Below are 142,062 nucleotides of genomic sequence, written 5' to 3' on the forward strand. Positions count from 1 at the left end.
TGAAACCCATCCCTCCATCCAGATCACGATGCACGGGCGTAAGAAGGCGACCTTTGCCAAGTCTCCAGCCCAGATGTGAGTAATTGCTCGCCCACCCAAAGTTCCTCTCCGCAGCGCTAGGCGCCGTGCAACGCGCTCCGGGTTTGCATTGGCGCCCCGGGCTCGCATTGGCACCCCGACATCTCTGCCGGGGGGGGGGGCGGGCGAGCTTTCTCCAAGGCTGGGGAGGGGGGGAGACCCGGACCCGTCCCCGTCCTAGCTCGAGTCCCGGCCCGCGTGCAAAGCGCCCTGTCCCCCTCCTTCCCACCCCTTTAGGCACAGCTCCCCGACTAAGGCCGGAGACCGGCTCTCCGCGCGGCTAAGGCGTGGCGCCTCCTTAAAAGCCCAGCCCCCCCCTTCCCGGCGCCTCCTTAAGGGGCGCCCCCGAGGCGGGAGGGGAAGGGGGCGTGCCGTATGCAAATGAGCCGAGCCCGTGACGTGCGGAAGCCCCTCCCCCTCGGCGAGCAAAAGTTAGCGAGCCGAGCGGCTCCGGACTAGCCGCCGCGAACCAGGCGAGTCGAACATGGCGCTGCGCCGGGTCGGGACCTTGCACGGCTCCGGGGAGGAGGCCGGGGACGGGGACGGAGCCCCGGGACCGCTCCGGGCAAGGTTGGGGCTGCCGCTGCTCCTGCTGCTCCTGCTCAGCCCCGGCCGGGCTGGCGCCGCCCACGACCGCGGCGGCCCCGTGGTGCTGGGCATGCGGCTGGAGCACAGCGACCGGCCGCTGTCCGAGCTGGAGTTGGAGGAGGCGGGCGTGCTGCAGGTGCAGGAGGGCGCCCGGATCCTGCTGCGCCTCTACGGGCTGGGCTTGACCGCCCGCGTCTACCAGGCGGTCTACTTCGCCGAGGTGGGCCTGCCCGGCGGCAACGGCACCTGGACCCGCGGCACCAACGCCACCTGCCCGGAGAAGACGCAGGACATGGTGGTGCATCCCCAGGCCGGCGAGATCCGCGCCACCTCGGCGGTGATCGGCGTGAAGGTGCGGCTGCTGCGGAAGGCCGAGCGCTCCAAGCTCTACGTCCTGTGCACCCGGAGCGATCCCGGCCAGCCCTGGCTGCGCCTGGAGGGCAAGGATGCCTTCCTGCGCGTAGTGGAGGAGAAGCCGCACCTGCTGCCCCTCTGGCTGCAGATCATCCTCATCCTGACCCTGCTGGCCTTCTCGGGCATGTTCAGTGGGCTCAACCTGGGTCTGATGGCCCTGGACCCCATGGAGCTGCGCATCGTCCAGAAATGTGGCAGCGAGAAGGAGAAGCGGTACGCCGGCAAAATCGAACCCATCCGCCGCAAGGGCAATTATCTGCTCTGCTCGCTCCTGCTGGGCAACGTCTTGGTCAACACCACACTCACTATCTTGCTGGATGACCTCATTGGCTCTGGGCTGGTGGCGGTCATCGCGTCCACCTCGGGCATTGTGATCTTTGGGGAGATTGTGCCCCAGGCGCTCTGCTCCCGCCACGGCCTGGCCGTGGGGGCCAACACCATCGTTCTCACCAAGATCTTCATGCTCTTGACCCTTCCCATCTCCTTCCCCATCAGCAAGATCCTAGACTTCCTCTTGGGCCAAGAAATTGGCACGGTCTACAACCGGGAGAAGCTGGTGGAGATGCTGAAGATCACCGAACCTTACAACGATCTGATGAGGGAGGAGCTGAACATGATCCAGGGAGCGCTGGAGCTTCGGACCAAGACGGTGGAGGATGTCATGACCCCTCTTCACGACTGCTTCATGATCAACAGCGATGGCATCTTAGATTTCAACACCATGTCCGAAATCATGGAAAGTGGCTACACCCGTATACCAGTCTTTGAGGAAGAACGGTCCAACATTGTGGATATCCTGTACATCAAGGACTTGGCCTTTGTGGACCCTGATGACTGCACCACCCTCAAGACCATCACAAAGTTCTACAACCATCCTGTCCATTTTGTCTTCCATGACACCAAGCTGGACGCCATGCTGGAGGAATTCAAAAAGGGTAAGTCAAGGTGGAGGGATGTATCAGTCTGGGCAAGGTGCCTGTCCTTGGTGATTTTTGCTATTGAGGGCATATTTTGGAAAAGATGCAGGTTTTTTTTGCATCTCTGCAGAATGAGAGGGAGCATGCTTTGAAATCCTAGTGGCTAGGATGCAAGTTACCTCCTTCTAGTCAAGGCTTCTAATGGAGAATGTTATGGTGAAATCCAGCAAAAGGGTCCATAGGTTCTGGAGGTCCCTAAGATACCTAGAATTCATTTGTCTCAGGGACTGTTCACACATTGCACTAAGCCAGTGATGGCGAACCTTTTAGAGACCGAGTGCCCAAACTGCAACCCAAAACCCACTTATGCATTGTCGGGTGCCGGGTGGGTGTGGCCTATTGGGTGGGTGTGGCCCATTGGGTGGGCATGGCTGCGGTGGTAACAGCAGACTGGGTGGGACTAAAAAGTTCAATCAATCAATTTCAACTTTGCAAGATCTTTTTTTTTCCGCGAGAAGTTGAAATTGACTGATGGAACCTTTTTTTTTTTTGCACACAGTGGCGGATGCCTAAAGCGAAAAGGGTTTATAAAACCCAGCTGAAGGCCTAGGACTGGGGCAACAGCACGCGTGCCCACCGAGAGGCCTCTGAGTGCCGCCTCTGGCACCCGTGCCATAGGTTCGCCACCACTGCACTAAGCTATCACAGCCTTTGAGGCACGTTTGACTATGATTTTACGGAAAAGCAGCCTCTGTGGCAGATAGTTACAAACCCAGATTGACAAGATTATAGAGCTTGGCCAGCTCTGGCTTATTCAGTGTGTCCTTCTTAAGCAAATTATAGCTCGAGGCAATGTGCAAACCCAATCCTCCACACATTACATATTAACAGCAGAAGTTCTTTTCTGGGGGGAAAAAACGGCCTATAAAAGATGGCTGGGCTTCTTTCCTTGAGCAAGTTTTGCAGCCTTCTCCTACAGATGTTTGTTCAGATGCAACTTCTGCTGACTTGGCAGAATAAGCAAGAGAAAAGCGGAATTGTTGGCTGGCAGTACTTGGATGTCAACATTTGTCAAGGGACTCTCCCACAGCTGCTGTACAGCAATCTAGAAGCAGGCAGATGTGTGCAATCCCTCAATGAAAAAGCGAATCAAAGCAACTTTTGAAACTAGTTAATCCAGAGGTTTTCTCTTGCACGGTGTGTATCTCCCACTTGCTGGAAAACAAGGGAGCTGGTCCAGTAGAATGAAAGCCAGAAAGAAAATCCTTCCGGAATGAGATCCTTCCGGTGTAGGGCCAGATTTAATGGGTGAAGGGCCGTGAAGCTGCATCCTACTTTCGTCCAGTTGTAGATTAAAACAGTGGCACTGCTGGAATACAGCTTGCCCTGGGTGGTTTTGCCCCAGAACAAGGTGTGAGTTTATAAACCATGTTGACTCTTTTGTTACACTTCTCTTGTTTCTAATAATGTTTCCAACTCTTCCCATAGAAGGATCAGAAAACCTGTGTTGCAATTCTGAAATAATGCTATTAAACCTCAGAGCCTTAAAGCTACAGTGCTACTTTTATCAGCCCAGCATTTCAAAGACTTCATAGATCTCCCACTTGGAGCAAAGAGGTGGTTCTGAATAGCCCTCCTTGCTGTTACTTGTTTTGAGGAAGTTGGGGCGGGAGAACTTCCCAACATCAATGTTAACATCTTGATTTTAACTGAACAATATTTATTTGATTCAAAGAAACGTTGAAATAGAAAATGCCAAGGAATTTGGAAAACAACAACAAAACAAAAGACACAAAAGTATACAAGAGTTTTAAAAAGTGCACAAAAAAAGGGGGAAAAAACCGTACCGTATATGCAGGTAGCCCTTGACATACGATCACAATTGACCCTGAAATTTAGGTTGCTAAACAAAACGTTTGTTAAGTGAGTTTTGCCCCATTCTACGACCTTTCTTGCCGCAATTGTTAAGGGAATCACTGCAGTTGTCGAGTTCGTAACACGGTTGTTAAGTGAATCTGGCTTTCCCATTTGACTTTGTTTGTCAGAAGGCCGCAAAAGGGGATCAGGTGACCCTCAGGATGCTGCGACCGTCGTAAATATGAGTTGGTTGCCAAGTGCTTGGATTTTGATCACGGGGATGCTGCAAATGGCCATAAGTGTGAAAAACGGTCAAAAGTCACTTTTTTTCAGTACTGTCGTAACTTTGAACAGTCACTAAATGAACCACTGTAAATCGAGGATTACCTGTACACATATTATCCCCCCTCCTGGTTCAATACTGATTAAAATTGCTACAATATTAGTTTCCCCCCCCCCTTGCGAAACAGCCCCACTCCATTTTTTTAAAAAGTAGTAAATCCATTTACAAACTCTTGACCTGTCATTTATATGCTGCTGCATCAGGGACAAAATAGTTAACAGGAAGCACAATCCTGTCTCTTGACTTTGTAGTCACTCAAGCCCGTTTGGTCTAGTGGTGAAGGCACCAAGCTGTAAAGCCGGAGATGGGGAATTCTTGCCTCACCTTAGGCACGAAAGCTGAAAGCCGGCTGGGTGACTTTGCGTCAACAGTCACTCCGGGCTCCCTATGTCAAGCCAGTCGGTCAATTTCTGTCGCAACCAATGGATTGATGCTTGTTTGATCTGGAAACAAAATGCAGCCTGCATTTATGGGAAAACTAATATTTTTTTTTTTTTTTGCAATCGTTCCCAACCACAGTGTGAAATAAGAATGCATCGTGCATATATGTAGTCTTCAACTTACGTCCACCGTTGAGCCCAAAATTTCCGTTGTTAAGCGAGACATTTGTTAAGTGAGTTTTTGCCCCGTTTTATGACCTTTCTTGACTCCGTTGTTAAGTGAGTCACTGTAGTTGATAAGTTGGCAACACGGCTGTGAAGTGAATCTGACTTCCCCATTGACATTGCTTATGAAAAAATTGCAGAGGGTGATCACAGTAAAGGTTATCTAACCTAATCATGAGATTACAAATCTTGGCACAACATGAGAAGCAAAAATGAAACTAGATCATGTACAGGTGGTTCCCCTGGGCAGAAATCCCTCCCTTGTGTTGGTGGCACATCTGACTCAAAGGTAAATGGGGTCTGATTTGCCACATTTGGGTGCAGCCAAATGCTCTGAGCATTACAACCTGCTTAGCGTGACCCATTGGAACCAGGGCTTCAGGCCTTTGGAGAACGCCCATATTGAATCAATCTCCCGTGGAGTAGGCTAAGCATGAGCAATTTTGATCATGACAATGACCCATTGGAATCAGATCCTGGGAGAACACCCATATTTCATAAACTTTCCCCAACGAGTTAAGGCCAACAGCCTGACAACGTGCACTATTTAGCATGACAATGACTTTTTCGAATCAGAACTTACAACATTCAGAGGAGCACTCCTATCTTGATTAAATTTCCCCAGTTGAGTAGATACCAATGGCCTGACCATGAGCAGTTCAAAGTCTTTCCTCTCCGGTCCTGAACTTACTCTTCCCTTTATTCTACTTTAAACTTAATTATATTAAACAAGCCAGATTTAATTCTGAATATTTATTTATTTGTGGGGTCCTTGGTGGTCTTTGAGCTTGGTAGGGTGTTATTATTTTTTCTGGTGTTTCTTTACCCAACTAGGCACCATCATCAGTGTGCCTGGTTGGGTAATGAAACATCTGCAAGAAAACCACCAAGTTCAGATAGCACCAAGGAGCCCACAGTTGAACTTTATGTATTTATTTGGGCATTTCTTTTCTTTCTTTTTTCCTTTGAACCAAGCTCCATGCATGAAATTTAAATAGAAAACTGACTACCGTCTCACCATCGTTCACCTAGATTTGGAGATATGCTTTTTCCCAATCTACATTTATGATTGAATGTTATTTCGGTAACAGATCTTGTAATAATGGGTTCTACTAGCTGTATAGAAGGGTTTTTTTTAATTTAGTCCAGGGGTAGGCAACCTCATGATTTGTGGACTTCAACTCCCAGAATTCCTGAGCCAGCATGGGGGAACTATGGCCCCCTCATGACTCGTGGACTTCAACTCCCAGAATTCCTGAGCCAGCATGGCTCAGCTTGGAAACCTCTCCCTTTCCCCTCAGCATGGCTGGCTCAGGAATTCTGGGAGTTGAAATCCAGGAGTCATAAAAGATCCAAGGTTGCCTACCCCTGATCTAGTCTAAATCTCATTCCTATCAGCCCCCAGTTCTTGGAGTTGCAGAAGCAAAAATCTCAGTCAACTTTCTCCATGCCATGCACAATTTTAAAGTCCTCAATTATATCCTCCCAAGTTGCTTTTTTAAAATATAAAATTCCCAAAGATTCTAGATTTTTATTAGAAATGTTTATGCTGTTCTGATGATTCTGGATGCCCTAGTCTGCACGTTTCCCAGCATTGTTCCATTCTTTTTTCCCCAAAGTGGCAACTGTAACTGTACATTGTATTTCTGGCTTCAGAATGCATTACAGCATGAGCACTTTTATTTTTAACTTATACTAATGATCCCTAGCATTGATTTTTTTCATGGCTGCTACCCTCTAATATCATCATTTGATTCTTTGCACATAACTCAGCCCCACTGAAGAAGATGCGAAGCTAAAGGGTTTTTCCCCAGCATGTAACTTATAAATTAAGCTGCAATCAGGGTGTAAGCCATCAGCACCAATAATGTGAAAGATAACATAACTTTGGGTGCTGTTTTGGGGATGTGCAATAGAAAAGTGAAGGATAGGTTTGGGGAATAAGATTATTCTTTTGAAAGAAAATTGGTAGGCAGAATTTTTGAGTGGTTTTTTTTTTTTAAAGAATCCTTCAAATTGATTGATTGTTTGTAGAGCCAACAGTGGTCAGATAAAGTTGCTCAAAGATGAGAAGACTATTAAGAGAAGACTAAACAAATGGTTGTAAGTTAAGGACTACCTGTGCAATAACATACAATAATAATGTCTTCTAATCTGGTGCCTCCGGATATTTTGGACAAGCAGTGCTGGAGTTATAAGAGCTGAAATTAATAATATCTCTTACATAAAGATATATATTGTGGTTCCCAAATCTCTGCCACGGTACTCCAAAGTATTGCTACAAACACAAAGGTGGTATGGGATTTTTTTTTTTTTTAATATTCAAGGGTTATTTGATGTCTGTTGAACACTGCAAATTATTAGCTCAGTATCTCTGCCTTTTCCTCCAAAATTTAATATCCTGCATTATTACTGTGAGTTTACTGCTTCTGTTAAGCCCTCAGTCTCAAACTGGAGTGTGTCACGCTCACTTTGGGAACTGCAGATGAAAAATTTACTGAGACATCAGGGCACTTTGAGCAGGAACCTTTGGCTATAATGCTCTGAAACATCTGGGCTCAACTGACTGAGCTTGCAAGACGATCCAGGGAAGTAAATAATTTGTAAGGTAACTTTCTGAGAGAGAGAAAAATTTGGTATTTATTTATTTATTTATTTTGGCTTGGGTTGAAAACCTTGCCTGTCGAAGGAAGCTGAAGCATGATCTGAAGGAAGTGATACCGGAGAAAGAAAACTCTTGAGGAGGAACCATTGAAAGATAAGGCTTAAGAAAAAGAGCAGAGCAGAGATGAGACGGTATTTAGCAAGATGCTAATTAGACAGGGCAGGAGATGCTTGCTTAAGATCAGGTGACCTGGGTTAAGGAAAAAGCAGGTTGGGAAGATAGTTCAGGATGGGGGAACTGGCTGAAGGTATTGCAAGAGAGCAGGTATGAGCTGAAAAGCAGGCACGATCCAAGGAAGTGAATGGGTGGTTAGTTGCCTCAGGTTGAAGTAAGATACAGGCAATCCTTGACTTACAGCCACAATGGAGCCTGTTGCTAAGTGAGACATTTGTTAAGTAATTTTGCCCCATTTTATGACTTTTCTTGCCACAATGGTTAAGTGCCTCACTGCCGTTGTTCAGTTAGCAACACGGTTGTTAAGTGAATCTGGCTTCCCCACTGACTTTGCTGGTCAAAAAGTTGCAAAAGCGGTCACATGACCCCGGGACACTGCAACCGTCATAAATACAAGTCGGTTACCAAGCACCTGAATTTTGATCACATGACCGTGGGGATGCTGCATTGATCCTAAGTGTGAAAAATAATAAGTCACTTTTTCAGTGCTGTTGTAACTTTGAATGGTCACTAAATGAACTGTTGTAAGTCGAGGACTTCCTGTACTACAAGAAAACTTGGGCAGGAGCTAAGCCTTGCTGCAAGAAAGAAGGAGCCGACAAATGGGAGGGGTAAACCGAGAAGATCTAAGCCAGTGGTAGGCAACTTTGGCTCTTTTATGACTTGTGGACTTCAACTCCCAGAATTCCTGAGTCAGCCATGCTGAGGGGACAGGGAGAGATTTCCAAGCTGAGCCATGCTGGCTCAGGAATTCTGGGAGTTGAAGTCCACGAGTCATGAGGGGGCCATAGTTCCCCCATGTTGGCTCAGGAATTCTGGGAATTGAAGTCCATGAGTCATGAAGGGGCCAAGGTGGCCTACCCCTGATCTAAGCACTGTTCCTGGACCCACTCTCCCTGTTTGGAAAACCCCAGGGCTCTCCAAACTTGGCAATTTTACGACTTCTGGACTTCAGCTCTCAGAATTCCTCTTAGAATATGAAGTTGATGATGGCCAGGATCCCTGAACCACAAATATGCCAACCGTAGTTTAACTTGCCCTGTTACGCAAACTCAGCCAGATGCTATCACCTTATTGCATATATTGAACATACATTTATGCTTGTTCAAGAGTCTTTGGAGGGCGAAAAAAAAAAAAGACTCTCCTAATTTAGCAGTCTTTCATTTCTAGCCAGTTAGGAATTGTGGAAACGAACCTCCAACGCAGTTGAAGGGCTGTGTGTTGGAAAGCTGCATTGGAGACATGAGCGGAGGAGGCAAACATTGTAATGAGTGGGTGTTGCTGGAATGCTGACAGCCCTCTTTCAAAAGGTCAGAGCTTTCATCCCATTGCAGACGGGTTTGAGTCTTTGAAAAGAGTGACTCCTCCGACCCCTTTGGCTGGATGAGATGATCCAGGTCACTTAACAAGCTGGTGCAAAACCCGGGATCCAAGAACACAGTTGTGTTCTCAAAATCTGCTTTTCCCAAATGGATACAGAGAACATGGAAGGGACTTTGGAGGTCTTCTAGTCCAGCCCCCTGATCAAGCAGGAGACCCTATACCAGGGGGTAGGCAACCTTGGCTCTTTTATGACTTGTGGACTTCAACTCCCAGAATTCCTAAGCCAGCCATGCTGAGGGGAAAGGGAGAGTTTCCAAGTTGAGCCATGCTGGCTCAGGAATTCTGGGAGTTGAAATCCACGAGTCATGAAGGGGCCAAAGTTTCCCTCATGCTGGCTCAGGAATTCTGGGAGTTGAAGTCCACAAGTCATAAAAGAGCCTAGGTTGCATACCCCTTCCCTATTCCATTCCAGACGAGCGGCTGTCCAGTCTCTTCTTAAAATTCTCCAATGATGGACTACCAGCAACTTTTGAAGGCAAGCCCTTCCACTGGTTGATTGTTGTCACTGTTAGGAGATTTCTCCTTAGTTCTAGGTTGCTTCTCTCCTCGATTAGTTTCCAACCATTGCTTCTTGTCTTGCCTTCTGGTGCTTTGGAAAATAGGTTGACCCCCTCTTCTTTGGGGCAGACCCTTAAATATTGGCGCACTGCAAGGACAGGTAATCGTTGACTTACAAGCATTCATTTAGTGATGATTCAAAGTTACAACAGCACTGAAAAAAATGGCGTATGACTGTTGTTCATACTTACCACCGTTTCTCAGGGTCACGTGATCGAAATTCAGATGCTTGGCAACTGACTCGTGTTTATGACGGTTGCGGTATCCCAGGTCGTGGGATCCCCTTTTGCAACGTTCTGACAAACAAAGTCAATGGGGGGGGGAAGCCAGATTCATTTAACAACCATCTTATTAACTTAACACCTGCTGTGATTCACTTAACAATGGTGGGAAGAAAAGTTGTAAAGTGGGGCAAAACTGACGTAACAGCTGTCTCCCTTAACAATGGAAATTTTGAGCTCAATTATGGCCCTACCTATAAGTCACGCCGGCTTAATACAGCAGTATTGTTTGAGCCGAACAATGCTTGCTTTCCCTCAGTACCCCTGAGCAACACACTGCCCAACTTTATTTAAGCTTAGTCCGGCATGTTGTGCAAACATACCATTGTGTGTTTAAAAAATAGATTGCCGACTGATTAGGATCCTGTGCTTCAGAGTTTACTTATATTCTGGAACTAATGTCCTGCAGAGAAACCTTGTACAAGCTCTGAAAAAATTGAGGACAAGTTCATAGGTGATGAGTTTGTGCAAGGGAAGGTCTTGCAATCGGCACTGGATAGTTGAGGCAGGAATGAGTCCAGACAGGGACACGCAAACAAATAGTAACTGCTCAAACTGTAGTTTGAGCCAAGTAATCCTAGCGTGGCAGATAACAATAATGCTAAAAGAGATAATGCAGAACATACACAGAGATGTTTCTCCCTCTTCACCTGTGTGCCGGTCACACAGGGGCACGGGTTCCTGCCAATTTGCAGTCTAATTTTGGAACAATCCCAGCACTTGTTTTTAAATTAAGTACTCGTATTTTCAGAATGTATCTCCAGTTGCTTTTCATGGAGGGAGGCAAAGGAAAGGAAAGGGAAGGGAAGGGAAGGGAAGGGAAGGGAAGGGAAGGGAAGGGAAGGAAGGAAGGAAGGAAGGAAGGAAGGAAGGAAGGAAGGAAGGAAGGAAGGAAGGAAGGAAGGAAGGAAGGAAGGAAGGAAGGAAGGAAGGAAAAATAATCTTGTAAAACTCTTCTAGATTTTGTGGGGGTCTATGACACATTGGATTGTACCGGAAGTGATGGACCTACTGCATAATGAATCCAACTGTTTTTTCAATTCTTTCTGGGAAGGTTGGGCATTCTAGCTGACCATAAATGGAAGGTGCTGAGCTGGATAAAGCTAGATTTTAAGAGTGTGCGATTTTAATTTAGGGAGGTTCCCTTTATGGATACCGTCATTCACACTATTCCACCACTAGGTGGCATTAGATTAAGTTCAGAGTTCCTGGGTACTGTTTGCTAGTGCCAGAAATTGGAAACTGGTTAGCCTCTTGCCTATTGAGGGGGTACCCAGAGGAGCATTTCACTTGAATTTCTCCAAATGACCTAGGCCAGGGATAGGCAACCTTGGCTCTTTTATGACTCGTGGACTTCAACTCTCAGAATTCCTGAGCCAGCTATGCTGGCTCAGGAATTCTGGGAGTTGAAGTCCACGAGTCATAAAAGAGCCAAGGTTGCCTACCCCTGACCTAGGCCAACTATCAGAAAGAAACTCAAAGGATCCTTTTCCCAAGATTCACCCTGTTTTGTGCCTTTGGAAAATTGCAAGGCTGGTGCCAAATTATTTGGCAGCTGCCTGAAACAAAACGGAATCCTTTTTGGAGCACCATTCTTACAGAAACCCTGTAGCAAAATATAAATGAGAAGATGGAGCTACAAGAATTCTAACGCCCTAAAAACTGAACCATTTCTCATCAAGAACTACCCTCCGTGCTTTCAGGTAGAGACTGCTTGTTTTTTTTTTTTTAATGCAGGTAGTCCTCAACTTACAACAGTTCATTTAGCTCTTCTCTGCACTCTTTCTAAAGTCCCAACATCTTTTTTACATCGTGGTGACCAAAACTGGATGCCGTATTCCAAGTGTGGCCTTACTAAGGCATTGTAAAGTGGTATTAATACTTCACGTGATCTTGATTCTATCCCTCTGTTAATGCAGCCCAGCACTGTGTTGGCTTTTTTGGCAGCTGCAGGACACGGCTGGCTCATATCTAAGTGATTTTGTGCTCACTTGTAGTCTCTCTGTGATCTGATGGATCTTTCTTTGCCATGATAATGGGGATGCTTGCAATGGGTTGTAATCGTCTCCTGGATCTCCTTCAACTTGTGAACCAACTTTTACATTACAACGTTGGCAGACACTGGAAGGCCCTTCTAGATGGGAGCCACCCTAGCTATTCTAACCTGGATTTAAATGATGTCTGGGAAAGAGACAAAGCTGCTACTTTGGCCCAACCCAGTCAGATCCAAGAGAAGCTAGCTAGCCCAGTCCCTCAACCCAATTGTTAAGCCTTCCATGATGCTTGGATCCAAGGATTTTCTCACCCTACTTAGGGCCATCGGTGTCTTGCTGTAATTTCCTTGAGAAGACATTTTTTAAAAATCAGAATAACAGACTTGGAAGGGACCTTGGAGGTCTTCTAGTCTAACTATTCTACTCAGGCAGGAAACCCTGTATCATTTCAGACAAATAGCAATAGCATTTAGACTTATATACAGCTTCACTGCTTTACAGGCCTCTCTAAGCGGTTTACAGAGTCAGCTTCTTGCCCCCAACAATCTGGGTCGTCATTTTACCGACTTCGGAAGGAAGGAAAGCTGAATCAACCTTGAACTGGTCAGAATCGAACTGCCGGCAGCAGAAGTAGCCTGCAGTACCGCATTCTAACCACTGCGCCACCAGGGCTCAAATGGTTGTTCAATCTCTTCTTAAAAACCTCCAGCAAAAATCAGAGGGATGCATACTGCCTTGAGCTCTTTGGAAGTTCTGTAGGCTAAGAATAAGTAAATGGGGGAGGGGGAGAGATCACGATATGGTTAGAGAGAATCTTTTCCTGTTTCCCAGTCTTCTGCGGTTGGAAGATTATGGCTGAAAATAGACTTGACCCTATTGGTTGAATTCATCACTTCTTAGTGGCAGTGGTTTTCAATTTAAATTTAAAGTCCTGGGCCTAAATCAATAATTTTTTGAGAAGGCTCTTTCCTTCACCCTAAGCTTTCTCCTCATATGTCCCCCATCCTTTTTCCCAACCTTAACATCAAAAGAAGTTTTTCCATCTATATTGCCTCTTCTTTTCATTGCAACTCTTCAGCATTCAAGCGTCAGGGTCCAAAAGGGTTGGCCAGCATAATACTGGGCTTGTTTCAGCCTTTCCCCCTGCCAGGAAGGGGAAATATCTATTCACTTGAGAAGATTTGTGGTCCAGGAAGTTAAGAGATGCTCAGCTTAAAGAGCTTATGTGGTTGGGGACACGTGGAGCCTTTGTAATATTACATCAATCTCTGAGTCTTTGGGAGGAGCAGTTGTGCACTCAAGTAGTTCTTTGTTCCAGAACCTGTTTGCTTAAGGTTGTGTCCCTTGTAACTGTAGCCCTGTGAGTATACACACACACACACACACACACACACACTCCTTAGAAGGACTACCTATCATTTGGCTGTCCGTGATAAACGTGGGTGCTTCCGAGCTGGGTTAACTTGGAACATAGCACCTAGAATCATAGGGTTGGAAGGGATCTTATAGATCTTCTAGTCCAATCCTCTGCACAAGGCAGGAGATCTTATTGCATTGGACAAATGTTTGTCCAATCTTTTCTTGAAGACCTCCAGTGATAGAGCATCCACAGTTTCTGGTGGCAAGCCATTCCACTGATTAATTGTTCCATCAGGAAATTTCTCCTTAGTTCTAGATTGGGTCTCAAGATAGAATAGCATAGAGTTCTTTATTGGCCAGGTGTGATTGGACACACAAGGGATTTGTCTATAACGCATAAGCTCTCAGCGTACATATAAGTAACAAGTGATACGTGATCATAATCGTATAATACAATCATAAATCATACAACATCCAGTGATAGTCATAAGATACTAAATAAGCAGTCAACATAAATCATAAGATACATACAACAAAGCGCTAGTCATAAGATGCTAAAGGACTAAGTTTAAAAAGATGAGAAGGATAATAGTAATACAGCCTTACTACATGGTTTTGATCTTAATTTAGGGACTTTTACCCCTTACTTCTTGTCCTGCTCTCAGATGGGGCACCAACCCGAAAACAACATTCCTGTTCCCAACCATAAATATTCCAGATGGTTTGGATTCCCAGGGCCAATATTCTCTAGCCAGCATGGCTTTTAGGCAGCTTTACTGTTTTTCCCTACGCAGAGTTCTTGGTTGTTCATGGATCACCCTACAACTCCTAGTTTGCCATTCTTAACCGGACGTCATCCACTTGTACAGCTCCTCCGATGGACTGCTTTGTTGCGTTGTTGTTCCCCAGTGGATTTCTTGCCACCACTGTTAAGTCAATCACTGCAATTGTTACGTTAGTAACACGGTTGTTAAGTGGATCTGGCTTCCCCGTTGATTTTGCTTGTGTGAGGGATCACATGATCCTGGGACACTGTAGCCATCATAAATACGAGTCAGTTGCCAATCATCTTGAATTTTGATGACAGGACCATGAGATGCTGCAGCAGTCCTAGCTGTGAGAAATGGTCATAAGTCACTTTTTTCAGTGCTGTTGTTAACTTCAAACGGTCACTAAATGAACTGTCGTAAGGCGAGGACTACTGGTATTTCCCATAAATTCCCAGCACGACCTTTCTTGTGCTTGCAGGTCAGGGAAAGCATCATAGAGTTGCCGTTTCCAGGCTGCCCAGACCTGATCATCATCAGATGGCAGCGAAGAGACAATGACCTAGATCAGAGGTAGGCAACCTTGGCTCTTTTATGACTTGTGGACTTCAACTCCCAGAATTCCTGAGCCAGCCATGCTGAGGGGAAAGGGAGAGGTTTCCATGCTAAGCCATGCGGGCTCAGGAATTCTGGGAGTTGAAATCCACGAGTCATAAAAGAGCCAAGGTTGCCTATCCCTGACCTAGTTTGTCCTGTTGTGGTAAGGATTGGCACACAAGCAAAGGCGTTCTGGAAACCAAGCTTATTGTGGCACAGAAACTAGAACAGAGCATCGATTCCACCTAAAATGGCGGTCAGCATTGCTCATAAGTAAATTGAGACATGATACAGATGGTATGACTCGTTGCTTAGCAACTGTTTGAAGTTATGATGGACCACAAGAAAGGGGCTTACAATCTGGATTCGAAGTTCTGATGTTCAGGCCCCCCCGTCATGTGACTTCATTTTGAGGGCTTGGCAACAGCCTTGGCAGCCTCCAGCTGATTTATGAGACTTTTGTCAAAAACCAGTCTTTTCGACGTCCAGTTTCCAGCCCAAAAGCACCCCATGGTGAACAATGGGTTTGCTTCAAAACCATGGTGTTTGCTGAAGAACTGTGACAAAAAAAAGGTAAAATGTGGCACGGTCATGTAGTGATCTGCTTAATGACCATCGTGACCGACAACTGTAGTTGCGGATTCAATTACGGTCATAAGTCTAGAACTACACGTAATAGAAATCAATCATGGCAATCTTTGATTTAGGATTTTTGTCTTTTTTTTTTTTTTAAAGAGGGAGAATCTGATAAGCCTATTTAGCTGATGTCTAGAACCCCAGAACTAAAATCTGAGCTTGTCAAGAGATTAAAATGGGCCAGCTGTTTTTCTTGCCATCCGATTTTTGTTGGAAAGAAGTTGAAACATCTCTTGCGGGGCAAGTCTATAATGCCTGATTAATGGCAGGATTAGTGCAAGTGGTGCTCCGTTCTTTTCCTGCTAATCCAGGGGAGAAGCAACCTAGAACTAAGGAGAGATTTCCTAAGGGTGAGAAACCAGTGGAACGGCTTGCCTTCAGAAGTTGTGGGTTCTCCAACACTGCAGGTTTTAAAGAAGAGATTGGACAGCCGTTTGTCCAGAATGGTGTAGCATCTCGTGCTTGGTCAGAGGTTGGACTAGATGACCTCCAAGGTTCCCTTCCAACTCTGTTATTCTGTGTTTTATGGCATGCTCTCTGCCTTGAACTGCTCCACATACTTTTGGTGAGGACAACATTAGGAAAGTTCTTTCGATTGGCTTATGAAACCTGTTCATGCGGTTTTTGTTTGCTTTCACTGTAAACTTGTCCAGTTTATTACCTTCCAGATCTCTTGGGGTGAGATTCCCATCATAGAACATAGGATAATAAGAGTTGTGAAGGACCTTGGAGGGCTTCTAGTCCAACCCTCTGCTTGAACAGGAGGCCCTATACCAGTGTTTCTCAACCTCGACAATTTTAAGGCATGTGGACCTCAACTCCCAGAATTCCACAGCCAGCATTGCTGGCTGTGGAATTCTGGGAATTGAAGTCCACATGCCTTAAAATTGTCGAGGTTGAGAAACACTGCCCTATACCATTTCAGATAAATGGTTGTCCAGTCTCTTCTTCACCAACACACAATCTTGAAAGCTGTCCGCAAACGTTAGCTCCAAGAGGTGGACTGGGGAGTGTGTGTATTTTAAAAATCTAGGATGTGATGGAAACACCTGTGGTGCCGATTGGCGGCCCATGCATTTCCTCCCAGTGTTTCGTGATGGGTTTGCTTGGGTTTCAGCCCAGTCATTGTGGTTCGTAAACTTCTGATTTATGGCAGTGAGCATTCTTTTTTGTTGAGTTGGACAACCACACTTAGCTTTCAGGTAGCCTGTGGTGAGTTCTCTTCCAGCGAGTGAATTTGATTTCATGATGAAAGTTATCTTTCTGGATTAACCTTCCCTCCGCCCATCACACTAGCAGTCATTACTCAGTGGCAAATTTGGGGAGAAGCTCCAGTTTCCTACCCACCCGAGATTTTGAGGGGGGCTACCTCTAGCTCAGTGTGGGTGGATCCAGACTGTAGTTTAGTCATCAAACCATGATTTGGTTTGGTGTCTCTGACCCAAATGGATTGCCAAGTTTCTTGATACAAGGACAATCCCTAAAATGGAAGGTGAGTTTCGGTTTACGTATCTGAACTGAGTTCACCGTCCTACTACAGGTACAAAGCATATCTTGCCACCCCAAATGTTCTTCACTTCAGCAGCCCACTTTTGGAGGAAAGTTGATTGTTGTTGTTTTAAGTGTTGCTACATACTTTGGAATCTCTAATCCTTGCTAATCTAGGAGCTTAGCAGGGAGATCGTAAGAGCTGCTTCTCTCTCACCTGTCCTCCACCTCAGCGGTTCCCAACCTGGGCAACTTTAAGATGTCTGCACTTCTACTCCCAGAATTCCCCAGCCAGCATTGTTAAAAAAAAAACAATGCTCATTGTCATAAATCACATGGTTGGCTGGAGAATTCTGGGAGTTGAAGTCCACATATCTTAAAGCTGCCAAAATTGGGAACCGCTCCTCTATTCATCCCGATCCTGCCTTTATCAAAGCAGGAAGCCCATTGATTTATCATCAATTATTTACCCACTACTCTTCTGAGTCTAGGTAGTTTACAATACATGAGAGGAAACATCAGTGAAGCATAAAATCAATGCCTAAATCCAATAATAAACAAAGCAGTGAGGCTAAAAATAAAACCCATTGCTATTTTCAGACAGAAGCCTCTGATCTTCTGAAACATCTAGGTAGGTGAATATTTAATTTCAGAAGACAAGCTCTTCCAGATGGAGGGGCCACCCTTAAAAAAGTCAACCTCTGGGGTTACCCCCTTCCCCAATTCCCCCCCTCCCACCATGGAAGAAGACCCTGACGTATTGTGAAGGCGGGGAAGGTTCTGTGTGAAAAAGGTGATTGTGAAGGAGACAGTTGCAAGCAAACAATTTCTTCTCCTTGGCAAAGAAGAGGACTAAAACCCTCAGATTACATTGCCACAACCCTTTAAGCCAGTGGTTCTCAACCTGTGGGTCAGGACCTCATTTGGGGTCGAACAACCATTTCACGGGGATCGCCAAACAACGCAGTCTGCCATTTTTTTCCCGTTTTCCTTAGCTGTGCTACTCCCTTTTATTCTATTGGCTTTTGAAAGCCAATAGAATAGACTCTCTTGAATAGAGTCTAATTCTATTGGCTTTCAGAAGCCAATAGGAATTGTCCAGGCTGTCTCTGCCCTGCTGAGCCCGCCAAAAGTCCCATTCTGCAAACGGTGCTGCATCAGTTGAGTAGTCCTCGACTTACGACCGGTTGGGGGTCGCGGCATTAAAAAGGTTGAGAACCACTGCTTTAAGCCAAACAAATAATATTAGAGCCTGGGAAACGTGTCAGAACCAATCAGAGAAGCAATCCACGGTTTAGTAAATGTTGTGAATCTCCCTTCAGAAAGACAGCTCCCCTCGGTTTTTAACTCTCAGACAGAGCTAGAAAAAGGAGAAAGCAAACTATAACAATAATTACTGCTGAGTGCAATTGTTTGTTTGTCTGCTGATGGGATTTCTGGCTGAGCTTTTTAAAAATAGATTGCTTTTTCTTACCCAGATGTAGCTGTAGAAGAAAATCAGAGAGTGTAATGCAAGGCTTCTCAAAAACTAGAGGTCGTGCCCAGAGCTAACCTACAATGGTAGCTGGTTTCCTTTGGCCAGGATTATTCAAAATTACACCGGCCCTGGAAAAAAAAAGTGATCTATAAGATTTTTTTCATACCGTTGCAGCATCCACAGCCTTGCATGACTCCTGTTTATAACAGTTGCAGCATCCCGGGCTCATGTGATCCTCTTGTTCTGACAAGCAAAGTCAATGGGGAAGCCAACTTCACTTAACACCTGTTGCTTAGCCATGGACATTTGGAGTCGTTGTGGCCATAAATTGAAGACTATCTGTATTGGGCAGCTTAATTTTTTTTTTCTGTTGCTATAGCAGACAGCAAATTTTGGGGGAAGGGAGTAAGAATGGGGGTCTCAAAGATGACTCCAGACTTTAGACCAGCAGTAGGCAACCTTGGCTCTTTTATGACTTGTGGACTTCAACTCCCAGAATTCCTCAGCCAGCCATGCTGAGGGGAAAGGGAGAGGTTTCCAAGCTGAGCCATGCTGGCTCAGGAATTCTGGGAGTTGAAGTCCACGAGTCATAAACGCGCCAAGGTTGCCTACCCCTGCTTTAGAGGGTACACGGAGCTTGAACAAGCTTATAGTTTTCACTGATGGGTTTGGTTTTTAAAGTGGCGGTTTTGCAATTTATTTGCAATGTGAAACATGGAGCGTTTTGCTGAACTTCATAGTCCCCGTCCGTGTCTTTCTTGCAGTGTGGATTGCAATATGATTGCTGAGGATGGGTGCTGTTAATCCTTGTCCAGCCCCAGTGAGACAGGAATCACATTTGTGATTTGTTGGGGGGTGGGGGTCCTAGGGTTAAGACTCCCTGACGCTACGTCTGAATGGGAGCAGGTTATTTATTTATTTAATGTACGGTCATGTTACATCAGCCAGGAGACTGCAGTGTTAATACAAAGTAGTTGTTTGGCTGCAGCCGATTGCTAATTTGTTCAGTTCACTCCACACTCACAACAGAGAACAGTGTTCTGCAGTGTCATTCAGGGCTTTCCCTACCATCAGTGTCGCCTCGCATTTGGCTGTCACATTCGGGCAGGTCCTGCACTGGTTGAATTCGTACAGCCACTGGAAGCGCCATTTCCCCCCACCACCACCACCAAAATGGTACCTATTTATCTACTTGCATTTGCATGCTTTCAAACTGCTGGCTGGGCAGAAATTGAGGCAAGTGATGGATGCTCACTCCCTCACAGGGTGCTAGGACTCGAACCGATGGAGCACACACCCCTTCTCCAGCATTATTAAGCAGCTGAGCCACCGTGCCTCCTGGGAACAGGTTCTCTTTTGCTACAACATACAGGTAGCCCTTAACTGGCAACCTGCCAGACTTGCCCCAGTTTGCTCACTCGGGAAAGTAGGACTGGCGACTCCCATTTAGTTGAAGTAAGGGAACTTTTACTGAAAGGAAGTGGTTGCTGTAAAGTCGGGCGGAATCTGGTCTTCCCGTGCAAAATACAAACGTTCTTCTTTTCCTTTCCCGCTCCCTCCCCCATGACTGGTCTTTCTCCCCCCCCCCCCACCAGCCAGCCAGTGTGATGCTGGTAAGATGTTTTGGGAAACTCTGAGGTGTGAAACTGGTAACCTTCCACTCTCAGGGCAAACGGCCTTGAAGATCCTGGTACAAGCCAGTTTGGTGATCTGGTCTTCTTCCGTTGTCTTCTTCTGTTGTCACTTGTGGCGTTGAAGTCCACAAGTCATAAAAGAGCCAAGGCTCCCCATCCCTCGTTTAGCCAGTGAATCTGCAACCTTCTGTATGGGCACATCTTCTTCTGTTAGCATGCAGGCACACAGCTCTGGGGTGGGGATGGGGGGAGGAAGAAGTGATGTGTACATGGGGTGAAGATCCAGCCTTATAAAATTAAAGACTCTTTTTGCATAGCTTGCTCATTGACCATTACTTGAACCATGGCTTATGTAAATTAACCCAACTCTTAGGTTTGCAAGCTACTTTGAACCAGAAGCTAACAACACTGGCTGAGTCCGCATAACATACAGAGCCACTAAATAGTTAACTCTGCTTTAATTCAGCGTGTTGGGTCAATGCAACCCAAAGGAAAGCCACAAAGTTCCTTTGCTCTGCAACTGTTCCGCTTGGTGTGACCTTCCTAGAAGATTAATGGCTGCTTTGCCATCAGCCAGCCATTAGTCACCTTATAAAGGATCAGCAGTACTGTGCTGAAAGTGGGGGCCCAGCCATCTTCCGTTGGCATCATTGCATCGCAGCTGAAGCTGCAATGTGGGAAATTGCCTGATTCCAGACCATCCCCTCAAATCTTACAGATACTTTCTGAGTGATCTGTGGCTTGCTTGTTCCTACTTGCCCCTTTCCAACTTCTGGAAAATTCCTTCTGGAGAGATTCTTGGCAGAGGGCAATACAGGTAGTCCTCGAATTATGATCGTAATGGAGTCCCAAATTTATGTTGCTAAGTGAAACATTGGTTAAGTGAGTTGTGCGCCATTTTATGACCTGTCTCGCCACAGTTGTTAAGCGAATCACCGCAGTTGTTAAGTTAGTAACACGGTTGTTCATCTGGCTTCCCCGTTGACTTTGCTCAGCAGAAGGTCACAGAAAGTGATCACGTGACCCTGGGACACAGCAGCGGTCGTAAAGATGAGCCAGTTGCTAACCATCTGAATTATTATCACATAGCCATGGGGATGTAAGTGTGAAAAACGGCCATAAGTCACTCTTTTCAGGGCCATTGTAATGGTCACTGAACGAACTGTTGTAAGTCGAGGGCTTACCTGTACAGATACAAGAGCTAAGGTAAATGTGGTCAGGATAGAAATAGATGTCAATAAAGCCTCTTTCCCAACTCAGATTGTTGGCTTATTTCACCTGCTATGCCCCACCCTAAGCTTAGTCCTCTTACCTGCAATTCATTGTTTTTTCCCCCCTCAAAACTATTCTGCTGTTACCTGCTTTTCAAGTTCAGGTCTTTGCATTCCTGGGTTAGAAGGCAATTCTGATGTGTTTGTGTGTGTCTGAGTGTCCAGGTGCTGCTGCTGGTGGTAATGGGGACATAAGCCTGATAGACAGTGCGTGGGAAGGAGGCTGAAGTATGTTGTTCCTTCCTTTTTAAAAATAGACACAGCACACTTCCAGCAAGCTCAGTGCATCAGATTGATCCATCGGATTGGATCGCATGCACTTTGTTGACCTTTCTTCTTCTTCTCCTGACTCTTGTATCCGATCCTGATAACTTTAATCTCCTTGTTGAAGGGTGGAGATTTTTTTCTTTCTGAGTCCTCTTGCTAAAGTCTTGCAACTGTCCAGCCCTGGACTCAAAACTCAAACTCAAGAGCAGTTGTTAGAACCAAAGAAGCCTCTTGAATGAGAAGCGAAATGTTTAAAAAAAACAAACCAAAAACAAGAAAGTCCAGTTGCCTTTTGGAAAAGCACCTTTGAGGGCAACCATGACCTGAGAATCTCCACAGACGAACTCAAAAACCGTGTTAACACTGTAGCTTCGCTCTCTCACCTGTACACCACCCCATGAACTGAACTGAATTGAACTGAACTAGGCAGACTTGTGGGAAGCGACACTCTACAAATAAAACCCCACATTTCTGATCTAAGAGTTCCTAGCAGACAAGCAATCCTTGCTTGGTGCCCTCTTTGGAGCTGTCTTATGCCAGGAGTTACTTCCACCCACAATGTGGCTTTTTCCAGATGTGTGCAGAGCAGCCTCAGACTGGAACCGAGCGTCAGTGAGCAAATAAATAAATAAAGTAAAAAACACTTCCCCAGATTGTGCTATAAACAACAGCGAAGGCTCTTCTGACTATCTGCACCGTGTTAAAACCACCTTTAAAGCATATGAGATGATGTCAGGGGAACAAGGTGGACTAGGTACTTTGTTTTTGGTATATGTCTTTGGTTTTATTTGCTCTTACTGTTGTTAGCTGCCCAGGGCGGTTTATTTGAGACGGAGAGCCGCATCAATTGACTAACTGACTAAACATGTGGTTGAGGTTGACAAGATGGTGTCTGTCCCCCTAGACTCTCTGAGCTCAGCGTGATTCATCCTCACCGTGGCGTGTTTTGTAGGAAGGGGAAGATGTTATACAGGCGGTCCTTGACTTACAGCCATTTATTTAAATGATCGTTTGAAGTTGCATCAGCCCTGGGAAAAGTGACTTACAACCATTTTTCATGCTTACAACTGTTGCAGCATCCCCACGGTCACGTGATCAAAATGAGGGCAACTGGCATGTGCTTATGACTGTTGCATTGTCCCGGAGTCACGTAATGGCCATTTGCAAACTTCCCAGGTGGCTTCTGACAAGCAAAGCCGGTTTGGGGGGGGGGGGGAAAGCCAGCTTCACATAATAAGTGCAGTTCTTTCCCTCCTTCCCTCTTCCTTCCGAGGTCTGAGGGGTGGTGACCTATCCAAGGTCACCCAACTGCGCCCAAGGACTAGAACTCACCATCTCCCGGTTTCTAGCCTGGCCGGCATCTAGAAAATGTCAGAGATGTCCATTGGCAGATTAGCCATTGTTCTGTCGCTCTAGGGTCAAAGGTGTTTTCCTTCAGAATTTGCTTAACCCCCAAACCCCAAACAACAACAAAAAAGTTTTTCATAGGTGAAGGGGGGGCACGGTCCTGACAACCTTTGACATCCCTGTTAGCAAATGAGAAGGCATTGCATTTGGTTTCAACAAGCCTGTGAGTGGTTGACGTTCTTCACAAAATAATTGTGGTCTTCAAGGTCCTTATTTACATTGCGGGTCTTGCTCGTTTGCTATTTATTTTCAGTGGCATGTGATCTTGCGTAGCCCGCGCCTCCATGGACTGAGCTTCATTCCCTTGATTGGGATCTGAATCAATCTGAGAGGCTTGTTTCGAGTCCCTTTGACTCATCTCAGAGTGAGGTTGTTTGTCCGTCTGTCTAAAAATAGTTTTTAATAGAATCTCCCTCTCTTGTTTATTTTTATAGAGGAAAGGTTGGCTCTTGCATTGACCCAGCTAAAGGATGTGGAATGAGATCCCCTTCAGGCAGTCAGCCAGTGTGTGAATTTCTAGTTGGAAACCTGCATTTTAAATATATTTGCAAATAGATGTGTCCGGAGCCACCAAATCCAGGATTTTATCATAGGTGGCTGGACTGTTTCCGCAAAGTTTTCCTTTTGACCCTGAGGGTGGGAAATGATCTTTCTAGAAGAGGCTGAACATGACGTTTGTCCTTGTGCCAAAAGGCTGGGGTGAGTCAGCTGGAGCTCCTTGCTGAGTCAAAACAAGGGGGTGACTTCCTATTTGCCTTTTGCCTTACTTCACCTTTGCCCTCAGCCCGGAGCAGTGGTGCAGTTATGGCACATTACATCCAGGAATTAATATGCACGTACTGTAGGGCTTTTTAGAACGGTGGGCTGCATTTAATGTTGGGCAAGGGTTGGAATTAAGGACAAACTTCCTAAGCGTGAGAACAATTAACCAGTGGAAGGTCTTGTGTGGGTGCTCCATCACTGGAGGTTTTTAAGAAGAGACTGGACAGCCATTTGTCTGAAATGGTATAGGGCAGGGGTAGGCAACCTTGGCTCTTTTATGACTCATGGACTTCAACTGTGGAATTCTGGGTGTTGAAGTCCATGAGTCATAAAAGAGCCAAGGTTGCCTACCCTTGGTATAGGGTCTCCTGTCTGAGCAGGGGGTTGGACTAGAAGACCTCCAAGATCCCTTCCAGCTCTATTCTGATTAATACCTTTATTGCTGTTTCACTATCAAGCTTGCAGCACTTAAGTGTGAGAGCTAAGTCCATGTTCACTGCCAGGATTTATTTGGAGACGTAAAGCCTAGCATCTTGCGGACGGGTTAACGATGGCTCTGTGGCCTGAAGAGCTTGCTCATCAAGTGAGGTCATCCTTGCCTATTTTTGGATCTAGAGTTTGTGTTACCTAATCCGCTAAGGATACAGTTGTCTGGGATCCCAAGGAGGATGCGAAACAGAACACCGCCCTGAGACACATCAGACAGCTGAAGTCCCCAGCAAGGCACTTGCATCAGTTGCAAAGCTGAGAAAATTAAAAAGGAGGTTAGACCACAGGAGACCTCTGTGGTTCTTCAGAACTTGGGTTTAGCATGTCCTCATAATTTGCTGCTGGGTTCATGGAATCATAAAATCTTTTGAGTGCTTAATCTTAACTCTTGAGTCCAGGCTCCTCTTTGGAGAAGAAATGCCTATTAAAAGTCTCCTGATACCAATAAAGGAGAGAATATTTGTAGCTCACGTTGAAATGAGGAGTCCTTGGTGCTGTCTGAGCTCGCTTGTTTTCTTGCAGACATTTCATTACCAAACTAGGTAACATCATCAGTGCTAGAAGTTTTGGGTTATGAGAGGGTAGACCAAACCCCATTCATAGACCAACCCCAGCTTGTAGACCCCAAACTCCACACTCTTCTAGCACTGATAATGTTACCTAGTTTAGGTTATGAAAAGTCTGCAAGAAAACAACCAAGTTCACAAAAGCACCAAGGACCTGTCCATATCTCCTGACCATTGCTGTCCAACCTAGACTTGATGACATCCAAGATATCGCCACTTCTTCTGTCAAAGGGCTCCTGCCGTTAGACCTGGACTTAAGACATTTGACTGGAATCTGCTTCCCAGCAAGCACCTTCCCCTATTTGGTAGTTGTCACCTAAATTTTGCTTTTATAGATTTGACTTCTAACAAATCTGTGTCCTTTACTTCTCAGGGCTAAAGAGTGTAACAGAGCAGAATAAAAGAGTTGGAAGGCACCTTGGAGGTCTGCTATTCCAACCCACTGCTCAAGCAGGAAACCCTGCACCATTTCAGGCAGATAATAATCATAACAACAATAACAACAACAATAATAATAATAAAGTTGGGACTTTGGAGTCCAATTCCCTGCTCAGGCAGGAAACCCTATACAATTTCGGACAAATGGCTGTCCAGTCTCTTCTTAAAAACTTCCAGTGTTGGAGCATTCACTGCTTCTGGAGGCAGGTTGTTCCACTGGTTAATTGTTCTCACTGTCAGGAAGTTTCTCCTTAGTTCTAGGTTGCTTCTCTCCTTGATTGGTTTTTATCCGTTGCTTCTTGTCCTGCCCTCAGGTGCTTTGGAGAATAGCTTGACTCCCTCTTCTTTGGGGCAGCCCCTGAGATACTGGAAGGCTGCTATCCTGTCCCCCCTCGTCCTTCTCTTCATTAAACTAGACATACCCAATTCCTGCAGCCGTTCTTATATGCTTTAGCCTCCAGTCCCCTAATCATCTTTGTTACTCTTCTCTGTACTCTTTCTAGAGTCTCAACATCTTTTTTACATCGCGGTGACCAAAACTGGATGCCGTATTCCAAGTGTGGCCTTACCAGGGCCTTGTAAAGTGGTATTAACACTTCATGTGATCTTGATTCTATCCCTCTGTTAATGCAGCCTAGCACTGTGTTGGCCTTTTTGGCAGTTGCAGCACACGGCTGGCTCATATTTAAGTGTTTAATCTGTTCTTAAGAACCTCCAGTGATGGAGCATTCACAATTTCTGGGGCAAAGCCGTTCAGTTAGTTAATTGCTCTCACTATCAAGAAATTTCTGGAGGCAAGTTGTTTCACTGATTAATTGTTCTGTCAAGGAAATTTCTCCTTATTTCTAGACTGATTCCCAGTCCCTTCACTCTCTTTTCATAGGCCTTTTTTTTTTAAGCTCCAGGCTCGTCCTTGATCCTCTGCACTTGTTTTAGTTTGTTTGACTCTTTCTTAAAAGTTTGGTGCCCATGACCGCAGACAGCATTCAAGGTGGGGTTCCACCAACGCAGAATAAAGTGGACCAATTACTTTCCATGGTCTGGAAATTATACTTCTGTGGATGTTATTGTCTTTTTGGAAGCCACATCATGCTGCTGACTCATATTTGGTTTGCAATCCACAATTATAACAATACTTTTTTGACAGGCACTAGGAACAAGCCACGTATTTCCGCAAACCACATGTTTCCTCCTTCTTTCCTAAGTAGTTGAAGCTTTTAACTAAGGCTTCCAGGATCCAAACTAGCAAATTTCTGCCGTTGTTTTCTTTGGGGTGACAGACCTTCCCTGGAAAAAGCAATTGTCCACACCTAACCATGAGATGCATTTTCCCAAATGTTTCTCGGCTTGCAGAAAGTTGCATGTCCTTTCAAACATGTGGGTTTCTAATTCGTAAGGGTGGTGAACATCTGACGTTTTGTGGAAGATACAACCCTGCCAGCTTGAAGAGTTTATCGTGTGGATTATCGTTCATTACTGTGATGGATTGCTAACCTAACTGTGCTGGCTGTAAGCCACTCAAGAAAACCAACAATTTAAAATTAAGTCAAAACAGACAGAATTTTTGTGAATGCAACTGAAGTGGTCTTGTTGAAGAAGAGGCTTTGATGGTCTCATCTAACACTCACTGCCTCCCAAACTAGGCCAGATAACTTGTATCATGTTCAAGAAAGTGGGGAAGTAATCGTATCTATACTCTCCTTGAATTGAAACGAGACTTACTTACGAGTCAGCAAGCTTAACGTAGGGCTGCGATGTTATGCCAGGTTATTTTTGTTCACGTGGAGTTCACGTGTGTTTTTTCCCCTGTGGTGCATCATTCAAATAGGTTTCAGGACTGCAAAATAGTTAGGCATTGAGATATACCTGATGGAGCTTGTGAAGGACAGGTCGTCCTCAACTTACGTCCACATTTGTACTGGAAAAATGTCTCCATTGCTTTGCTGGTCAGAAGCCAGCTGGGAAGGTCACCAGTGGCGAGCAGCTGACTGCTGGATGCTGCCAACATGATAAATGCAAATCGGTTGCCAAGCTCTCAGATTTGGAATCACATGACTGTGGAGACACTGCAACAGTTGTAAATGTGAAGACCGGTCCTAAGTCACTTTTTCCAGTACTATCATCACTTCAAATGATGCCCAAACAAATGGTCATAAGTCAAGGACTACCTGCAGGTTTGAAACTCTATCTGGTTTTAACCTGTGTCATGTCTGCCATTTATGAACCACATCCTACAAGGTACCCTTGATTCCAAAGCAGACGTCTCTGTGCTGTCAATTAGCCTTATTTGACTGTAAACCTAAAGATGGAGATCCAGGGATGGATAATAGTTTTCGGTGTGTGTGTGTGTGTGTGTGTGTGTGTGTGTGTGTGTGTGTGTGTCTGAATTTGGGGTTCTGGAACCTGGACTTGCTAATATTGCACCCTTGCTAACGTGTTCCCGGTTTGCTCAGCCATGGGTGCTGGGACCTCACGTCTACCTGTTGGAGCTATAGAGAGAAGAAGGGATTGATTTATTCTCCAAATCACCATAGGGCAGGATGAGAAGTAATGGGTGGAAGCTTGTCAGAGAGAGATCCAATCTAGAAGTTAGGAGAAATTTTCTGACAGTGAGAACAATTAATTAATGGAATAGTTTGCCTCCGGGAATCATGGGTGCTCCATCATTGGAGATTTTCAAAAATAGACTGGACAGACACTGACCAGGATGATAAAAGGTCTCTTGCTTTGAGGAGGACATTGGATAGAAGACCCCTGAGTCTCTTTCAGCCCTATGAGTCTATATTCTTCATGCTTCCTTAGGCTTAGATGTCAACAGAACATAGGTTCTGCATAAGGTGGACAATCTTCCTGCAGCTCAACCCCAGGCTTGTTCTAGGTTTGTTTTGGCCTCCATTATCCAGGTGGGCTCTGGCAATGTTCCCCACCTTCCAAAACCAAAGAAAAAACAAAAAAGGGGTAAACCAACATTTGCTGTCAAATGTAAATTGCTTATGAAAAACCGAAGAGAAGAATGTTGAACTGTAGTTGCCAAAGACCAATTTGCACCATCTTTTTTTCTCTGCCTGGTCATGCGTCATGCATATGCTCCTCCCAGGGAAGTTCCTTTGAAGAATTGTTTGAGGTGACCTTTGGTTTACCGTGAAAGAAATCTTGTTTTTCCTCTTTCTGATTTAATGGAGAAGGAAAAGATAGGTGGCAAACAAACCCAATAACAGAATCACAAGGATGGGAAGGGCACAACCGGGCATGGGAGAAGGAGAGTTGCTCTTACAGGATAAAATAGATGTTTCACTGGTTTTGGGTGGAAAAAGAGAAGATCTCCTATTCTCTTCATTTCTAGCCCTGCCCTTGTTAGGAATATGGAAGCAGTTGTGCTATCACCATGCATCGAAAAGGATGAACGGTTGAAGGAGCTTAACAGAACAGAACAACAGAATTGGAAGGGATCTTGGAGGTCTTCTAGTCCAACCTCCTGTTCAGGCAGGAAACCCTGTATAATTTCAGACACATGGTTGCCCAATCTCTTCTTAAAAACTTCCACTGTTGGAGCATCCACAACTTCTGATGGCAAATTGTTCCACTGGTTAATTGTTCTCACTGTCAGGAAGTTTCTCCTTAGTTCTAGGTTGCTTCTCTCCTTGATGAGTTTCCATCCATTGCTTCTTGTCCTGCCTTCAGGCGCTTTGGAGAATAGCTTGACTCCCTCTTCTTTGGGGCAGCCCCTGAGAGATTGGAAGGCTGCTATCATGTCACCCCTGGTCCTTCTTTTCACTAGACTAGACATCCCCAATTCCAGCAACCATTCTTTCTGTCTTAGCTTCCAGTCCCCTGATCATCTTTATTGTTCTTCTCTGCACTCTGTCTAGAGTCTCAACAACTTTTTTACATCGTGGCAACCAAAACTGGATGCAGTATTCCAAGCATTACCAAGGCATTGTAAAGTAGTATTAACACTTCATGTGATATTGATTCTATCCCTCTGCTAATGCAGCCTAGCACTTCTAGGTAATGTCTATAACCTATTGCTATGTCTAACCCATTGAAGGGAAGGATGAATAGCAGTCTTCCAGTACTTTAGGGGCTGTCACAGCAAAGAAGGGATTGACTTGTTCTCCAGATCACCTGCGGGCAGGACAAGAAATAATTAATAGAAGATCATTCAAGAGAGATCCAACCTGGAACTAAGGAGAAATTTCCCGACAGAACAATTAATTGATGGAAAAAGCTTACCTCCAGAAGTTGTGGGTGCTCCATCACTGGAGGTTTTTAAGAAGAGATGGGACAGCCATTTGCCTGAAATGGTTTAGGGTCTCCTGTTGCAGCAGGGGGTTGGACTAGATGACCTCCAAGGTCCCTTCCAACCTTTTTATTTCATGTTCTATCTCCAAACATAGAGTAATAGGGTTGGAAATCCTCGGCTTTCCAAAATGCTTCACCAAAATTGGAAATAGAGAAATTGTGTGGTTTTGCTCTTCTTCTTTTACCTCAAGGCCAAGACACCCCAAAAGTGTTTTTTTTTCAAAAGGCAGTTGGGCTTCGTTTTTCTTTGAAGATGTTTTTCTTCTCATCCAAGAAGCTTCTTCAGTTCTGGATGAGAAGCAAAACATCTTCCAGGAAAAACAAAATCCAGTTGCCTTTTGGAAAAAGCACTTCCAACAAGCAAAGTCAAGGGGAGAAGCCAGCTTCACTTAATGATGTCATGATTCACATAACAGCCATGGCAAAATTGGGCACAATTCACGTCACAACCACTTGCTTAGCCATGGAAATTGTGGTCTCAATTGTGGTTGTAGGTTAAGGCTGTAATGAAGTGCAGTGATTGTTGAGATCTTGGCCGTCTTGCCAAGATAGCCTTGGCATCTTACTTTGGTGCTCTCGTATTCCTGATGACCTTCCGGCAAATTAGACCAGGCTGAGGGAATGGGATGAGCCTCTGTTAATGATGGGCTGGCTGCTCACAAGCCAGATTTGCCAATCATACTTCAAACCCAACATGGGTTGCTGGTTTTAGCTTGGCGCACTCGGTGGACCCCGTGTGGTTTGTAAACCAAAGCCTGTGTCTTCGTTTGAAAGGTGAATCTCTCCAGTTGTGTTTTAGTCAATGGGCCACAGCCCTACCTGATCTGGGGACCCGCCACTGTTAGATGCTCTGGAGGAGAAGAGCTGGCGACATAGGCTGGGGTCCCTGGCTTCAGACCAGCCCCCTTCCCCCCCCTCCAACGGCTATTCTCATGGGAGCAGCCCAGCATCGATGGGAGCGCATAGCTGAGAAATTGCCGCTCCGCTTTTTGGCTTATAGGAACCCAGCCACCAATGGCAGCCACCAGGTGAGGATGGGAGGTCTGATCCCACCCACAGCGAGAAAAGCAGGAATGGGTTCTTTGGCTGCCTAATTGCCACATGCCGAGATCTCTAATTGCCCTTTTTTCTCTAATGCTATAATAGCGGAATTACTCAAAGTGATCCCCCATTGTGTTGCAGGAGTCTCCCAGAGAGGGAGCATCGTGCAACAGAGCCCGGTTGTGTGTCTTTTGAAAAGGGTATATTTATGTGGGAACTTTCTCTCTGCCCTTCCCTTCCCTAAATACTCTTGTGGCTTTTCTGCTGGGATTTTTTTTCCCCCATTCTGGTTCTCTCCTTTCCCCCATCAAAAGTCATTTGTCCCAGGCCCTTGGTGCTCTCTTGCGCTTGCTTGATTTCTTGCAGACATTTCATTACCCATTCCCAGCACTGATGGTGTTATCTAGTTTGGGTAATGAAACGTCTGCAAGAAAACAAGCACGCTCAGAGAGCACCAAGGGCTTCTCATGTCCAGCCTGAGCTACAAATTTATTCCTTTATTAGAGTCATTTATCTCTTTATTCAGAGCAGACAAGAGCCTTCGTTGGATTCCTAGAGGTGAGCGACGTATGCAGATTCAAAAAAAAAAAAAATTCAAGATGGCAGCTATGACTAAATAGGTGAAGCGGTGCCTCTTTTTATATGCTGAAGATGACAAACACACCCCACTGCACTTTTGAAAAAATCCTATCCCCAAAATAGGTGCCTTGCCAACCTCCAAACCCTTAGAGAAGGCATAAGTTGTGACTCTACATAAGAGTGTCCATTTCTCTTGTTCTTCCGTTCGTTATGTGGCTGTATGTTGTTGTTGTTGTTGTTGTTGTTGTTGCTGCTGCTTCTCAGTAATAAAATGTGCTTGTGTTTTACTGGATTTTGATGCAATTTCAGACTGCATTCACCTTTTTGGGAGCTACAGTACAGTACCGGCTGATATTTAAGTTGTCTACTACGACTCCAAGATTCCTCTCACAGTTACGGCTTATTGTTTGGGAAAAGCCAGGTTTTCATGGTCTTGTGAAAAGGCCATTAGGGATGTCTGTATCTTGGGTGCATGGGAAGATGTTGAATAGTTTACTTGCCACAACCATGAGGGTGATGATAGAGCTTGTTTCGCCCAAACTCTTCAACAACTCTTGTAGGAAAGCTGTGCCAACTGGATTTTGAGCATGGACCCAGCTTGCTATTTTTTATTTGTGTCACTAGTAACCCTCTCTCCCACAGGTAAATCACACCTGGCTATTGTCCAAAAGGTGAATAATGAAGGTGAGGGCGACCCCTTCTATGAAGTGTTGGGATTGGTAACTCTGGAAGACGTTATTGAGGAGATAATCAAATCAGAGATCCTGGACGAATCGGATATGTACAGTTAAGTTCATTTTAAATCTTAACTTTTTTGATGGGAGGAATATGTATATTGTTAAGTGTATCATCATCCCAGGTCTGAATGGTTACTCGCAGTGGCCACCTTGCTTATCTATGAAAATTCATGAATGTTTTATTATATATGATATTTTATTGTATTAGATTCTGGCCCATAGGCATATTATGATTTTGATTTATAGCAAGTGCTAGTAGGAGACCACAATGATCTCATGTGCCAACCTAGATGCACATCAATCTACCTGTCCCATCTGACTCGTTTTGAAAATATTGTCTTAATATTGTCTTAAAAGTTGTAATTGTGATAGGCCGACAAGGCAAAAGTTTGGCTTCTAGGATCCTCCTTATTTGACTGTAAGCATCTACAAAAGGATGGTAGGGAACCTCCTGGTCAGTAGACATTTTGAATTTGGCCACAGTCATCATCATGGCCTTTTTGTCAGCCATTTTGTGGCCCAGCTGCACACAGACCTCCCAAATTCCAAATGGACTCCAGTCTCCAAAATACTTCCTGCCCCTGACATAAAGATTTTTCCTCATTTGGGTCTCTTCCACGATGCCATGCATTTCCCTTCATGCGGTCTGATGAATTTTGCCACGCATGTGCTCACACATCACGCTAAGTGATGACATTAATTCACTGGACTCGGCTGAGCAGCTGATGGAAACATTGTGGTGTCTTTAATGACTTGTTCCTCGCTTATTGTCACCACAGCTGACAACCGCACGAAGAAGCGTGTGAGCCACAAGAAGGACAAGAGAGATTTCTCTGCCTTCAAAGACAACGACACAGAGTCCAAAGTGAAGATCTCACCACAGTTGCTTCTGGCGGCTCATCGCTTTCTCTCCACCGGTAAGAGACATTTGAAAATAGACATTTCTTCTTGCAAAGAAACGACTTTTCTTTTTATCTGCTTCATTCCACTTTTCACTGGGAGGTCAAAGCAGAGCGCAGGTAGTCCTTGACCAGGGGTCTTCAAACTTGGCAACTTTCAGACTTGTGGACCTCAACTCAGGGCTGGCTGAGGAATTCTGGGAGTTGAAGTCCACAAGTCTTAAAGTTGCCAAGTTAGAAGACCCCTGTCCTTGACATACAACAGTTCATTTAGTGACTGTTACAATAGCACTTAAAAAAGTGAGTTATGACTGTTTTTCACACCTACAACCGTTGCAGCATCCTCATGGTCAGGTGATCAAAATTCGGCCATTTTGCAACTGACTCACATTTATGACGGTTGCAGTGTCCCGGGGTCATGTGATCCCCTTTTGCGACCTTCTGACGAGCCAAGACAATGGGGGAAAGCCAGATTCACTTAACAAGCACTAACTTAACAACTGCAGTGACTCACTTAACAACAGTGGCAAGCAAGGTCATAAAGTGGGGACAAAACTTGCTTAACCAAAGTCTCACTTAGCAACGGAAATGTTGGCCTCAGTTGTTATCATGGGAATCTCCTTTCATTTTATCTCTGCACCATCGGGAAGAAAGTTGGCTTGTAGGCTACGATCTGGGTCCAGAATTACTCCGCAGAGGCCCGAATCGGCCTCTCTCCAGCCCCAGCCCAGCACATGAAGAGTATCCTGGCCATAGTGACCCCAAGTAGTTTCTCCACCACCAAAAGAAGCCCTGGGTGGCTGAGTCAATGGGAGTTATAGTTCTGCCCCAAAGTTCAACCAAGGCTACTTCCTTCTCTCATCCCACGATCAGACAGAGCCGCTGCCCACAATTCAACAAAGCAGATTCCAGACACCAATATGAAACTCACAGAGCAGGTCGTTCCCCCCCCCCCTTGTCTCACAGGGAAATTACAGGGGTCTGCGGATTCAGTAAGGCAAGCCTCCATTATCCTGTCTGCTGTGGCTTTAGGTTTGATGGGGAGTTTCCTTCAAGCTTTGCTTGTTTATTTGTCTCCCACCCCACGCCCTGTCCCACCCGGGCAATTAAGCACCAGCAAAAAAAAAAAAAAAAGCTTTTTGGCCCAGATGTTGTAAAGTTATAAGTTGGGGAGAGAGGGTAGAAAACCCTTTTTTCTGAGAAAGGGAAAGGAGATTTTAATTAAAGGCATTCTTCGACTTACAGCCAATTTGTTTAGTGACTGTTTGAAATTACAGTGGCACTGGAAAAAAAGTGAATTTGGATTGTGTTTCATTTACAACTGTTGCAGCATTCCCATGAGAGTCCCCGGCATTTGAGATTCATTTTTGTGTGTCAGGATACCCCTGAAATCTTTCAGTGGGCATCACGCATTGTAAAAAAACAAAAAAGGGCTGAAGGAGGGGAAGGAATTGCTTCTGAATAAAACGTCAGGAAATTTTAAGGTATACCCCCTGTTGCACTCTGAATCCACACCTCTGAAAATACTAGTACATCTTGTGTCCCCCAAAGCATGTCTGTCCACCCACAATGTTGTCAGGCACAAAGGATCAGGACCTGTAACTCAAAAAGATTTATTGTTCACAACTGTACGCAAGCATCTGGTCAACTAATGGTGGACACTAAATTGGCACTAGATAAGAGTCAAAGGAATTCAAGCAGGGCTGGACATGGATCTTTTGTGGCCACAGTAAGGATTCTAAGCTGATGACCCATTTAACACCACCCCCAGCTCTGCCTGCTCTTCTCCTATAGATGGAGCTTCAGTTCCACAACTGGCATGCAAATATTGTAGAATCAAAACTCAGAATCCAAAGCAAATAATCAAGGCTCACTGCAGTGTTTATTGTTAACAGTGCCCACTGGAGGAGTTTCCTCCAGGGAGCAGTGGGAATAACTCTTGCAAGCCAAAGGCTGCTCTCATCGTTACACATTTCAAAAAAAGAGGAGAAAATGATACAGTCAAACATATCCATACAATAGATGAGGTAAACATGAATACTCATAATTAACAAATCTCAAGTTACTTCCCCACCCGTCTATTGTTGGCATCTTCGAGAAAAAATTATTGACTTAATAAAATATCACTTACATTGCCTTAGATATCTTGATGTATCTTAATGAGAAGCAGGCACTTCAAGGCTGCCATTTTCCATGTGCCAATTAGCACACATTTGTCCATGTTTCTGTTTTGCTAACACTCTCCCACTTCTCTAAGAAGGTGCAATATAAAATGTAGAAATTAATTTGGCATGAAGTGGGAATTCCAGACACTGTCATCCCACACTTACCTATTTCACTCCTACAGCCCAGCTTTTCTGCAGGAGCTGAAAGTAGTGTACCTACTGCCCTTTCCTTCTCTTTTTTCCCCACAAGAACAACCCTGTGAGGTAGGCTGGACTGAGAAAGCCTGACCTGCTTCTCCAGGGAGCTTCTATGGCTGAAGAAGGACTAGAAGAGGGAGTCAAGCTCTTCTCCAAAGCGCCTGAAGGCCGGACAAGAAGCAATGGATGGAAACTAATCAAGGAGAGAAGCTAAGGAGAAACTTCCTGACAGTTAGAACAATTAACCCAGGTTAATAATGATGATAATAATAAAGTTGGAAGGGACCTTGGAGGTCATCTAGTCCAACCCCCTGCTCAGGCAGGAAACCCTATACCATTTCAGACAAATGGCCGTCCTTTAAAACGTTCCAGTGATGGAGCACCCACAGCTTCTGGAGGCAACTTTTGTTCCACTGGTTAACTGTCCTCACGGTTAGGCAGTTTCTCCTTAATTCCAAGTTGCTTCTCTTCTTGGTTCGTTTCCATCCATGGCTTCTTGTCCTTCCCTCTGGTGCTTTGGAAAATAAGTGGACCCCCCCCTTTTCTTTGTGGCAGCCCCTCCAAATACTGGGATGTTGCTGTCAACCCTCTGCCTTTTTTTTCTCCTCCAGAGGTGACGCAGTTCACGCCTCCTTTCATCTCGGAAAAGATCCTGTTGCGCCTTCTCAGGCACCGGGATGTAATCAACGAGTTAAAGTTTGACGAGGAGAACAAGAAGTGTCCTCGGCATTTTCTCTTCAACCGGAACAAACCGGCTGATTTCTTCATCCTCATCCTTCAGGTAACGGGGCCGCCTCACTTAGGAGCCTGTTGGGCGGGGTGATGTCACATGCACCATGACATCATTTTGCAATGGCTGTGAGCGATGACTAATTGGTGCCATTTGCGCAAAGGTGAAACTGCGTTATTCGTGTCATTCAACAAAGGATGAAATTACACTATTCTCGGCCTTCGCGCAATAATGAAATTACAGGATCGGTGTCCTTTGCCCAGTGTTAAAATTACGTAATTTGTCCCTTTTGTGTAAGGATGACGTTACGTTATTTATGTCATTTTTTTGCGGCAATGAAATTACGTTGTTGGCTTCTTTCAAGCAACGATGGAATTACATAACTCCCATCATTCTCGCCGTGATTGTCAGGATCAGGACCATATGGTAAATTGTAGTTCAAAAAGGAATGTATTGCTCATGCCTATACACAAGAATTGAGTCAACTAAAGCTCAGTACTAAATTGGCGCCAGATAAGGGTCAACAAAATTTAGGAGGGATTGGTCTTGGATCGTTTCTGGCAATGTAACAATGCCAAGCTGATGACTCATTTAACTCTGCCTTTTCTTCTCCTATTATAGTGATGAAATTGTCATTCGCATTATTCGGGCAATGCTATATAGCTTCATGTCATTCGCGCAATGAAGAAACCGTGTTATTTGCGTAAATTCAAATTATGTAACTCCACTCATTTGCACAATAATGAAGTTACATTATTTGCATCCTTTCAGCAATGGTGTGATGTATGGGACAACATCGTGGCGCATGCCAAATGACCCTGTGTAGGTCTGGCTTTAAGCAAGGTGGAAGGATTGTGGTCGGATCTGGGTGTGTTTTTAGAATTCATTTGCAAACCATGGAATCTCTGAGCAGCTTCGGGCCTGGGAAATATGAACAGAATTTGTCCTCAGTTGGCAGAGTTCCTAGGAGAGAAAAAAAAAACCCAGCAGAAGCTTTTAAAGAGCTTTAATTGTTGCATCTTAATAGTGATAATTGCCTGAGAATGCCCACCCCCAACTCTCATCCACTCAATCAACGGATACAGTTTTTCTGAATAATGCTGTCTCGTTGATTCAGCTCCAAGGAACATCTGTGGCGTTATAAAACAGATGTTTTAATTTTTCAGGCCATGGAACATGTTAGAACTCTCTAGTACAGTGGTTCTCAACCTTTTTAATGCCGCGACCCCTAACCGGTCGTAAGTCGAGGACTACTTAACCGGTTGTAAGTCGAGGACTACTCAACTGGTGCAGCACCGTTTGCAGAATGGGACTTTGGGCAGGCTCAGCAGGGCAGAGACAGCCTGGACAATTCCTGTTGGCTTTTGAAAGCCAATAGAATTAGACTCTATTCAAGAGAGTCTATTCTATTGGCTTTCAAAAGGCAATAGAATAAAAGGGAGTAGCACAGCTAAGGAAAAGGGGGAAAAAATGGCGGACTGCGTTGTTTGGCGACCCCCGTGAAATGGTCGTTCGACCCCAAATGGGGTCCCGACCCACAGGTTGAGAACCACTGCTCTAGTAATAGAAAACTATTTCAGTAAGAGGTGTCCAACCTTGGCAACGTTAAGACACATGGACTTCCGTTCCCACAATTCTCCAGCCAGCTATGTTCCCCAGTCTTTTTTTGCCCATCTTTCCAAACATCATCCCCCTCCCGAGATTAGATTGGCCCATCCCTCTTGGCTTTTCGTAAGATCTTGAATATTTGGCTTTGTGCCTAAACCTGGGGCTCTGGGTGTATATTAGAGCCATCTTCTGAGTGGATGATTGATTAAATCAGGGGTTGAATTAGGCTGGCTGGAGAGTTCTGGGACTTGAAATCCACAAGTTTTAAAGTTGCCAAGGATGGACACGCCTGGATTAAATGAGGCTCATCTGCTATGTGTTTTTATTTTTATTCGTTACATTGCTTATTTTATATATTTGTTTGATTGTGAATTGCCTGGAGTTGGACAATTATATAAATCAGATAAACAAACAAACAAACAATTGCATTTTTAGCTCTAAAGATGGACCATAGTGTAAAAAAAAAATACACTAAGTATTCGTTTTAATACGTCTCCCCCTTGTCTTAATCTGGATTGAAGCCCCTATATTTGCAATTCTGTTTTTTTTTAAAAAAAAAAAAATCCCAATGTACTCCTTGTAAAGATTTTCCCAGTTGCAATGTATGGTTGTGAAAGTTGGACCATAAGAAAGGCTTGAACGCCAAAGAATTGAGGCCTTTGAACTATAGTGGTGGAGAAGACTCCTGTGAGTCCCTTGGACTGCAAGGCGATCAAACTGGCCAGTCCTAGAGGAGATCAACCCCGACTGCTCTTTAGAAGGCCAGATCCTGAAGTTGAAACTCAAATACTTTGGCCACCTAATGAGAAGGAAGGACTCACTGGAGAAGAGCCTAATGCTGGGAAAGATGGAGGGCAATAAAAGAAGGGGACGACAGAGAACGAGGTGGCTAGAGGGAGTCACTGAAGCAGGAGGCGTGAGCTTAAAGGGACTCCAGAAGATGATAGAGGACAGGAAGACCTGGAGGAACATTGTCCATGGGGTTGCGATGGGTCGGACACAACTTTGCCACTAACAACAATGATTGCAATGCTTGGGAATGATGACCATCTCCCAAAGGTTGTCACTTCCCCTTTTCTCCCCGCCATTTTTACTCCGCAAAGTAGGGTCCCAATCCAGATGAAATTCCCCCATAGAATTAAAAAGGGGAGAAATTCAAACCCCCTACATATTTCCTTAAAATAAAACTGCTGACCTTTTTTTTAACTGCACCAAAAGGCTTCTGAGAGGCAGCCAATGTAAGCGGCTAAGCTGGTGGTTTTTATTTATTTATTTATTTTGCTTTTACTTTGTCAGGGCAAAGTGGAGGTAGAAGCTGGCAAGGAGAACATGAAGTTTGAAACTGGGCCTTTCTCTTATTACGGAGTGATGGCTTTGAGTCCCTGTGTCACAAGTAAGTTCCCCACTTCAGTTGGCTCGGAGGGGGGCGGGGGGGACAGGAGGGAGGCATAGAAAAATGTCAGATAACACATTGAGACTCCCAACTTTTATTCCTTGACTCACTGGTTTATTCAGTGTTTTGAATAAGGACTGATGATGTTTCCTAGTTGGGCAATAAAACACCAAGCTCAGAGCGGAGCAAGGGCTCCAAAATTCAGTATTTTTGCCTTGCCCCCCGACCCAATCAAGAAAACTCAACAAATTACAGGTCATCCTTGATTTATGACTGCAACTGAGCCCAACGTTTGTTAAGTGATTCTTGCCCCATCTTTACGACTTTTCTCGCCACATTTGTTAAGTGAATCGCTGTAGTTGAGAAATTAATAAAAGGATTGTTAAACCAGTCAGGCTTCCCCATCGACTTTACTCGTCAGAAGCTTGCAAAAGGGGATCATGTGACCTCGGGACACTGCAACCGTTGTAAATGTGAGTCAGTAGCCAAGCATCTGAATTTTGATCACGTGGCCATGGGGATGTTACAACGGTCCTAAGTGTGAAAATTGGTCACAAGTAGTGGTGGGATTCAGCCGGTTCGCTCCACTTCGGCATAACTGGCAGCTAATTGTTTGTTGCCCAGGCCCAGAATGGACTTCCGGAAAAGGCATCCACACAGAGAACCAGTTGTTCCCATATTTGAATCCCACCACTGGATAGATAAATGATAGATAGATGATAGATAGATAGATAGATAGATAGAGAGAGAGAGAGAGAGAGAGAGAGAGAGAGAGAGAGAGAGAAAGAAAGAAAGAAAGAAAGAAAGAAAGAAAGAAAGAAAGAAAGAAAGAAAGAAAGAAAGAAAGAAAGAAAGAAAGAAATACAGTGGTGGGATTCAGCCAGTTTGCACTACTTCAGCAGAATCAGTAGCTAATTTTTTTGTTGCCTAGGCCCAGAACGGACTTCTGGAAGCAGCATCCACACAGAGAATCGGTTGTTCACGTCTTTAGTCATAAGTCACTTTTTTCAGTGCCGTTGTAACTTTGAACGGTCACTAAACAAATCGTCGTAAGTCAAGGACTATCTGTACAAAAGGTTTCCATAGGATTGACTGGAGCTGCTTGGTGTAAAATTAGATTCTTTTAAGTTGTCCACAATATAATCTCAGTGTTATGGTTCCGACAGATGAAACTCTTCAAAGAACTTCGAGGCATTGTTTACCTTAAAGAGTCTTTATTTGAGCAGCAACACATCGGCACTTACATAGCCCAAGCCAAAATCTGGATTCCCCTCCCCTTAGCACACAGTATCAAACACAATTCCCTCCTCTAATTATCAATCATAAATCACATTCTCCAATTAGTTTGAAATGCAGGCTTTCCCTCCTGTTCTCCAACCCACCATTTCTTATCATCTCTTATTTCAAAAGCTCTGAATTCACACACTATTACAATATTGTTATGTCTAACAAACTCCCATCACATTCCTCTCCCCCCCCCCTCCCAGTATCATCTAATTCTAAGAATAAAGCACAAGAAAGAAAAAGGCTGCATCTCCATAGGTTGTCAAAGCAAGAACATCTGATGTTAGCAGCGCTGACACTCTGAGATGGCCTATGACCTACCATTGCAACTAAAGCTTTAGGCTGCCCCCCCCCCCCATCTCAGCAATAAAGATCTGTGTTTGCCAGCAAAATGGCAACATGATAAGCAGTAATCACTGAGCCCTAGGTAACAGCATAAAACAATAAAAGAGCCATAAAATTAGATGGTGAGATCTATAAACAACTCCTTTCTTCTCTGTCTCCGTGTTGTCCTTCTCAGTTCATTTCATCCAAACTCAGTTGGCAGCCCTGGGAAGGATAGGGAGTTTTTATAGATTTTTTTTCCTGATGCATGGAGGAATTAGACTGAGGCAGAAACAAATCATTTGTAAGGGGGAGGGGGGAAAACCCTGCCCAAAATTTGTGAATGTTGCGCACGTGTCACAAATGGAGAGGTTTACAAAGAGGAGGTGGGTAGGGGGAGAACACACAGCGTCTTGGGGAGGGCTCAACATTTGCATGATGGTGGCTGCAGTGTCACAGTCCAGGCCCTGCCCCTCTTGTAAACAAAAAGGGGGGGGGACTTGATTGCAACACTCTGCCCCGTGCAAAACCTTGCGGATAATAAAGGCAGTCCTCGGCTTATGACTGCGATTGAGCCCCAGGTTTGCGTTGCTAATGGAAACATTGGTTAAGTGAATTTTGTCCCATTTTACGACCTTTCCTGCCACTCTTATTAAGTGAGTCACTGCAGTATTTAATAGGTAACCTGGTTTTTAAGTGAATCTGGCTTCCCCATTGACTTGGATTTTGATCACATGACCGTGGGGATGTTGCGCTGGTCGTAAGTGTGAAAATCAGTCATGTCTGAGTTTTGGTGCCCTTGTAACTTTGAACAGTCGCTAAGCGGACTGTTGTAAGTTGAGGACTACCTGTATTCAGCCCCCTCCCTTAGATATCCAGGGGGAATAGAGTCACCCATACATTTGTCTTCATGACTTTCCACGTAATACAGGTAGTCCTCAACTTACAGCCATTCATTTAGTAACCAGTCAAAGTTACAAGGGCATTGAAAAAAGTGGCTTATGACTGGTTTACACATAAGTCTCATATCGGGGCGCCATTTGAGCAGTCGCCCAAAGTTCATAAGTCGAGGACTACCTATGTTGTCACTGCCTTTGGAAAAGCATCCAGAGTACATCTTATTTTACCAGATTTTTTTCCCCCCAAACTCGTGGATCTTATTGATCCAATACTTTTTTTGGGGGGGTAACCTTTCCCCCCCCCCACTCTTTGTGCCTGGTTTCCAAGCCCTAAGCCCCCTTGTCTGCCCGTTTTTAATGGAAATGGAAAAAGAATCAAGTTCGTAAATAATTGAAGTGGGCAGAGGAACGTGGGTCTCAAAGTAAGACGCCGTAGGTCCAGAAAAGCAGCTGCATCCCCAGTGAGCAATAGAGAGACGATACTGTCAGCTTGACTTGACCCAGTCAGAACCAGCTTTTTAATGCAGGGGGAGGACTGGGTTGAAAACCACACAGGACAAATAAAGGTGCCGTAAGACAAGTGTCTGCAACCTTGGCCACTTTAAGGCTTGTGGACTTCAGCTCCCAGAATTCCTCAGCCAGCATAGTTGATTCTTCTGCTTTCAGTAACATTAAATGTTAGGTTTCTGCCACCTAGTGGTCGACGTTCAGCCTTTCAACCCAACGCTTTAGGCGCCGCTGTTCAATTCCTTTCCCGGGGCCTGCGTCCTTGAAGGCAGGAAGATGGCTCTGTTGGCCCCCTCCGGTTCCTGTCGGTGTCCATACTCCCCCAAATTCCCACAGCCATCTTTCACACCTCCAGCACTCTTCCCCTCCCCAGGGCCCCCTCCCTCCCTCCCTCCCGGTTATGACAGTTGCTAGTGAACTTCAAAGAAAGTGAAGATGGGCATCTGACACGCTGCTGGTGCACAAAAATTTAACCTGTCAATGCTCAAGGCAAAGTGGTGCTAGATAAGCACCAATGGACTTCAAAGGGGGGGGGGATGGACTTCGATCTCTTATGGGGATGTAGTGACTGCGTTTGACCCTTCCCTTGGGGCTCATCTCCTGCAGCTCCATGGTCACAGGACAGTGATTTAGGACAAAAGAGCCAAGGTTGCCTACCCCTGCCCTATACCATTTCAGACAAATGGCTGTCCAGTCTCTTCTTAAAAACTTCCAGTGTTGGCGTATTCACCGCTTCTGGGTGCAGGTAGTGTTTGCTTTACCACCCTCATATTGGCCAAACGACCATGGGGAACAAAGTAATAAAACCAGGCTCAATCATGTGCTGATCTGCTGAACAGTTCGGCTTGACTTACAGCCGTGATTCTGGGCTCAGTTACGACTGTAAGTTGAGAACTCCCTATAGTATTGTCATTGCATGCACAGCAATGTTATTGTTGATTTTTCTTCTCCTTTTGCCTCTCTCTCTTGTCCGGTTCCATCATCACCATCACCTCCTTCTCCTCCTCCATTCTGCATGCTTATGTGCCCGTAGCACCGCCAGACAGATCCCAGCACCAGTCCATTATACAGCGAGGATCCTTGCATTCCAAGCTGTCAGGTAAAAAATGGCATTTAATACTTGGGGGTGAGTGCTGCGCATTGATGCTTCGCTTGGACTTCAGGGGCACAGGTTGCGATGCAGGAGCGTTGGCCATAGAATGAGATAATGCACCATAATTCCTTGCAAAGATGCTCAGAGTTTGGAAATGAAGACTCAATCGTCCAGGCCAAAAGCCTCCAAAAAGGTCATATCCTGGCAACTGGATCCAAGTTTTTTAATCTGAGACATTTCATTACTCATCTTCATTTACATATTGCAATACATTTTGGGGGAGAAACCTCTGCAGTTGGTGTGGCAAGAGTTAGTAGATTCCAACGATTGTCTGAGTCTCTGCCTAACTTACTACTACTACTACTACTATTATTATTATTATTATTATTATTATTTTGACTGATGAAGTTAGTTGAATGAGTATCGAAACATCTCAGATTAACAAATTTTGATCCAGTTGCCATGATTTGACCTTTTTAGATGCTTGGCGTGCAGATGGAATATGGGGGTGCAGAGATGTGGCTTCAGTTCTCTAGTCACCGAAATGCCTTGGGTTCCCCCCCCCCCTGCCTTCCTCTCTCTCTCTCTGGCTTTGCAAAAATAAACTTGTTACTGAATGAATCTCGTGGGGGCGGGCGGGATTTTACCGTGTGCAGTGCCTTGAATCATAAACTAATTGAACCAACTGACTTTTGCATGAAATAAAATTGTGCCTTCCTGGGGACTCCCTGTTGTGAGGAGAATATGTGATAATAAGGGTGTTTGTTGGCAACATTTTCAGAAGGGATTTGCTGCTTACTATCAAGGGCTGGGAGAGAGGGTGCTGATCCAAAGTCCCCCAGCTGTTTTCATGTCTAAAACTCATGTCCCTTGGTTCTAATCTCACACCTTTAGCCACAGCATCAGTCTAGCTCTCAAATACAACAAATATTTAAACCAATTGAACACAAACCAAGTTAAGCTTTTTGCGCAAAGGCCGTTTCTGAGTTTTTAACCTGACTTTGATTAAGGGCACTTTGCTGAAGACAGGAGTGTGATGTATAATGTAATAGCACACTGTATCCAGGTTTCTTGGCTGTCTCCTTTTAAGCAAGACTGTGAAGACTGCTGTCTAGCTCACTGCATCTTGTTCTGCAATGCCACATAGCAAAAGAATTGTGGAGCTCTTCTTAGGACCTCTAAGAACCAAGATCTTGCAGTGGGTGGAGTGTGTGTGCTTCAGCATGAGTTTGGGGACCGGCTCTTTAGAACTGGGCTCAGGAACCCCGGATCTTCAGGCAGCTGTTACCCAAAATTGCCCAGGAAAATGCTAGGATGCCTCACTAGCTCTCCTTTCAATCCCAAACTCAAATGTTTATTAAATTATTAATTCATTATTAAAATGTTTATTCAATGTATTTAGTGAAAATTATCTGCCATGCCAAAGCCACTAAAACTGCCTTCCCCAACTTGGCATCCATCAGCTGTTTTGGGGCTTCAATTCCCAGAATTCCGATCCAGCCGGGCCAAGGTTGTTGCCGGCTATGAATTCTAGAAGCTGAAGTCCCGACGCATTGCAGCTGCTCCCTAAATGCTCCCATCCTAGGATGGGCTGTTGTTTGCACAGAAACATTCTATGCAGTTAATCTGGGTAGTAGCTAGGAGGCAGAATTGACCTGTGGTTTTTTTTTAAATTGCAATCCTGCCCATATTTTTGGAGCACATAGATTTTTGGAGCACTTGCATTGAAGTCATAGACCCCTGGCAGAAGACATGATAACATGATGGCATGCAAGTGATGTCCACCACACGTTTTCCCATATTCTTCTGAGGTTATCCATGTATGAACTGGACTTGGAAGAAGATGATATACAATCAAATAGTTTGAGTGCCAGACAAATTTCTTCATCTTTTTCTGCATTGAAAAAGAGGGGTTTCAAACAAGAGTTGGAGTGATATGATGAGGAACAAATCCAGGCCCCAGAGACTCTTCAGAAGTTCACCACTCAATTGTAATTTTTAGTCTGAAATACAAGAACACTATTAAATATAGAGAAACCATTTAAGTGAGGCCAGACTTAAATTTTGTCCTTCACCACCAACTTTGAAGGGTGTGTTCCTCACATGTCATTCCAAACTATGTTTTGGGATCCTTAGACCCTAAAATGTGGGCTCATGAATTCAGTGAGGGAGCAGAACCCAGATTCAAGACCAGCTGCAGAAGTTCCCTCATGGACTTTTGGCCAGTCAGCCTCATTTACTTGATATTGTTATGGAGAGAAAAAAAAACTGGAAGAGGAGATGCCGTTCCCATGAGCCTCTGGGAGAAAGCTTTTTAGGGGAAGACTCCACATGTCCACCTCAATGTCTGGTGACTTTATGGTCAGGTTCCTGAGGTGTCCTTAGCAGCATTGTAAAAGTGATCCAGCTTTGCTTAACTATTTTGAGGTCAGCCCAAACAGAGAAAGAGTTGCCATTTTAAGAAAGAATTTTTAAAAAATGGAGGAACATAGGTAGAACCTGATTCCTACATCCTCTTTCTCTCTGTCTAGTTTCAGAAATGCGTTCTCCATCTCATATGAGTAATCTGAATCGCTCGGCGTCTCTTTGCTACCACGAGCGCACCGAGTCCATCTCTTCCAATTTCACTGGCAGCAACAACCAGCTTAACGTCAACATGAGCTCCCAGTATCTCTCAGACTTCAGTGTTCGTGCTCTTACAGATCTCCAGTATGTCAAGGTGAGCCTTAGGCCTAAGCCTCCCCAAAGTTAAACTGAACTGGTTCTTTGTTTTATCCATTCAAATATCATAAAAGCAGATTTATTTAAAAATAGAGAAAGCTGGCTTCTTAACAAGCTGGTTTTCTATATTGACTCAATTATTATTTCAGTGGTGGCTGGGCCCAGGTGGGGCTGCTTCTATCTTGAAGATGTGTCCACTGGAGCTTCACGAGTGTCAATCTCAGGGCACAATTTATTTATTTATCTATTTATTTATGAGACTTATATACCGCTTTAAGTGCAAGCACTCTCTAAGCGGTGTACACCAGTAAGCAATGTATATATATATATATATTTACATTGCCCCCAACAATCTGGGTCCACATTTTACCTACCCCAGAAGGATGGAAGGCTGAGTCAACCTTGAGCTGGTGAGATTTGAACCGCTGACCTGCTGAACACAGTCAGCTAAAGTGGCCTGCAGTACTGCACTCTAACTGCTGCGCCACCTCGGCTCAATAAGTGGGGAGTGTCCCGAGAGAAACTCTGACATCTTTCAGAATGTCTGGACCACAGGTAGCACTTAGACAGCACTTAGACTTATATACCACTTCTCCAAGTGGTTTACAGCGTCAGCCCCTTGCCCCCAACAATCTGGCTCCTCATTTTACTGACCTCGGATGGATGGAAGGCTGAGTCAACCTTGAGCCGGTCAGGATCGAACTCCTGATAATGTAGGCCAGTGTTTCTCAACCTTGACAATTTTAAGGCATGTGGACTTCAACTCCCAGAATTCCACAGCCAGCAATGCTGGCTGTGGAATTCTGGGAGTTGAAGTCCACATGCCTTAAAATTGTCAAGGTTGAGAAACACTGATGTAGGCAGAGTTAGCCTGCAATGCAGGTAATCCTCCACTTAGGACCACAATTGAGAATTAATTGCTGTTAAATTAAACTGCATCTTATTATCCAAGATTTACTTTAGTTTCACTTTCCGTGTACCATAGAGACCTGAATAAGTCTCTGGTTTAGACAGTTTTATTAGTTTATGTTATAACATACAAAAAAATAGTAAAGCAAATAGTAGGAAAAACAGGGAAGGGAGGAGTGAGGAAAAAAAGGGGAGAAAGAAAGAAAGAAAAGGTGTTGACTTCCAACTCCCTTAGGTGCAGTTTAAATAAGGTATTAGCATCAAACCTCGAGTTTTTACTTCTACATAATAGTTTAAACCAGCCATTTCTATAACAACAAATTTATCTCATTGGTAAAACAAAATCAAAGTTCCATTTCCCCCCACCTATTCTATGTTCTGTTAACTCGAGCGCCCAAAGTGGTAGTTAGGTGACCACAGGGGTGGGCCCAGACATCAGAACTTCAAATCGAGGTTGTATGTCCCATTTTCGAAGTCCCTCCTAATTTCAAATGGTGGCTAGGTGACCGATCATAGGTTGATCATAATGTTTGATTGTCATGATTTAAACTGTGCTTCTTCACACTGAGTTTCACTCACTCTGTCTTTGCCCTGCAGATCACGCGCCTCCAGTACCAAAACGGTCTCATGGCCTCCCGCCTGGAGAGCTGTCCCCAATCCCCCGACGGGAGCCCCCCCAAAGCGGACCCCTCCTCGGCAGAAAAAGGGAGCACCCTGTCCAACAACGAGATGATTGGCCTCTTGAACGAAAGGAACTGCCAGCATCAAAAGACGAACCACAACCCCCCCGACAATGTGGTCTGACCCCGGCATTGGGGCAGTTGGCCCGGCCCAGCTCGCCCACTTTTTTTCCTTTTCAAAGACCCAAGAGTGCCCACAGGAGATTCCGATTGTGTGTCGATATCAACCTCAGGTAGCAGCTGCAATCCGCGCTCTCTGGTACTGTTTCCCACTCGCCTGCCCTGTCTTTCTAGCCAGGTGGTTTGGAACTGGGAGGGGAAGCCAGCCAGCCAGCCTTGAAAGCAATCGGAAGCCACCTCTTCTAAGGTGACAGGCCCCATCCTGGGTCACCTGCACAATCGAGGGTTCTTCCCTGTCTGCATCAAAGCAAGCTGGACTAGCAGGACAAGCACGTTTCCCCTTTCTCTGTGCTGGTTTTTTAACTGGATACAACGGAGAGGAAGGCAAGCCACTGGCACACCCAGGGGAACCTCGAAGCAGCTGCCTTTTTCCAGGGTGCCCAGTTCTGGTACTGCCTTCCCCACCAGGGAAGGGTGTCCTTCCGAAGGAGCACGTAGTTACAAAGGCGGCACCCAACGTGATGGAGGGGGACGTAGGTTTATAGAGATGCCAGCCACCCTCTCTTCATAAGACAGACTTCGTTTTCCCATCTCAGGGAGTTCTGAGACTTTGTTATTTGGGATTATCTATTTTTCCCCCCCTCTTTAATCAAGCCATTGGGGTATTTGAGAGCAGGGATGTGCCTGACATGGAGGAACCAGCCAGAGTTTTCATGCTGGTAGAATCTGTCCCTTCTCCTTTTCAGAAGGATCTCTGAATCATTTTCCTGATTCAACCCAGGTTCTCCTTTCGTTCCAGCTTTTGGCTTCTGTTTCAAGGGACCCTAACGGAATCAGTCGTAGGAGAAGTAACAGCAAGAGGTCAACTGAAAGTTACATCCGGTTGCATTGCAGATCAATGCCTCCCTAGGTTTTTTTTTTTTTTTTAAGTTTCTGCAAATAGAAAACTAACAAATGTCGGGCAGAGGTACAGCTTTTTCTTTGATCTACATTGTTTCTACTTGCAGGGAGTTGTCTTAGTTTGGGTTAATAATCCTCATTTTGTTCTTTTTTTTTTTTAACTGGGGAAGATTTAAATGAATATCCTCCGCCGTCTGTCTCCAGAGGTACTGTTCATTTCTGACAACTCGAAATGGGGCTATAGTTGTATATAGTCAGTCTCTGATTTCCAGTTTCAAGGTACCCTATGCCTTTGCGTGAGTTTCTGGTGCAATCAAAGTTGTGGGATCAGTTTTGCGGTATTTGGCAAGATTAAAAAATGGAACATTCGAGTATTGCAGCTGAAAAATGGATTGTCATTCCAGCTCTAAATGCTTGGATCATCTTTTTGGAGATGATGCAAACAGGTGGCTGTACTTGTAGTAACCAATTACCTTTTGTTGCGTTTCTTTTTCATCCTGACTTGGATCTGAAGTCCTCCGGGTTTAGTTGTGGACCACAAGTAAACCATGTTTTATTGGGATAGAGGAAAACTGAGTGAATTTGATTATTACGTTATCCAAAGATCACGTTATCCTTTTTGTTTTTCTGTAGCTTTTTACAATCATTGTTTTTCTACCGGTTGGAATCAGAATAGGAGTTCAGGTGGTTAATTTTCAGTGGCCAAATTTCATGCAGTTATACCTTGATGTAAAGCAACTTCCTGTACAACATAGATGGGTGTGAGATTTGGGAACAACTTGGAGGCATTCTTCGATAACAGGTTTTTTTTGCAAACAAGACACTGAGTATGATCAGTGGATCAAAGCAAATAGGCAAAAACACCAGTTTCATTGAAGGATGCATTCGTTGGGACATCTGAAGCATCGATGCCGCAGAGTCTGTCCTATGAGTATGAATGTTTGGGCCTTCAGCAGATGTTGCAAACTTGAAAACCAGATGTTGAATTAGCAAGTCCGCTCTTCAAGGCTGGAGAGCACCTATGAATGTACGCTCATTGAATCCCTCCATTCGGAATCGGTTACCACTCAGAAACGCCTTTTAAAATGTGCAAACCCGTCTCAGAAAACGGAATCATTTGTGCATCGTGGTTGAACATTTTCATTCCCGTGTCTCTGCCGTCTTAAATTCTCATGTTTTCTTCTACAAAAGACACCCCACTTTTCATTTTGCTTCCTCTGACCCTCAAAACTGCCTGGGGTTTTAAATTCCTTCCCTCATCCTTATTGTCAAGGCCTTGGGCACAATGACAGCCAGCCTCTGTCACACTTGAGAACCACCCAGATCTGTAAGGCTTCACTTCTTTTCATTCCCTAGATAAAGGGTGATGACAACCAGTTGTAATGAAACACATCTGGAGGGAATTAAGTTCAAGATGGTTGCCTACCGTACACTACTCTTCTTTTGAGTTGGATTAGATACCTCCTGACTTTATGGATACTTCTGTGTTATTTTGGGGTGACAATGTAGAAGTGACTTCACATTGCCTTTTGCAGGATTTTTTTTAAACATGCAGCTTGGCATCTCCTTGTGGTGTCCTATCCCAGCATAACCAGATTTGACCCTGTTTAACTCGTTGAGATCAAGCAATCATAAATCATAAATGTATGTATTTCTGTTTTGCCCTCTTGTCATCTCATAAAGGAACAAGCACACTCACAAACAAGTGTATGAGTAATAATGCTACAACAATGCTAATAGATGCCAACTATGATTTCCCCTGAGTCACCTAGTAACCTCTAGCTAATTAAGAATTTAATTAAGAATTGAGAAAATTAAAATAATTAACAACATCATGTCACCTTGTTTAAAGAGACATGGCACTTATTGTATTTATTTGCAGATGTTTTATTCTCCAGAGCCTCATCAAGTTCTGAGTGAGGTTTGATCAATCTTAAAGGGATTCTTAAAGTGGATATGCTTCCTACGTAAAGGGAAAAAGTTTAAAAATTAATAATTACATCTTGCACAACAGATGAGTGGCCAATAGAATTGTGGGTTATGGGAAATACGTGATCTAGCTCAGGGGTCTTCCAACTTGGCCCTTTTATGACTTGTGGACTTCAACGCCCAGAATTCCTCAGCCAGGCACGTGTGCCTGGCTGAGGAATTCTGGGCGTTGAAGTCCACAAGTCATAAAAGGGCCAAGTTGGAAGACCCCTGACCCAGTTTGACATATCTCCTGCCCAGAGGTTCCCCGTTGCGCTTCTTTGTGAATCCTTCAGGGATTTCTAGTGCAGGAACTCATGCAGAGAGACAGATGGTGGGTTTTACTCTCTCTCACCTGTGTCATTTATTTTGCATACCAATTTTTATTTCATAACTCAGGATCACGTTGCAGCTCTGTATCCATAGGAGAAACACCTGAAAATCAGCGTAGGCACCTCTTATCAGCCCAGTGCAGCCCAGAAGCGCTTTGAAAAAAAAAGGCTTCGGTTTGCTATGAACAAAACCAGGATGGGTAAATTCTAAGCAGCCGGGGCTGCTATGGGCAGAGGGGGCGATTTTTGATTCTTTTTGAGTTTTGCATCTAGATGAGAAGAAGCTTTTAAAACTAACTCTACTGCATAATATTGTGCATTTTAGCGAGGGCCGCCGTTCATGCTGCCCATTTGTACGGCTGCCATTAAAGGAGATTCCAGGGGCCACAGAAAATGGCTTTGGAGCAGATGTAACCTCAGGACCTCAGGCTGCCCACTCTTGGAGCCAAAGGGAATCAAGTCAAATCCCAGAATTCATACTGTGCTTGAGATTACCCCAAGCGGTTGCACAGCATCCCCCCAAGCGGTTTTCTGGCATCCCCCAAATCAGCTGGAGTTTCAAGGTTGAGAATTTCCATCTCCGTTCTTGGAGATGTGGAAGGTTTTTCTTTTAACATCATCATGGGGAAAAAAATAACAAGCCTGAAGTTGCATTCTTGGCAATTTAAAGATAAGTAGAGAACCTAGTTTGCAAATTTTGCTCCCAATGGGAAAGGGTCCTGTTTCTCTTGAACTAGAATTTATGGTCTAATTAAATTGTGCAGCAGGAGGAAGTATGGTACTTGGTTAGCATGAGTTTGTTACAAGTAAGCCACTCTATGCAACTGCGTAAGGAAAAATAGGGTATGGCAGACTCTTCCTGTGTTGTCAGATTGGCTTGAGCCTCCGCTGTGGGAATTTTGCTCTCCAGCTTGGAGAAAGCTGACAGTAAAACCAGTGGGTCTTCCGAGATAAAAGCACGAATAATTTGGAAGCTCCTAAAATTTGCCATTAGTTTAGGGCAGAAACAAATGGGTGCAGGTGGATACCTTATCCCCACACGGGGCTTGCGTTCAGGTTGAAGGTCAAATTCGGAATGTGTCCCCTTTTCCACGGTGAACAAAATACAGTGTGGTGATGAACGTGGTTCTAGTTTTCCACAAGCCAAGCCTGAGGTCAGAACTTCCACTCAGCAAGTTGGTCCTGCACTTAATAGTCACTTGGCCTAAGCACAAATGGCCAGCTATCAGGTTGGGCTCTATGTCTTGACCTGAGTGTTTGCAGTTTAAAACAGGCTCAGAGTAAGTGAGAAGGAAACAGACTCCGTTTCATCAACTCTCAGGCTACCTCTTCAACCAACTCTATTCTCTGCCAAGGGACTTTCTCACAAACCAAATTGCTGTTGTTCGGGGCAGGTAAAGTGAACTCCCAACACCCAACACCATTTCTGAATTTTGAGGGAGTGTCCAGTCTTGTCAAATTTAGGACCTGTGGACTCCCAGAATTCCCCAGCCAGCCATGCTGGCTGGAGAATTCTGGAAATTGAAGTCCACAAATCTTAAAAGTTGCCAAAGTTGGACACCCCTGGTCCTAAAAAAAAAAAAAAGGGAGGATGCATTGGTGTGTCTGTGTTTGTGTTGAATTAAGATCTTTTCTACCCTATTCTAGCTTTCTAGTTGCAGGATTCTGTTTTCTTTTTTTAAAAAGAACTTTGGGGGAAAGATGACCAACTATCTTATCTGCTCCTTTTCATTCCTCTGCCAGTTTCCGTTGCCATCCTTGCTGCATGAACTTGGCTAAGCAGAAATGGGTTTTGAGTTGGGTTTGGTTCTAGCAATACTTGATTTTGGAATTGAGGAGGAAAGGAGCTTCTCTTCCTCTCTATAACTTAAACTATGCAGGAGAGGCAGCTCAACCTACAAACAGGGATGGTCTTTATCCGTGTTCCTTTCTCCCTTGCAGGGATATTATAAATAGATTTTTGCGCTTTCAAATGGCTTTAATTGGACGATCCGTATGTTTCCTTTGAATGTAGCTTTTTGTCCAACCATTAAACATTTTTGTTGGTGTGTGGAGTCTCTATTTCCCTTTTTAAAACTGTTGATATTATTATTCCTACGGAAAGCACAATGTTTCTGATCCTTTGCCCCTTTGTGGGTGACCTAATGTAATTTATTATCTTTGTTTCTGATTTTAAAATACAAACACTAAGCTTTAAGATTCTAGCCCCCTTGGGGGGGAAGATACGCTGTAAAAGAAAGATAAAATAAATAATATCAAATCAAAGAGCGATGAAAATGTTTTTTTTCCTTTCTCAGTCTCATCTGTTTTATAATTATAATAATTATTCCAGGAATAGTGAGCTAGCAGAAGCTTCTTTCCAGATAGGTGACATCCAAGGAGGAATTGCTTTCCCAGCCAAAGGGTTTTAAGCTGGCCACTTTATGTAATCATCATTAATGAGAACCTTCATTGGTTGTTAAAGCCCAATGAGCAGCATACACTTTTTTTGGGGGGGGGGTTTCTGATCAATTAGCAACCTTGCAATTTGCATCACTCCGGAGATTGATGACCAAATTAAATCAGAATGAGAAAATTAAACATTTTCAATAATTAAAATGAGCTATGAACAAAGAGTAGAACACAGAACATAGAATAGCAGAGTTGGAAGGGACCTTGGAGGTCATCTAGTCCAATTCCCTACACAAGCAGGAGAGCCAACTCGGCACAGCCAACTTACCGCAGGATGAGAGTTACACCAATATTGAAGAAATGGTGGAATAGAATCATTAAAGAAAGGATGCCAAAGGAGAGACAAAATGAAATGTGAATGATAAAAATTAAAATAATTAGAATAAAATAATGTTTTAATTATTTTAAATAGGTGGAATTGTTGAATTGTCCTGCAATGAGTTTTGGATGTGTTGATCGTGGCAAGATGGCCATGGTGAGTGGTCCCATTCCACTCCATATGACTGTCTGAACTGAAATCTGGTCTGGTTGATGGATTATGTGCTATCAGTTCAGAATTTCTCTAGCACAGTTTCAGTTCAGTTTTCTCTAGGACAGTGTTTCTCAACCTTGACCATTTTAAGGCATGTGGACTTCAACTCCCAGAATTCCACAGCCAGCAATGCTGGCTGTGGAATTCTGGGAGTTGAAGTCCACATGCCTTAAAATGGTCAAGGTTGAGAAACACTGCTCTAGGACAATCTGTCCCTAACCTGGCCCTTCACGTCTTCCAACACTACCTCCAACACCATTAAAACCGAGTCCCTCCATTTTGCATCTGGTTGTCCCCTTTTTTTCCTTTATAAGCATCAGAGCCATCTTCAGAGAGCTGGATCTGACATGTCTTTAATAATAATAAATCAGTATTGACAAAATTATCAGGCAGTTGCTAAAGGCAGCTTTCCTGGAAGCAGCTTGCATCCTGCAACAAAATATCTAACAATATTTGCATATCCCAGGTACTTGAGAAGAATTTAATAGGTGGGCAAAAATGCCACCTAATAATTTAAAAATTCAGCTAAACATCTGGCTGACTGTGTGACGAATCGTCATCATCATATTTTTCTGCTTGAAAACAATCCAACAGAATACCATAGTCAAAGTGGAGAAACTAAGGAGAGACACCACTCCACCAACAGAACAAGCTACTATATATAAACAGGCAGCAAACTCCATCCTCACTAGCACTGATGACGTTACTTAGTTGGGTAATGAACCTTCGGCAAGCCAACCACCAAGCTCAACGAGCATCAAGGACTCCACAGAATGGCTATCGCCCAGAGATAAAATGCTTCCTTTGCATGTGGAAGATCTGAAGGAGCTTTCAGGTTTTCCAAGTAAAACGGATGCAACAGTTCAAGGGAAGTTCAAGCACCAGAGTTAATAGCATGCTGGGGCAATTAACTGAGGAAGGATTTCATCCTGCTTGCCAATCTTCCGCTAAAAAATACAAATATTTTCAGAACGGAATAAAAAAATAACAAGAGTTGGAAGGAACTGTGGAGGCCTTCCTATACTATTCTGAAAAAATGGCTTTCCCAGTCTTTTCTTTAAAAAAAACCTCCAGCGATGGAGCGCCCACAGCTTCTGAAGGCAAGCCACTGGTTAATTGTTCTCACTATTAGGAAATATCATTGTGACTGAATCAGTTCAACGCAGTGGCAAACTGAGAAAGGATCCTTGGGGTAGCACATATGAGGCTCTGGGGAGCCAAGCGGGCGCCCAATTTTGCATCTGTAGATCTGGGAGAGAGCTACTTCTGTTGGTTCTCCTGTTTTGATTTTTTTTTTTTTCTGGCTTGTATTCTCTGGGGATGAAAACAAAAGTGTCCTTGCAAACCATTTATATAATAGTCTATCTCGTTTCCTGGAGCAGACCCCCCCTCCTCCCCCCCCCAAAGTCCTCAGCCGCCCCGCCACGCGGACAATGGGGGGGTCGCGGCCCCTTTAAATCGCAGCCCCCTCCGCTCCCCCCCTTCTCCGTCTTGTTTATAATGCGGTGCCACCGAACTTGAGTCCCGTCCTCCCGCGGCGCCGGCCACGCCCCCGTCCTCTCCCATTGGCTGAGCGGCGGCGGGCGGGCTCCGGCATTGGCCCGGACGCCGCAGGCAGGTTCGACGGCGCTCGCAGGGCAGTCAGCTGACCTTGCCTGGACCGTCCACTCCCCCTCGGAGCTGATCCGGCTGTGCCGCCGCCGCCGCCGCCGTCGCGGTTCCGCTGCCTGTGCTGCCTGCGCTGCCTCCGGCGATGGCGGGCGAGGGCGGCTGCTTGGCGCTCCTCTGCGGCTGGGCTGCAGCGGCCGCCGTCCTGTGGCCCGCCGGGGCCGCGCTGCGAGACGGGGCGTCGTCCGGCGCGGGAGATCCGGAGGGCGGGGGGCCGGCGGCGGGGGTGCCCTGCCCGCCGTGCCCCCAGGTCCTGGGCTTCCGCCTGGAGGACGGCGCCGCGGCCTCGGGGGGCCTGGTGCGCGCCCTGCCGGGAGCCACCTTCCGCCTGCGCCTCTACGGCACCGGCCTGCACAACCGCAGCTGGCCCTGGGCGGCCTTCGTGCCGGAGGAGGCGCCGTGCGGGGGCCCCCCGGGGGACCCCCAAGGCACGCCCGCGCCCGCCGGGGCCCCGCAGGTGCTGGCCCTCCACCTGCTGCCGGCCGGCGAGCACGCCGCCCTGGTGACGGTCAGGGTGGCCCCCGGGGGCCCCCGCGGGCGGTACCGCCTCTGCAGCCCGGCGGGGCCAGGGCGCCAGTGGGCCCCCGCCGCCCCCGGAGATGCTATCCTGGTGACGGAGGACGAAGGCGGGGGTGGCCGGGCGGCGGCCGAGGCGTGGCCCCCGCCCTTGGCCCCCTGGCTGCTGGGCACCCTGGTGGCCCTGCTCCTGACCCTGCTGGCCCTGCTGCGCACCTTGCAGCTCAGCACCTTGTGGCTGGACCCGGCCGAGCTGTACGTGCTGCGGGACTGTGGCTCCGAGGCCGAGCGGGGGGCCTCCAAGGCGCTGGAGCCCGTGCGGCATCGGGGGACCTTTGTCCTGTGTTCTCTGCTGCTCTTGAGCGCCTTGGCCCATGCCGCCCTAGCCGTGCTCTTCTACCGGGCCGTGGGGGCGCTGGCCCCTGCCATCCTCGGCGTGGCCGCCTTGTCCTTCCTGCTGGCCGAGGTGCTGCCCTTTGCCGTCAGCTCCCGCTGGGGGCTCTCGCTGGCCCCGCGTGTGCTGTGGCTGACCCAGTTCTTCATGCTGCTGACCTTCCCCATCTCGCTGCCGCTCAGTCGGGTGCTGGAGCTGGCCTTGCGGCACGACAGCAGCACGTCGCTCTTGCGGGAGAAGATCCTGGACATGGTCCGCAACAGTGACCCCTACAACGAGTTTGTGCGGGAGGAGTTCAGCAAGGGGGCCCTGCGGAACAAGACGGTGGAGGACATGCTGACCCCGCTGGATGAGTGTTTCATGTTGAACGCCAACGCGGTGCTGGACTTCAACAACATGTCCATGATCATGCAGAGCGGCTACACCCGCATCCCGGTGTATGAGGAGGAGCGCACCAACTTGGTGGACATGCTTTATGTCAAGGACTTGGCCTTGGTGGACCCTGATGACTGCACCCCTCTAAGCACTATCATCAAGTTTTACAATCACCCGCTTCACTTTGTCTTCAATGACACCAAACTGGATGCTGTGTTGGAGGAGTTCAAGAGAGGTAAATATGTATCTTTATATTTTCACAACAGGTACTGGGTACATAGTAGATTGCCTATCCAGTTTTCATAAAAAAAAAAAAAAATAAACATTGGGACTGATAGCGACCTGAATTCTCAGGAGCATCTGGCTATATAATACACAGTTGGTTTTCAAACTATTCTGAAAGTTTCTTTGGAAGCTTTATTGAAAGGGTTGTCCAGCAAGGATTGTCCAACAAGATGATCAGGGGTGGTGAACAAACAGCATGGAAGATAGCTTTCATAAATCTTTTGCTTATTTCCATGATCTTTTCCTCTGCTCACAGAATGTTGGAACCTCTGCCCTTTAGGAATCCTTTCAGTAAGATCCAGTGACACCCTGCAGAATCTGTTCACGCCTGCATTTGTGGCATACATGTTTATTCCATCTTTCTCATAAATCAGAATTGCACGCGTGATATTTTCTTTGCCCAGCCAATCATTTTGTTCTCAGAACAGTTCTGTAAGGTTATGTTCATGTCTGACCCAGAGCTACCCAATGAACTTCAGTACCAAGTGGGGATCTGAACTGACATCTCTCTGGTCCCAGTTCAGCACTAGCTGCTCATATTTTCTGTTTTGAGCACATTCTTTGAATGCTTTTTAATAGCACTCTGTGATTGCATTGTTGAAAACAAGGAGTTGAGGCAACTTTTTCATGAAAGTTATCATTGCCTTTTCTTCCTCTAAAAAAAGTAGTTTGATTTCCTAAAACAAACCAAAACTGCACAAAAGATTATCTGAGATACTGGATTCTCTAGAATAGGGGTCCTCAGCCTTGGCAGCTTTAAGACTTGTGGACTTCAGCTTCTAGAATTCCTCAGCCAGCTTTGCCAAGGTTGAGGACCCCTGCTCTAAAACTCTTCCTTAGAGTGTTAATGGCGAAGAAGCCAGAAATGCTGGTCTAATTTTGAAATTGTTTTCCTTTTTCCCTGTCCCCCAGTGTTTATAGCATCCTGTCTCATGAAATAAGACTTTTATCCTTTGTAAAGTGGTCCAGGAATGGTATTATCTGGGGTGTTTTGAAGTTAGGAAGTTCGCAAGATGTATAGCAATTTATTTTATTTAAAGGGATTTAGCAGTACATTTAATGAATCCGTTTTGTATCACTTTTAAAAATATTTTCAAAGTTGTCTTGTATGGCATTCTTGCTATGGACACCTAAGAGAATGAGCATAAAGTAGGATAAAACCATTTTAATGATTCAATGCATCTTTAGACTTAGGTGCAATTGTTATCAGTCAGTCAAATTTGAGAAGACAATCGGATGAGAATGCATAGTAGGAAGTGTATGAATAAATAATTTCATGTACTTAAAGCCAGCTTCTAATGGGAGTACATTCTGGTCTTGGTGCTTTAATGATTTATCAGTTGTTACAAGAGCGGAGTAAAATGATAAATTTTATTGGGCCATCTAATTATCTGTGAACGTTGCTGACTGTTGAACTCTCTAACCTCTCTCTGTGCTCTTGAACTATGCAAACCTTCAGCAGAAATGCATCGTAAAAAGGCCCACAGGGTCTAGCAGCGTGCCATACAGTTCAAACTATTAAGCCAGTTTTCCCTCCAGATTGGACTTCAGCTCTCATAATCCTCAGATGTCACAGTTAAGGAGAACATCCTGAAGGACACCAGGATGGGAGATTGCTCCATATTTTGTTCCTCAATAGGAACAATTTTCTACATAAGTTAGCACGTGTGATCTTTCAAGACGGAAAAAGTGTATTGTTTTATATACATATCCCTTTATATTATGGACACTTGTATCTTCCTGAGATATACCGGTATGTATAAATGTGATCACTGTCTGTGACCTTATTTGTCTGCTGCTTCTGCATGTGAAGAAACGGTGCTTGGTGGCTTAAACTGATCCTGTGGGCATAAAATACGAGTTGGGGGCAAAGAAAAAAAGTCCCATCTATAAAAACAGCTTTTTCAACCACAAGGACTGTTTATGAATAAATCTCAGTCTGGCTTGGGACAGGGTGAGTTAAGTCCTGCAAAAAATAAACACTACTGGACTGGCACAGTTCTGCAGGCTGGGACTCATTGGATAGAATATTTTTTCTATATCTATCATAATTGTTTGCGCATAGAAAATGATGGTTCAGTCAATCAAAATAGATCTGCAAGGGATCTTGGAGGTCTTCTAGTCCAGTCCCCTGCTCAAGCAGGAGACCATATACCATTTCAGACAAGTGGCTGTCCAGACTCTTCTTAAAAGCCTCCAGTGATGGAGTGCCCACAACTTCTGGTGGCAAGCTGTTCCACTGGTTAATTGTCCTCACTGTTAGGAAGTTTCTCCTCAATTCGAGATTGCTTCTCCTCTTGATTAGTTTTTTTTCTGTGCCGTTGTAACTTCAAACGGTCACTGAATGAATGGCTATAAGTTGAGGACTGCCTGTATGAGTAATTTTCAGATCCATCTTCGTGGTTATGTTATGCAATCTAACATCCATTCAAAATTGTTTGAGTTCTCAGTGACTAAGTGATATTACCTGTATACAAGAGTACATTTGTGTTCATGTTCAAAGCCAACACTCCTCCTCATACACCACAAACATTCCATGTATAAAACAACCAAGGGAATATCACACAACTTTGTCATACTCCTTTAGTGTTGAATTACCAGGCATTCTATTTATTCTTATACATACTTCACTTCCATCATATATTGCTCTTATCCCATGTAATAATGAATTTTAAGTTCTTTTTTTTTTTTAACAATGCTTTAATCCTGGGGTCCCCAAACCCCAGGCGGTGGCCCACTATTGGGGCATGAGCTGTTCGGAACCGGGCTGCGAAAACAGTGGGAGCAGGTGTGCACATCCCCACTTCTGCGAGCAACAGGCGAGTGTGTGCACGTAAGCTCCATTTGTCAGGCAGCAGGCGTGCGTGCCTGTCACTTGTGCAAATGGAGCTATGCACACGCTTGCTGGCTGCTTGCGCAAAATCACCCACTCCCCAGCCAGTCCCCAAAGCCAGAAAGATTGGGGTTGTTGTTGTTAGTTGCGAAGTCGTATCCGACCCATCACAACCCCATGGACAATGTTCCTCCAGGCCTTCCTGTCCTCTACCATCTTCTGGAGTCCATTGAAGCTCACGCCTACTGCTTCAGTGACTCCATCCAGCCACCTCCTTCTCTGTCATCCCCTTCTTCTCTTGCCCTCCATCTTTCCCAGCATTAGGCCCTTCTCCAACGAGCCCTTCCTTCTCATTAGGTGGCCGAAGTACTTGAGTTTCAACTTCAGGATCTGGCCTTCTAAAGAGCAGTCAGGGTTGATCTCCTCTAGGACTGACCAATTTGAACGCCTTGCAGTCCAAGGGACTCGCAGGAGTCTTCTCCAGCACCAGAGTTCAAAGGCCTCCATTCTTTGGCGCTCAGCCTTTCTTATGGTCCAACTTTCGCAGCCATACATTGCAACTGGGAAAACCATGGCCTTGACCATACGTACTTTAAAGGCTGGGGAACTTTGCTTTAATCCCTTTTTCAAGGTGGAGCGCGGCCACTGAATGGAGCTGAGCATTTACTGCCCTTCCTGAAACCTGTGTGGAGTTTGTAGCAGATATTTTTTTTCTTTGCGCCTTGGTAGAGAAACATCTACCGCTGCCTAGGATTTGAACTCTCAACCTACCGAGTGGAGGCAAGCATCTTCACCTCTAGCCTACTCTCTTTTGAATTCTTCTTCAACGTTCTGTAAATCAAGGCTGCCTACTTTATCATATGCTTTCTCTAAACTAGCAGACGTGATAAGATTTTCTTTCATACTTGCCTACATTTCTCAGTGAGCTGCTAAAAAGTAAACATCTGGTCTGCCCTTCGCCTGCCAGCCTAAAAGCTTGCTCCTTGTTACATCTCACAGCTCTTTCATCTGGAATTCCACAGAGTATCCTTTCACGCACATTTAACAAACAAGTCCTCTGCTGTGTTTATATCCACTCTTGCTACTGTTTCCCTTTATACACAAGGAAAGCAACAACATTCTTCCCGCAGAGGTGCAGTCTTCACACCCTTTTTAAACAGATTGAAAAGCCATTCTAGGAAGAAATCACTTCTGTATTTTAATATTTCACCAATCGCATTGTCTGCGCCTGCAGATGTAACCCGTTTTTTTATTTCCACACTGCTCTGCATTTTCCATCTCTTTTCCTCTTACATGTCCCTCGCTCTTTTTGAATGCATTCTTTTTCCCTTCGATATGCATTATTCGGTACAGGTAGTCCTCAACTTCACCACCACAAATGAGCCCAAAGTTTGTGTCACTAAGTGAGACATCTTTTAAGCGAGTTTTGCCCCATTTTTACAACCTTCCTTGCTACAGGGTTAAGTGAAAATGACCGCCAATTGTTTCAGTTAGTAACACGGTTCTTAAATGAACCTGGTGATCACATGATCCCGGGAGACTGCAACTGTCGTAAGTATGAGTCAGTTGCCAGGCGTTTCAATTTTGATCACGTGACCTGGAGATGCTGACAGTTATAAGTGTAAAAAATGATCCTAAGTCACTTTTTTCAGAGCCGTTGCAACTTCGAACGGTCACTAAACGAACTCTTTTAAGTCAAGGACTACCTGTATTGTTCTGTGGTGTTAATTTTTTGCAGCAATCATCTACCCCTTTTTCACACGCATAGCCTCCTTTCCTTCATCACTCAATAATAATAATAATAATAATAATAATAATAATAAAGTTGGAAGGGACCTTGGAGGTCATCAAGTCCAACCCCCTGCTCAGGCAGGTAACCCTATACCATTTCGGACAAATGGCTGTCCAGTCTCTTCTTAAAAACTTCCAGCGTTGGAGCATTCACCGCTTCTGGAGGCAGATTGTTCCACTGGTTAATTGTTCTAATTGTCAGGAAGTTTCTCCTTAGTTCCAGGTTGCTTCTCTCCTGGATGAGTTTCCATCCGTTGCTTCTTGTCCTGCCTTCAGGCGCTTTGGAAAATAGCTTGATTCCCTCTTCTTTGTGGCAGCCCCTGAGATATTGGAACACTGCTTTCATGTCCCCCCCTCCTCCTTCTCTTCGTTAAACTAGACATTCCCAATTCCAGCAGCCGTTCCTTATATGCTTTAGCCTCCAGTCCCCTAATCATCTTTGTTGCTCTTCTCTGTACTCTTGCATCTCTTTTCATATCTACTCTTAGTATAAGTCACTCTTATGGCATTCAGTAACATTTGTTTTCATTCTGTTCCAAGTAGCCTCTGAATCCTCTTTCCACGTGGCCTCTTCCTGCATCCAGTTATTTCAGTTATTATCTTTTAATACTTTTTCCACATACAAGACTTTTTTGGTTTCTCTTCCTGCAATCACACTCAGTGGGTGGGATTCAAATATCTTCACATCCGGTTCTCTGCGTGAAATAAGTTTTATTGTTGCCAATCTTGGCCTCCTTGTGCAAATCCAGCAAATGAATTGATTAAATGAAAGAAATAAAGCACCTTGTATGAATGAACAATAACCATTTAACAGTATGTGGGCCAGTCCGTCACACTCTGGCAAATTGTGTCTGCCTGGGAGTGCAGTACCCATCTTTCACAGATAAAGACTGCTGTCTAAGGATGATGGGAGTGGTAACTAATATACCTGGAAGGCAGCAGACTGAGCAAAGATGGCATAAGCAGCATGTGAGTTTTATGAATAAAAGTCTGTTGTTGCTCTGCTTCAGTTTTTTTAAAAATATAACAGTAAGATGAGGATGCATTATCGTGGTTAAGATGTTGGGCTGGCAGAAGGGAAACCGGGTTTAAGCCTGAATGACTTTAGGAGCCTTTATTTTAAATTATCTCACCGGGTTGCTATTATGGGAACAACGAATAGGAAGAAACCCTATTGATGTTCCCTTCAGCTTCTGAATGAAGGGATATCAAATTAACCAATAAATGGCATCTAATTTTAGGTACTTACGAAGCACAGGTAGACCTTGACTTACAACAATTCACTTAGTAACTGTTCGAACTTATAACGGCACTGAGAAAAGTGACTTATGACCACTTGCAAAACTCACTTAACAGGTCTCACTTAGCAACAGAAATGTTGGGCTCCATTGCGGTCGTAAGTCAAGGACTACCTTACTTTGTACGTTATCCAGGGAATAAGCGTGGCCCAGTGGCCCTTACTGCTCAACCTGTGAAGTGCAGCCTTTTCTGTGCATTGAGTATAGGACGGGTAGGAAGCTTTGGCTCTTTTATGACTCGTGGACTTCAACTCCCAGAATTCCTGAGCCAGCATGGCTTAGCATGGAAACCTCTCCATTTCTCCTCAGCATGGCTGGCTCAGGAATTCTGGGAGTTGAAGTCCAAGAGTCATAAAAGAGCCAAGGTTGCCTACCGCTGGTCTAGTCACTGTTAGAAATGAGCAAAGTAATAACCAGGTCTCTGTAGCTGTTGTTTCCTTCCTCTCTCTTTAAATAAATAAGTTCTCCCTTTCCCCTCAGCATAGCTGGCCCAGGAATTCTGGGAGTTGAAGTCCATGAGTGATAAAAGAGCCAAGGTTGCTTACCCTTGGTATAGGAATAAGGTTTCATTTTCAACTGCTCTCAATTCAGTAAGTTGCTTTTCTCCAGCTTGACTCCAGTCTTATATTTCCAGAATCCCTTCAGAGCACCCCCCCTCTCTCCCCACCCCCTTTCACTTTTCTATTTCTGGACTGTCTTATTTTGTGGAAACTGGGATGGTGCGATAGAACTTTGTGTCTTTCCAGCAACAACAAAGACAGCAGGTGCCCAGCCAGGGGGGGTGATGCAGAATTCCAAAATACCGTCCTCCCTTTGGCAAACGTTCCCCCTCCCCAAGTTCCTGTTTTTGCTTTACTCCCAGGATACGCCCGAGGCAAGCATCCCCCTGTATCCCACTCAACTCTCCCCTCCTGTTGTCTGAACCGTTCCTGGTTCATCCTGTATTTCAAAGGACCAGATAAATATTCGCAAGAAGGGGATGTTTGTTCTGGATTTCGGTATCTCCACTTTGGGGATTAAAGAAGTGAAAAGCCTTAAATCAATAAAAACCCAGGCCTGCCTAAGGCGTTGGCTCCAGGAATATATTTGGGTGCAGCAAGAGCCCTGGCCATTTTCGCCAGCCCCGCTAAGCCAGGATTTGCCAGATGCTGAGCTTCTGCTGGAACAAGCATCACGGTGGGGGTTGCAAAAAACTGCAGCAATTCTCTAGCGAGAATTTCTCCTGCCAGCAGGACCAGTGGACCAAAACTAATGGCTCTGCCCAGCAATTTCTCCAGCAATCTGTTTGAACTGGAAAGTCTGCCCGTCTGTCTTACGGTGCAGAAGCCAAGAGGCAGCCGTGAGGTCTGTTCCTGGCACGCTCAGAGTGAAACAAGTCAGGTCTGGTTTGCATGGCTCTCTAAACAAAGTCACACAAGAGTCTACCGAAGTGTGCTAAGAAGCTTTCTTTTAGCCAAAAAAAAAAAAAAAAAAAACCGTTAAAAGAAAATTCTTTGTACTAAGGTAAGCTTTAGAAGTCTACTGCATTGCTGTTGACTTCTGGGTTATTTATTACTTGTGAAATCATTGTTTATGATTTCAGGCTACTTACCTCTATCAAGTTTAGGGAAGTATGTACACACACACACACACACACACACACACACACACACACACACACACAGACACCTGGCTGATTCTGCAGATCCTTGTGTACAACAATCATGGCAACAGCCCAGCAGCGTTTGCCCCAGCCTTCTTTCCCAATGTTTTCAGTCTTCACAGCCTAGTTTTACAGCCCAGAAATTTCCCATTCAAGTCTAATCTTGAACGATTAAGATCTAATCTTAATGAACAAGATCTAATCTTGCCGAGCCTCCGAACTGAAGCATGGTCTCTGGGCTCCAAGATCTGTGGATTCTACATATTTCCAAAACGATGTAGCATGTTACGAATTGGTGTTCTCTCCGTCGACCTTCAGAACACAAACGGAGGCTGGCCACGATGGGGGAATGGGTTTAAGCACTTACTGTCCCCTTCATGAAATGAACCATGGGGATAACGTGGCTGCTCTCTTGATATTCCCATAATGTTCCACTATGTTGGAGGAACAGCACAGCAGCAACCAGACAGTTGTGTATTCATAAAAGACAGGTGCCGGTAGGTAGAAAGGCCGTGCCCGGGGCATGTGATATGAGCTGCCTGAGTTTTGCCATTTGATCTGCCTGCACAGTTCATTAAGGTAGGTCATCACCTCTAGGGCAGGGGTCCCCAATCTTGGGAACTTTAAGACTTGTGGACTTTAACTCCCAGAATTCCCCGCTAAGCAAAGCTGGCTGAGGAATTCTGGGAGTTAAAGTCCACAAGTCTTAAAGTTGCCATGGTTGAGGACCCCTGCCCTAGAGTTTCCATTTACCTGTGGAGGCTGTTAGTGCACTTACTTGTTATCCTGCCACAATTCTTAAACGAACGCAGCAATTGTTAAGTGAACGCAGTGGCCATTAACCAAATGCAGTGGTCATTAAGCAAATCCATTTTACCCAATGGACATGTTTTGCTGTAAACTGGAAGTAATTGCTGGCAACTGCCCCCCTCCCACCAAAACATGTAAAAAATCACGGTCATACAAAACCAAGTGCCGAAAATATGATCACGGGACTGGGGCGCATGGCTATCATAACTTCAAAATCAGGTCACAAGTAGCTTTTGGGGGGGAGGGGGTTCATTTTAATTTCAAACAGCCACTAACGATTGGTTCTACTAACCTTGTTGAAGTGGTTCATTTTTCCACTTCCCTTTGCAAAATTGCCTCTCCTCTTTGGGGCTTTATTTTTGGTGAAATTTGGCACCTTTCCCACATTGTACGATTGGGGATCCGCCTCATTTAGACACCTGCATGGATTCTTCTCCAATGTGTTGTCGGCTTGTTGTTCGACAATTCAATAGATCCACATTCCTGTTTCTTCTAGTTAGTACAAGTCAGCTTTTTCCTGGCAGAAGCCAGAGAAAACATAAATTTAGATCAGGGGTCTTCAAACTTGGCAACTTTAAGACTTGCGGGCTTCAATTCCCAGAATTCCTCAGCCATCCCTCAGGGCTGGCTGAGGAATTCTGGGAGTAGAAGTCCACAAGTCTTAAAGTTGCCAAGTTTGAAGACCCCTCGTTTAGATCAGTGGTTCTCAACCTTTTTAATGGCGCGATCCCCAACCAGTCGTAACTTGAGGACTACTCAACTGGTGCAGCACCGTTTGCAGACTGGGACTTTTGGCGGGCTCAGCAGGGCAGAGACAGCCTGGACAATTCCTATTGGCTTTTGAAAGCCAAGAGAATTAGACTCTATTCAAGAGAGTCTATTCTATTGGCTTTCAAAAGCCAATAGAATAAAAGGGAGTAGCACAGCTAAGGAAAAGGGGAAAAAAATGGCGGACTGCGTTGTTTGGCGACCCCCCGTGAAATGGTCGTTTGACCCCAAATGGGGTCCTGACCCACAGGTTGAGAACCACTGGTTTAGATTAAGGGGACGGGGATGGCATTTCAACTGCCTGACCTACAGTGAGGATGTCTGGAATGGGGACCTTTGTAACATCACACACCCCATGACCTCACTGCACAATTGATATCCTCCTGGCTCCAGTGGAAGTCTTTTCTCCAGAGATCACTCTTTTCCAATGGGGTTGTAATTCCCATAATCCACTGCCAATGGCTATGGGTTGAAGGGCCTGCAGCCTCACCATATCCAAAAAGGGGGGAGTTGGGGAAGACGCTGGCTTCACACAGTCATGTTAAATTGCCCCATGGTTTGATTTGGGCACAGATGTTGTGCAAGCCCCAAAACCCTGTGCATCTCTTGGTGATGGTGGTAGTAGATGTCAGTCAAGCAAACCATGGTTTAGTGCAATATCTGAACTAAACCAGGCCTTAGATGGAGCGTTTGAAAAGCAAAGGACTTTGGGCTTGAGGTGGGAAAAAACTGAAACTTGCATTTTGGATTTTACCAATCAGATAGGTTTGTTGTTGTAGAAATGGCTAGTTTATACAACTATGTAAAAATAAAAAGTTGAGGTTTGATGCTACGGTATTATCTTGTGCTACTGCACCGAAGGGTGTTGGACGTCAACGCCTTTTCTTTCTCTCCCCTCCTTTTCCTTCCCCTTTTTTTTTCTACTATTTTCTCTTGTCTTTTTGTCTTTTATATTATAAATTAATAAAAAATAAACAAGGACAGCAATTCGATCTGTAAATACTGTATGTTTATTTCTCGTAATTTTGGCAGCTGTATCCTTGGTAGAGAAAATTTATTCTGCATTAATAAAGAACCTGCATTTCCCCCTGTGTGTGTGTGTGTGTGTGTGTGTGTGTGTGTGTGTGTGTGTGTGTGTGTGTGTGTTTCTCCAGCTACCTCCTGAAATGCTTGGCAGGAAGAGCCAGTGACACCCATGACCTCAGCATAGCTGTGGGGATCTGGCTGCTCTCCTGGAGAACAAAACAACCGATTCACAGGTTGTGTTTCCCACTCCTGCCCTTTCTTCTAAAATGGCCAGGTTGTTTTATGCCAGAGTTTAAACCTCCGGAAGAATCTCGTGCTTTCATTCTTCCCTCCACCCATCCCCCAACCCCCACTTCCCCAGACTCCCTTCACTTCGATTGACCTCATAACCAAGAGATTCTCCCGCGCCCGAAATGGGGCAGGAATTAAAGGTTCGATTCACCCCGACAGCCAAATCAAACAAATCTTTGGGGGTGAAGTGGGGGCCCGCCTGCTGTGTCGAATGGAATGCAGCTGCTGAGTGCTGGCATAACTTTTGGAATTAGGAAGCTTGAGTCTCTGCTCCAGCTTTTAATTGTGGAGGATCAACAGGGCATTAAGAAGGAGCTTTGATTGCAGTAAGTTACGGAAGGCACCGTACATTGGAATGTAGATTATCACAACGTGCCTCTGTTTCAGAGTCCTGCAGTGTGCAGAGATGGTGTCCCTCGCTTGGCTGCATTTGCCAAATGGTTATAGGAATGCATCGGATTCATACTTGTGGTTTCCACCCCGCAAGTGGTCCACGGAGGCCTGTCTGTACACGTTGATATTTTTAGCTTGACTCGCAGAGGGTGGGAAGAGAGTGGCTGTACACGCACGGCACAGTTACCCCTGCTTAACTATGATTTATCCAGTTAACTAACGCTATTTCCAACCTGTGCTTTCAACTTGCTCAAAAGTTTCCTTTCCTTGGAAAAAAGGCTTCTGTTTTTCTGCTGTTCTCAAAAAAGCTTTAATAAGGCTTTTGTACTTCAAACGTGCTAGGAAGGTGCTGCTTTCCATGATGCCATTTTCCTTTGGGGCTCTGTCAGGCTGCCCCCTCTGCTCTCTGTAAAACAGCCTCAATTTCTCTTCTTGAAATTTAAAAACGCCAGGGAAACGGCAGGCTTTTGGCATAATCACAGCATCAGGATAGTTGAGGCAACAGAAGACACCTCATCTCTCTTGGTATTAAACCTATCTAGCACAACATCACCTCTCTTGAAAACTTACCCTGCAGTTTCTCTTTTCTAGATTTTTTTTGTTAAATTAAATTCTCTTTTTTATGACATAAGACTGTTCATGGGTAGGAAAACCCGCCCAGCCACGAAGGTTTTGCTGCAGTTTCTCTTCTCTAAAAGTTTGAAGCAAATTCTCTCGCTTCACTTTAAAATGAGACTTGTAGTGAATTTGGTATTCTGAGCATGGGTGACATGCTGGACTGTAACTCAATTGTACTCTGCGTGCATTAGGACTCTTTGCCAAATGTGGTTGGGTTAGCTCTTGGTTACATGTGGCTGTGTTCAGTGACAAACTAAAATTGTGAAAATGCAGGAGCATGGCCTTAACTGCCATGTCTGTTGAAAGCGACGGATAAGGCCAAAGCCAATCATGAATGCCCACTCTTATTTTTCTCTCTCCCAAGCTCCAGGCTTTGGGGAACGGGCAAATACTTTCATCCAAAGGTTAGAGCTGGTGGCCTTTTTTGCTTTAAAAACCATTTTATATTTTAGTCTGTGCCTCTATCTCCGGGGTCCCCAAACCCAGCAGCGGTCCACAGCATGCCAGAAACTGACTAGAAGGCCTTTAAAGTCCCTTCCAACTCTGCTACCCTGTACAGTTTATCCTCTGTGAAATACTCTGCCTCCAGCTCACTGTTTTTCAGACTCGGCCATTTTAAGGTGGGAGGACTTCAAGTCCCAGAATTCCTCAGCCATCGTGAATTCTGGGAGTTGGTCCACACATCTTAAAGTTGCCAAGTTTGAAAAAAAAACAAAACACATGAGTCCAACCTTGGCAACTTTACGACTTGTGGACGTCAACTCCCAGAATTCCTCAGCCAGCCCTGAGGGCTGGCTGAGGAATTCTGGGAGTTGACGTCCACAAGTCGTAAAGTTGCCAAGGTTGGAGACCCCTTTGGTAATTGACTGAGAGCAGCCCTTCTTTCTTCCCTGGAAACAGGAGAGGTTTTGCCCGTGGATGGGGCTCAGAGAGGGCAGCTTGACCCCTCAGCCAGTTCCTCCTTGCTTCTTCAGCTGGGCTTCTTGGCTCCCTTCCATTGCACTGCAGGTCTCCCCCCTTTTGCTCCGCTCCTCCTTTGGCCCCTGCTGAAAGGTGTCCATCATGCCACTTGCGGGTGGCATCATCAGCCTTGAAGTAGCCTGGAGTGTGCATGAGAACAAAACAACCTCCTGCTGAGGCTGGGTGGCACACTGCCAGGGTTAGTGCACGGAGCAAATTCCAAACCCTTGTGCTGAGCCTAGAAACTCTTCTCTGAAAGGGGATACCCGAAAGAGTGAAATCAGGGGCTTGTAAAGAGCTCATTTGTATTTAAGAAACATCAGCGCCCCACTTTCTGCGTGACAATGGGCAAGGGCGGCTGGTAAACAAAATGGGCATTCAAAACCTGCCAGCAGAGGATTATCATGGAAGCAAACAGCTAAGAATTGGCCAAATGCAGCCAGTCCGTCAGCTGTCCCATCTCAGTAAGGTAGCAAAGTATCCCAAAGATGTGAGAGAAACATTTGGCATAATTGGAACTGTTTTTGTCTTTTGCTTCTCGGCCAGGGATAGGCAACCTTGGCTCTTTTATGACTGGTGGACTTCAACTCCCAGAATTCCTGAGCCAGCATGGGGGAACTATGGCCCCCTTATGACTCGTGGACTTCAACTTCCAGAATTCCTGAGCCAGCATGGCTCAACTTGGAAACCTCTCCCTTTCCCCTCAGCGTGGCTGGCTCAGGAATTCTGGGAGTTGAAGTCCACCAGTCATAAAAGAGCCAAGGTTGCCTACCCCTGGTCTAGGCTGTAAGTGGTTTGCTTGCATAGATTTGCGTTCCACCTTTCCTTCGATCCCCCTCAAAAATCCTTCAGGGTGTCCCTTAAGAATCCAGGGAGGTAGTCACCCCCCCCCATCCATGGCTTTGGAAAAATTGGGGAGGCCTCAGGAAGCCTTGGGTGCTTTCCTCTTGTGCTGGGAGGGGAACGATGGCAGCCTTGGCCCCGTTTTTCCCCGACTCTGCCATTGGGTGCTGAGCATTGGGAGGGCTCCTTCTCTTTCCAGGGAAATCCCACATGGCCATTGTCCAGAAGGTGAACAACGAAGGGGAAGGGGACCCGTTCTACGAGGTCATGGGGTTGGTGACCCTGGAAGACGTCATTGAAGAGATCATAAAGTCGGAGATCATGGATGAGTCAGACGACTACAGTAAGTGGGTTCCAACACAGGTATGGCCTGTTTAAGGCATCTTCTCTCCTCCTGACTCCCCTTATTTTCCTTAGCCCAACTAAGTTCCCTTGGCTAGATTGACAGGTATCTGCTTTCAAGAGCTCTGAAGCCCATCATCCCAACCCGAGAGCAGAGGAGCGATGGCAGGGGCCAGAACGAGGGAACAAAGAAACTTCTGGGCATACAGTTACCTCAGCCATTTTAAGACGTGTGGACATCAACTCCAGCATGCTGGCTGGGGAATTCTGGGAGTTGAAGTCCACACATCTTAAAATGGCTGAGGTTGAGAAACACTTGAGTTATTCCGGGGATTTAGCAAGCAGTCTTCACGCAAAGCTCCATTTCAGGCTTCCCTCCCCAATTTCTACCAAGTTTATTGCCCAGTTTAGCACACCAAGTGCCTGGGAATTTAAGACAGGTTATTTATTCTGCTACAAAGTCCATGTAAGCTTCCATTTCTGCAGCAAAGGTCAAGAAACAAATGCTTTCTAGATGTTTTGGGCTTCAGGACTCTTCTGTCCCACCCCTAGTGGCAAGAAGATTGTAGGAGTTGTTGGAAACATGAGAGAGAGAGAGAGAGAGAGAGAGAGAGAGAGAGAGAGAGAGAGAGAGAGATAATAGATAGATAGATAGATAGATAGATAGATAGATAGATAGATAGATAGATAGATAGATAGATAGATAGATAGATATGAGAGAGGGAGAGAGAGAAAGAGAGAGAGATGATAGATAGATAGATAGATAGATAGATAGATAGATAGATAGATAGATAGATAGATGATAGATATTCTTTTGTAGAAATATAAGAGTATAAAAGGAAACATTTGAGAGATATGAACCTGACACCCTTCTTCTGCAGTTTAGTCTTATGTTTACTGGAGTTAGCTTGACATCCTCAAAGCTTGAAAGCATTGTTCATAATTCAGATCTCCCTCACAATTGCTTCTTGACTGAGGGGGTCTGATGATGTTACTTAGTTTGGGTAATAGTCTATGGAGATTCTCAGCCATCCGTCCCAAAAGTGCTTTTTCAATAGGTAACTGGACTTTCTTTATTTTTCCTGGACGGCGTTTTACTTCTCATCCAAGACACTTCTTCAGAACATTCAATTCTTGGATGAGAAGCGAAATGTTTTTGAGGAAAATAAAGTCCAGTTGCCTCTTTAAAAAAGCACTTAGAACTAAGGAGAAACTTCCTGACAGTTAGAACAATTAACCAGTGGAACCACCTGCCTCCAGAAGCAGTGAATGCTCCAACACTGGACGTTTTTAAGAAGAGACTGGACAGCCATCTGTCCGAAATGGTATAGGGTTTCCTGCTTGAGCAGAGGTTGGACTAGATGACCTCCAAGGTCCCTTCCAACTTTATTATTATTATTATGGATCATCGCACAGTCAGCCAGATGTTCAGACTATTATTATTTATTATTATTATTATTTAAACCACCAAGCCTAGAGAGCACCAAGGACGTCTAATTTCCATCTTAACTACAAATATTCTCCTTCGTTGTTTCTTGACTCCTCACCTCCAAAGCTGTGTAGTTTACTGAAAGAGACGAAAGTCATTTTTTTCTACCAGATGTCTGTGTAAAAGCATACTTGGCGTAGCTGACTTTTCAGAACATTTTTAATGATCGTAAGTGGAGGGGGAAATGATCCGTGGGACATTTTAGATTTAGTTTTTTTCTATAATCCTTTTTATCTGCTTTTGGGGTGCTTAAACAAATGGGATTTTAGTTGAATCAGCATCCTCTAAACTGAATCTCGCCCTCTAAGCAGAGATGAGTAACCTCTGGTCTGCCAGGTATTAAGATACAGATGCCAGCATGGCCAGTGGTGAGGATGCTGCGAACGCTAGGTCAGCAACAACATCTGGAAAATCATCTCCAGTGATTTTATTCTGCTGAAAGTTGGCCTTTTGAGATTCCTTTTTTGCCTTCCTTGGCCCGGAATCTTGGAGGGGGGGAGGGTTAAAATGATACCGGGACGCAAAATGAAAAGCTGTACCCATAACGATGTCCTGTGATTGTCCTGCCTTTGCACGGAATTGTGCAGACGTCCATCACACTTGTGCAGTTTGATTCCTCTCGCTGTCTCTTCTCCTCCTCCCAACTCCAGGGGAGAACCGGTTGAAGAAAAAGCCGCCTCCGCTTGGGACGTTGATGGACCGCCGGAAAGAAGATTTCTCCTTGTTCAAAGTTTCCGACAATGAGTACAAGGTGAAAATCTCCCCTCAGCTACTCCTAGCTACTCAGCGCTTCTTATCTAGAGGTAAGACCAGGAAAGAAGCAGGTCTTATTGTGAAATCATTATTATTATTATTATTTTTAATTTGGACTTGCCTTTATTATTTTTACAAATAACTCAAGGGGGAGAATGCATCTGACATGCTGTCCTCCTCCCCTTTTCCCCACAACGACAACCCTATGAGGTGGGTTGGGCTGCGAGAGAGGGACTGGCTTTCATGGCTAAGGCAGGGCTTGATCTCATGGTTTCCCACTTGCTAATCTGGTGCCTTAACCTCTGGGCCAAACCGATTTATAGAATTGGGAGGGATTTGGGAGGTCATCTAGTCCAATCCCAGCTTATCTTTTCTATTTCTTGTTTTCTACCAGGGCAACCTAGAAAAAAATAGAAAAGACCCCTCAGAGTCCTTGCTGGATTTTTGCTATGGCTGGTTGAGGACTAGCAGCATTTAATGGTGTTTAATCTTGAACTGAAGAATAGAAAGGAAAAGGATCTCCATGATAGCGCAGTGTCCTTGGGTATTAAGAATCCCTAGAGCAAGGGGACCATTCTCTTAAATTCAGTTTATTAGCTACACCAGGGGTGTGCAACCTTGACAGCTTTAAGACTTGTGGACTTCAGCTCCCAGAATTCCCAAGTATTATTCCTAATAATAATACTCAGCAGTCAGTTAAATGCAAGAAAACCTGCTGAATAAAATAACTCTTTTTGACCTTGCACTTTAGCCTCTGAAGAAGTCATGCACAACTTGGTTTAATCAGTGCAAGATGGATTCTTCCAAGCTGATACATTAAATATATTTTGCAAGCAAGATGTATATATTTCTAACAAATGCTCATAAATATTCTCTTTGTCATTTTTCCAGGCATATTTCAATGCTTATTTCGGTGTTAAGTCAAACGGGCTTGATTTCATATGTTTTCAATATAATTAGATTTTTGTGATTCCTAGAGCTGTATATTGGCTGGAAAACTCCTGTTGCTGGAGGGTGTAAAAGTACAATCAAACAACTAGGCCTCCCTTAGGCATGAAAGCCAGTGAAATGGGAGTCCAACTTGGTTCTCTGTCTTCTTCCTGAGATGCTGAATCAAAACCTTCTTGTCTCGTTCCTGGGTTTCTTGTTGCTGTCTGCTTTGTGTATTTAAAACCGGGCTCCCCAAACCTGACAACTTTAAGATTTGTGAACTTCATCTCCCAGAATTCCTCAGCCAGCCATGCTGGCTGAGGAATTCTGGGAGTTGAAGTTCACAAGTCTTAAGATTGCCAAATTTGCAGACCCCTGGTTTAAAAAATAAATTGGCTCTTTTCTTTTTTCTTTTCAAAAATATGATGCAGCTGTGTTTTCTGCCTCCCCTGTTGCCACCCCACCCCTTTTCCAGAGGTGGATCTCTTCAGCCCAGGCCGAATTTCAGAGAAGGTCCTGTTGCATCTGTTGCAGCACCCCAGCGTCAACCAGGAAGTGAAGTTTGATGACTGCAATCGCTTGGCCGCTGAACATTACTTGTATCAGCGCAACCAGCCGGTCAATTACTTTGTCCTCATCCTGCAGGTACTATATGTCTAGGGTGCGCACAGGGAGGACCTTGAGGGAGGGTCAAGGCCCTGGTTCAAGAATCAGGTTGGAGGCTCAAACAACTTCTGAAAAACAAGGCAAACCTCTGGCAAACAACGCAACAAGGCTGCTGGGGCAGACCGTGGCCTCCAGGTCCAGCCCGGAAGTAGCAGAGTTCCTCGTGAAGTGAGGAGTACTTCCGATGGAAGATCATTGTCACCGATGGGCTAATGCTCCTGCACTGAGCAGGGAGTTGGACTAGATGACTTTCTTGCCCTATCAGAATGCTTGAAGGTTGTCAGGCTGGCAATTCTGGAACCAACGGCTGGTTCTTTCTCCTTCTGTCCTGGCCACTTTTTACAGAGGCAGGATTGAGAGCATTTTAACAAGCTGCATCCCTGTCTGGTTTGGTGGTAGCAGAGCCCAAGATAGAAGGTCCATTTAGAGAATGGTGAGGACAGCTGAGAAGACTATAGGAAGCTCGCTTCCCGTGATTCAGGATACTGCTTATAAGCGCTTATATGTGCTTAGAACTCGAAGCATGGACAGAGACCCCACACAGCCACTTCATGGTCTGTTTCTGTTGCTCCTCTCTTGGAGGAGGTTTTGAAGTATTTATAACAGTACTCCTGTAACAGCTTTGCTCCTTGTGCCATTTACCTTGTAAATACGCTGGATCCTTTTTTGGCGCCATATATATGTATACATACGAACTAGACTGCAATGTTTCTTGGTGTCATATATATATGTGTGCATATGGGTGTATTACATAATGGTTACTCTCTGAGAGCTGAATACAGTGTAATGACATTTTTAATGTGTACATTTAAAGTGACAAAGTTTTTATTCTATTCTATTCAAGAGGCTCTTCTTACCTTGTCTGGAGAGAGACTGTGCAACCCCCTATCAATTTGGAAATATTAAAGAATACTTTGAACTTGTACAGGTAGTCCTTACAACAGTTTGTTTAGAGACCGTTCAAAGTTACAGCGGCACTGGAAAATGTGACTTAGGACCGTTTTTCATACTAATGACCTTTGCAGCATCTCCAACGGTCATGTGATCAGAATTCAACTGCAACTCATATTTATGACGGCTGCAGTGTCCCAGGGTCATGTGATCCCCTTTTGCTACCTTCTGACAAGCAAGTCAGTAGGGAGACCTGATTCACTTAACAACCTATCAACTGCAGTGATTCACTTAACAACTGTGGCAAGAAAAGTCATAACATGGGGCAAAGAAACAACAAATGTCTCACTTAACAACAGAAAATCGGGGTTCAATTGTGGCTGTAAGTTGAGGATCTGTAGGGTAGGGATCTAGCAACTTTAAGACTTATGGACTTATGGACAACTCCCAGAATTCCCCAGCCAGCCATATTGGAAGGCAGCATGGAGAGAGTATATGGGGGGGGGAGGAATACGCCACTGCATTTAATGGGGAGGTATGGAACTGACCACTTTCAATCTTATGCAACTGGAAGACTTTCAGTAGCGCTTAGTAGGTCCCCATAGTTTCCAAGACGAATATTGCTCCATGGTTAAACGAAAGGGGCGACTTCTACGGCCTCCCTTTTTACCTGGAATTCAAAATGGTCTGGTCCATTGTGCCATTTCCCTCCATCCCTTTTCTGATGCATCAGCAGAACCCAGCACAGGACTCTCCATCTCCTGAGTCAAAAGCCTGAGATGCTAGCTCTGGTTCTTCAGGCACTCCATCCAGGAGGGAAACAGCCATTGGCATTGCAATTCCTCCGGGCTGGGATGAGTAGTGAGTCCTAATGCCAGCTGATAATGGAAAAGGGAAAGAGGTGAGATGCCACGCCCAAGAGGAGGCTGAATTGAGGAGGAGGAGGAGGAGATTGTGTGCCCTGCCTCCAGAGTGGACTCTAGAGACTCGGTATTCTAGGCAGATTACAGACATTAAAATGATTAAAAACAGCAGTAGCAATATACTGAATTGTAACACTGAAGGCGGGACTGCCAGTGTAACACATCTCAGGTTAAAAGCGCAGAGAAGCAAAACTTTAAAGAGGTAAAAGTCAAGAGGGTGAGAACGTGACAGACCTATGGGGTGTGGGGAGAATCCCAAAATGGGGGCCTACAGAGAGAAGATCTGTGGTCCTGTCCATGTCCCTCTCCCTCATTTTGACAGAGGGGATGCTGCAGCGGTCGTAAGTGTGAAAAATGGTCACAAATGCTGTTGTAACTTTGACTAAACCAAGGGTCTTCAAACTTGGCAATTTTAAGACTCATGGCTGGTTGAGGAATTATGGAAGTCCACGAGTCTTAAAGTTGCCAAGTTTGAAGACCCCTGGACTAAACAAACGGTTGGAAGCGAAGGACCATCTGTATGTTATGAGTATTTTTTATAAATGTGACTGTTTTAACGAAATCTACAGATTGTACCTAAAACAGCAGAGAACAGGAGCAGTGATTTAAAAGGCACCCATCGTTGGCCCTGAAGAAAAAGGGGTCTTGCTATTTTTAAAAAAGCAGATGAATTGATGCCAGGGGGCAGGTATTTGGGGTGACCCCTAATCAGTGAAAGGAAGGCTTAAAAAAAAAAACGAGCCTTTTATAGAAGAAGTGAAGAGAGCAACCCAAATCCAGGCTGTAATTGGATTTGGGAATCTGAGACATTCATTTTATTCCTTCTCCACCCAGCCAGAGGTGCCTCTGCTTATTTTGCCTTTTTCCTTCTCTGCCAGGGCAGGGTTGAAGTCGAGATTGGGAAGGAAGGGCTGAAGTTTGAAAATGGCGCCTTCACCTATTATGGCGTCTCAGCACTTACCGCTCCTTCTTCAGGTGAGTTCCTGTGCTCAGTTTAGAGGTGAGCAGCCCCTTTGGAGGTGGGAATTCACCCCAGAGGCCTTACTGCCAGCTAACTCTTAAGGCCCCGCTGTGGGGGATCGGTAAGTGGACCCTCAAGTGTGTATTTGGTTCACCCTTTTAAAGTAGAGGCCAAAAAGCTGTTCAACTCCTATTTGTGTGGCTTTGCTAGTAAGAAGGTTGCCACAGTTTTCGTTCCTGCCTTCCCAGGGTTAACCTAGTCCAGGGGTGGGCAGCTTGGGCTCTTTTATGACTCGTGGACTTCAACTCCCAGAATTCCTGAGCCAGCCATGCTGAGGGGAAAGGGAGAGGTTTCCAAGCTGAGCTATGCTGGCTCAGGAATTCTGGGAGTTGAAGTCCACGAGTCATAAAAGAGCCAAGGTTGCCTAGCCCTGGCCTAGTTGATGGCTGTCATCCACCCGGAGGTCTCTGCCTGAATTGGGATCCATGGTGGGATGAAAAGTACATTTCCTCCTATGCCTTCTTTCTCATTGAAAAAATGACCCACATATGCACATGCAGAAATCAAAATACAGGTAAATCCTCAACTTACAGCCATTGGCTTAATGAGCACGCCAAGTTACGACAGCACTGGAAAAAAAATGAGTTATGACTCATATTTCACACTTGTGACCATGGCAGCATCCCTCTAGTCACATGATCAAAATTCAGACACCTGGCAGCTGATCCATATTTATGACGGTTGTAGTATCCCAGGGTCACATAGTCAACTTTTGCGACCTTCTGACAAGCAACATCAATGGGGAAGCCAGATTCACTTAACAACCTTATTCCTAACTTAACAACTGCAATGGTTCACTTAAAACTGTGGCAAGGAAGGTCATAGAGTGGGGCAAAAGTTACTGAAGAACTGTCTCAGCATCGTAAATTTTGTGTCGTGGTTCCGACAGATGAAACTCTTCAAAGAACTTTGAGGCATTGTTTACCTTAAAAAATCTTTATTTGAGCAGCATAGCATCCACACGTACATAAGCAAAGCCAAAATCTGGATTCCCCTCCTCTGAGCACATAGTATCAAACACAATTCCCTCTTCTAATTAACAGTCATAAATCACATTCTCCAATTAGTTTGAAATGCAGGCTTCCCCTCCTGTTCTCCAACCCGCCATTCCTTATCGTCTCTTATTTCAAAAGCCCACAGCCTATTACAATATTGTTATGTCTAACTAACTCCCATCACATTCCTCCTCCTCCCCCAGCATCATCTAATTCTAAGAGAAGGCTGCATCTCCATAGGTTGTCAAAGCAAAAACATCCAATGTTAGCAGCGTCAGACATTTTGGGCTCAATTGTGGCCGTAAGTCAAGGACTACCTGTAGTAACTTTCAGCCAAGGCGACAGATCCGTTCAGAACCATGTGCTGTCTTCATGAGAAATCTGGTTCCCTTTTTTTAAAAAAATAAAATTCGTGGCTTCACTCTCTTATTTCCAAGCCTCCCTCAGTGTTGCTTTTTCCTTTCGACAGTCCATCAGTCCCCAGTGTCCACTCTGCGGATGAATCGCCGTGAACAGCAGGTTGACTGCCCAGAGCCCACCAATTATTCGGCATACTGCCCCGATTACACCGTCCGGGCCCTCACCGATCTGCAGTTCATCAAGGTAAGCACTGACCACCAGGGATTTGCCAGGCAGAGGGAGTGGGACAACGGCAGGATCTAAGTTTGCGTAAGCCAGTGAGCACAGGTAGTCTTCAACTTAACTTGCAAGCATTTGTTTCGCGATCCTTCGAAGTCAACAACGGCACTGAAAAAGTGACGTATGACCGTTTTTCACATTGATGACAACTTTTGCCTGCGATGGCGTCTTTGCAGGTCACCCGCTTGCAGTACCTCAACGCTCTTATGGCCTCAAGGATACAGAACTCGCCCCAGTCCCCGGAGGCTGTGGATCTGAAAATTATCCCCAGCAGCCAGACGAAGCTCCTCAACGACAAAAACACGGCAGCAGGTGGGCCCTTTCACCTCTGGGGCCAGCGGTTGGGACCCTCCCCTGATTTCACGCCCATTTGGCTCTCGGCAGCCCCTCCAGCTGACCGCAGAAGCCTTGGCCCCCAAGAGCTCGCAGCCTCCTCCAGCACCGAAGACGGAAGCGAGGAAGGGAAATCCAAGGGCTGGTGGGCATCTTAACGATAGACTATGGAGGGAAGGGGCTGCCTGGATTGGGGAAAGGGACTTGTGAGGGAAAGGAGAACGAGCTTTGGGGAGCTAGAGAGCGTCAAGAGAAGGTGATGGGGCAGGAGGAGTGGATAATGCCCAGGTGGGGCGGCTCACATCCAGGCATTTGGTGGGGTGCCCCACGTGGCTTCCGAAGAGCCTCTATCCTTGGAGCTCTTGGCCCGGGCACAGCTGTTCTTCAAAAGTCTCTTTCTGTGCCTCTGCTTCCAGGAGCTAAACGCTCTTCCTCCTGTTTCTGTTTCTTCCTTCTTCCTTCCAGCCTTCCCGCTAAATCTCTCTTTCTTTGGCAAAATTGAAAACTGCATTTAACACAGGCCTCTCTGCCATAGCCTGGAGTCCCTTTCTTTTTTTTTTTAAACCACAAGGTAAATATCTTCTGATTTCTTCTTTTTGTTTCCTTCTCCCTCCCTCCTCCTCCCTCCCCTCTCCTACCTTGGTACTCTCCTTTTGGACAGTCGGGGGCCAACTCCGTGCAAAGTTTCTAGTCCTCCGGGAGATTTCAAACACTCTGGCTGGGATGAGGGAAACCAAGATGGCATTTTCAGGGATGGCTGCTACACCTGGATGTATATCATGCCAGGAGGCCCCTGGGTCAATTAGCAAGTGGCTGGGGTCAAGCTGCCATGGTCCAAACAAATACTGGTCTGGACCTTACGGAGATTAACATGAGTGGGAAAATGTGCAAAGAGAGGAGTTTCCCTGTATGGTGGGATCAGCCGAGGTTCCTGTCCACCAGCAATCCCTAAATCAAGCGTGTAAAGCTTTGCGGGATAGATCGAATGTCCATTCAGGAAGAGACAGTGTTTTTTTGTCTATTAATTTCGGGGCCCCACAACATACTTGTCAAGTAGGCCGGCTGTATTCATTCCCCCTAGCAAGCGGAAGGCTGGTCTTTAAAAAGCGCGCTCTGTCTAGGACAGTGTTTCTCAACCTTGACAATTTTAAGGCATGTGGACTTCAACTCCCAGAATTCCACAGCCAGCAATGCTGGCTGTGGAATTCTGGGAGTTGAAGTCCACATGCCTTAAAATTGTCAAGGTTGAGAAACACTGGTCTAAGAGTTTGGGTTGAGCTGAGATTTCCCCCAAAGTTTGGGGAGAATTATTTTGCAGCTTGCAACATCTGCCTTTCCCGGTCAGAAAGCTTCTCCTCCCTTAGATGATCCTGTTTTGCTGCCGTTGTGCCGTTACATTTCATGGCTGCTCCTTATCTCCATGTTCCAGGGAAAAGCCGAAGCAAGTTCAGTCTCCAGGAAGAGACAAGCCAGAGCACGGGGGTTTGACTTCCACACATGACGTTAGGGCTGCAGGCGGGCGAGCCCGGGAGGGTCCCCTCCCTTAAAACCTTCAGCGCTTCTCCTGGCTTCTCACCGGGTTTCAGACGGACTTCTCGTTGGGCACCTGCATTTCCAAAAAGACGCTTCCTAAGTCAGGAGGAGCCTGGCCCTCTCGGGGGTGGGCTTCCAGTGCTCCGGCTGGGCTACTACGCATAAGACATTTGTAAGCAGCGCTTGATTGCGGAGGGTTGGTGGACCCGGGCAAAATGTGTTCATGGCGGAGAGCAGTGGCCAGCAAATACAGACTTGACTCTTTTGACGGCTGTGGTGCAAACGGACAGGTGGGGGTGGGGGGGCGGTTGCCAGGCCCTTCCTGCTCATTGCCTTCTCAGCGTCTCTGCTTCCACTTCCCTGCCGTGCGAATCTCTCGGGGGCCCCAGGTGCACGTCCCCTAAAAGCACTTCCACTTGCCAGACTCTGCCAGATTTTGCAGCAACAAAGTTCGTTTGTGCCACCTGTCGTTGGCTGCAGGCCCCAATCTCGGCTCTGGGGCCGAGCCCGCAGGCCTGCCGTCTTGCCTGGTTCCGATGCCCTGCCTTGCTGATCTGGGTTGCAAGCCATGGTTCTTGGGAACCCCCAAGCTCACCCGAGTGCCTGCACCAGGCCCAGCACCCCACAGTCCCTGCCCAAACCGTGCCAAAGACCAACTCTGGGAATCCTGCACATCTCTTCTGCCTCGTGGCACCGGGCTTGCCAGCTCCCTGTTTGCCCTGGATCAGCTGCCCTGGACCCAACCGGGATTTCTGTCGCGGGACTCTTGCTACAGAGGAGGGGCAGGCAGCTACTTGGCCCCCAGCCTGTTCTCTCTCCCGTGGCTGCTGTCCTTGAAACGTGGAAGGCCCCCCACTTTTTCTGGGGCTGCCCCTTTTGCCCACTTGGGAAGAACACCGGGTCTCCGATTTTCCCTGGATGATCTTCCCTCTTGGATTTCCACTCCCAAGCTCTCGCTGGCAATTCCATTTTTCCCCTCTGGCGAGAGAAGCTCTCCACTCCGGCTTTGGCAGAGAGACTTTTCCTCCTCTCATTGCTGTACACAGTATTCCCCCCCCCCTTTGGGACATGCCCACCCCCAAATCTTCTTTTTTAAAGTCAATAAAGAAACCGCGGGTTCAGGGAGAATCCTCTTCCCTTTCCCAGCCTCTCCCTCTTCACAGCCAACAGCAGATCGTGTCCGAATGGTTGCGTGTTCAGTTTGGGTATTTGTTTGTCAAATGCCCACAAGCTGTATCGTCCAGGGGATTATCTATCCTTACGCATCCGTATATAAGTCTCTCTCTCCCCCTCTCCCTCTCCCTCTCTCTCTCTCTCTCTCTCCCCCCCTCCATCCCTCTCTCCCTCTCCCCTAGTTGAGGTGAATATTGTCATGATTCAGGGCCAGGGATTAAAAACGAGATGGGGTTAAACCCCACCTCCCCCCCTTTTTTCCTAGAAAGCACATTATGCTGGAGAGGTGCACTGCTTATTTTTTTTCTCCCCACCCACAAGAACACCTAGGGATGAGAATCTGATTTGGGCACGGTTGTCCTTTGGCATGTGCTTTTTTGCCCGTCGGCCATTGTGAGACCCAAGCTATGTATTCAGGATTAGACCCAGTTAATCTGTAAGACAGCAGTTGGAGGAGAAGCTGGTGGATCCTTACACACCGGAGAGAATAGGTCTCTCATTCCTTATCATCCTTTGAGGTACTGCTGGGCAGATGTTGTCTCTGGCTGTGCAGCCACACGCAGGTGAAGCCCGGTCCACTCAAGATCTAGCTGATGCATTGGCACAACGTGCTAAACAAGGTTAATGTTAACCTTGGATTATTATTTTTTTTTTTTGCAGTTTAGCACGTGGGGCGAACGCAGCGTGTTTTTCAGATTGGTGTACTGAAGGGGGGGGGGTCCAGAAAATGGGTTCCTCCAGCAACCAGGTTGAGTAGATCCTTATTCTGCCTTCGTAGAAAAGCAGATTCCTCCTTTTTCTTGGAAGCATTAGAACAACTAGCATCTCCTTCCTAATTCTGCTGGCTGGCATGCAAGTTCTTTCAAGAAACGCGTCCGAGATGATTTCAAGAAGGCAACCATGGTGAATGCTTGCCACAGAGAAATAGCAGGACCCCGCAGGTAGAAAGCTAGCACAGCAAAGACTGGGCTGGTCTGGAACCTCCCTCACTGATAATACTAGCACAGGGGTAGGCAACCTTGGCTCTTTTATGACTCGTGGACTTCAACTCCCAGAATTTTCTGGGAGTTGCAGTAGCATTTTGTTGCCAGGAACTTTGGACTGGAGGACTCTTGCAATCTACGGACAGGGTGGGGACTTTAGGGGGGGGGGGTTCTTTTGCACAGAAATTGGGGCCTTGAATGTCTGTTCAACGGGTGTAAATAAATTTTTCTTTCAAGGTAAGTCACGTTCCAGCCTAGAAAAGCCATTTCAAGACCGACCTTTTGTTATACAGCCACACTTGCTCTCAACTCCCCATCTTTCAAGACACAAAAATACTTTTTATTATTTACAAAAGGAAAATCACATCACAGCAGCACTGCCCTCGCAGAGTTTTGAGGGACAGAAGTCTTAGCAATGTACAGTTCGACTCCTAAGTGGAATTTCTTTCTGGAAACCCCCCCCCATCCCCAGTCTTGCCCACGTACCCCTCCATTTGTGGTGAGGGGTGTTGTGGTGGGCATGGATGGAGGGGGCAAGTCCTGAGATGATACTGAAGACCGAAGACCGCTGCAAAGCAACCTCAAAGCCAGGGAGGTGGCTAAGACTGATGGATTGCCTGTGCACGGTGGCCTGGTATGACTTAAGACCAGGGCTGGGGAACTGTGGCTCCTTTATCCGGGACTTCAACTCCCAATGTTCCTTGGAGTTGTCATGCTAGCTCAGGAATTCTGGGAGTTGAAGTCTACTGGTCATAAAGCGGCTACAGTTCCCCCCTCCCCGACTTAGACAAAAGGACTACAGTATCATTTACGACACCTTTGGGGGTCACAATCGATGCAAAGAAGTGAAGTTGGCACTGAAAAATTCAAGTAATCGTCTCAGCCGCCCTTTCTCTGGAAAAGAGAGACAGGGAGGGCGGGAATAGGTAAATAAATAATCGCCAGAGCCGGTAGGGTACGAGTCCTGTTCCAGACTGAGAGAGCAAGGCTGGCTTCATGGACGCCCCTCCCGGCTCTGGGGCACGTTCGTTGAAGGCAGGCCTTGAAGTCATAAGTAAGGTAGAAGTCAGTAGGGGGAACCCAGTCCCCCAAGCGAAGGCGTTACTAGAGGGAGGGGGTGCCTGCTTGGCATGTGTTCCCCCCACCCCCTGGAATACTCCGTCGTGAAACTTGCAAAAGGATGGCCAGCCGGCCCTGTGCGAACTCTGCACTGTTGGCCATATTTGGCCCCTTCTTTTGTTGAAGGACATTGAATTGTTGGAAGACCTGGTGCTGTTTCAGGAGAACTCTATCTGTCCAGCAGCACCACCACGTTCGCCCTCTTTAATGTACCAAGGAACGAAGGGAGGGGAGGACACCCAAGGCCACCAGTGGCTGGAAATGGTGACACAAGGGAGCAGCCGCTGGGCAGCTTTGCCAACTGAAGAGGTGGGCCAAAAAAGACGGAGATACATTTATCGCCTGCTTCACCAGGAGACGTCGACTCGTTCCAGAGAAGAGCGTCATCTTTTGGGGGGTAACAAGCTCAAAAGAGGATTCCAGTCTGGCCTCCCTCCAGGGGCCTGAGGAACTCCCCGCCTCTGGAAGAAAGCTGCCCAGCCCTCAACCCCAGCGTCGGGGAGGGCTGTGACCAGAGGCCCCTTCCAGGGGAGCTGCAGCCCAGGCCCCTCCAGTATACGTGGCAGGTTGGAAGCGGAAGCGAGGCCAGATGCTTCCTCTAAAATGCGGAACTTGCTTCTCTGCAGATCCGGGGAGTAGCTGGACTGCCGTAGTGGCATTGTCCTTTGGAGCTGAGCCAGCTGTGGGGCTCGGCTCTCTGCCATTCACAGTCCCCTAAACATCTGCATCCCTAACTGGTAGATGCTCAGATCAGGCCTGTTTTGGCAGGGGAGCCTCACCTCTTCTCTCTGGCCTTTCTCCTTGCAGCCCCCTGGCTTCCGGGATGCTTAAGCTCACTAGACTTTGGAGGCAGGAAGGCAGAGCTTCCCTCCGGAGACTTAGGCCCCACCAGGCTGCCCTCTGCTGGTAGCCAGGAGGAATGCAAGGGTGCCAAGGCTGTCCCCTGCCCAGGTTTGCTACATGCTCAAAAAAATCTCCCATCTCAAGAGATAAAAGTTGCAGGAGGTTCCAGAGCCCAGCCGGCTGGCCCACATCAGCTGGGGATGTAAGAAACCTCCCCCCCCACACACACACACTATTTTTGTTCTCTCCACACCAGGATTGAAGAGGAAAGGCTAATCTGCCCAGTTTGGTGCAAAACAGGGACGAGGATGGTGAATTGGTCACAGGGTGGTGAAGGAAGGGGGGGAGGGTGCTGGCTTGTAGAGTCAACACCCCATTACCCAAGATACCCCGCACACACACACACAAACACTCTCAGCAGCTCCTGGCTAGGCCTTGCTGCCGGTTGGCGCATGTTTGCAGCGTCTCCCGGATCCCTGTCTGCCAGTCTTTCACCAGGTCTACTGGGGTGACCGTCGCCTGCCAAGACACAAGAGTGGCTCATAATTAGAAGCAAAGTAGAGGGCCCCCCCAAAAAAAACACCCCCAAGTGCTCTCTCTGTGTCTCTGTCTCGTCTATGGAGATTCTCAGTCATCCAGCTCTTCATGAAATGAAGACGCTTCTTGGATGAGAAGCTAAATGTCTTCAGGGAAAAACAAAAGTCCGGGGGCCTTTTGAAAAAGCCCCTTTGGCAACTTGCTTTCTCTTATTCAACAGCATGCTAGTCCTCATGAGAAGGCGTTAACCTGTACCTGGCCTGCATGAGCACTCCCAACTCCTTTTGCTGCCTCAATTCACTGATTATCCATCCAGCAGGGTCGTTTTTCATTATGCTCAGAGAACATAACGCTATAAAAGAACCCAGCAAATATTCTCACTAAACTGAAAGGCAGCTACAGAACATTTTCATCCATTTTTTTTTCACTTTTGCACTAACTCTTGATTAAAAAAAAAAAAAAGCTTTATATGACGGAGGTACATTTAACCTGACTTCTTTTGCTATCTGTGACGGTTCCAGCCACTGAAAGACCTTTTAGAGAATTGTCCCACAACGAAGAATGGTTAAGGGATTAAATTAGGGATGTCAGACCTTGTGGACGTCAACCTCCAAGTCTTCCTAAAGTTGCCACGGTTGGACCTCTCTGGATTAAATTATGCATATGAATAGAGGCATTAAAGCAGGGGTAGGCAACCTTGGCTCTTTTATGACTCGTGGACTTCAATTCCCAGAATTCCTGAGCCAGCTAAGCTGGCTCAGGAATTCTGGGAATTGAAGTCCACGAGTCATAAAAGAGCCAAGGATGACTACTCCTGCACTAAAGTGTCAGGTCAATTCACATTCTTCCAGATACTTCCAAAAAGTATCTCGGTCCCCATTTAAGATGCTACATTAGCAGCAGAGCAGCCCACCACCATCCTGAGTTTTTTGCTCACCTCATTCTGGATGCTAAGATTTGCCCCATACATCAGCAGGGTCTTGACCGCCTTGAATCGTCCTAGCCTGACTGCATCGTGAATAGGTGTATCTCCTTCCTGGCCAGGGAAAGAGAGAGTGTCTGCGCTCATACAACACACTTAACTTGGGTTATGGATTAACTCATTTTCTGGCCTTCCACACTGCTTTGGACTAACCCAGGGGTAGACAAGCTTGGCTTGTTTTATGACTTGTGGACTTCAACTCCCAGAATTCCTGAGTCAGCATGGCTGGTTCAGGAATTCTGGGTGTTGAAGTCCACAAGCCATACAAGAACCAAGATTGCCTACCCCTGCCCTGGACCAACCAAACAGACTGGGTTTGGGTTTGCGTTTCAGGTTAAGTCACCAAAAACGAGTCTCAAGTAACCAAGCTTAATGTGTAGTCCAAGTGCATCTACTGCAGGGGTGTCCAAACTTGGCAGCTTTTAAGACTTGTGGACTTAAACTCCTTAAAATTGCCAAGATGGGACACCGCTGATCGAGTGGGTCCTTACTGGCTTGGTGAAGCTTATTTTGTAGACCCAGCCAATGAAAGAGTGGGTGAAGTCCTCTCCATCTTGCTCCTGCTTCTAAGATGGGAAGGGGCTACTGGAAAATTTCAGAATTTCAGCCAGCAAAAGACCCGTGTCCAATCCTTGGAGTGGCATCCTTGGTAAGGAAAGTCAGGAATCATGCACTGCACCAAGACATGGATTAATGCGCTGGATTCAAACCGTTCAAAGAGATACAATAGCAAAGCCAGCCAGACTGTGAGCCTTATCCAGACCCATCTCATTAAGCCATTAAAAAGTTTCCTTGTTGAGCTTTACTAAATGAAGTACCTGCATTTTAATAACCTAGACTTGGTTTATTGTGTCAATCCGCTCCTTAACTGGCAGAGTACTCCAAAATCCCAATGTAGATCTCTCCCTACCAGGATTTGGAGAAGCTGACAGCTTGAGTTTTGCTGGATGCAGACAGGTTTTCTGGCACCAAGCCACGGTCCCTATCCAATGGCTTGGTTGAAGAATGTTTAGTGCCAAAGAAATCAACATCACCCACTGATATCCTGCAAAGGTGCCTTATCGTTGCTCTTATATTTGATCAGGAACCGAGTTTATCATTGGGTCAATTTTAAAGGTGCATAGCTATCGAAGCTGGATTCATATTACACCTTTGACTAACTTAAGATGGGGTGGGGCGGTTCAGCAAGATGTCAGAATCCAGTCCTTGTCTTGGCATACGTGAACCTGGCCATCATGCAATGTTTGTTTTTTTTGAGCACTGAGTCCTGGCCACCCAAGGTTCAGACTGAAGCAAATAGTTTCCTTATTATCAATGTTTCTCCCACAAAAGACAATTGGGAGAACGTCACTCTAATGAAGGTTGAGCTGGAGATGGCCAGGATCGGGTACCCCCTGTGTTCATCCCCCCACTTCCTGCACCTTATCTTGGGCATTGATCTTTGCTCCACAGGCAATGAGATGTTCAGCGCAGTCACAGTGGCCAGTCCGGACAGCCACGTGCAAGGGGGTGCTCCATAGCTGCAACCAGAACAAAAGGTCCACCATGAATCCCTAGGTGGGACGTGGCTCGTTTAGGTACAAGAAACGAGATCCCCATCTTTCCACTGCTTACCTTGTCCCGGGTGGAAATTTTGGCTCCACGGCTGATCAGCCCCTTGAGGATGTCCAGATGTCCCCCACGGCAAGCCCAGAACAAGGGCGTTGCCTCCAGCTGTGCCAAACAAAGCAGAAGAGGCTCACTAAGATCATTCTTGGGCCTTCTCCAACCTTCCAAATACCCTAGGCCAGTTTTCCACTGTTTAGGAGGGAATGGAGAAGACCCCCAATGCATCCCATGGAACGTTTAGAAAGTCAATTTGGAGAACTTGCTGGTCATCCTGCTCCATAGCCGGATAGGAAAAGCATCAAAAGGTGCCGATTAGCTGCCTAGTACTACCTAAAATTGCCTTCTAGACAGGACCTGGGAATACAACGGTCGCAATTCCTCTGCCAGCATAGCTAGGAATTTGGGGATCTGCACTCCAAAGGAGAAAGAGGGAGGGCAAGAGAAGAAGGGGACAACAGAGAAGGAGGTGGCTGGATGGAGTCACTGAAGCAGGAGGCGTGAGCTTAAATGGACTCCAGAAGATGTTAGAGGACAGGAAGGCCTGGAGGAATGTTGTCCATGGGGTTGCGATGGGTCAGACACGACTTTGCAACTAACAACAATCCAAAGGCAAATGGGTGTTCAATCTTTGGCATGCTTTAACTAGCTTTCCACAACCTGTGAGTGCTGCATCTGTTGAACTATTATTTCCTGCCAGTAAGGAAATTGGGGGAGGCTGACACCAGGTTGGGAAGGCTGACAAACCAGGGACCCAGCCCTCCTATTTCAGAGGAAGGGATGCAGGCAAGGAGAGAAAGCGATGCTCGCTTTGTACAGAACGCCCCATATTCTCTGCAACCTCAGCACTCCGGGATCTCAGCAACTCTGGGATGGGGGATTTATAAGCCATCAATCAAGGCTCACCATGTCTCTTGGCTCCAGCTTGGCGCCTGCTTCCAGCAGCTTGTCCACGATCTCTTTGTGGCCCCGCAAACAGGCTCGGTGCAGGGCTGTGCATTGGAACTGTGGCAGAGCAAAATGAGAAGGTTATTGCTTTGGGAGAATTCTCCAGCCTGGATTTCCCACCACTCTGGTCTGGTGTGTGGAGCCTTTGTGTCTGGAGCCACACCCATATGCACTACTCGGGACCTTGAGGACACAGATAAACCTCCAGGTGGCCTGAACGACTCTCTAAAAGAATGCCAATGACCAGCTGTCTCAAAGGAATATAAATCCTTCCATTCCCCACCATCTAGTCAGAGCTGAAGAAGCTTCTTAGATGAGAAGTGCAATATCTTCAAAGAAAATCAAAGTCAGTTGCCTCCTGAAAAAGCACCTTTGGAACAACCACAACCTGGATGACTTGAGAATCTCCATAGACATCTGGTCTACAGATGTGGCACAGTCAATGCACTTGGTGGCCAGCAGGTGGCGCTTGAATACCGTGCTACTTTAATGAGACCAGCTCAACTGGCAGAAAATCGCTTCAAAAAGGCAAAATTTTGGATGCATAGTTCAGAAAGAGGAAAAAAAAAAAAACCACCCAATTTTCTGCCCCCATTCATTCAGATGCCCTGGTGTATCACTAAACTCCCTTTTTATGACCCTGTAGAACCTGTTCTATAAATATAAACTATAAATATAAAAGGAATATTAAAATATATAAAATACGAATACGAAATTGCAGCACCGCTTTGGATTTCAAATTCCAGCTGTCTAAAACGACTTGGGATCTGTTTCCCCCACCCTTCCTTTGTTTGAATCATCATGCAGATTTCGGATGAAATGTCAGTCCCTTTGCAAATGGCAGGGCGGGTGCTCCTCGGTGACCCCACCATACCTTGTCATGGGTATTGGGGTCTCCGCCGTCCGCTAGATATTTGTTGACAACAAGAATCTGGTTGTCCAATGCGGCATCAAGAAACTGCCCTGGCTCCACCGATTCTATCTAAGAAAAGAAAAGATGGAAGTTGCTCAGATTTGTTTTTTGGGGTGCTTAAAAGCCTTAGTAAGCCCATACTTAGAATATTGCATCCCGTTTTGGTCACCATATTATTAAAAAGGTGTTGAGAGTCTGGTAAGAGTGCAGAGAAGAGCAGCAAAGTTGATTAGAGGACTGGAAGCATATGAAGAACAGTTGCAGGAATTGGGTACGTCGAGTGAAAAGAAGGACTAGGAATGACAGGGTAGTAGTGTTCAATATTTGAGGGGCTGCCACAAAAAAGAGGGGGGGGTCAACCTATTCTCCAAAAACCTGAACTTGAAGGCAGGACAAGAAGCAACAGATGGAAACTAATCAAGGAGAGGAGCAGTCTAGAACTAAGGAGAAACTTCCTGACAGTTAGAACCATTAACCAGTGGAATAGCTTGCCTCCAGAAGTTGTGGACGCTCCCATCATTGGAGGCTTTTGAGAAGAGACGGGAGAGCCAATTGTCTGGGATGTTATAGGGTCTTCTGCTTGAACAGGGGGTTGGACTAAAGAACCTCCAAGGTCCCTTCCAACTCCGTTATTCCGTTATTCCTTTTATTGAGAATGGCAATCTACCTTCATCTTGTTGCCAAGGAAACATCACGGACACGAAGAAGTCTTTATGTTTTATATAAAGAAGCAGAAGGAGAAGGATAATTTTATCTTCTCATTGCAAGTTTTCTTTTTTTTTTTTATCCACCATCCTTTTTTTCATTTGACTTTTCCAGAAATAGAGGCTTCCCCGGAGACTGACTGACTTACAAAATAGTGCTGCTAGATGAATGAGCAAATGAGAGCAAAGACGCAAAAGAAATGTATACGTGTCTATTCAATGCCTTCTAAAGGAATGTTTACGGTGAAAGAAGAGAAAGAGCTGGAAAACATGCGGAGGAAAGACCCCCAAACCCAGGAGATGGAATTGTACTTAATCTGGGAAAATAGGTATAAAGAGATGTGGCTCTCCTTATCTCCATCTTCAAACTCGTAGACCTTTGGAGATTTGCCACCAATTAAAAAAAGCATTTAAATTGGATTTTTCTGTCATCAGATAGGGGAAAAATCTCGGCGACTGAGCCCGTTTTAAAAGAGAACTGGAGAATCTCCTGAAACTCCGGATCTCAGCGGCTCCCCCCCCCCCGCTCTGATAATATTTGTTTCCTCTGGAATTGCAGCCAGAAAGTCCAGCTAGTCCCCAACTTACAACCGTTCGCTTAGTGACTATTCGAAGTTGCAACAGCACTGGACAAGGTGACTTATGACCTGTCCTTGCGCAACTGTCATGGCGTCACCGCGCTCAGGTGACCAAAATCTGAGCACCTGACAACGGGCAGCTATTTACGATGGCTCCAGTGGCCCAGGGTCACGTGACTGCCATTTGCCGCCTTTCCTGCGAGGTTCTGACGAGCTGAGCCAATGGGGACATTCAGATTTACTTAACAACCATGTGACTCACTTAGTGACTCACTCCAGTGATTGACTTAAAGCCAGGGCAAAAAAAGTCATAAAATCAGGCTCAACTCCTTTAAAAGCCTGCTTGCATAGAAAAATGAAAAATTCTGGTCCCGATTGTGCTTGTAAATTGGGACCTGGAGTGGACCATAAGGCCAGGTGACTCTACCTGGCCATGCCTAGATAAGAGTGGCCCACAGGCCTCAAAGCACTGGGGAAAAGCCAAGTTTTGTAGAGGCAAGCAGGGTGGGGCCCACTGCATATGAGGGGAGATTGCACCAGGAGAGGGGACCAGTTGCCCCCCAAAAGTACCACTTCTGAACTCTGACAAGCAACGCCATTTTTAGCTCTTGGCGGGGTCTGATCGGGGTGCTCTAAGCTGTCTCTGGACACAGCCAAATCTAATTTCATCTCGGAGATGGATGCTTGGAGCTTTCAGGGCAGCCTGACTCCTTCTCAAACAAGCTGAAGATGCCCTGCCCAGGTTTTACACTTTTGAGGAAATCCTCCAGAATACTCACAATAATTTCTGGCTCCTGCGGTTTGGGGAGGACCACTTTCTTACATGTCTTCTTCTGCTTGTGACGCTTGACAATGGCCGCCAAGTCTTCCAAGGTGTCAATCTTCAACCTGGCATGATTGAGGGCCTCAAGCTGGAAAAGATGATGGCGGGTATTGTGAGAAATAATTAAGCTCATTGCACGGTTGTTAAGTCAGGACACCAGATCCGAGCTGCAAATATCTAGAACAGAGGTCCGTAACCTTTTGGGCAGAAATGCTATTTTGTGGTTAAAGGCCATGTTAACAAACTTTGAAAGTCAGCCAAAATTGGCCTCTGGTCCTTCTGATACAAACAGAACTTAAGCATGGGTACTTTGGGTCCCCCCTCCCATATCCTTTCCACTTGGCTAGTACCGAATTCCTGTGTCATGGTTCCGACAGATGAAACTCTCCAAAGAACTTTGAGGCATTGTTTACCTTAAAGAATCTTTATTCAAGTTGCATGGCATCGGCACTTACATGGTTGAAGCCATAATCTGAATTCTCCTCCCCTAAACACGTAGTATCAAAGCATAATTCCCTCCTCTAATTAACAGTCATAAATCACATTCTCCAATTAGTTTGAAATGCAGGCCTTCCCCCCAGTTCTTCAATCCACCATTTCTTATCATCTCTTATTTCAAATCACCTTAAAAAACACTCTACTATGATGTTGTTATGTCTAACTAAGTCCCATACACCTTCTTCCTCCTCCCCACCCCCAGTATCATCTAATTCTAACTCTAAAAGTAACACACAAGGGGAAATTGGTTGCATCTTCATATATTGTCAAAGCAAGAACATTTGATGTTAGCAGCGTTGACATCCTGCATCCCCACCTTTCTACAACTTTTACAGAAACTCAGCAAGCGGCTCACCTTTTTCTTCTTCTCGTCTTCCGCTTTCTGCTTCTCTCTTTCCACCGATTCCCACCAGGGTGCAGCTGGACCTGAACGCCACCGTTCAGCTGCCCAGGCTGCGCCTCTCGCCCTTGCTGCGAAACAGCCAACTTTCTCTTCGCGCCGTTCCTCACTTACCTACGGAAGGAGACCGGAGAGGAAACCAGTCATAAGAAGGACGCTCTGGGTCGTGTGAGGCCTTCAAATGCATTTATGCCCCAAAGGGGGGAACTGCTGGGAGGCAAGGAGGTGTGGATCTAATAGAAGGAACCCAGAAGTTTGCAGAAATAAAAACAAAATATTGACAGCCTTAATAAAAAAAGAGGTGATTTGTTTCTTCAAATAGATGACATGGGAGCCGAGCCAGAAAATAGAAATAGAACGCAGCAGTTGGAAAGTGTGTGTGTGTTGGGGGGGGGGGTAGAATGGGAAGGTGCACTTTGTGAGGAAGAGGCAGGTTACAAATTTTAACAGATGCCCCCTTGTTCGTGCTCTACTTCTGGCTATCTAATTAACTCATCAGCCACCGCAGGAGGTCCATCATGTTAAAATAATGTTTTGGCAATACAATTGGTTTAGTTCTTGAGCTAACGCGTGTTTATTCTTCAAGCTCTGCTGCCCTATTAGCAGTTCTTTTAATATTGCTTTCTTGATGGGTTGTTGTAGTTACTTCTTTGCAATATTCTTGAAGAAAGAAAAATGCATATGGAAATGGAAATTCTAGAAGTGGAATCCAGACACTGAGGCTCACTCTAAATTTAAAAGGCAACTAGGAAGGCATCCCAAAGGTGCTTTTTCAAGCAGCCACTGTTTTGCCTTGAAGAGATTTTTGCTTCTCATCCAAGAAGCTTCAAGGAAAAACAAAGAAGGTTCCAGTTGCCTCTTGAAAAAGCAGTTTTGGGACAACTATGACTTGGAAGGAAGGAAGGAAGGAAGGAAGGAAGGAAGGAAGGAAGGAAGGAAGGAAGGAAGGAAGGAAGGAAGGAAGGAAGGAAGGAAGGAAGGAAGGATTCCTAGCTCATTACTGAATTAATTCATTCACATCGAAATTAACACTACTCAAAGTCAGCAAATATGCTTGGTAGGTCTTTTATCTGACCCAGTTTGTGGTGTTGTGTGAAAACAAGGCATACCAAGTGGCACTTAATCAGAAACAGCAGCAACATGTTCTATTTCTTGTAAGATGCAAGTGATTCAAGCAAACTAATTGGAGAGCAAAAGGTGTCTGTGAAATCCCAAACGACATTTGCATCCATCCATATCGTCTGCCGATATGCAAATGACACATTTGCCTGATTATCGAAATGGTGCCGTTACTCAGAATGTGCAGATCATCACCACGAATAACATAAAATTAAGGTTAAAAAAATTAACAGGTTGAACGGCTTGATCCAGACATTTGATGCAGTGGATTAAACTGTTCTTTTTAGGGAGATACTTGAACAAAAAAATGAGGGACAAATGTTAATACTCGGCTTAACCACAAGCCCTTGTTTAGCTGGTTTAAAGAGAAATCGCAAAAAATCATTGCAGAGAAAAATTTGGGCATAGTCACACCACAGCCTAACAAAACCTCCAGATTCAGGCGAAGTCTACCTGCCAACGCTGGCAATGGCATGACAGCAATAGGAAAGGGGGGTTGTGTTAAGCATTCCATTTACAGCTTTTCTTTCCCTGGTTGCATTGAGATGAGATGAGAAAACAATTCCATCAACATTTTGTTATTATTTTAATTCTGGCTCCTCATGCATTTTTAAAGTGACAGCAGCTTATGAATTATTTCTGGTTGATTGCTTTGTCATGTTATTTTAATTGTGTTTTAAATCAAACTCCAGCTTTGTCATCTGCTGGGTATGTGCCTTGTTGTGGAATAGCCAGATATAAATTGTCGAAATAAACAAGCACAGATGCGTCTGGATCTCAGGCGGGAGAAACGGGGGTGGCTCTGATCCAAGTATTCACCCCGGGTTGGATTCCAATGCCCTTCACCTTGGGGAATAATTTGTCGGGTTGGTGAGCATGGTGGCTGGAATCTACTTCCTTTAGAAGGCACGAGGTTGGAGATGGGCAGAGTCTGAATGGAAGAGATGGGATGGATCCAGTTCTAGGCACCATGAAAAAAATTCCTTCTCACCCACCTGGAACAAGCAACAGACGGGAAACTAATCAGGAGAAACCTGGGTGGGTTTGATTTTGAGATTTTGAGAGTGGGATATGCTCACCCTCTCCAAAAACCTGAAAAGGTATCAATAAGGGAGAATATTTCTAGCTCAAGGATCCAAGGTGCTCTCTGAGCTTGGTGGTTTTCTTGCAGACGTTTCCAGATGTTACCTAGTTTGGGTAATGAAATGTCTGCAAGAAAACCACCAAGCTCAGAGAGCCCCAAGGACCCCCTCACCTGAAAAGGTGTCCCCCCCAGAAGGGGAGCAACCTGCGTCTCCCAGAGAGCAAGATATGGAAGAATGACCCTAATCATGGGGATGTGACGACGGAAGAGCAGTTGGATGAGGGTCTGGAGGAGTGGTGGAGATGTTCAAGAAGATGATGGACAGCCATCTCTTGGGGAGGCTTTGAAGTGTGATACTGCCCTGGGTAGAGGATTGCTCTCCAAGATTTCACAGGCTGGAAGAGGTTCAGGAAAAAAAATCAACCAAGACAGCCAGAGAGCTAGAAAACAGTTCTTATGAAGAGAGCTGGACGCACTCACACTGCAGAAGATGGAAGGGAATTTGCTGGCATTTTCAAATACCTAAAAAGTTGGCCAAGAGAAGGGAGTCAAGCCCCCTTCGCTGGTTCCAAAGAGCAAGACCCTCAGAATAATGTATTTAAATTGCAGCAGGGGAGATAAGTTCCAACTAATTTTCTGGGGGGGGGAGGGGAGAACCTCCTAAAAATAAGGGATGCGGGGCAATGGCTAGGGAGGGTGTCTTCCCTTCACTGGAGGGGATCAAGCAGAAGCGGAACAGAACATCTGGAGAGAACTGGATTTGGATCCCTGCACTGAATACGTCTTGTCCTTCCAACCCTAAGATGGGAGGATCCTATGAAACCCCAGTTCTCCGTTGGGTTCCTGGCTTTCAGGACAGATGATGGAACGCCATAGCCCATTTCCCCTGAGCCCTCCTCTCCTTCCCTTCACCCAGCTGCCCCCTTGGCCAAGGCATGTGGTGTCTGCAAAGTGCCAACCCATGAAAGCCGTGCCCCTCCCTCACTGGGGGAAGAGTGCCAGATCCAGCTCTGACATGCCTCCCATGCCGCAGTGCCTCCTGCCCCAGATGAAGCAACTTCTATTTATACACAGACCTCGGGGTGTGACACTCTGCAAAAACACAACGTGGTGTCAGTGCCCGGTCACATTTCCAGTAGGGGTTGCCAAAGGGCAGCTAGAGACAGCCAGGCGCCAGAGTGGGTCCCAAATCCTCTCTGTTGCCTGGGGAAAGATCCCCTGGGATCCCTCACTCCACTAGTTTGAAGGGAAAGGAGCCCTGCAGCTCACCCAGTACAGCCTCTGCCCAGGGCAGGATCCATCAGAGCAGGGGTAGTCAACCTTGGCTCTTTTATGACTCGTGGACTTCAATTCCCAGAATTGGTTTAGCCTGTTGGAAAAATCAGCCCGCTTGGTTCATTTATAATCCACTGTACTGGGCAAACCCAGAAAACAGGCTTATTCAGTAACTGGGTTAAGTGTGCAAAACCCGCCAATCTGCTTGCTTTACGTTAAGACAGCCATCCTGTGTTCAATCGCTTTCTGTCTCATTAGAGAACACAACTAGGGAAGGGCCTTTTTAGGGACCAATGGGGGGCCCCGGAACTCAAGTTGAGCACTTCTCCCTGGAAAGGTCTTCTGAAATGAACCAGCTGAAGCAGCCCCTCGCTCAGGGTACAGGAGTCCTCAACCTCATTGCCACAGAAATCTGATCCCATCTTGGCATTCCCACCTTCTCAGGCCAAGCAGCCAAGGAATGTCTCCACTGCTCTCCTGGGGAATTCCAGACACCACAAGACGGTCAACCTGCTTCTTTGCTTCCTTCCTTCTTAGGCTAACAAACTCCTAGGAATCTTGACTGGTTTTTATAAGAGGGCAAGCAAGTTTTTGGCCTGAGGCAGCCACCAAAATAAGACCCCTGCTGTCTCAAGGCCAGGAATGGATTTGTTGATGTTTTGGGGAGAATCTCTCTCCTCCGTTGATACCTATGAAACGTTCAGAGGGTTTTCTGGGGTGTGGTGAAGGCCAGCCAACTGAAGAAACAACAAGACCCAAGACTTCTCTCCATCAAATTACATTTCCACTTACTTGATGTAGAGAGGAAAAGTCTTTTGAACACCACTGGGTAACAAAATCACAGCCATGCTACTCATCATTCCAGAGAGGCCTTGTGGGCCAAACAATCCATTATGCCGGATTAGGCTTAAGGACTGGAGGCTTCTGATTCCTGACATAGTGCTATTGTATTGGGAATCAGGAATCTTGAAGCGTGGGAATTGGTGGATCAACCTAAATTGGAACAGCTTGTTTCTGCTTTCTCGGGTGCTCCGTGCCAAGTGAAGATTGAGGAAGGGGTGGGATGGGGGAGCCGAGAGCCAGCTCTTTATTGATACCACAGCAACAACTGGGCTCATCTCCTGCAGCCCTTTCTTATCGCTTATTGTGCTGTAGAGTCTTCGCTCTTTCTAAGGCAGAGACTTTCTTGACTATTTCCCCCCAATCTGCAGCTCTCTTCTTGGCAGAGTTCATGAGGCATCAGGAGCTTTTTAAAAGGGGGACAGGGAAACCCCACAGCCTCGCCACCTAGAAGGAGACCGTCCCAAAATATGGAAGGAATATTGGATGGATTGTTATCATTCAGGGCAGGAAAACTGACCAGTCCGAGGCTGAGAATGTCAAAGGCTCCTCCATATTTCTAACTGTTAAGCTGATAAGTGTCAGTGGACAAAAAAATCATGGAAAAAAACGGTATTGATACATGAGAAAAAAGCCAAGAAGGGCGGTAGGGCAGGTGTAGGCAACCTTGGCTCTTTTATGACTCGTGGACTTGAACTCCCAGCATTCCTCAGCCAGCATAGGGGAAACTTCATGACTTGTGGACTTCAACTCTCAGAATTCCTGAGCCAACATGGCTCAGTTTGGAAACCTCTCCATTTCTCCTCAGCATGGCTGGCTCAGGAATTCTGGGAGTTGAAGTCCACGAGTCATAAAAGAGCCAAGGTTGCCTACCCCTGGCGTAGTGCATCAAATCTCAGCCACACGTTGCTCAGTGTCCCAAAGTGTGCACAGGACAACTCCTAAGCCTGTAATTGTCAAATTAGCAACCTCAAGATGTGTGGACTTCAACTTCTAGAATTCCTAGCCTGCATGAAGTCCACACATTGCTAAGGTTGAGAAAGACTGCCCTAAACCACGGTTGTCAGGTCTACAGAACATCCTATCCCGGCACCAATCAATCATCCTGTTTTCTGATTTAACAGAATGGCCTGGTTCACACACGTGATGACTTAGATGGACTTTTTCTAATATGCTGAACCAGAAACAATTTCTCCTATTTCAGTCTAATCTACCATGTTAGAAGAGCCCATCTAGCGAACAAGGCAGAACCGAAAACAGCAGGAAGATTATGGTTGCGAGTTTGGTTTTAAAAAAAGAACATCACACGTTGTGCAGGCAGATAAACATATCTGCTCCTGGGAGTGAAAACTTGGCTGATTCATCTTCTGTAGCTCACAGCTCTTCAAGAACTTGCCTCCGGGCACCACAAAGACACATCTATGAAGTCCTCTTTCAAATTATTGATTCAACTTATATCCCATATTTCTATTCAGAGAACATTCAACTCTGGGAGAAAAGATGGATCAGAAATGGAGCATGGGTTCATATTAACACGTGACACCTCAAATCCAGGACAAGAAAATTGCTATTCACAGTGTGTGTCACATCCATTCCAATAAACAACCGGTATTCTGGTTGTTTCATACAACAGTCTGTGTCAAATGGATAATGTTCTCACAAACACTGGGCTACAAGCTACCATTCTATAGGACCCTAGTTTAGAATTGTATAAACTCATGTATGTCATTTGAGGAGATGGATTCAGACAACCCAAAGCTCTGCAAACAAGTGGACCAAGTTGATAACCAGGTCTAACTATCACAACATTGATCTTAGTCAAAAGTTTGAGAAAGCATGTTGAACCGGTGATGAATATATGATTATATTTTACGCAACATTTATTATACATTATTCATCATGGTTATTCATCACTTGCTACTGGCAAAAATATGATTCATTACCAGCTAGAAAATGGATCCATCATATGCTAAGTTAAAATACCCCACACATTTTATGCAGATCCAGATCTCAGCTCAGTGCAGGAGAGCTGAAACATTGTAAGATTAAACAGAAACGTTTAAAAAGGATTCTGAAATTTCAATCCGTAAGTTTTCAGAAGCATGCTTTGTCAGCCTTGAATGCTGATGAGTTGCATAGTGCTGTATATTTGTGATGTTATTCTTAATTTCCCTTTCAAGTTTTGGTGAGAAATTTTGCTCTCTTCCTGGCCCAAGGCGGAGATTTGCTCCGGTTAATGAAATGACCCAGTTTCTGGTCCGTTCCCTATACACGCTGGCTTTCCCTGACTATGGAAGAATTTAGTGCCTGCACACATCAGCTAAATTGGCACAGAGAAAAACACAGAGGTTTCTATGTGAGAGGCAATCTTTGTTTTTTTCAAAAAGATCCCCGCTGGAAAACAAAAAATGAAATTTGAGTAGAGTCTGCCTGCATTCGGATCACATATTTAACCAGCTTTCTCATGAGCTCATTTTTCTAGGTTCATACAACACATGGAACCAAGCCGAGCTGGTTTCACATTCATCAATGGGGTGGGGGAGTGGATGGAATCAAGAGTTTGAATTAATCAAATTCCTACGAATGTGATGCAAAAGCAGACATCAGAAGTTTAATTGGCCTGAGGGATGTAAAGACCCATCCCAGAGTTCTCTGCATTCTCCCCTCATAACATCTTTATGATTTGATCTACAAGTGGGCCACTCTTCCATCAGGTCCAACCTGCTTTGCTTACCCAAACTCAAAGAGGCTGTCTTGGACTGGATTAGAACATAGAATAAGAGGGTTGGAAAAGACCTTGAAGGCCTTCAGGTCCAACCTCTAGTTCAGGGCAGGAGACCTTATTGTATCCCAGACAAATGGCTGTCCTATCTTTTCCTGAAGATCTCTAGCAATGGAGCACTCACAATTCCGGAGATAAGTTGTTCCATTGATTTATTGTTTTGTCGGGAAATTTCTCCTTAGTTCTAGGTTGGATCCCTCTTTAATGAGCTTCCACCCATCGTTTCTTGCCCTGCCCTTTGGAGAATAGCTTGACCCCTTCTTCCCTGTGACAGCCCTTCAAGCATTGGAAGGTAGCTATCACGTCACCCCTAATTTTTCTCTTTGTTAAATTAAACATACCCAATTCCCTCAATTGTTTGTCATGTTATAGGTAAGGGTGTAAGTCTATACATATGCTGTATATAGTATGTTTAAATATGTGTTATATGTGTACACTTTGAGCGCAAACAACTAAATTTCATTTTTAATGTGTGCCACTGTGCCCACAGTAAAAATGCCACTGTGCCCACAGTAAAAAATGACAAGGCTATCTATCTATCTATCTATCTATCTATCTATCTATCTATCTATCTATCTATCTGATCCATCCATATCCATCCATCCATCCATCTCTATCTATCCATCCATCCACATCTACCTATCTACCATCATCTATCCATCCATATCTATCTAGCTACCTATCTATCTATCTATCTATCTATCTATCTATCTATCTATCTATCTATTTATCATCTATCTATCTATCTATCTATCTATCTATCTATCTATCTAATCTATTTATCATCTATCATCTATCCATCCATATCTATCCATCCACATCCATCCATCCATCCATCCACATCTCTCTCTCTCTCTCTCTCTCCCAACCACATGCTTTATTATCTGCAGTTCCCCCCCACCCACCCACCCAGCCCAATTCTTCTCAGCCTTACCAACTGCTGAATGCTGAGGATCTCCATGGTCCTCCCTTCCAGAGCCGCAATGCTCTCTCCGGCGACTTGCCTGGGCAGCTGCATTTATTTCGTCCTGGGAAGGGTGGATTTAGGCTGCCATCCAAAACCCCTCTGGGCCCAGCAACTGGATTGCTGGAGTGCCATGTAACGCCCGCTAAAATAACTTCATTAAATGCCTCGAGTGATTGCCCATATCCAGAGGGACAGAGGGAGGGAACCGGCCATTAAGTCAACATTTCGGTTGTTGGGTTTCCCAAGCTTTTGATGCAACCAGATTGGCTTTCCCCATCAGCCCAGGAGAAATGGCTGTAGTCCATCAGAAAAAGCCATTTGGAGAAATCTTTCCCTGCATTGTTGCAGAGGTATGGCAGCGGACGGGCGAGGATGGGGTCTAGGGCAGGGGTCCTCAACCATGGCAATTTAAGACTTGTGGACTTCAACTCCCAGAATTCCTCAGCCAGCTTTGCTGGCTAAGGAATTCTGGGAGTTGAAGTCCATAAGTCTTAAAGTCGCCAAGGTTGAGGACCCCTAGTCTAGGGTGTGTTCGGGACTAAGACTCCCCCAGTCCCTTGCTAGTGGCCCCGATAGGCATTAAGAGTCCAACACATTAAGAAGATCCAAGATGTCCAGATTCATGCAGCTTTGCACCAAGTCAGCTTTCTAAAGCTAGTTAGCAGTCAAGACTTTAAATCTGACATTTTTTCATAATAGGCTGCTTCCACCATTAGCTAACAGCAATTTGTATATTTATGGTTGAGTAATGGAGAATGTAGGAGCATTAAATACAGAATCATGCACCTGAGGCTGACTCACTCATTTTAGGAAAATGTTTCTTGTCACCTGGGAGTTTTCATTCCGAAGACAAGAATGAGAATCAAGTGCTGACCTTTTTTGGGGAGAAAAATTGAAACGAGGCAAGCCTCATTTCAGATACACTTCCACAAAATCTCATTTTTAAAATGTCAAATTAATTCCACGTTGCTGAGTGGATAGAGGATGACCAAGAACCACGATTATTGGACTTCCCAGCCTGGCCCAGAAGTGGGAAGAATGGCTTGACGTATTAGACCATAATTTTCTTACAGAGTACAATCTGAGACCTTCTGTCTTAGTAGAATTAATAATCAATCTAGGGGGAGGAATATAGAAGGGTTGATCATGATTTCCCCCCCCCCCAGGTGACAGCACCTGGGTGCCCAATGTCACTACATCAGAAAGTGGAGGAGTTGCACAATGACACACCATGATGAGCTATGACATCATCAAGTCTTCTGCTGGGTGCCGATGACTAAAGTAGAAAGGCATAATGGATTCAATCTCCAAGGGAAATGTGAATTCCTTGAACACGGATATCTGAATCCTAGAGGGCTTCATGTTTAAAGAACTCAGTGGCTGCATGCACCAACACTTAACCTGATAACTAATTAAACCCTTTTGCTAGATTTGTACATAGACTGAACGATGAACTCACTTAACAGGCTGGCTTGCCCAATACTCAGCTAAAAACATTCTAACCCAGTGGTTCTCAACCTTTTTAATGCCACGACCCCCAACCGGTCATAAGTCGAGGACTACTCAACCGGTCGTAAGTCGAGGACTACTCAACTGGTGCAGCACCGTTTGCAGAATGGGACTTTTGGCGGCTCAGCAGGGCAGAGACAGCCTGGACAATTCCTATTGGCTTTTGAAAGCCAATAGAATTAGACTCTATTCAAGAGAGTCTATTCTATTGGCTTTCAAAAGCCAATAGAATAAAAGGGAGTAGCACAGCTAAGGAAAAGGGGGAAAAAAATGGCGGACTGCGTTGTTTGGCGACCCCCGTGAAATGGTCGTTCGACCCCAAATGGGGTCCTGACCCACAGGTTGAGAACCACTGCTCTAACCAAAGGAAACAATAAATTTAATCTTTGGCTCCTCTAAGACATCTAGGAAACACGTTGCGTGAACATCATCATGTAATAGTGACCTACCTAGGGAAGCCCTTGGGATTAATGCACAGGAAATACGTTACACTGACATTTAAAGCAGAACATCCAGAGTTTATTCCTGCTATGAGCTCATGAAAGAAATCACGGGGACTGGAGGCTAAAACATATGAAGAACGGTTACAGCAACTGGGCATGGCTAGTCTGGTGAAGAGAAGGACCAGGAGAGACATGGTAGCAGTCTTCCACTATTTGAGGGCTGCCACAGAGAGGAGGGGGTCAACCTGTTTTCCAAAGCACCTGAAGGCCAGACAAAGGAATAACAGATGGAAACTGATCAAGGAGAGATTCAACCTAGGAATAAGGAGAAATTTCCTGACAGTGAGAACAATCAACCAACGGAACAGAAGTTGCCTTCAGAAGTTGTGGGAGCTTCATCCCTGGAAGCTTTCAAGGAGAGACTGGGTTGCCGTCTGTCAGAAATGGTGTGGGGGTCTCCTGCTTGGGTGGGGGGGGGTTGGACTAGATGACCTACAAGGTCCCTTCCAGCTCTGTCATTCTATTCTATTCTATCATAACTGCAGCAAACGTTTGGAGAAGATTTCTGGCTCCGTTACACCAAGGTATGGCTTATCACGGTTATGCAATTAGGCAGTTGTGTTTATAAACTACAGTTTAACATTTGAAGCATTGAATGGGAATCTAGCCAGGATCCCTCCTGCTCCCCCCCCCCAACCAACTCCAGAGGCTTCCTTGGCTGCTGTTGCGAGTCCCTGCCTGATGAGAAAAAGGCTGAAGGATTACAGCAAGGCCAAATCCAGGACTGTGTGTCACTAGGCTGTGCCGGAGTTCGTGTTACAGCTACAGATGGAAATAGCCTCGCAAGGCTGACATTCTATCTTCCCACACTGTTATGGCGTTCCCCTCCTTCTCTTCCCGCTCAAAACAAGCCCCTCCACTTGGCTTCCAAGGACAGCAGGTATCCTGTTTCAAAAAGCCAGGCTTCTGAACCCTGGCAGAGCTTCTTCCAAAGGTGAGATCCGGGAAGAGAGGCACGAGAGAAAGGAGAAGGCCTCCCTCTTCCAGAGCCCTCAGCCATAGTGCCAGGGGCCCCATGCTTGGTGATCTATCCCACTGCAGGAGCAAGAGTGCCATACCTGCCCTAAGGAGGAGGTGGGTGTTCACCTGTTGCTCTCCAAGGCGAGAGATGCCAGCGGCCAAACGTCGTGCCCTACTTCGCTTTCCCGCTGGCAGCCCCAGTGCACAGACTGATGAATGGAGGCAAAGCCAGACAGGGACATCACAGGATCTCCTGATCACTCGGTTGACTATTTTGGGATGCTACTGGCAACCACCTGGGAATGTGCTCTCCTACAGGAAGAAACAAGAAACCTTGGCTTCTCTCAAAAACCAAAGCAGGCCTGAAGCTGGGTAGTCCGTAGAAGAGAGGCCACCAGGAAACAGCATGGCTACATGCCGGGCTGGGAAAGGAAAGAGCAGGGGAGAGGAAAAGAAGACGTCCTAGAACAGGGATAGGCTCTTTTATGACTCGTGGACTTCAACTCCCAGAATTCCTGAGCCAGCCACGCTGAAGGGAAAGAGATAGGTTTCCAAGCTGAGCCACGTTGGCTCAGGAATTCTGGGAGTTGAAGTCCACCAGTCATAAAAGGGCCAAGTTTGAAGACCCCCCTGCTCTACTCAAATGGCTGGTTTTATTTTCCCCAAACAGATCACGGGAAGAACTTTCTGTTCTCTTCCAGAAACTACCCCCTCCATGATCTAGGGCAGGGGTAGGCAACCTTGGTTCTTTATGTCTCGTGGACTTCAACTCCCAGAATTCCTGAGGCAGCCATGCTGAGGGGAAAGGGAGAGGTTTCCAAGCTGAGCCATGCTGGCTCAGGAATTCTGGGAGTTGAAGTCCACGAGTCATAAAAGAGCCAAGGTGGCCTACCCCTGATCTGGGGGAACCCTGGTCACCCTGGGCTATCCTAGGAAGAGCTTCGGTGAAAGGCTAGTATGGCCCAAGTGGTCCATTTGGACAGACCAACCTTTCCCAACTGGGCAGATGTGCAGTTTACAATTCCACCTTGGCTGAAGATGCTCAGCGTTGTAAGCCCAGTGAATCTTGAGAAAACCCAGTTGAGAAAAGCCTTAAAAAAAGAATGTAGGAGGAACTTCTCCTTGTATCAGACTGAGCAAGTTCTATTTTGTTAAGATCGGTTTGGGAGAGATTAAAATATGCCCGTTCTTTCTTGCTTTGATTGAATGCTGTAATTAAGAATGTCAGCCCTTTGAAGATGATTAAGCTTGTTTGTTGGTATAACAAAACAAATCATCTGCAAGAATCTGAACATGGAGAAAACCTTAAAAAGCACCCTTTGTCTTTAAAGAGCAGGTATTCTTTTAGGAAACCAGCTTTGGCTTCCAAACTGACAGGATGCAACACAGACCAAGGTCTACTTGTTTAAGGCCACAATTTGTTGTTTTATAGCCATCACTTAGCTATCGTCTTACTTAGCAACAGAAATTTTGGACTTAAGTTAAGGACTACCTGAACAGCAAATCTGAAAAAGGAAAAAGGAAATGGAAGCAGGATCACGACGACAGGGAAGCTTGCAGAAACCAAGGTGGAAATGTCATCTTCCTAAATCAATGCAGCTGATCTTTCTGCTTCTGGAAAACAAGAGATTCCCTACACCAGGAGTCTCCAAACTTGGCAGCTTTAAGACTTGTGGACTTCAACCCCCAGAGGTTGAAGTCTTAGTGGCCAATTTTGGAGACCCCTGCCCTACAACCTTTCAGAGTCCACTGTTAATCCTAGCACGATGGCTGCTATCTCCCCCATCCGCTTGATTTCTGTGGCTCCTAAAGTCAGGCCAGGGGGAAACATTCTCCAAGTTCAGACCAAGGACATCTTATATCTTCCTTCCCCAACCTAGTGCTCTGGGCCACCACGTTGGCTGGAGAATTTTGAATACGTGTCTGAAGAACATCTAATTGAAAAATACCGCATTACAAAGCTGGAAACAACATTCAGTTCATTCAGTCTTTGTAATTTCAGAAGAGAAGACGGAACATGGATACTTGGCTTCGGGAACAGCCCGGTTGTCAACGAACAAATCACAGATCTAAAAGTTTCCTCCGCAAGCCTTCATTCTTGGCAGGAACCAAGTCACCAGCACGTCTCTGGCTGTTGTCCTGCATATGCCTCAGCTGAGGGTGGCGCTCCAAGATGAGCTCGCAGAGTTCCTGGTGCCCATTTTCCGCTGCCTGGAGAAAGAGAGAAGTGGTTCTTCAACCAGCGGCAAGAGAAGACCCATCCCACAGCCTGTCCCCTTGGCCAACTGAGCAGTAGAGTTGGCCTAGTGGTGGGGGAAGAGGATGGAAGGGAAGGAAGCAAGGGAAGAAGGTCTTAATTTTTACAAACCAACACTCAACTGCATATTGAGTCCTGGGTGGTGGGAACGTAGATGCAAAGCTTAGTCTATGTCAGGTGTTTCCAAACGTGGAACTTTAAGGCTTGTGGACCTCGACTCCCAGAATTCCCTGGCTGAGGAATTGTGGGAGCTGAAGTCCACAAGTCTTAAAGTTGCCAACTTAGGAGATCTCTGGTCTATGTGATCTCAAACCTGGTCAGATACAACTCCAGCTCAATTCCCCAAGGCTCATAGAGGAAGCTGCCTTGCCCCATCTCAGACTATTAGTAAATCTACCTCCAGATGATTAAACTTGATTACTTTTTTCCAGCATAGCCTGGAGGCCAGGAATAGTCTAGGTCGATGATCTAATTAAAGCTTTAGGCTCAAATCTCTCTGCCTTCGAAAAAAGTGGAGTGGTGTCTAGCAAGGGGAGGGAGGGGGGCACCGGGGGTGTCCTGTACAAGCACACATTGCACACACACCTTGTGGAGGCAGGTCTTCCCATCGTCATCCGTGGCAGCTGAATCAGCTCCGTGGTCCAGCAGTAGTTGGGCTATTGCTGTGTGGCCACAGAAAGCTGCTCGATGCAGAGGGCTGGCCCCGCCATGGGTGCGGACATTGCAGGAGGCTCCATGCTCCAGCAGGAAATGGCAGATGTCATAATGCCCATTGCGACTGGCGTAGTGCTGCAGAAACAGAAATGCTCACTCTCTGAAAAATGTACCATGTCTGGCATGTGTAGCACCTCAACTTCTGAGGGGGTGGCATGCATGTAGTTGAGAATTCATACCATAGGCCCTAAGTCAGGGATCCTCAAACTCGGCCACTTTAAGATTTGTGGACTCCAACTCCCAGAATTCCTCAGCCAGCAAAGAACTTTGGCCACTTTAAGACTTGTGGACTCCAACTCCCAGAATTCTTCAGCCAACAAAGAACTTTGGCCACTTTAAGACTTGTGGACTCCAACACCCAGAATTCCTCAGCCAGCAAAGAACTTTGGCCACTTTAAGACTTGTGGACTCCAACTCCCAGAATTCCTCAGCCAGCAAAGAACTTTGGCCACTTTAAGACTTGTGGAACTCCCAGAATTCTGGGAGTTGAAGTCCACAAGTCTTAAAGTGGCCACAGTTGAGGACTCCTGCCTTAAATAACTGTATAGTAAGTAATTGTAACCATGATTACTGAACAAACCCATTTTCTGCAGTCACACAACACATCGTGTCATAAACAAATCAAAACCACAAACGAATCAAACCAAGCTGGGTTTACACAACCGAGAATTTCCCGAACAAAGATCTTCAGGTTGAAAGAAATGAACCTGAACTCAGATCTGGAACCAAAATCTCAGGGATACATCCCAATTTGCTCTGGGATGCAAAGTCTTCCTTCTCCCTTCCCCCTATTAAAACAGATGCCAAGGAGGCTGGAATTGTTGAGGGGATCCACTGAGGAAGTAAAACACGAACGAACTGAAGTTAAATTGAGACAAGGTTAAGACTAGCACAGCTAACTAATCGATCAGCCTTACTCTCCTTGGATCAATTTCATTAACCTCCATCATTTGTTTCCCTGTCAAGAACCGGGTTCCATAAAATCTAAACACTTCAGGACTAAAAGGTACAAGAGATGTAGATGATCTAAATTTTCTCTTAGGAAGCGGTTTATAGATTTGCTTCTTTTCTGGAAGAATTTTGGGGTCTGTCCCACAATCCCGACAAAATAGTTTGGGGCATAGGCAAGCCAGGTGTCTTTCTAACAGCCACCACCCCAATTGTGAAGTTTCTTCTGATCATCATCCATTAGAACAGGGGTGGGCAATTAATTTTCCCAAGGGGGTCACGTGAAAAACTGGGCCTATTGTGGAGGGCCACTTGAAATATTTTGACAATTTCCAGGGAACTCTGACCAAGATTGAGGGTAACCCTGTTTCTATTCCAAAATGTGCAGTAGAACTTACCTTAAAAAGTTATTCTGAGCTGAGTCTAAATTAGGAGTCCACGTCCCACAGAAGGGCTACCTCATTCTGAAACCTTTTGGGGGGGGGTTCTTTTAATTCTCCTGCCTGCTCTTGAATGCACTCACCAAAGCTGTGTATCCAAAAGGGTCTGGCTCATTAGGTTTCCCATATCTCAGGATGTGTCTCTTGACCCCTTCCAGGTCTCCATTCAGCGCAGCATTCCAGATCCCTATGCAAACAATTATTATTATTGTTATTTTAGTAAAAATGGTAAATCCTTTTGCTGGGGTTCAGAATAAGGAACACCTTAAATTAGCTACAGGCTTTAATCAATCAGAAACCCTGCCTATGTTGGAACTGCAACTCCCCAACTTCTCAGCCACTGTTAGGGGGGAACAACCAGATCCATAGGTAAAGAATTCAATTAGTTGTTTTATTGTTCAAGTCTCTAGGAAGGAATCTTCTCAGACTGACAGTTTGCACCTGTATGAGACTAGATAAGGTTCAGTGGCATTCAAGGGAGACTGGACTTTATTCTCCTGTGCCCACATAGGGATTCCAGACAAATTCCCTGTTTGACTCCTTCCCCTGGCTCAGCCAGTCTCTCTCCAACATCCACTCCGTTTTCAGATTGTGATTAAATCCAAACTCTACAAATGTTTTTCTCCCCTCTCCTTTCATTGCTTGATAACCAGTGGGATGAAGAGACCTGGAGAAATGGAAAGACTATACTTTGCAGAATTCTGACTGCCTCAAAAAAAGAAAACAAACACATACTGTCCTGCAGTGGACAGTAGGCGTTTAAAAACTGTTTCTCTTTTAAAAACAGAGATTATCTTTTTTAAAACAGAGATAAATTTCCAAAAAACACTTGTTTGTGGAAAGATAATTACCATGACTGTACAACTGATGCTCAATGTAACGTGAACAAAAATTACCGAACAAAACAGAATTGTTTTCATATTAAAAAAAGAAAAAGAACTACGAATTCTTGAGCTTAGTAAAATCTCATTTATAAATAATTTAAAAAATATATAAAAGTAAAAAGTGTTTGTGTGTGTGTGTGAGACCTCTTTCCCCATTTGTTCTTCAACGAATTGGTATTTAGAAACCATGCTTATTTTTTTTTCTTGTAAACCAACTGTACACCTTGAAGAACACCACAAAAAGTGCAATGAGGTGACAAGAGCCTGCTGTTTAGTATTTTGATTTAAAAAAATCCTATCTTTGGAACTCACTGCCACAAGGAATCATGACAACTATTAGCTTCCACGATTGTCATCTCCAGCAGCATGGCGTTGGGAAAATAGCCACATAGTTAAAGCTAGTCATCCTGTCCTTATCTTGAGCCTCTGCAAGCTCACAACTGCATCTTTCCCCAGAGTTTCCGTACCTCTTTCAAAATCCATCTCATCCAGAGTCTGGTGAACACTCTGCACTGAAGAGGGATGGCAGGAACAGGTCCCATCCTCGTGGTGTCCCGGTGACCAAGTCATTGCCACTCTTGGTCTTCTCCAAAAAATTATTTATTGGCAAAGGGGAAGACGTGGCTCTGATGCATGAGTCAAGCCTTTGGTTGATAACCCATGGATCAGCACATTGTGTAGAAAAGAGAAGGCTGTTTCCAGAAAGGTTTTCTATTCACTACGTTCTGGAACAAAGACAGAATTATGCAAGAAAAGCATTATTTCTTAGCCTGAGATGGCCAAACAATAACAGTGCTCAACCTGTTAGGAACTGCTATATCTTCTCTAAAGCTCTAAACCAGGAGAGGGGCATGATTCTCTCTCTCTCTCTCTCTCTCTCTCTCTCTCTCTCTCTCTCTCTCTCTCTCTGTGCATGCGCGCATTCACTGCTATCCCACTCAATCACACACACCAACCACATTTGGCAGCTCCCTCTCAAACATAATTTTTGCCTTCTGCAAGGAAGGAATAATAACCCCATTGTTAAAGCCTTAAAATAAACTCAAATTGGGGTCACTGATGAGATGCTGAAAAATTACAGAGGCCCCCAATTTAAAGCTTACTGAGTCTTCAAAGAATGGACTAAATTCGTTTTACCCAACCGTGGCTGATGCACATTTTCAGCTATTTAGGAGAGAAAAGGAAGTGGTTTTGCTACCTATCAGCGCACTCACATCAAGGCTCCCTGCCTCCATTTAATTATAGCTCCTCTGCTCTGTCTTTTAGAAGTGGATGCCTTATTAAAGTAGGAAAAGTGAATTACTAGCAACCATCTAAGGCTCCTAAAAATTAACACCCTCAATGTGTACCATCCACAGGCATCTCAATGTAGTAGCCATTAACATCACCGGGGTATCTGCTGCTTGATATTCTGCAGCCAACTCTTATAAAAAGGAACTTTTAGCACATTTTACAGCAATCAAGGTGAAGTTCAACTCTCTACTACTTACAACAAACATTAATGTGGCTCAGTGCTTAAATCAGAGGTACCTAAACCGATGCAGACTAAATCAGCACCAAACTGATGAGGGAAATTGCTGCAATATAACGTAGCCACGAAACAAAGAGATGTCTGTTAGTTGGAAGGAAGGCTACGCCAAATCTAAACAAAATAGCAAAGCACTGCCAACAAAGCTGCGGATTGTCAAGGCCAGTTTTAATAATTGTAACTTATGGCTGCAAAAACTGTGCAGTCAGAATGGTTGAGCAAATAAGAATCGGACCTGTTATTATTTCTAAGCCTTCAGTTTTGAATTTAGAAAACGGTCCTCATGGTATCTTCTGGAGCACTCAGAGAAAAGGCAGGACAAGCTACAATAACTAATAATAATTTATCGTTCAGTTGCTATAGAAATCCGGGGCACTGCATTAAAAAAAAACAAACACCAAAAATCCGTCAAGTTGCCAAGGCTGGACACCCCTGGTCTAAAGAGAGGGAGAGTCAAATTTTTCAGAGGAGGGAAGACTCCCCAGAAGTAGCCAGGGAAACAGAGGGCAGTCCCTCTTTGAGACTCTGGAGAGCAAGTGATGGGCTGGTATATGACATCCACAATGCAAAATTCATTGGCAGAATAGGTGCCGTTTAAGCTTACCGCAAAGGTGTTTTTCAGGAGGAAAGTAGTCCAGTTGCCTCGCGGGAAAAAAGCACCTTTGGGATAACTATGACCTGGATGACGAAGAATCTCCATAGACCAAGGGTCTTCAGACTTGGCCCTTTTATGCCTGGCTGAGGAATTCTGGGAGTTGAAATCCACAAGTCATAAAAGGGCCAAGTTTTTGTTTTTAATAATATTAATTTTCTAATGTTACAATTAAGTATTTAAAAATCAACGTGGTGACTGGGTTAATCAATAGTTCAATAGGATACATTAAGTCTTTAATATAAATCTCAAATTACAACCTCAGATATTTCCTCTCTTTTTCCCTTAATATCTACTATCTCATATTAGGGGCTGATAGTTCTTCTTATTATTAACTAAATAAAAACATCTTTGTTACATTTATCAATACTTTTTAGCTTATACATATCTTAATTATGTTTGCATTCAGTCCTTATATACAATCAACGTCCTGTTATTGCTTTTTCCCGTAAAAGGGCCAAGTTTGAAGACCCCTGCCATACAGACATTTAAGCTCATCCCTTGAGCATCCTTAGCTAGCTCCAAAGCTCTCTTCAAAGCCAAACACTGATTTGTGACTTGGATGGGGCACCACGAGGAAACCCTAAGGGAGGTTTTTTTAAAAAAAAAGTCCTGGAAAGTTAAAAGGCATTTCTACATTAAGATAAACGCCGCCACTGAAAGCCACCTTCCATCTTCATCCCTGCTAAGTTCTGGCAGACCTGTCCGGTCCGAACTCCCCTCTTTGGTCCATGCTGGCTGTGGAGGATGGGGGTGGGAATATATGGGAATGACAACACAAGCCAATTTTGCTCTACCCGTAATAATTCTTGCAGGGGGGGTTACAATGCTCTCCCCTCCTTCAGCTAAAGACACGTGTAAATGCAGCGACCCCCTCCCCCCAAAAAAAACCACCCACGCCGGTCTTACAGCCGCCATCTTGCCTCCTTCCGGGTACAGAAAAGCGCTTGGTCCAATCCAAGACGAGGGGACGGCAACAGGCAACCAATAGGAAATCTCCGGGGGCAGAGCGAGTTGCATGGTCAGCAGTGACCGCGAATATCCACTAGGGGGAGCTGGGGACTCAGGAATGGGGTGAGAAGAGGCGGCGGCGGAGGAGGGACCTGTGTCTTGTCTCCTCCCAGAACTGGGTTACTTCACAAACTAGGTTAATCTTGTGGAATAGCAACCAGTACAATAGAAATAAAAATTTCAATCTAGGCTATTCTAGACTTTTATTTTTTTTAACCATCACCTTTTGTGAGTGTTGCTGAAGCTGGGATGAGCAATCTGGAGCTTTTTAGTCACATGTCAGCCTTGCTCATTTTATGAGCCCCCAATTTCATTTTTTTAGTCCACACTGCTGAAATTTGGCAGTGCAATGTTATGCATCCAAAAAAGCACTCAATTACAAAACAAACTAGGTTTGATGACCTCCCTGGCTTGGCTCCTGGAGCCCCATAACCCCCTCTGTCCAGATACTGCCCCTTCAGTAACATCATCCATCTCTGGGCCCGGCAGCACTGGGAACCCAGTCATATATTCCCCAAATTTATTATATCTGTCCCTAAAATTCAGAGCCCTCCCCCGCCCTTCAAGATACCTTTTGACAGCTCTGCTTAAATTAAGACTCCAGGCATCTAGAGGGGTGTCCTATCATCCAGCACACGAGTGGGATGATGGAAGAGGGGAGTCCAGACATAAGTGGATCAGGAAAGGGAGCCACATGACCACAAAATTAAGGTGACCAACTTTTTTAACAATGAAAAGGAGGACACAAATAAATTGTAGAAAAAATATCTAAATAAAAGAAACATTTTATTCATTGCAACAATAATACAGACAACTTACATGTGCAAAGTTTGCCAGCCGGGTGCTTTGGCACGCTCAGTAGCAATTCCTATTGGCTTTCGAAAGCCAGTAGTGGGAGTAGCACAGCTCATGCAAAAGTTGAAAAAAAACACCATCAAAAAAAGGGTGACCGTTCTATGAGGAAAAAAAAAAGCCCTGCAGATTAGTCTTCAAATATCGAAAAGGAGGACATGAAGGAGGACACTTTTCGAGGGAGGACAGATTTTACAAAAGGAGGACTGTCCTCCCTAAAGGAGGACAGTTGGTCACCTTAAAAAATGCTAGGAGAACCAACCTGCAATTGGACCCAGCAAGCCTTCTAAAGACTGAAAGCACAAATAAAGGGTGACAATGTTACATTCACACTTGCCGGGACCGAAATAAACTCTGCTGTCCATCGCGGTGCAAGCTGTGTGGCTCCTACATGGCCTTTTCAGTCTGTCCAAGACCCACCCTTGACCGCAAAGCAGCAGACATCTCTGGCCAAACCAGAAACCAGTAATTTGAGAGCTTCCCACTTTAATTAAAGTGACCGGATTCTTTAGGTAAGCGTAGGATGTTTTCCAGCCAGGGGCAGGTTGCTTGCTGCCTCCAGCAAGGCCAAAAAAATCTCATTGCAGGGTGATCTAGCGGTCAGCCGTACACAGCAGCTTTGGTGGTGGAAAGAAGGGTATTTTTGCATCTTCCAGGTGAGGCAGGAGGCGATGGCAAGAAGCCATGGCACCTGGTCTTCCTGCTTTGGGATGCAAAGTGAATGCTTTGGCCCTTTGATGACTTGTGGACTTCAACTCCCAGAATTCCTCAGCCAGAATAACAGAGTTGGAAGGAACCTTGGAGGTCTTCTAGTCCAACCCCCTGCTCAGGCAGGACACCCTATAATACCATTTCAGTCTCTTCTTAAAAACGTCCAGTGTTGGAGCATTCACAACTTGTTCCACCGATCAATCAAAGCTCTGCTTGCTTTTTTTTTATGGGTGATTTTCTTAGCTGCCCCCTGCACAGGCCTCTCAACTCAATTCAAGATTAAAATGTGGATTTGATTCTCCTGTACATGGTAGGCCACCAACATGGGTGGTTAAAGGAATTGTCAGAGGATAAGGATTTCAACCGATCTTAATGAAGACAGCTATATATTGCATCGGTTGCTGGGGACCGTAAGCAGTTGATTCTGTGAAATAAGTCGCTATTTCTTTATTTTGGTTAATTCTATTTATATCCTCCTCTCCGTATGATGAAGCACCAGGCTTGGCAAAACATGTTCAAAAACAACCAAACGTGGAAGTATAATCATCAAGCTTCAATTTAAAAATCAGTAAACAGCAGAAGAAAGATGTTTTCAGTTGCCGATCCAACTAGATTAATTTACGTGACCTTCAACCACTTCAACAATTCTAGGGAAGGAATCTAAAATGAGCCCGCCAAGTATAATTCTGGTGGAAATAAAAAGACAGAGAACAGAATTATCTAAGAGGAAATACCAGAATCTATAGCTAAGTACAGGTAGCCCTTCACTTACGACTACAGCTGAGTCCAAAAGTTCCATCGCTAAGCAAGGCAGTTCTATCAGCCCTCATCCTTCAAAATATAATGATTTTGTTTTGATGATCTTTGTTTCTACCGAGCATTATCTTGTGATCCTATTTCCTCTAATATTGAATTATTAATTCTCTTATCTGTTCAAAGAATGCAAAATAGATACCCATCCATCCATGCATCCCTCTATGAATCCGCCTCTCCCTCCCTCTCTCTCTCCCTCCCTCTTTCCATCTATCTATCTATCTATCCATCTATCTATCTATCTATCTATCTATCTATCTATCTATCTATCCCGGTCCATTGAGTTGATCATTCTAATTTGTGTCTTGATTGAAATGTCTAAATCTTTCTGCAAAATGACCCACTATCCTCCATTTGTGGGTACACCCCAATTTCTTGAGCTAAGGTCCGGAGTATGACAGAATATTTTAGACCAAAAAGTCTGTATGTCTGAGATGTATGATTGGTGTCACTCAAGTTTTTAATTAATCTGGTTCGGTGTTGTAATGAACAGAGTTTATTTTCTTAGGAGATAGTGGTCCTTTGTGGAACAGAGAGCCGGGATGTTAGGCAGAAAGGGCAAAAACACTGGGCTAAAGGGCATAATATTTTGGGGGTGGGAGGCTTCTTCTGGATGACGATGAAGAATGAGGAGGAGAGACCGGGGAAGCAGAAGCAGAAGGAGAAGGAGAAGGAGAAGGAGGAGAAGATTTCTGCCAGACTCCTCTACCAGAAGGAACAAAAGAACAGAATTGACTGAAAAAACTGTTAAGGGGGGAAATGGATGATTGCCAATCAGATGGGGCTGCTTCTCTCCAAATTCTCCTGTCTTTATTTTGTGACACATCTGAATCTTCTACCAAGGCCCTGCTGCATCCATTATGCCCAGGTTCAATCTCCTTCAACAGAAATCCGACATCCTTTGGAAAGAGTCTATTAAATATTTGAAGACGATCAACCTGTTTTTCCATTTATCTTCTTTCCCTAAGCTGAAATTACTCAGTGTTTTCTTAATTTTAAATCCTCTCTCCCCTTTGATGCTCTGCTTAGCATCAGCACCAATTTCCTACGGCCTTCCTAATAGAGTCTAAAATAAGGTCCCTGACTGCAGAAAAGCATCTCAGCTGAAAAGGAGTCTCTTTCTTCCCTCCGGTGTCTAGTGATCCTATAAAAGGGGAAAGGATAGCCCACCCCTACATGCCTTTGGATTTAAGCTCCCATGATGCCATCCATATTCCTTTTGGATAAGGATGAAGAGAAATGGAGTTCCATAACCCCTTTGGGGTTGTTTGTTTTTTTTCCTAGGAAAAAGGGTGTTCTTGAAAGGGGGTGTTGTTCCTAAGGAAAGAGCAGCCGTTATATGGGGCCAATAGGAAAGGCCTTTTGATTCCTGGTTTTCAATCCTGGTGCTTTTTTTTTTTAATTCATCACTTATTGTCCAAAGTTACCCTCAGTGGAAGCCTTGATATTCTGAAGGAAACTGACTGATGGGGCTGAATTGAATCAGGGCAAGAAGAAGCTTCTTGGATGAAGCTTCTTGGATGAGAAGCAAAACGTCGTCAAAGAAAAAAATAAAGTCCAATTGCCTTGTGAAAAAGCACCTTTGGGATAACTATGACCTGGATGACTGACCATCTCCCTAGACCAGAGGACAGGGAAGAGCTTGGGGAAGGAGTCAAGCGAGGAAACAGCCTGGAGTCCTTACGTCACCAAAAAAAAAACCAGTCTAAGTCAAGCCCCTCTTGAATTCAGTTAATTCTTATCTCGTGCCAATTTAGTGCTGATCACTAGATGACAAGATGCTTATCATATCGGCATGAGCAATGAATTACCTCGATTGAAACTTGATCTTGATTCTTTGCACCTGACAATCAATTCCTTTCTCCAGCTTTAATGGATTCACTTCTCTGTCAACCATACAAGTAACATCAACGAGGGAAAAACAATCTGTGAGAATTTGTGAGTCTGACAAGAAGCTCAGTGTCCTATAGCAAAGGCTGAAGGATCCAGAAGGATGTCTAGGAGTAAAAGATTGTGAAACTGATTAGACCATCCTGCCTGCTCAAATGCAGAAAATGAATGGAGAAAGATCAAACTTTACCCCCAAGATAAAATCCTGCTTTTTCCAAGGAATTAGCACGTGGGTAGCAAAAGACTGATTTTTTTTATTATTATTTTTAAAAGAACCTCGTGACATTCACAAAACTGAAGGAACAAGTATTTGAATCTTTACACATCCACAGACAGAAAATTGGCGGAAAAAAACCCAAGCACAGTAGCAATTGAAGCCTGTAATTGGCTACTGGTTGCCAGAAACATGTGGTTTTTCTAACACCTTCTGCTCCTCTCCAGCTGTGAGGTGCATGCCTCATTTCACACTCGCAACATAGCAGAGCCTCTGCCAAAGCATGTTGCCGTGTGCCAAATAAGCACCGTTCCAAGTGTTGCTCTCCATCCTGCAAACATTCATATTTTCACAGAGATGCTGAGTGAAAGATGCTTCTGTTCAAGTATGTCCACAGGATATGGTCCAAATAATAATAACAAATCAATCAGAAAGGCAGCCACCATAGTGTGATGTGATGCAGGTAACAAGGAGAACTTCAATCACACTGCTGACATCTTGACTTTTTCAACCACATTCTATGGACACCCCTATTTTTGTTTATATCTCACAGAATCCTGAAAATATATAGGGGAGAGAGGAAGCCAGCTAGACATCCATAAAAATTTAGTGGGATCAAACTGTGTTAGCACGGGTAGTCCTTGACTTACTTACTTGAGCCCAAAATTTCCATTGCTAAGCGAGACATTTGTTAAGTCAGTTTTGCCCCATTTTACCACCTTTCTCGCCATAGTTGTTAAGTGAATCACCGCAATCACTGGTTGTTAAGTGAACCTGGCTTCCCCATTGACTTTGCTTGTCAGAAGCTTGCAAAAGGTGATCACATGACCTCGGGACACTGCGACCGTCATAGATACGAGTCAGTTGCCAAGTGCCTGAATTTTTGATCATGATACCATGGGGGTGTTGCCACAGTTGTTTGAAAAATGGTCATCAGTCACTTTTTCCAGTGAGGTAGCTTCAAGTGGTTGGTAAATGAACTGTTCTAAGTAGAGGATTACTTGTACTTGGTTGGGAGACCACCAGGTGATCTCAGGCTAGGCTGGGAAGTTCAAATAACAAGTCCAAGAAAACAGGCACAATTCGTCACTTTTTTTCCTCTCATCAAATGGCATTGTGGGTTTTTGGAAGTTCCTAGGAATCAAAGGAGATTTTTCTATTTTCAAAAGGAAAGTGTAAGCTTTTCTTCTTAAAAAAAAAAAAAAGATTTTTGTCCACCCTGGAAGGAAAAGGTTAAAAGAGCCAGAGAGAGACACTGGAGCAGATAATTAGAGAGGGGGAACTAACAGCCCAATAACAGGCTTTGGATGCTCAATTGCCTCCTCTTGCTGTAAAATCTGCCCTCCTTGCATATCACAATCACTTTCCTTCACGCGCTTGTGTCCTTGCGTATCACAGTCACTTTCCTTCACACACTTGTGCCTATAAAGCATTTTTTCCCTATGTAAATTAAATCTGGAAAGATGAAGGCATCGCAAGTGGAGTGGTGGGGATGACATTTGGAGTGGTGGGGATGACATCTTCCTGAGTCCATTTTTCAATCCTTCCCCTTTGGCTTTGCCAGTCGTCCCCCCTTTTTAATGTGGGGCAGGGTAGAGGATTAACAAGCTGAAGAAGGGCAGTCATGGGCGCCACCTTATTTGATGCTCTTGAAAAGGCAATAAAATCAAACTCAAACAAAAGGCAATAAACTGCATTGGCCTATGGTCTGGGAATGGGCAATAGAAATGACTAGGCAGATGGACATGTTCTATTGCAAAAAAATATTGGTCTAAGATTCATAGATGGTTAGAAAAGATGATGAAAATCCAGATAGAATTTAAACCAGAACTGTTCCTGTTAGGTATATTAAGACCTGACTATGGCAAAGAAAATGATTATTTATTATTACATGTATTGACAGCTGCAAGAATAGTATTTGCCCAATTTTGGAAAAATGAAAACCTACCATCAAACCAGATTATAATTTTGAAAATCCTAGATTGTGCAGAAATGGACAGATTAACGTTAGAGATGAAGGAGAAAGAGGATTCAATAAAACCTAGGGAAAATTTTATCAGTGGGTTGAAACACGTTAGAATAAGAAGAGATTTTAGAGCTTTGTTATATTAAGTATTAAGCTTGATGATTGGAAATAGTTGCTATGCTATCAACTATGTTAATTATTTAAAGGAATATTACTGTTTTACCAAAAGTCAGTTGTAACTATATCAATTTATTCTTATAAATGTCTAGTATTATACAAACAATAATACTCAATATGAAGACCCGGATGACAGCTTGTTCGCTGAATCACGTATTTACTGTAGCTATCCACACCCTGTCCCCTTTATCCCGATTTCCCTGTACCAGCCCCGACTCCACCTTTTCCCTACCCATATAAAATCTAATAAAATATATTTTTTAAAAAAAGAAATGACTAGGCAAAACATTCTATACAAACCTGAGGCATTACTATTAGGAATACTAGAGAAAAATGTAAATAAAGAGGACACATATTTAATTATTCACGTGGTTACGGCGGCAAGGATACTATTTGCTCAAAGGTGGAAAGCAATGGAAGTACCGAGTGAGGAAGTACTAATAAAGAAAATTATGTATTGCACAGAACTAGATAGGATAACTAAAAGATTAAAAAATCAGGAAGAAACAGAATTTTATCGAATATGGAATAAATTTTATAGATGGAGGGGAAAAATGGAGGTCACAAATAAAGAGATAAGTTAAGATAGAGACTAGAAATGTATAGTTTGTATACAGATATATTATATGTAATTAATGTATAACATGGACTGAGATGTCAGTCAAAGACGATTTACCATGTTCAGTGTTTTTAATCCTTTTTTTCTTTGTACTCAATAAAAACTTTATAGAAAAAGGCAATAAACTCACCAAGAGTTATTTGCCTCCTACAAGTTGACTGTATTTCTTACCATTCAAAGACACGTTGGTTGATTAAAATAGCTTTGCTGCAACTCAGCACATAAGGAATATATGAAGACATTTCACAAAGTTAATTGCTTCTCCCGCCTAAACAATTAAACATGATATGAAAATGCAGCCTTAAGGCATTCTCTGAAGGCTGAATACAAAGACCACGTCTTAGGCGGATCCCTTTGGCTGGGATGGCCTGATTCGTACATATTAAGAAATAGGTAGGGTTCCTACAACACAGCCGGTCCTATTTTAATATAGAGTCTAACGTTTTTGTGGGGAATCTACTTACTTTGGCCATTTTTTAAATAATAACAATGGGATTTTTCTTCTTTTGGAGGTAGGGAAAAGCAGAAGCAGACTGTTTTGATTAATTTATGGTTTGTTGATGATGATATGGTAAATCTGCCTCTTTCCGCTATGTGTTCAAGATGGACAGTGATTAATAATTATATGTTATTTATAGGTAAAGGTGTAGGTTTATACATATATTGTATGTAGCATGTTTAAATATGTATTATGTATGTGTACAAATTTGAGAGCAACAAAATTTCATTTTTAATGTGTGCAATGTGCCCACAGTAAAAAATGACAATAAAGATTATCTATCTATCTATCTATCTATCTATCTATCTATCTATCTATCTATCTATCTATCTATCTATCTTGCTATGATAGGAAGAGCAAGGCAGCCATCTCAGGTAACCAGGGGTTAACAAGGAATTGCTAAAAAAGCATATTTTGATTCTTTTTCTTCTAAGTCATGGATGTCCAGCCTTGACCATTTTAAGATCTGTGGACTTCAACATCCAGCATTTCCCAGGACAGCCATTTTAGTTGGCCTACTGGCTGGGGAATTCTGGATGTTGAAGTCCACAGGTCTTAAAGTGGCCATGGTTGGACACCCCTGCTTGAAGTTGTCAATCCAGTTGGCTATTGCATATCAAAATTCCAGGATATCAAATAACAGAACAACAGAATAATAGAGTTGGAATGGACCTTGGAGAGCATCTAGTTCAACCCCCTGCTCAGGCAGGAAACTGTATATCATTTTGGACAAATAGCTGTCTAGTCTCTTCTTAAAAACCTTCAGCATCAGAGCATTCACCGCTTCTGAAGGCAGGTTGTTCCACTGGTTAATTGTTCTAACTGTCAGGAAATTTCTCTTTAGCTTTAGGTTGCTTCTCTCCTTGGTTAATTTCCATCCGTTGCTTCTTGTCCTGCTTTCAGGTGCTTTGGAGAATAGCGTGACTCTCTCTTCTTTGGGGTAGCCCCTGAGATATCAAAAGGGATCTAGCTGGATCTTGGTCTCAAGGACCCAAATGTCTGCACTGCCTTGAGCCCATGTTTCTGTGGGCCCTGACAAATCTACAATTACCCCCCCCCCGACTGAAATATCTAATGCAATCAGTGATGTAGAAAACCTGCATAAGGCATTCTTTGCTTCTCTCTCTGACTGCTCTCCCATTCTTCAACTCCTGTTCAAGCTCCCCTTTCAAACCCACAATTCAGTGCATTAATCAATCCCTCATTCTGATAAACTGACAGAGGCTTTCAGTCCTAATTACACCGCTTTCTTTTTAAATTCTATCTGATTTCTCTCCAAGGGTTTCCTGGCTTGGAGCCACTAGCATATCTGATCAGTAACTCTGTCGTTTCCACCTTCAACCTATGATTTAAAAGTATAAACAATAGTTCTAGCCAGGAAGCTTTGAAGTGTGTATTTTGTTGTTGCCAGAGAGGTAACTTCATAGGTTAGGACCGTGCAACTCATGAAGCCATGATGTAACTTGCTAGATTTGGGAAATGTTATTCCAACACAGGATGTGGGGTGTGCAAATGATCCTTATCGCTTGGCATGTTAAACCAGCTCAACAAATTATAGACAATAAACTATGCTATGGTTAAAAGATAAAGATCATTCTCTAGTGTACTGGTGAAGCGGTGAATTCTGGTAGTCCCTTGGGCATGAACGTCTGGGTGGCTGACTTGGGGCCAGACCCTTTTTCTCAGCACCTCACAAGTAGTTGTGGCAGGGAAAACAGGTGGAGGAAGCATAATTTACACTGCCTTGAATTGTACAAAATAAAGGTGGAATGTAAATCAAATAAATATCTGGGCTGCATAGATTCAGAAGACCACTAGGAGCAGCATAAGAAAATTTAGTGTCTCTTTGCTGCCATCTAATGGTGATCTAGAACAAGAAGTGTGATGTGAGGATCTCCTGCACCTTCAAAATTATTTGCTGGGTATGGAAGATATTTGCAAAAATTTAACACAATGTCACTGTTCTCATTATTTTTTACTTGTCAAAAAATACTGGGCTTTTTCATGAAAAAATGTTAATATCTAATGGATTTAATACGGCTATTTTTACATGATTCATTACAGAAATATTCAACCAATGTGTCAATTTTAATTTTTAATACCGTAAATATTGAGCAATATCACCCATATAAACAAAAGCTCTTTTGAGGCTCTCCGTCACTTTTTTAAAAAGTGGATAGGGATTATGACTGAAAATTTTTTAGAAAACACTGAGCTAGTTAGAACTAGTGGCCGCAGTAGAGAGATGGGCATGTTTTTCCAGGCTCGGAGTATTTTTGTTACAAACATCCAAAAAAAGAGAAAAGAAAAGGAAGAGAACAAATGACCTTTAGAACATAGAACAGAATAATAGGATTGGAAGGAACATTGAAGGGCAAAAGACTCTATTTCTGAGAGAAAGTCTATTGGAGTTTGTTAACTTTGTAATATCTTCAGGACACAGGGATGATAGGCCCTGTGTGAAGAATCAGGATCACACCTTAAGTACCAGTTAAGCCGATTTGTTGCTCATGTCTATAAACAAGAACCTAGTCAACTAGCAGTCAGCACAAAATTGGCGCTAGAACGGAATTCAAGGGCGGATGGACTTAGATTGCTTATGGCAATGTGACGACTCTAGGCTGATTCCTCGCTTGACTCCACCCTCAGGCTCTGCCCGTCCTTCTCCTACCGCCCCTTTCTAATAGGTTTTAATAAGATGGGAGCTGGGAGTTGCAAGCAGATTGGGCAATGAAGGCATCTAAACCGGGGTGTCCAACCTTGGCGACTTTAAGACTTATATTCCCACAATTTCCCAACCAGCCAACTGGGGCTTGTTACACCAACATTGCTTAGAGCAACATAGGAAACTCACCAAACCTTGTGGTTCACTCAGCTTGCTAAGCCGCAACGTGCATTTCAACTTTGTGCTACTGTGATGTGTGAACCAAGCGATTATGGTTGGCAAACCACATTTTATGGCTGACTGTCTGAGACCAACAACACTCTTTGCTATTTTATGTCGCACCGTCTTCTGCTCGGTTAAATACCAGCTGCATATTGGCATTCTCTGCTACGGTATACATCTACTAAAACGTCACCTCCATTGAACTACCTACTCTCTGGTTAAGTGTGGATAATTGCAGGCTTTTAATGCACTTTATGTGCACGCAGGCTTGGAAATAAGAAAGGAACTTTTCCAGTTTGTCACGTCCCTTTTTTTCTGTAAAGACTGCTTCACAATCAGATATCCGAGGCTGATTTAAAGCAGTGTTTCCAAGCTCGACAACTATAAAATGGATAGACTTCCACTCCCAGAAGTTTCCAGCCAGCAGGCTTTAAGATGCTGGCTGGGGAATTCTGGGAGTGGATGTTCACTTACAGTTGTTGAGGTTGGGAAATACTGATTTAAAGGTTGTTAGCCAGCGATGAATCAAAAGTGTGAGCTAACTTTAATTAAAAAAAAAAATAGACGAAGACATTAGCAGAGGAATACAGGATTCTGACGCTTTAAAGCTGCCATCTAGCTACAGATGAGGCAGAAGAAATCATGTCTCATCCCAGCCATTGACAGACTTCAGAATTTTCTATTTATTTATTAGATTTTTATCTCACCTTTATTACTTGATAAGTCATTCAAGGCAACAAACATACCTGATACTGTGTCCTCCTTTTCCCGACAACAACAGCCCTCTGAGGTGAGTTGGGGTGAGAGAGAGGGGCTGGCCCAAGGTCACCCAGTTGGCTTTCATGCCTCAGACAGGACTCGAACTCACAGCCTCCTGGTTCCTAGGCCAATATCTTAACCACTACCGCAAATTGGAGTATTTGTATTATCATATTATAATTTTTAATCCCACCTTTCAGTTAGGGAGAAAAAGTTGCATGCAGCAGCCCTGTGAAGATTGAGCAGAAAGAGAGGAACTGGACCCAAATATCTGAGGGACCTTTCATGGTTATGGGGGGGGGCTGCAGAAACCAGCCCCCCTACTAATCTAACACCTTCCCCAGTGAACCAGACGGAGCAAACTAAGCACAACAGATTTCTGATTGCAATTGTAGTCTTGATAAATTTCTTTGAAAAGAGCCCGCTGAAAAATTATCTTCTCCAAATCAATTTTTTCCCAACGGAGTAAATAACAACAGGCGGAGCAGTATACACTGGAGAATTGTGTGATGAAGATCTAATTCTCACGTAGAAACAAACAAACAAACATTGAGGAGTCAGACAGATCCCTATCGCGACTCTGTGTATATTAGGCCAGTCCTGACAAACTTTTGCAGGCCAAAAAAAGGAAGGAGGAGAAGGAGAAGGAAGACGTGAAGAAATGAAGAGTGGAAAAAAGGAAGAAGGAAGAAAAGGTAGAAATGAAAAAGAAGAATGGAGAAGGAGCTTTGTAGTGGACAGTGGGTAGCCACCCATCATTAAAGGTACACTGTAGTCATTAAAATATAATTACAGAATATAGCTATAGATCTCTATTGATGATTTAATCAATCGGCTTAAGACATGAACGCACTTTTATGGTGCCCCCAGGATCTATATGCCTCTGAATTAACCAGTCACTGGGAATAACGTATTGATCTCATGTCCCATTTATGGGATGCTGGAGATTTATAACTGGCCCCTGCAGAAAACAGGATGCCAGTCAAAACAAATCTTCAGTCTGACCCACAAGATCCCTTTCCTCTATTCCTAGAATTAAACAGTGTGTCAAAATGCTCCGATAGACAGACAGACCTGCCAGATGTTTAGTTCCGAGCAGGTGTTGCTCAGCTCCATTCCCCTGTGATTTTTGTGGCTGGTATTAAAGGTAGTTCAAAAGATAATTGCGGAGAAGAGCAACTAAGATGATTAAAGGCCTAGAGACTAAAACATAAGAAGAACAGTTGCAGGATTTGGGTAGAGAAAAGAAGGACTAGGGGTGACATGAGAGCAGTATTTTGGTATTTGAGGGGCTGCCACAAAGAAGAAGGGGTCAACTTGTTTTCCAAAGCACCAGAAGGCAAGATAAGAAACAATGGGTGGAAATTAATCAAGGAGAGAAGCAACCTGGAATTAAGGAGAAACTTGACAGAACAATCAACCAGTGGGACAGCTTGCCTTCAGAGGTTGTGGATGCTCCAATACTGGAAGTTTTTAAGAAGAGATTGGGCAACCATTTGTCTGAAGGTATAGCGTCTCCTGCTTGAGCAGGGGGTTGGACTAGAAGACCTCCAAGGTCCCTTCCAGCTGAACTGAATTGAATAATTCAGAAATGGTAAATATCTTTATCCAGTAAAAATGCAGACACTTTCAAAGGACTTAATAAAAACAATTGCATGGAAGGTAGAAAGGGAGAAACAGAAGGATGTCTAATACAATCCATCCAGAGTTCTAAAATCTAGAATATGAATGTTGCTATGTTGGGTAAATAACAGTGAGACTGTTTTATGAGAATGCCCCTAGACTGGACTGTTCTATTTCAGAAGACCATAAGAAGCATCCAGCGTCCTCGGTGTACTCCACATGCTGGATCAAAGGGTCCACTCAATCTTCTTTGTGTTGGTTTGGTGACAAGCAGACTAACAATGCAGTGGAAAATTAGGTATGTTCTCGTGTGTCACACCTGCCCCAATTTGGTTCCTTAGGAAAGAAAGACCCTCAAATCCATGTGTGTGGAAGGTATACTTTTACTAAAGACCAAGTAGTTTGTTGTTGTTGTTAGTTGCAAAGTCGTGTCCGACCCATCGCGACCCCATGGACAATGTTCCTCCAGGCCTTCCTATCCTCTACCATCTTCTGGAGTCCATTGAAGCTCACGCCTCCTGCTTCAGGGACTCCATCCAGCCTCCTCATTCTCTGTCGTCCCCTTCTTCTCTTGCCCTCCATCTTTCCCAGCATCAGGCTCTTCTCCAGTGAGTCCTTCCTTCTCATTAGGTGGCCAAAGTATTTGAGTTTCAACTTCAGGATCTGGCCTTCTAAAGAGCAGTCAGGTTGATCTCTTCCAGGACTTGACCGGTTTGAATGCCTTGCAGTCCAAGGGACTCGCAGAAGTCTTCTCCAGCCCCATAGTTCAAAGGCCTCCATTCTTTGGCACTCAGCTCTCCTTATGGTCCAACTTTCACAGCCATACGTTGCCACTGGAAAAACCATGGCCTTGACTATACGCACTTTTGTTGGCAGGGTGATATCTCTGCTTTTTAGTATGCTGTCTAGCATTGCCATTGTTTTCGTCCCCAGGAGCAAGCGTCTTTTAATTTCTTGGCTGCAGTCCCCATCTGCGGTGATCTTGGAGCCCAGGAAAATACCAAATAGTTACAGTAGAGCAAATCCAGAAATGAAGTTTGTGCGCAAAGGTTGCCTGGTTAACTTTCCCTTTTCCCCATTGTTCCCCCTTGTTATCTGCCTATTGTCCAGTTACATTCAAAGGATTTGTTTTGATAACGGTCCCTACACTGGCGGGCTAGGTGAACAGTCATCGCATTCCCCCTCCAATGCCTCTGGCCTTGAGCTGATATCTCAGGATGGCACAATGAGTAGTTTCGGTTTCCCCTTTCCCCCCATGATTCCAGCAGTTCCCTCTCCCCATAGTTTATGGCAGGCTGGCACCTAGCAAAGCGAGGCTGACACTAAAGCCCAAGATGGTCGTATAAAGAGAAGAGGGTGGGAAATCTATATTTTATAGACCCATCAAGTCCAACGTTGGCGGAGCTCTCCTCTGGTTTCCTTTTGCTAAGATCGATCCCTTGGGTTGCATGTGCCCAAGGATTGGGGCCTCTTGGTTATTATCCCCTTATAAAACAGACGGAACGTCTGATCAGTTCAATTTGTGTTCTGTTTTTGAGTATTCGCTGCAAGTTCTAATTATTGGAAATGGCTTGATTGCCATGGAATAAGACAGTTTATACACTGACGAGGTGACGGAGTTTGGGGTTGGATGTCCTTGAGTAGGGCTTAATCAAGCCATATCTAGTTGGAAACTGTATCCGTGGCTCAAGAAGGGGTTTTTATACAATCTGTGCCAGTGGTGGCGAACCTATGGCATGGGTGCCAGAGGCGGCACTCAGAGCCCTCTCTGTGGGCATGCGCGCCGTCGCCCCAGTTCTAGGCCTTCAGCTGGGTTTTATAAAAACCTTTTCGCTGTAGGCCTCCGCTGCCGTGTACAAAAAAAAAAAAAAGTTCAATCAGTCAATTTCAACTTCTCATGGGGAAAAAAAGATCTTGCAAAGTTGGAATTGATGGATTGAACTTTTTAGTCCCATCCAGTCTGCCGTTACCACTGCAGCCACGCCCACCCAATGGGCCACACCCACCCAGCAGCCGATGATACATAAGTGGGTTTTGGGTTGCAGTTTGAGCACTCGGTCTCCAAAAGGTTCTCCATCATTGCTCTATGCAGATTTCAAAGCAAGCTTTATCATTAAAGCCCCCCAATTGTTTGGAGTTCAGAATATCTAGCTGGAAGAATCTCTTCGGATTGAGAGGGACCTTTAAAGCAGCTTTTGATACGATCGCCGTGGATAGGTCAGGGAAGAGGTTAAAGTCTTTTGCTTTATCCCGGTCCTTCTAGTTACCAGTCAGTAAGCTCTTTGATTTTTCCTTTATACAAGTTAAATGCAACCATTATGTCCAACCAGCCAATTCTGTCGCTGCTCAGAACGAACATGTATCGGTGCCTCTTCTATTTAATTTCAATGTACGCTGTGTGATGCAAAGTTTCACCAAGGGGGCCTTTCAAGAGCATCAGGGCCTTGCAGTAGCCGTGCTTTCCTACGCAGATGACACCGTGACACTTTCAACAAGTCTAATTGGACTGAAGAGATATTGAGGGTCTCTTGTCATCTTCTTTGATGAGGGATGCCTGAGCATCAATTACCAGAAGGCTAAAAATAAGGGTTTATGCTGGTCTGTGATTGGGATAAAGATTGATTTGATTGTGATGAGCCTGCAATGAAATCCAGTCAAACACAGCAGGCAAATAAAGAGATAAGACTGAACAGGTTATGCTTTTGAAGTGCCTGGTGGTAGTTTTCCATGCAACAGAGTTTTAAAAGACATATATAAAATAGAAGTAAATGCTAGCTAGTGAATAACTCGAAGCTGGGCATTCCAACACATCAGTTGTACAGCCATGTGTAACTAATATATTTGATGGCAGGGTAGTACTCAAATAAAATCTTTGGCTGGAATCAGTACCTTGGAGTCTTGGTGGACGATCACTTGACTATGAGCCAGCAGTTGTGCAGCAGCAACCCAAAAAGCCAACACAATCCTGGGTTGTATAAACAAAGGCATAGAATCAAGATCATGCAAGGTATTAGTACCACTTTATAACACCCTAGTAAGACCACACCTTGAATACTGCAACCAATTTTGATCACCATACTACAAAAAAACCCACATTGAGACTTTGGAAAAATTCAGGGAAGAGCAACAAAGATGATCAAAGGCCTGGAGACTAAAACATACAAAGAACGGCTGCAGGATTTGGGTTTGGATGGTCTAAAGAAAAGAAGAAACAGGGAAGACATGATAGCAGCATTTCAGTATTTGAGGAGATGCCACAAAGAAGAGGGGGGGGGTGTCATGTTATTCTCCAAAGCACCAGAGGGCAAGATAAGAAACAATGGTTGGAAACTGATCAAAGAGAGAAGCAGCCTAGAATTAAGGAGAAACTTCCTAACAGGGAGAACAATTAACCAGTGGAACAGCTTGCCTTCAGAAATCATCACTGGAGGTTTTTAAGGTTTATGTGCTAATTAAAAAAGGGTGGAGCTTGTTCCTGATCACTTTTGTTAGGATTTTAAGGAATTGCAGAAAGCCGGTGATGTTCAGTGGAGGGGGACCATACCATAGCTGAAAGGATGTCTACCTGTACGCTTTGGCCTTTTTGCAGTATACGAGTTGTGAGAGCACGCATTGCGTCCATTAACAATTTGCCAAAATTCTCTTCTTCTCTGTGAGAAATCCGAAGAATGCGTCTCCTTTCATCAAATGGAAAAAGAAGGGATGGGGGGAAAAAAATCTCTGCCTACCATTAAACAAAACAAAACAAAACCTCTTGATTTGTCCTCTCTCTCTTTCCAAATGAATTCTTGAGAAATTGCTAATGATGCACCACAGAGAACAGGCAGAAGATAAGTATGACTTTTCATAAGGGGAAGCCCAGAGTTTGCTCATGAGAATGAATTTCAGGGTTAGGCTTCAAGCTGACTTTACTGACTTCCACCGTTTGCTTTCTATCCAAAAGCTGAATGCTTCCAAAAGGAAGACACAGGAGATGGCCAGGCCACAGCAGGACCAAATTCCAATCTGAGATATACCGCTGAGCTTGGTTGCTTTCTTGCAGACGTTTCATTACCCAAATTGCTGATGATCACTGAAGATGTTGCCTAGTTTGGGTAATGAAACGTCTGCAAGAAAACAACCAAGCTCAGAGAGCACCAAAGACCCCACAGTTATCATCATTTCCTCCATCCTCCATCTCCTTCTCCCCATTCTCCCTCCACTCCACAAACCCCTTTATACTGATGGTGTTACCTAGTTTGGTTAATGAAAGGTTGGCCAGAAAACCACCCAGCTCAGAGAACGCCAAGGACCCCTCGTTTCAACCCTCAGCTACTGCCTCTAAACGTGGAGGCCCCCTTTAGCTCCCACATTTCATTAAATTTCAAGATATGATCCTTGTTTGTCCTCTCCTCCTGGCCTTTGAGTTTTCCGACTGATTAAAAAGAAAACCAGCACTGCATTGTGGGCTGTTTCTTTCTTTGTTTCATTTTATAATGGGAAAGACCTACACAAGAAGCCCGGTGGAGAATTTCTAACTTGGCATTTTGGAAGGTGGGAGAATCTTGTGAGTTGTGGTTCCCTACACATTTGGAGGCTGCTGGTGAGAAAAATAATCTTTTCTTTCACCCGTCGTGACCCCATCAAGACATTTCAGCTGGTGAGAAAAAAAGATATTACAGCTAAAGTAAAAAGACAAGAGAGCCAGAGAAGAAGAAGTCTTCCCCTCAGTCCTTTGTTCAGAATGTAACCAACCGTTATCTCTGACACAAACCACTTCACCCAAAAAATAAATTCATAACAAGTTCCAGATATTTTAACTTGTTTGCGCACAGTTCTTTCGGCCGCCCTGTCCCAGGGGCTAATCCTTTGTTGCCTTTTAAGCAATTCTGCTTAATCCAGAATGAACTTGCTGCCCGAAGTCACCAGCTGGCCTTTTCCCATGGAGGGAGCTCACGTCAGCTGGTGGGAAATGGCTTTGGTGGTTGGGTGTGTGTGTGTGTGTGTGTGTGTGTGTGTGTGTGTGTGTGTGAATCCCTACCCAGCATGTGATGCTTCTGCTCAGGAAGTGGCCAAATGCTTCTTACACAAGGCGTTTAATAGAATAAGAGAGTTGGAACTTGGTCTTCTAGTCAACCCAGTGCTTGAGCAGGAGATCTTCCATCATTCTGGGCAAACAGTTGTCCAATCTCTTCTTTAAAACCTCCAGCAATGGAGCGCCCAGAACTGCTGAAGTCAACCCGTTCCACTGGTGGATTGTCCTCACTGTTAGGAACTTTCTCCTTAATTCCAGCTTGATTTTCCCTTAGATAGTTTCCACCCATCGCTTCTTGTTCTGCCTTCTGATGCTTTCTGGGGGAAGATCTCTGGAGGACCTGAGCAGCTCTTCCTTCTTCATTAAAACATGACGCACCGAGCAAAGATAGGAAACGCAGGACATTTCCCAAGATTTTGTTGGCCTAATATGATGCTTTACAGACAAATCATCTTATTAGGAATATAAAGTCTCCAAATACCATTGTTGATCCGAGAGAAAGAATAAATGCCAAAGCCTAGTTGGGCAATATCTTGATTATTATAAGGGGAGGGTTTTTTTCCCCCCAGCTGGAATGGGAGCCCATGAATATATTTATTTGCAAGCTCTAAGGAGCAGAACTGGGTCAGAGCAGGGCTTTAGATGTTTAGCCCCTTCCTTGGGGTTTCTATGAAAAATAGCTCTGCTAAGAAGAATGCAACTACTTGAAACTTTATCCTCTCTCTCTCTCCCCTCCTCCCAAAACAAGAGAAAAGCAAAAAAAAAAAAAAAAAAAAAAAAGCTATTGAAAACCGCCACTTTGCCACTAAATTGCAGAAGCACAAAGTTAAGGTTTCCCAGAGTTATCAAAATAAGCTTGGGGGCTTCATGCAACCTGTACAACCAACTCCATTTTATTACAATTACCTCAGAAGGTGGGAAAACACTGTAAGATTTCCAGAATTGCCTTGCAATTCTTGAGCAGATGAAATATATGAAATGTAGAAATGTAGAAGAAGAATAAAAAAAAATTAAGTGGCATTGGTTTTAGTTCCTGATTCTTTGCTTTTAATACCACCTTGCCTGATACTACTGCATCTCCTTCCTTCCTTCTCCTTCCTTCCTTCCTTCCATCCTTCCCTTCCTTCCTTCCTTCCTTCCTTCCTTCCTTTCTTTCTTTCCTTCCTTCCTTTTCTTTCTTTCCTTCCTTCCCTTCCTTCCATCCTTCCCTTTCTTTCTTTCTTTCTTTCTTTCTTTCTTTCTTTCTTTCTTTCTTTCTTTCTTTCTTTCTCTTGCTTTCTTTCTTTCTTTCCTTCTTTCTTTCCTTCCTTCCCTTCCTTCTTTTCTTCCTTCCTTCCTTCCATCCTTCCCTTCTTTCCTTCCTTCCTTTTCTTTCTTTCCTTCCTTCCTTCCTTCCCTCCCTCCCTCTGGAAAAATGGCTTACACCCTGGCTTTTCTGCACTCACCCAGGGTCCACTTGCTCTGAGGACTATCTTCTATTGGTTTCAAATATCTTGAGATGTGGAGGGTGGGTGGGTGACCAAGCATGATCAGGGGGAGAAAGCTGTGGCTGAGACGATTCAATTAGAGCCGGAGCGCATGCACAAAGACAAGGGCGCCCGTGCCATTACTTAGGTTAATGAACTCAACATCACTGACTTGGCTACGTTACCATCCATCATCCGCTGTTGTGAAGGGTCACTGTGCTTCATTCATTATGCATGCAAGCTCTAATTGCACTGTCAGCTTGTGCACTTCCCGTATTTCGTCCCTCTCTAACCTTGCTGCGTTCACTCGCAACCCTTGCTGGTGTAAATGTGCACTTGCAGCTAAGAATAACACTTCAGGCCTCTGTGGAAGTGGGTGCCCCTGAATTGTAATCCCTTCCAGTTCTGTTCCAACCCTTTAAAATAATCTCTCCTGAACCTGGGAAGCTGGAAAGGATTAACAAAATGTTCTTCTGCCTTGGGGAGAAACCATTTATTACTATTACCTCCATTGCTAGTTGACTTGGTTGAGCCAAATTCCATAAAGGAGCCATCTCTCAGGGTGGCATATAGGTACCATCGAGTTATCTTCAATTCCTAGGCCTGCATGGAGCTATTTCTATAAAATATAAAAATGAGACATGCTCATCCTTCTGGCCTGACTTTAATAGCTTGTAGCTCTTCCAAGGACTTTTCCATAATCTCTCAGCTTCTCGTCTACACGGTAGGTGTTGTCTTCCCGCACTCCTGCTTCTCCTCGCCAAGTGCAATCAATTTTCTTCCGTCATTCCTCATCCACTCATCTCACAGGGCCAAGTATGTTAGATCCAGTTTGCTAATCATGTCTCTGAGGAGCAATCAGCCTTTATTTGGCCTCAGATTGATTGCTTCTTCTGGCAATCCATGGTGGGGGGTCCCCAACCCCAGGTGAGTGGCCCAGTACCGGACCATGCAAGCGAAGCTGCATTTGTGCAAGCGACACACACATGCACAAAACACTCCCCTCTCCTCCCCGCCACCACCACTGGTCCACAGATCCAGAAAGATTGGGGACCGCTGGTCTAATGGTTAAGACACCAGGCTAGAAACTGGGAGACTGCAAATTCTGGTTCTGCCTTAGGCATGAAAACTGGCCTGGGGACTTTGGGCCAGTCACCAGGAGATGGTGAGTTGGGATATAAATAATATAAAACGTGGAATGTGGAATGTGAAATGAAAGCAATCCTGGTTTAGCCTAGCCTGGATTTAGCCTATAGCAGTCTATTGCCAAGAAGGAAGTGGAGTACAAATACCCCCGTCTGCCCACCCCCCACTCCTCACTCCAGTCCTGGGTGGGCACTGAAGCTGACTTGCATCCAGCTTACTGCCAAAGAGACCAGCTGGCTACAGCTGCAAAATTCAAAGGCCCATGTGTGAAACTGATAAGCGGGGACGTCTTAGGTCCCACAGCCTAGTCTTGCACGCACACATCCCCCCGTCAGTTTCCTGTAACCACAGCCTTCTGGGAACCAGATCATCCACGCTGGCCTCCGGGCCAGGAACGGCTCCTCCCGCCCCTCTCTCCCCGTTTTGCAATTTCACCCATCCTGCCTCCGTTGGATTAAGTGCCTGGAGCCTGGCCAAATCACGCTCTTCCCAAGACTGGGGTGAAGCTGCTGTGGTGGGAAAACAGGCAAGCTACGTCTGCTTACAGGACAGAGATTTCCTCAATTCCAAGCATCAGGTTACATCTTGGGTCTGGCTGTTGTTTTTTTTACACAAAGGGGCTCCTGGCCCAAGATTGGAAGGGACCTTGGAGGTCTTTCTTCTGGTCCAACCCCCTGCTCAAGCAAATGGCTCTTCAACTGCCTCTTAAAAAGCCTCCAGTGATGAAGCACCCACAACTTCTGAAGATAAGTTGTTCTCACAGTCAGGAAATTTCTCCTTTTTCTAGGTTGGATCTCTCCTTGATTAGTTTTCATCCATTGCTTTTTGTCCTGCCTTCAGGCGCTTTGGAAAATAGCTTGATTCCCTCTTCTTTGTGGCAGCCCCTGAGATAATGGAAGGCTGCCATCATGTTCCCCCTCGTCCTTCTCTTCGTTAAACTAGACATACTCAATTCCTGCAACTGTTCTTCATAGGCTTCCATCCTCTAATCATCTTTGTTGCTCTTCTCTGCTCTCTTCCTAGAGTCTCAACATCTTTTTTTATATTGTGGTGACCAAAACTGGACGCAATATTCCAAGTGTGGTGTTACCAGGACATTGTAAAGCGGCACTAATACTTCATTCGATCTTAATACTATCCCTCTGTTAATACAGCCTAGGTTTGCATTGACTTTTTGAGCCTGTTTTCTCCCCTGTCAACATGTGATGGGCCTCCTTATTATTATATGTATGTATGTACGTATGTATGTACGTATGTAACTGGGTGGTAGGATTTTCCACTTTCCAAGCATCCATGTTACTTACTATTCCTTCTAAAGTTGATATTCTCTTCTGTTGCCTTTCCCATTTTACCACAGAAAATCTATTAAAGTCAAAGCGTGACTCTTATCTTTCGCTTGTCATCACTAGAGACCTCCCGGTGGAAAGTATCCAACACCTCCTAATCAAGAAGGGTCAAATCGATTTTCTCCTAGGACCTTTGAAGTAGATATGTCTGGAGATAATCTATCTCAAGCAACCCAAAACCTATCTTAAAAGATGTGTTCCTCTCACCAAATCACAATAATACTGCTGATGGCCCTAAATGTTGATTCCGGTAATATTCTAGAAGCCTCAGATCCTCAGCTTCCATCATCTCCAGTCAACAGAGGTGTGCAGGATGAGAATCATGGGAATATTAAGCTAACACATCTGGAAAGACCTGGGTGGAAAAAAAAATAAGGTAATCCAAGCGAAATCTAAAACACGCCGGAGAATTCCTAAAAGCCCGGCACTCAGACAAATTGGCCATTAACAGAATAATGAAATAACAGAATAATGATAGATTAACAGAATAAAACAGAATGTAGAAGAATAACAGTGACAGAAGGGACCTTGGAGGTCTTATAGTCCAGGGGTCCCCAACCTATGGTCTGTGGCTCGGGACCGGGCCGTGGGATCTTGGCCAGTGGGCCGCAGAAACGGCTGGTTGGTGCATAAACGCAGGGATGCGGATTTCCCCCCACCCGTGCTAGTGCCTGCGACCATTTGTGCATGCACGCAGGCGTGAACGGGAATGCTAGCATGGGGTGGGTGTCCGCAGCCTGTTTGCGCATGTGCTGCTAGCCCGGACAGTTTGCATGGCCTGTTTGCGCATGCATGAATAGGCCACTAGCCACACGGTGCAGGAGTTGAAGTCCACAAGTCTTAAAGTTGCCAAGGTTGAGGACCCCTGCACTAGGATCCCTGCAATACATTTCATTGTCTTGCTACAGCTCAGGTGGGGCTGAATCATCAATCCTATGGATTTTTGGGGGGCTGAAAGTTACAAATAAGAAAAGAGAAAGGCTAGGGGGGAAAAACCTGTTTCCTTAAACCTTCCACTGCATTTGTTCTTAATATGCGTGCAGGTATAAATCAGCAGGAAAGGGAACCCATGACAAGAAGAGAAAGCACAGCCGATTAATCTACCAGCTGCTCTTAAAAAGGATTTCTGCTTCCCCTCCTCCCCACCCCATAGCTGGTTTCAAGAGAAGAGCTGGGAGCTGTTCCTCCTTCGGAGTGCTGGGAAGACAGAAATGTCCTTTTATAGGCCTGCGGCGGAGTTTCCATGAGCTCACAAGCGATATGGGAAGAAATAAAGAGGCTGAAGCAACAATGCTGCTCACCCCTGATCAGTGGAAAGCAGGCCCCAAGAATGTTAACATGCTAATAAAGCTCTTCAGAATTAGAACATAGAGAATAATAGAGTTGGAAGGGACCTTGGAGATCTTCTAGTCCAACCCCTTACTCAAGCAGGAGAGAGCCCTGTATACCATTTCAGACAAATGGCTGTTCAATCTCTTTTTCCTCCAGTGATGAAGCAGATTCTGAAGGCAAGCCGTTCCCCTGGTTAATTGTTTTGTCAGGAAATTTCGCCTTAGTTCTAGGTTGCTTCTCTCCTCAGTTAGTTTCCATCTATTGCTTCTTGCCTTGCCTTCAGGTGCTTTGGAGAATAGGTTGATCCATCTTCTTTGTGGCAGCCCCTCAAGTATTGGAACACTGCTATCGGCACCCTTAGTCCTACTTTTTATTCAACTAAACTTACCCAGTTCCCGCAACCGTTCTTAGTTAAGTTTTAGCCTCCAGCCCTGAAATCAGCCTTGTTTTTTTGATTGGAAGGGCCAGAAAAGAAGAAAAAAAAATATCTTCTATGTAACCACTTTCATCTTGGGAGGGAAAACTTGGTGGAAGCAGAATTTATCCATGGGAGGGGGTGGGAATTTCAGAAAGGACACTTGAAAGCAACTCATTGGTTTGTTCATTTGTTTGCAATCTTATCCCAATATATCTTTGCTTTTCTTTCTCTTACTGTTCCAATGATTTTGCCCTCTGCACTTTTAACATGAAATCCCTCTCCGGAATAATCCGATATCCTCTTGGTCTTCCTTTTTCGCCTGGATGACCTGGATGGCTGAGAATCTCCATAGACCAGGGGTCTTCAAACTTGGCCCTTTTATGACTTGTGGACTTCAACTCCCAGAATTCCTGCCTGGCTGAGGAATTCTGGGAATTGAAGTCCACAAGTCATAAAAGGGCCAGGTTTGAAGACCCCTGCCATAGACTCTTGGTAGGAGTCCCTCCTCTCCGTTAACTCTCTTTTGACTTGACTCCTTCCGGTCCAATTCAGCCACTGGTGGAGCTGTAGAACATAGGTAGCCCCCGAAGCAGAATAAATTACCAGTGTTGGAGGGAGGTCAACCAACTAGGAACAAACACAGCACACCGAGCCTGTTTTTTTCCCACCCTTTCTTCTTTTGTCATTTTATTATTAGTATAAAAATATTTGTACATTTCCGTCAAATAAATACATTTTAATAACAAATAAATTACAGCTGAGGGCAGGACAACTCAGCTGGGAAAACAAGGGTGTGTGTTCCTTATGTACATAGTAGTGTTTTCATGAAGGAAGAGGTCCAGGTAGAAGGACAACAAACATCTAGTGATAATGGAATGAAACGCATGCGGGATACGAAAGGGGGTGATCACGCAGACAATTTCAACGCAGGGGTTGAAATGAACGTAGGTAATTGCATGCTCCCTACGGAAAATGGAGGGCAGAAGAATCCGGTTCTGTTCGTTTCTTTCAAAAGGGCCATTCTCTTTCTCGCTCTCTGACAATCTCCGATTGTATTCACACAATACGTTTGAATACAATCGCGGCCGATTTCAATCACCTTCTGGATTCGCCCCGTACAGTGAACCCTAAATTTACCAAATTTTGGGGGGGGTTGGGCTTGCACATTCACCCTAAAATGAACCAAGGTTGCCACCAACCAATTCACAAGCTGGGTGTCTGCATCTGCAAAAGTTTTCGCTTGACCCAGTGAAGCAGCTGGGGCAGACAAAGCCCTTCTCTCTCTCTCTCTCCCACACAAACACAAACACACGCACAAGATTGACTGGTAGGAATCAAATGTCACATGTGTTATGACACTGAAGGATGCTGAGAATGTAATCTGTGGGATGAAGCAATGTGATGGCACTTGTTTCCCTTAATCCGCCCGCAGAAGACCATCATGCTCACGGGCATGAGCGTGCAAACACACAAAACTTCCTGACATCGCATGTATCCCTCAGGAAGGGGGCCTGGGACACTACGAAGGAGGCAGGGCAGAGGATGTGAAATAGCCCAATGGAGTGACAGGGTGTTGATTCTCCTAGCTGCACCACCCTCCTGCCAAGGGAACATGCAAGGCATTAGCAGAGAGTGCGCCATTTGGGACGGACCCCCAACTCTTGCCTTCCTCCACTCTCTCGGAATTACCCCAGCCAGCCCCTTCCTCTGCATGTGGTCCTAAGAGGCTCCCAAAATGGATGGGATCAAACATCGGGATGCCTTTTGTTTTGGTGAAGATGCAAGGAGAGTTTAAGGGAGGGGAAAAACAGACACCTGAACCCTGGCCTGGCGCTCTTTAAAAACCCCTGAACAATTGATTGGAAAGTTTTTCCCCCCTATTCTAGTGACATGCAGCTCACCCAGAAGGACATCAGGACCAAGTCTTCCTCATCCCCCAAAGGTGTCCCGCCTACTGTTGGAAAAAACAAACTTTCGGGTGGGTCGAGTGTGTCTCTTTTACACACTTCTAAATGTGGCCATAAGGAAGGAGGCCAAGCTATGGTTAAAAGCATTCCCCAGCCCCTCTTTGGTCGAGTTTCCCAATGCGCACCTTGCCCCTTAGGATGCCTGTCTTTCCGAGGTCCCCTTCTCCCCAAAGTGGCCCTTCCTTTGGGGTAGGGGTTGATTTGCCATCCTCCTGGTCCCTAACCTTCTGGGGGAAATCGCTACTGCAGAGTCCAACTCTTGCAGGCAAGCCAGGAGAGAAGAAAGAAACATGGCAACAATGGCGAGGAAGCCAATAGCAACCATGACGTGGGAATGATGCTCCAGCTTGCTTTTCACACAACCATTTCAACACCGCCTCCGCACGGCTTTTGGAGCTGAAACAGGCCAATGGGCTCGGCGCAGGGTCTCCCTGCCGAAGGGCAAGTCTCTAGAGGCTCAGACTCAACATCCAAGATGAAGGGACGAAGACCACCACTCACAAAGTCCCAGAATGGTCCCCAAGGAAGCACAGCGGAGAACAAGGCAGGAGCTGTGAGGAAAGGGGGTCTTCTTGGCAGTGTATCAAAATCGGGGATGTGAGGAAGCCTGTTACAAAAGTGTCCAGAGTCTTGTCTTAAAAAGAAAGAGTCATTTTGGCTGCGGGCCAGCACCCTGGCCTAGGACATGAGGTAGTTGAGTAATTGGTCAGACAAAGTCTGCGGGGCAGCTCATACCGAAGATTCCTCGGGATTCGAGTCGGGCAGAGCTTGCCTCTGCTTCAACTTCCGACGCAGCTCCTCGGCCAAGTCACTGTAGTCCGGCCGCTCCTCGGTGCCCAAATTAAGGCGGATGTAGCCGTTGGAAGACGAGCCGCGGATGTTGCCCAGATTGATGCGGTTGGGCGAGTGGAGGTGCGGAGACTGCAGGGGTTGGCCAGGAATGCCATTTGTGGTGGGCGAGGGAGTGGTGCCCCCATTCTGGCACACGGCGTGACCCGGGACGATCTTGAGGGAACCGTCTGAGTAGTAGTAGCTGGCGGGGTCCCAGAGCTTCTCATCAGAGTCTGAGGTGGTGCTGGGAATAAAAGTGGGGCTCTTGGGCTCTTTGGGCAGCTCAATGGGGTAGACAAGGGTGCTCTCAATGGCCTTGGAGCCTTTCTCGCGTTCTTCTTTCAGCCTGCGCCTCAGAGAAAAGACCACGAGGAGGAGAACCAAACAGACAGCTGACAGAGCAATCACCACCACCCAGACCAGGCCCAAGTTGTCTAAGGGAGCCCGGGTTTCCAGTGACATGGCTGGGTCAGCCAACACAGTGACCTGGTAACTCTCCGTCATTAGTTCATTCATCTCCTCTACCTGGATGCACTTGTACAACCCAGAACCCTTCAAGCTGATGTCCAAGACAATCAGTGCCTGAAGATGAGCATCGTAGACAACTGAAGCTTGGTCTTCTGCCAGATCCTGCCCATTGAAGGTCCAAAAGGCCTTAGCAAGGTTGGAGGTGAGCTGGCAAGGTAGCACCAGGTCCATTCCAACCATCGCGGTGATGTTCTTGGAAACGATCTTGGTCCCTGTGGAGAAGTCAAGTAAAAGACAGAAGAACGGACTGGGGTTAATTCTGTTTTTATTGAAAAGTTTCCAACTTCAACATGCCTCCTGAAAATAAGATTTAAAAACTGAAAGAAAGCAAAGGAACTCTTTAGCTCAACCTACACAGGTACCCAGTTCTGCTCATGGTGGACATGCGACAGCAGACATACGCATTCAGACTTCCCTTCTTTTTTTAATCCTCTGAGCTGGAATGAAACCGCTTCTTGATCTCTACAGGCTTCACTGTACCCAAGATTCTAAACTTTGCAAATAGCTTATAGAAACGGATGTTAGTTATTTAAAAGCACCAATGTTGTGTTTTTCAGCCTGATGGACTCCAAAGTATTTTATGGCCCTTTAAAGCCAAACATCGGCGTTCCTTTGGGTGGTACCAGCTAAGGATTATGAAAACTGAAGTCCAAATCATCTGGAAGATCGTAGCTTGAAAAAAAACTGCTGTATGCCTTTATTAAGGCAGTGGTCCCCAAACTTTCCAGCTTGACAGCCCAGTGGGGAGTGGGGGAAGAGGGGATGGTTCTGTGTGAGTGACGGGCACGCATGTGAGCATGCGCAGCTCCATTTGCACAAACAGTGGGCACCCACCACTCATGTGGCTCGGTTCCAAATGGACCACGTCCTGGGGGTTGGGGATCCCTGCTTTAAGGTTTAGGAATTGTTTCATAAAATGAATGATGCTCAGAACAGAGTTCAATGCAAGATCAATAGACCTTAAGAAGGTCTGTACTTTATACATTCGTGTAAAAGACTATTTTTTTAAAAAAATCAAGTGAATCTAATCTGGAGAAAGGGCCGAATAGGGTAGATAGCAGTAAACCAGTGATGGCAAATCTTTTAGAGACCGAGTGCCCAAACTGCAACCCAAAACCCACTTATGCATCGTCGGGTGCTGGGTGGGTGTGGCCCATTGGGTAGGTGTGGCCCACTGGGTGGGCATGGCTGTGGTGGTAAGGGCAGACTGGGTGGGACTAAAAAGTTCAATCAATCAATTCCAACTTTGCAAGTTCTTTTTTTTTCCGCGAAAAGTTGAAATTGACTGATTGATTGAACCTTTTTTTTTGCACATGGCGGCAGAGGCCTAAAGCGAAAAGGTTTTATAAAACCCAGCTGAAGGCCGAGGACTGGGGCGACGGTGCACGTGCCCACAGAGAGGGCTCTGAGTGCCGCCTCTGGCACCCGTGCCATAGGTTCGCCACCACTGCAGTAAACCTTCTTTTACTGAGAATACCAGGTTTGGCTTAAGAAACTCTTTGAAAGGATGAAGATGTTTGAGGGTCCCAGAGCTTGGTCCTTGAAAGGAATTGTTCATGGACTACAAACGTTGGCTGTGACATATTATTATTATCACTTAAATTTAGACCATTAATGGAATGTCATGTTGATTCATATCAGCCCTTCAAGATAGACCAGACTAGGAAGTCAAAGTCATGCTGGCCTATACTACTACCACACCTAGAATACTACAAGCGGTTTTGGTCACCACACTATAAAAAAAAAGATGTTGAGACTCTAGAAAGAGTGCAGAGAGGAGCAACCAAGACGATTAGGGAACTGGAGGCTAAAACATATCAAGAACCATTACAGGAACTGGGCATGGCAAGCATAGTGAAGAGAAGGACCAGAGGAGACATGATAACAATGTTCCACGATTTGAGGGGGCCTCACAGAGAGGAGGGGATCAACCTATTTTCCAAAGCACCAGAAGGCCAGATAAGGAAGAACGGGTGGAAACTGATTGAGAAATTTTCTGACAGTGAGAACAATCAACCAACGGAACAGATTGCCTTCAGAAGTTTGGGAGCTTCATCACTGGAAGAGCTTTCAAGAAGAGACTGGACTGCCATCTGTCAGAAATGGTGTGGGGTCTCCTGCTATAGATGACCTATAGGGTCCCTTTCTATTCTATTCTATTCTATTCTATTCTATTCTTATAAAATTACAGTAACTCAATCTTGCAAGTCTCAATGTGCTACACACACACACACACACACACACACACACACACACCCTTATCTTTGTGATAATTAGGGAAGGTCCCGTCTGAGATTACATTTTGCAAATTACATTTCTGCCCTAGCCTCAGATTTCTTTTATCTGATTGTTCTCTTGGTTACAACTCTTCTTTCCTGTTCCTCCAAGTTATTCCTTCTGACCATCTCATCTCCAGATGGTTATTTATGATTATCTCTATAATTTAAAAGTGTCTCCTTTTAGGTCATGTTAAAATTACAGATTCGCCTCAGTTCTCAAAAGAGGCTGCGGGAGATGCCACTGAGTTATGTGGCATTGTGAGGTCACAAATGTGTGCTTTGATCTGCCAGGGAAGGTGGCAACTGAGTTTGACCTTAGTGACAATTTTTTGTCTCCTATGGCTTCCTTGAGTGGGTGCAATTCTGCTGTGTAGAGCCATAAACATGAAAATACTTTCCCTGTGAATTATGATGTCAGTGTAGTCTAGGTTTAAATCAGCAGGGATATTTGTTGTTATGGAGAATGATTTGATTTGTACCACTGGAACATTCTACACTTAAATGCCTTTTAAGCTCCGGAAACTTGCACAATTACATTGCCCAACCATAATCAATTATTCTTCCATGTCTGATCCCATTACATCACTTTAATGGGTTGTTGTGACAATAAGAAGGGGATATTCTTATAGTCTAGGCTGGCATCAAGCTAGGATCAGTTAAAATCTCTCTCTGTCTCTATGATCCTTGGTAGCTGCAGAATGCAGCCCCCCTTTTTTTAGTATGTTGTGAGAAT

The 142,062-nt window shown here is 45.1% G+C and overlaps 5 protein-coding genes across 11 annotated transcripts in view; 2 read left to right on the top strand and 3 right to left on the bottom strand.

The window, feature by feature from the left end:
• Positions 1–303: 303 nt before the first annotated feature.
• Positions 304–50,202, top strand: CNNM4 (cyclin and CBS domain divalent metal cation transport mediator 4). The gene is made up of 8 exons (XM_039354311.1): positions 304–2,015; positions 31,580–31,723; positions 32,454–32,591; positions 35,548–35,717; positions 38,571–38,667; positions 42,715–42,780; positions 45,306–45,493; positions 47,002–50,202. Exons 1-8 carry the CDS (start codon positions 563–565, stop codon positions 47,206–47,208), a joined length of 2,463 nt encoding a protein of 820 aa, XP_039210245.1. The 5' UTR covers positions 304–562; the 3' UTR covers positions 47,209–50,202.
• Positions 50,203–54,972: 4,770 nt separating this feature from the next.
• On the top strand, positions 54,973–80,681 carry CNNM3 (cyclin and CBS domain divalent metal cation transport mediator 3). 4 transcript variants are annotated; one of them, XR_005557996.1, is made up of 9 exons: positions 54,974–56,575; positions 70,098–70,241; positions 72,380–72,532; positions 73,888–74,057; positions 76,771–76,867; positions 78,378–78,511; positions 78,724–78,859; positions 79,346–79,451; positions 80,245–80,681. XR_005557996.1 is itself a non-coding variant. In XM_039354314.1 (8 exons), the coding sequence occupies exons 1-8, from the start codon at positions 55,141–55,143 to the stop codon at positions 80,366–80,368; spliced, it is 2,328 nt and encodes a 775-aa protein (XP_039210248.1). In that variant the 5' UTR covers positions 54,978–55,140; the 3' UTR covers positions 80,369–80,681. The 4 variants fall into 4 exon arrangements, 2 of the variants coding, with proteins under 2 accessions (XP_039210247.1, XP_039210248.1); XR_005557997.1 differs by having other exon boundaries at positions 80,310–80,681; XM_039354314.1 differs by lacking the exon at positions 79,346–79,451 and having other exon boundaries at positions 54,978–56,575; positions 80,310–80,681.
• Positions 80,682–82,887: 2,206 nt separating this feature from the next.
• Positions 82,888–100,684, bottom strand: ANKRD23 (ankyrin repeat domain 23). The gene is made up of 9 exons (XM_039354315.1): positions 100,554–100,684; positions 92,475–92,633; positions 91,578–91,709; positions 89,478–89,585; positions 88,562–88,660; positions 87,665–87,763; positions 87,472–87,570; positions 86,006–86,104; positions 82,888–85,050 (listed from the first exon to the last, which is right to left on the bottom strand). The coding sequence occupies exons 1-9, from the start codon at positions 100,635–100,637 to the stop codon at positions 84,946–84,948; spliced, it is 984 nt and encodes a 327-aa protein (XP_039210249.1). The 5' UTR covers positions 100,638–100,684; the 3' UTR covers positions 82,888–84,945.
• A 4,847-nt stretch (positions 100,685–105,531) lies between these two features.
• Positions 105,532–111,935, bottom strand: ANKRD39 (ankyrin repeat domain 39). Of its 3 annotated transcripts, none has more exons than XM_039354316.1 (5): positions 111,891–111,935; positions 109,269–109,526; positions 108,001–108,104; positions 106,401–106,604; positions 105,532–105,769 (listed from the first exon to the last, which is right to left on the bottom strand). In XM_039354316.1, exons 2-5 carry the CDS (start codon positions 109,369–109,371, stop codon positions 105,620–105,622), a joined length of 561 nt encoding a protein of 186 aa, XP_039210250.1. In that variant the 5' UTR covers positions 109,372–109,526; positions 111,891–111,935; the 3' UTR covers positions 105,532–105,619. The 3 variants fall into 3 exon arrangements, with proteins under 3 accessions (XP_039210250.1, XP_039210252.1, XP_039210251.1); XM_039354318.1 differs by lacking the exon at positions 111,891–111,935 and adding an exon at positions 111,779–111,878; XM_039354317.1 differs by lacking the exon at positions 111,891–111,935 and adding an exon at positions 110,934–111,077.
• Positions 111,936–136,380: 24,445 nt separating this feature from the next.
• The window catches only part of SEMA4C (semaphorin 4C), a 96,453-nt gene continuing 90,771 nt past the window's right edge, over positions 136,381–142,062 (bottom strand). For both annotated transcript variants that reach the window (XM_039354320.1, XM_039354319.1), the window contains one exon: positions 136,381–139,262. In XM_039354320.1, the coding sequence (XP_039210254.1) occupies positions 138,421–139,262 (842 nt within the window). In that variant the 3' untranslated portion in view covers positions 136,381–138,420. The remainder of the gene's footprint in view (positions 139,263–142,062) is intronic.

This window comes from Crotalus tigris, unplaced genomic scaffold (genome assembly GCF_016545835.1).
Source record: "Crotalus tigris isolate CLP2741 ecotype Arizona unplaced genomic scaffold, ASM1654583v1 scf7180000018549.3470463, whole genome shotgun sequence".
Taxonomy (NCBI): Eukaryota; Metazoa; Chordata; class Lepidosauria; order Squamata; family Viperidae; genus Crotalus; species Crotalus tigris.

Coding starts and splice junctions, on each gene's coding strand:
- CNNM3 (XM_039354313.1), top strand. CDS start 55,141: ATGGCGGGCGAGGGCGGCTGCTTGGCGCTCCTCTGCGGCTGGGCTGCA. Junction 70,242..72,379: donor GGATGAGTCAGACGACTACA/GTAAGTGGGTTC, acceptor TCCCAACTCCAG/GGGAGAACCGGTTGAAGAAA. Junction 74,058..76,770: donor ACTTTGTCCTCATCCTGCAG/GTACTATATGTC, acceptor CTTCTCTGCCAG/GGCAGGGTTGAAGTCGAGAT.
- ANKRD23 (XM_039354315.1), bottom strand. CDS start 100,637: ATGCAGCTGCCCAGGCAAGTCGCCGGAGAGAGCATTGCGGCTCTGGAA. Junction 91,710..92,474: donor AAGACGAGAAGAAGAAAAAG/GTGAGCCGCTTG, acceptor CATCTTTTCCAG/CTTGAGGCCCTCAATCATGC. Junction 88,661..89,477: donor ACCCCAATACCCATGACAAG/GTATGGTGGGGT, acceptor GCTCTGCCACAG/TTCCAATGCACAGCCCTGCA.
- ANKRD39 (XM_039354316.1), bottom strand. CDS start 109,371: ATGACTTGGTCACCGGGACACCACGAGGATGGGACCTGTTCCTGCCAT. Junction 108,105..109,268: donor TGAGATGGATTTTGAAAGAG/GTACGGAAACTC, acceptor TTGTTTGCATAG/GGATCTGGAATGCTGCGCTG. Junction 106,605..108,000: donor CTTTTGGATACACAGCTTTG/GTGAGTGCATTC, acceptor CTGTTTCTGCAG/CACTACGCCAGTCGCAATGG.
- CNNM4 (XM_039354311.1), top strand. CDS start 563: ATGGCGCTGCGCCGGGTCGGGACCTTGCACGGCTCCGGGGAGGAGGCC. Junction 35,718..38,570: donor TCTTCATCCTCATCCTTCAG/GTAACGGGGCCG, acceptor TTACTTTGTCAG/GGCAAAGTGGAGGTAGAAGC. Junction 45,494..47,001: donor CAGATCTCCAGTATGTCAAG/GTGAGCCTTAGG, acceptor TTTGCCCTGCAG/ATCACGCGCCTCCAGTACCA.